The sequence below is a fragment of the Sus scrofa genome, chromosome 3 (genome assembly GCF_000003025.6).
Source record: "Sus scrofa isolate TJ Tabasco breed Duroc chromosome 3, Sscrofa11.1, whole genome shotgun sequence".
Taxonomy (NCBI): Eukaryota; Metazoa; Chordata; class Mammalia; order Artiodactyla; family Suidae; genus Sus; species Sus scrofa.
Window position 1 is genome coordinate 129355595 of NC_010445.4, and position 144179 is coordinate 129499773.

A 144179-nucleotide genomic window follows, 5' to 3' on the forward strand; every position below is an offset into this window, starting at 1 on the left:
GGCATATGGAGGCTCCCAGGCTAGGGGTCTAATTGTAGCTACAGCTTCTGGCCTATGCTCAATAAATTTCTTGAAAAGACAAATGTTAATATCTATTTGAGTTGTGTATCAAAATATTAGTGCCTGGCTATGCTTAGAAATTTATTGTTGAGTTAGATAACTATTAGTCACTTTTACTAGTGATATGCAGAAATATTTTTTTTAATTTTTTTTTTATTTTCCCACTGTACAGCAGGGGGTCAGGTTATCCTTACATGTATACATTGCAATTACAGTTTTTCCCCCACCCTTTACAAGGTATTTTGCTCATTTCAAGTCCTCTTGAAGCAAAGCTGCTTATAACTCATTTAGTTATTTTTTCTATTTATGTTGGAAATATTTGCTGAGCAAGTGATTAGACTATTTCTGTTTGTTAATATGCTGTTTCTTATTGTTAAATACAATGCTCTATATCAAATATAAGTGTATATATATATATATATGTATACACATATATAATATATAATACATTTTTGCCTACATTCGAAAAAAATATTCAAGGTAGATTATGTTAAAAAACACATGAACTACAATGCACTTTTAAAAGAAAGGTTACTTAACAGAATTTCAAGAAAAGATAATGAATAAAAAATACAGGAGTTCACACTGTGGCTGAGCTGGTGAAGAACATGACAGAGTGTGAAGATGCAGGTTGGATCCCTGCGCTCACTCAGTGGGTTAAGGATCCGACATTGCTGCAAGCTGCAGAGTAGGTCACAGGTGCGGCTCAGGTCCCATGTTGCTGTGGCTGTGGTGCAGGCTAGCAGCTGCAGCTCTGATTTGAACCCTGGCCCAGGAAGTTCCATGTGCTGCAGGTGTGGCCATAAAAAGAAAATAATAAAAAATAAAATGAATAAAAAATACATAATTAGTCCTACTACTTCCAATTAAAATGAGAATAAAGGAATTATTTTAAAGGCATTATTTAAAGGCAGAAATCCAGAAAGACAAAAAGCTTTAGAAAGGAGACAAGCACAGAATTTTGGAAGCTGAGGGAGACATGTATGTGATGATTAATTTAACCCATTTGTGTAAAGTACAAAAAAGTTTTCTAGGATGTTAAAATCATAGTAAAAGCAATATAAAAACTAATAGAAAAGTTAAATGATAATTACACACACACACATATTCTTTTTCTCACATTATTCTCCTTTGTGTTCCATGATGGAACACGACGAAGGATAATGTGAGAAAATCTTTGGTTTTGGTATTAGGGTGATGGTGGCATCACAGAATGTTTTTGTGAGTGTTCCTTCTTCTTCAACATTTTGGAAAAGTTTAAGAAGGATGGCTATAACTTCTTGTTTGTATGTTTGGCAGATTTTGCCTGTGAAAACACCTGGTCCTGAACTTTTGTTTGTAGGGACTGTTTTTATTACATATACAGTTCTGTTTTTAGTGATCACTCTCTTCAGTTTCTCTATTTCTTCTTGATTCAGTTTCGGTAGGCTGTAAGTCTCTAGAAAGTTGTCCATGTCTTGTAGGCTGTCAGTTTGTTTACATATAGTTGTTCATAGTATTCTCTCTCTCTCTTTTTTTTTTTTTTTTTTTTTTTTTTTTTGTATTTCTGCAGTATCCATTGAGATTTCTCCTTTGCCATTTCTTATTTTTATTTGGGTTGTTTATCTCCTCTTCTTGGAAGAGTCTGGCCAGAGGTTTGTCAATTTTGTTTACCCTTCCAAAGAACCAGCTCTTGGTTGTATTGATTTTTTCTATTGTTTCTTGAATCTCTATTTCATTGATTTTCTCTCTGATCTTTATGATTTCCTTCCTCTGCTGACTTTAAGTTTTGTTTGTTCTTCTTTTTCTAATTCATTGAGGTGGTGGGTTAAGTTGTCAATTTGAGATTCTTCTTCTTTTTTGAGGAAGGCCTATATTGCTATGAACTTTCCTCTAAGCACTGCTTTGGCAACACCCCATAGATTTTGAGTGGCTGTGTCTTGATTATCATTTGTCTTGAGGTATTTTTTAATTTCCTTTTTGATGTCCTCATTGACCCATTGGTTTTTGAGCAGCATGTCTTTAGTCTCCAAGTAGTCAGTTTTTTCTCATTTCTTTTCCTGTGGTTGATTTCCAGTTCCCGCCATTGTGGTCAGAGAAGATACATGAAATAATTTCTGTATTCTTAAATTTGTTGAGGTTAGTTTTGTGTCCCCAAGTGTGGTCAGTCCTTGAGAATGTTCCATGTGCTCTTGGAAGGAATGTATATTCCGATTTTTTTTTTTTTTTTTGGATGTAATGTGCTGAAAATGTCAATGAAGTCTAACTTTTCTATTGTGTCATTTAGGATCTCTTTTCTATTGTGTCATTTAGGATCTATAAGGAAAAAAAACAATAGGTTTTTTTTCCTTATAGATCTGTATACTGACTTATTTAAGTAATTGCTTTCTAATTGCGATTTCCTCCGTCCTATTTTGTCTTACTTCTTTTGTATTTAGAGAAGCCCTTTCAGTATTTCTTTTAGAATGGGTTTAATATTGTTGTACTCTTTTACCTTTTGTTTGTTGAAGAAATTCTTTATTTCTCCCCCCTTTTTTTTTTTTTTTTGTCTTTTTAGGGCCACACCCATGGCAAATGGAGGTTCCCAGGGTAGGGTCAAATCAGAGCTTCAGCTGCTGGCCTGCACCAGAGCCATAGCAATGCCAAACCTGAGCCTTGTCTGCCACCTACACTGTGGCTCATGGCAATGTCAAATCCTTAACTCACTGAGCGAGACCCAGGGATTGAACCCATGTCCTCATGGATACTAGTCATGTTCGTTACCACTGAGCCACAACAGGAACTCCTTCTCCTCCTATTTTAAGTGACATTCTTGCTGGGTAGTATATTCTAGGCTGAAGTTTTTTCCCTTTTAGAACTTTGAATATGTCTTGCCACTGTCTTCTGGCCTGTAGTGTTTCTGTAGAGAAATCAGCTGATAGCCTTATGGGGGTTCCTTTGTATCTAATGCTTTGTTTTTCTCTTGCTGCCTTTAGAATCCTCTCTTTATCTTTAACTTTTGCCATTTTTAATATAATATGTCTTGGTGTGTGCCTGTTTGAGTTCAACTTGCTTGGGGTCCTCCATGCTTCCTGTTTCTTTATCTGTTTCCTTTAGGTTTGGAAAATTTTCAGACATAATTTCTTCAAATACATTTTCAATCAACTTTTTCTTCTCTTTCTGGAACCCCTATTATGCATAGATTGGCCTGCTTTATATTATCTCATAGATCTCTTATATTGCTTTCATGTTTTTTCATTTGGTTTTCTGTCTGTTGTCAGACAGAATTGGGTGATTTCCATTACTCTGTCTTCCAAGTCGCTCTCTGCATTATACATTCTGCTCATTAGTGCCTTTAACTCAATTTGCATCTCTGCAGATGAATTTTCTAATTTTTCTTGGCTCCTCCTTATATTTTCTAGTTTCTTTCTAAAGTAATCTGCATTACTGTTTATATATACTCTTAATTCCTTCATATTCACCCTTAATTCCCTCAGTATTTTCACTATCTCTTTTTGAACTCAGTTGTCTATTAGACTGCAGAGGACTGTTTCATTGTTTGCTGCTTCTGGTGAATTCTCTTGTTCTTTTTACTGGGAATGGTTTCTGAGCTGCTTTATTTCACTTATATTTTTCTTATTCTGTGAGTTTAGGGAAACCAACTACTGTAGTCTTGGAGGACTATTTCTGCACAAGAGTATCCTTTGTATTTTTTTGGGGGGGGTGGTTACTATTTATTTTTGGCATGGGAGTTTGCATATTTCTTCTCTCTTTCTTCAGTGTGAGCAGGCTGTTATCCCCTTGATAGGGTATTGAGTGTGTTTCCAGGGAGAAGGAGGCAATGGGCAGGGCTAGTAGTCAGTGCCTGGTTTCTGGGCTGTTAGAGTAGCAAGGACCTGCAGGAAGGTGGTGCAGGGTACTCCTAGTTGCAGGGCCTTGGGAAGTGGTACTGAGCCTCAGACAGATTTAGGCAGTGCCTGGAGACATGGCAGTGGCAGTGGCAGGGTGTGAGAGTTACCAGGGGAGTGAGTGAAACAACAGGTGGTATTTTGTCATGAGGCCCTCCTCTGTGGTGCCCTCTGAGGTGATTGGGGCTGCAAGTGGTGCCTGTTCGTGAACCCCTAGTGGGAGCAGGCAATGCCCACCTCTGGAGTGAGAGATAACTGCAGTGATTTGCCCTGGCCACCTGAAGACCAAGCAAGAAGCACCCTGTCCCACTTGGCCCATGCAGGAGGTGCTGCACAGACTGCTCCTCCTATTTGCAGGGTCCTGGGAAATGACAGTATCAGGCATGTGTGGGGGCTGCCCGGAGCATTTAGTAGTGGCAGTAGCAAGGTGGGTGTATTCTTAGGGGAGTGAGAGAAACAACAGGTGGTTCTCTGTTGCAGTGCCTTTTTGCCCAACCTCTGAGGTGACTGGGACTGCAGGTGGAGTCTGCTCACAGACCCCTGATGGTGGTGGGCCATGCCCCCCTCTGGTTTCTGAGATAGCTGTTGTGGTTTTCCCCACCACCACCTGTAGCTCACCTGAGAGGTGATGTGTTGCACTTATCCTCCCACTGCTCTTAGCCCACACTAGAGGTGCCCAGCCACCCACAGCCCACACAAAAGGCACACTGTCTCCTGTAGCCTGAGCAAGTGGTCTCTCACCACCCACAGTCTATGCCAGAGGTACCCCAGCCTCTGACTCCCTCTATGTACAGGAAAAGAGATTCCTATAGCTGTCTGCCCCTCCTCCTCTTGCCCTCCCCAACAATGGTGCCTTGCTTCTCTTGCAGACCCAGACTTCCTTCTGGGTTCCCTTGGCTGTGGCATTCCACACCCCAGCCCATGGCACACCACTCCCTAGCCCCTCAGGCTGACTCCATGCAGCCAACCCTAGTCTTCTCCCTGGAACTGACCTCCAGAGCCTGAGTCTCGGCTTCCAGCCCCCACCTAAGAATCTCAGGCTGTGGTGTCTGGAGAGGTGGTGCACGTGATCTGTGTGGCTCTCACTTTGCTTTCCCCTCCTTAGTCCAGCTGCTGTGCTTTTCTCAGTGACTTTGAGGTCCCTCCATCTTGGCTGATCTCCCAGTTGATAAGGTGGCTTCCCAGGGTGTCATTCCTTTTCAGCTCCCTCTCAGGAGTGCTAGTGCCATCCTGATTCATATTTTCTCTCTCTCTCTTTTTCTTTTGTTCTACCCACTTATGTGGAGGGTTTCCTGCCCTTTTTGGAGGTTTAAATTTTTCCTCCAGTGGTCAGTAGATGGTCTGTGGGAATCATTCTACATGTAGATGTGTTTCTTTGATGTGTTTGTGGGAGAAGATGATTGCAGCATCTTACTCTTCCACCATCTTGATCCTTATCTAAATGATAAATTTAAATTACTACCTCAGAATGAGAAGGACAAAATTATGGAAAGCAGAGAAAAAGAATACAAAAGTGAGAGAAAAAAGCCGGGAAGTTTAACATCCAAATGTCAGAGTTCTTGAAAGAGAGAAGAATGGAAATAGAGGAGAAGGAAATTGTCACTGAAATAATCAAAGAAATAATAAAAGACATTTTGTTTCTGGATCAAAGGGCCCATAATATGCACAACAAAATATATGAAACTAGACTTAATCAAGTTATGTCCTTGAGATATTTATTGTCCCTGAACACAAAAAGAAAATTATATATGTTGCTAAATGGGAAAAGAAGCACAAGTACAAAATCAGATTGATTTTAGTCATCTCTTTAGCAATTAGGAAAGCAAAAATGCTAGGAGGCAGTAGACAGGGTTTTAAAAGCTCTGAATGAATTTTTATGATTTCCTTTCAAAAGATAAAATTAATGTAATAGGCATTATAATTTTTGAAAGTAGATTTATTCTGTTGGGAATCTAAATTTGCAATAGGTGTTTAGATAGCTAAGCAAACAAAACAGTAAGACAATGATTATGGGCAGAGTCCAGGGGGAAGCTATGCCACAAATGAAAAGCAAACAGAGAACTCATTGCTCAAGTGCAAAGTACATTTATATTGTCCTAGTCTGTAAATACTGAACAGTGATCTAAGGTATCAGGCACTACTATACTGGCAGGACGGGAAAATTAAAAGTGTGCTGCTGCGTGGGTGTGGAAGTGTCTGCAAATGAGGGCTAATTCTTCACTTTTAAGTTGACATACTAATTAATGATGTGAGAACCAAAAAATTAAGAAGTAGCAACTGAAGCACAATTTTTTTAGAGATACAGGAGTAAAGACAAACATATCAGCTACAAGACTTGAAAGTTCCAGGATTGGCTTTTCAGCACACATTCTGGTTGGGTGCCTCAGAAATGAACTTCCTACTCTTAGACAATTCTGTGTGTTTCATTATAATTTCAATGCTCATCCTTAAAATGATTCAGCTTTCACTCTAATGAGCCAATATTCTTTTGAGTCTGTGGTTGGCATGTGTGTGTGGTTGCCGTGTTTAGATAAAGGCTGGGTTTTTTTCTCATTGAAGGTAGTATTTTTTTCTCTATTTTTCAACCCTTTAGTCAATGTCAGTGGGCTACAAACAGGAGAACTGAGAAAAAACACAATACTTCCACCAGCCTAAATTGGAAAGGTTTTTTAGTAATTATTTTCTCTCTTGGTTGATGATACTGTGGAAGGCTGTTACTCTCAACCCATAGTTCATACCACAGGTATTTACTCCTACTTCCATCTTTTTTTCTGCTTCTAATTTTCTATACATCAGAAACAAAGGAAAATCACCTAATACATGTAAACAGGGAAAAGCTGATGAAATATCCTATGAATAAATGTTCCTGCAAAGGAAAATGGACTTTAAGTCATTTATTTGCAGCGCTATGAAGCCAGTGCTATTTAATTTTGTCCCTTTCCCTTTGTAGAACACATTAGGATTTTGGGTAAAGACCCTGTAGACAAGTATGTTGTGACCCCATGTCTTTTTTATATTTTACTGTATCTGTAAGTGGAAAATGAATATGTCTTGTTTGTTAGCCTTACTCATGTGCATAGTAGGCACTCAGGTCATCGAGCAGTTGTTATTACAATAATCTTTCAAGTACAACCAATTGGTTGAGAAAAGTAGCAAACACTTGTCTTCATCCTGTCACTGAAACTGATGAGAAATGGTATGTTAGCTATGACAAAATATAGGTACAATTTATAATGTGACACTTATTTGGATAATTTCTTACAAATTATAAATACTATTAGGAAGATACTCCTAATATTATTTTGACTATAAATGACAAACATACTTCAAACTGTGCCTTGATATCATCTGAGCTGCAATAGACACCCAGAACCAGTTTTTTAAATGCATACTTAGGCTATATGTGACTTGGGAATTAATTAGTGATGTCTTCCACGGCCAAGAAGATAGTAAATTGTCTTTACTTGCTGTTGTGGGTGTGCCTCCTAATTTTTGTTGCAGACAGGTGTCTTGCGTAGCACTTCAGAGAATGGAGGCAAATAGTATCTGTGCCTAGAAACGGGCATGCCTCCTTTCTCTGTAGGGTTTTAGTTTTCCTCTTTCCACCTGCCCTCAGAGGTCAATCCTGGCACCTGGACCCCTGCCAGCATCAGCAGCAGTCTGATGTTATTTGCTACTACATCCAGGCTTGAATAGCTGCCATGTTGCCCCAGCCCCAGTCCTAGGCAGGAGCTGTGTACCCAACTCAGGACTGGGCTTTCTCCAGCTGTAGGAGACTTGTCATGGCCTTGGTAAAGGGCATCTTCTGACCCCTCTTCCAAGGAAGTGAGAGATTGTGTGTTTTTCCATTGCATATATCTCTGCAATTTTTCTAGACTTGATTTTAAACATCTTTTAAAAGCTTCCGAGTAGGCATGGAAGTAGAATACGAAAAAGTTTATCAACAAAATGTGTTCAAAATTGGCCTTTAAAAGGTTTATTTTTCTGATTATTAATATTTAGGATGTGGAGACTAAGAAGTGAAGCGTTTCCAGTTGGGATTCTATTCGTAAACTTATTTAAAATTAATAACTTCATGATGTGGAATATCACAAAACATTAATGAGCTATCAATGCACAGTACATATTTCTCCTAAGAGCTGGACTTGCCAGCTAAGCACAAACTGAGACACACATTCTTTTCAAGCCAAATGACCTTTATGAATTATCTGCAAAATCCCCTGGAGTATCTGCCATACTTGAATACTTCATGAAAAGTGGCTTCGTTTTCAGATGTGTTTAATGCAATTTTATACGTTATTTGAGTCTATGATTGAACACAAAACACTGACAAAACAATACCATTCCCCGGAAGTGAGCAGCTGTTGAACAGTACCTCGTAGACGATGGGCATGTGATTATTTCTGTTATCAGCTTGTAACAGCAATGCAGTCTTGTCTTCTCTCATTCCGTGACTGGTGTGGAGATGACGTTGAGAAAATGAGAATGATTATGTAGAATCACATAGATTGGAACTTAAAATACCCCAAAGAGTTCAATCTACCAAAACTGCTCAGTATCCAACCGCTCTACTTAATAAAGCACATGACTTTCAAGCCACTATTGTCTCCCAAAGATGCACCATCAATGAATATTTCAGCATACCTGGACCTGACCAACAACTGAACGTGCCATGTTGCTGTGTTTCCAGGCTCTCTCAGCATTTTCCAGTCTTCACTGATTGGTTACCTAACTTGGACTCTAGAGCCCATCAGCGCCATCTCCTCCTTGCACTCCTCTTCTTTTGTTATGATTTTCCCAGCAAAGCTCAAACCTTGGCTCAGTCCCACCCTCCAAGTACCCCCGCCTGCACTGGGCAGCTGAGTGACTGAGAGAAAGACAGGAAGGGACTGGTCTCATTTCAGCAGCTTGCGTTTAAGAGAACTCCTGTGGCTACCACTGATTCTTACTGTGTTCCCCTGAACCACTCTCGTCCCCACACTCCCAAATATCTACTTCAAGCCTTTCCCTTCTCAAACCTTTACCATTTTGTCCTCATCTGTCTCATTATCATGCTCAGATGACACCTTCATTTCCTTTATCAGTGAGAAAGCCCAAGTCAATAGGACCCCAATTCTGCAGGCTCCCCCTAACCCTAGCACACTTGGCCCATAGCATCTATATCCATGCAACTTCCTTCTCACCTGGTGCGGCGGATGTGTGGGCTCCTAAAGCCAGCTCTTCCTCTCCAGGCTTCATCCCATTTCTCTCTTCTAATCAATGCTGTCATTTGAGCAACTCTCTCCTCTCTTTCCCGTATCCTCAGTCTTTCTTTCCAAAGCCTGTAAACATGTATTTATGGCTCACATCTAAATAAAACAGAATGACGAAAGCAGCCTCAACAATGACACTCTATTTCCTCAATTCCAAGATTGCGTTGTCTCTGTTCCACTCTTCTGTTGTCTTCTATCCTTTGCTTGGACCAATTCCAGTTAGCATCTCAACTATTTCATCAAAACAGCTTCCCTCTTCGAGTCCCAGGTGTATCACGACACTAAACCAAAGAAACAACTCTCAGTCCTCATCATTTAACATGACTGAGTATATCTTCCATAAAATTACTTTTTTCCTTTGCCATATAGGACTGTCCTTTCTTTGTTTTCTTTTATTTTAAAGTTTTTCCAGATATTTTTTTGAATCTGGAAAATTCAAAAAATTAATTGGCCCATAACACTGTATATCTTCCTTTTTCACTTAACTTCCTGATCGTTCCTTCTCATTTCTTTCATGGTGTGCCCCTATCCCCAAACTCGAAATGCTGGAATTTTGCAAGGCTCATGTTCTGACCTTGTTTTTATCTACACCATGTCTTAAGGAGATCTCAGTTTGTCTCCTGGCATAGTATCTACAGGCTGATGAAACATAGATTTGTGTCTGTAGTCCAGACATTGCTCCTGAATTCCAGACTCATACATCTGACACCCTTGTTAACATTCTACCTGGATGAGAAACATGTAAGAAAATTTCAGAGCTTCGTTTGGGGCATATCAGTTCCCTTCTCACTACAAAACAGCAAGATCCACATGCCCCATCTCAAAACAAAACAAAACAATCCTATGTTTCCCATATGCATCCCCATCTCAGTAAGTGGCCATTCTATCTTGCAGATGCTCAAGCTGAAAGCTGGTTCACTTCTGTCTGCACACCCACACGTGAGATATCAGCAAAGCTGTCGTCTACCTCCAACCTTCTCGCCCTCTTTGTATTCACCACCCAAGACTCCAGGTATCAGTTCTGGATTTAACTCTTCACTGCTCTCTCTTTCTTCCTCGGCCCTGATCCAACAAAATCTGTTGGCATCACAAGCACAGAGAAATCCTTTAAAAATATGCATCTGAGTATTCCAGTTCTTTGCTCAAAGCCATGCTTTGGCTTCACTCAGAATAAAATTTCAGTCAGAGGAAAACCGGGAGGCTTGAAATTTTCACTCCCTGTGCCTCCCACGCATGAGTACTCTCCTTTCTCCTCCGACACTCTCCACCATCACGTTGTTCTATTTCAGTCCTGAGCCTTGCCAGCAGGCCCTGGAAAATACCAACCACACTCTCAACTCATGGCCTTTGCATTTGATTCCTCCTCTACCTGAATGATCCTCCCCTACACATACGACATGCTTCCTTTAAGATGGTGTTTAAATGTCACATTATTCATATGTCCTTTCCTAACCCTTGTCATTTAAAACCAAATTCACGTCCACCCCTGCACCCCTCTCTCCCTTGCTTTGGCCTCTGCATTGTCACTGCTTCTTCTTATCTTTCCTGCAGTACAGGCAGATGCTACAGTGTTGGCTAGGTCATCTGTTTTGCTCACCAGTCCCTGCATCCTGAGAGGACCTGGGATGTAGAAACAATGCCACAAAGATGAACAAACAAAGAAGTCATTAGACTAATGCATAGTTAGGTTTTAAATTTAAATGTACAGTTCGTGTTGGGATCTTAATAAACCTATGATTGAACAATGTATCAAAATATATGCTATTAAAGGTTTTGAGCATACATTCATGATGTTGGAACTAATAACAAAAGTATCTTTCAGAGGGCTGGTAATTTTCATATTTAGTGTCCAAGTTTACCTGATTAATCTTCAACAGTGTTTACTACCACCAAGTAGACCAATGAAGACAACCCTCAGCTGAAATGAAGGAAACATTCTACTTTGTGATACAACCTGTGTTTATTAATTTGACTAGCTGATCTTAGAACCTATCTTAGTCATTGCTCCAGAAATCATTCTTGAGGGTATTCTGTATGCTAGGCACTATTCTCAACTTAGAAGAAGTAACCAGCAATCAGCTGAAATATTTATAGTTTTAGGAGATCACAGTCTAAGGAAACAACATATAAATATGAATATTAATAATCCTTTGTGATACATAGTTCAATGGAGAAATGAAGAAAACACTCCTGAAGCACAGAGATGTTATCCTTGAAAATGAGAGAAGACTTCCTTCCCAGCAGATGCTATGCAGAAACTGGGTTCACAGGAGACAGGAGCATTGCTAGTAGAAAATGCATGGAAAGGTACCCATAAGTTTGGAACAGCATAAGAAAAGTGCATGATATGTGTGGTTTGGTGTGAAGGCAGTTCAAAGTGAGTGGGGTGATGTGTAGAGAAGACTTGAGTTGGAGACAATCGATGAGCTACCTCAGGGGATCAAATTTTTTTTTATCCCTTAGCATTTAGTATGTACATAACAAGTAATCACCAAGTACATGAATACGACGACAGAGGTTTCTCCCTCTATCCAAGCGTGTACAGCCCACAAAAGTATGATTGTAAAGGAATACATGTACTGCATGTCCTTGGGTGGGAGAGTGGTCACAGAAATGAAGTCTCTGTGCTATTTTTAGTGAAAAAAACAAATTGAAAGAGAACATTTAAGAGCAAGATCATTGACAAAAAAGTAAACAATTTCTTAAATCAAAAATAGAAGTATAAATACTATAGGAATGAAGACTAGGTCTGGAAAATGTTTACATTTCAATGGCAAAGCAAATCTCCATACTTCACTTAAAAGTCAATGTACAAATAAAAGCACAATAGATTTCACAAAGAGATTTGAAATAGGTGTCTGCTTTGAGCAAATCAAAACAAAGCAATTTCAAGTCGCTAAAACAATTAAAGGGGAAACTGGAGTAAGCCTTTTTTTTTTTTCTCTTTATGGCTGCACCTGTGCCATGTGGAAGTTTCCAGACTTGGGGTCACATGGGAGCTGCAGCTGCCAGCCTACACCACAGCCACAGCAACAATGAATTTGAGCTGAGTCTGTGACCTACATTACAGCTCACAGCAGCTCTGGATCCTTAACCCACTGAGTGAGGCCAGGGATCAACCAGCATCCTCATGGACACTAGATGGGTTCTTAACCTGCGGAGCCATGATGGGAACTCCAAGACTTAATTGATTAAAGGGCATTTGGACATTGGAAATGAGTGAAGCCGTTTTTTGTAGCTGTGTCTACTCAGGTCAGAACACTTTTCTACCTTGAAGACTCAGTCAGTTCAGCCTTCTTGGGCCTTTATTTCACTCCTCCTCACCCCCACACCAATATGCGTTAATATATCACCTTCTGATTTCCTTCTTTCTATATTTTAATCATATCATGACTTGTCCCTATTTTCTTTTTCTTTTTCTCACCTGTTTGCAAGCCCACACCAAAGCTTCTGACAAGTTTAACTGCCATGGCTATCTGACCCTCTCTTCTGTCATCAACCCAGGTCATTCTGCATGGCTCCCCCTCCCCCAGCCACCTGGGTCTGAAAGCCTTGTTATCACCTATTCCTCACCTCCTCACCTGACCCAACCCGATTACCTATGACAATTCATTCGCACTTGCTCTCAATGTCTTCCTGACCTGCCACCCCAGGCCCTCAACATTCCACAGTTGCCCAGTTGGAATTCTTGCTTTGCTGGCTTCCTTTCTTCTCAACCACTCTCCCACATTCCTACATCAATCCCCTAAAGTGGGCTCTCGACAGCTACGCTTCCCCTCAGCATCCTTCTCACATGAACCCACGGCAGTCCAGATCCTTTAGTAATCCCTCTAATGGGTTTAGCATTTATCCAACCCTCACCTTACTGTATGTATCCAACCACACTTAACCAAACCCACGCCTTCTCTGTGAGAACTTCTAGGCAGCTCTGCAACCGGACCTAAGTGATGACAACAGTTGTAGTTGAACTTGTTCTTTTATGGCTTTTTAGGGCTGCACTTTTTTGTCATATGGAAGGCTAGGAATCAAATTGGAGCTACAGCTGCCAGCCTATGGTGTACATAGCCACAGCCATGCCAGATCCAAGCCACATCTGTGATCTACACCACAGCTCATGGCAACACTGGATCCTTAACCTACTGATTGAGGCCAGGGATTGAACCTGCATCCTCATGGGTACTAGGGTTTCTTACTGCTGAGCCACGACGGCAACTCCTGAACTTGGTTTTGATTATACTCTTTCATGCTTCTATTTCTGTCAAATATTCTCCACTTTGAAATATTCGAGTGCTATATCTTCCAAGTTCTTTTGTGTAGATTCTAGAACCGAAAATAAACAGTCCTTTATTTAGATTCGTATAGAAATGTTCATTTCTGAGTTAAAATGCAGAATCTTCTCCAAAGCATTGCAGTAATTTAAGTGTATATTTTATGCATTAAAAAACACCTGAAGGAATTCCTGCCATGGTGTGGTGGGTTAAGATTCTGACTTCAGCGGCTTGGGTCACTGCGGAGGTGCGGGCTTGATCCCCGGCCCAGTGCAGTGGGTTAGAGAATCTGGCCTTGCTGCAGCTGTGGTGTAGATCAAAGCTGTGGCTAGGATTCCATCTCTAGCCTGGGAATTTCCAGATGCTGCAGGTGAGACCATAAAACAAAATGAGGCAGTATTTTGCAATCATTGAGAGGACTGAGTGTGAATAGAGCATGGGTCCAAAAAGAGACTGCCTGGTCTTGAGTGTTCGTTCTGCCAATTACTATATAAATGACCTGAAATGAATTACTCAACCCCTCTGTGTTTCATTTTTTCAGATGTAACATGGATTTGATAAGAAGATCTATTTCCTAGGGTTACTGTGTGGATTCAACAAATGAATACATCTAACTTCAAAATAGTGCTTGAAACTCAGTTAACACTCAATAAACGGGAATCGTATGTTCAAGGTTCATGATTTCTAGAAAGTAGCATTTACCTTTCATAGAGCTCATCACTCTCAGGTGACTGGGAGCAGAAATTCAAAACAGAGTCCCCTCATCAATTTCACCACCTCAAAACGGAATTTGTTTTTAGATGTTATACAGGAGTAATACTTTTGCCCGCCACATATATTTATACATTTATTCAACATGCATCATTTGTGTGTTAGATGTAGTTCATCCTAAGGTGGAGATGCAATCCCACCCTTGCAGAAGTTTGTGGTCCAGTCGGGGGAGTGCAGACTGCGGACCAAGACAACAGCAGGGGCTGCAGGTAAGACCAACACACCGCAGCTGCCTGTCCTGTGGGTTCAGCACAGGTGCATTCCACCTGCTCCCAGAGGTAGAGGCCTTCACATCTACCAAGGATGGTGGAGGTTTATCACGACCTTTTAAACCTCTGGGCCCCTGTAAATCTAGTAAGAGTGCTGACTACTTCCCAAGAATTCTGCTTCAACAAAGCGAAGGCCTCCAAGGAAAACTGATCCTGCCCTAATATAGAAATTAGAAGTTTGACCCAAGAAATCATTGTGAAAGCTAAGAACCAACCCTCTTGTGGAGTTCCCATTATGGCTCAGTGGTAATGAACCCAACTAGTATCCATGGGGGTGTGGGTTCGATCCTGGGCCTCGCTCAGAAGTTTAAAGATCCAGCATTGCCGTGAGCTGTGATGTAGGTGGCAGATGCTTCCTGGGCCCCAAGATGCTGTGCTATAGGCTGGCAGCTTCAGCTCCAATTTGACCCCTTGCTTGAGAACGTCCATATGCCTTGGATGCAGCTCCCCACCCTCTGCACCAAAAAAAAATAAAAAATAAAAAAAAAATAAAGAGAGAGAGAGAGACTGCTTGATAAGGAGTATGTTACTATGTAGACACATGATTTGCAGGTTTGGAAAAGGTTCTCAAGACCAGTAGAACTGACAATGTGAACGATATTGGATCAGACTCATGAGAGGCACCAGAGAATGGGTTCTAGGTCTGGGAAAACTTGAGCTGTGTATCTTAGATGTCAACTCAGTAGCTATTCCAGACAATACTTGGTAAATAAGAAATAATAACATAATTAATATATAAGATCTTACAAGAAATGTAATGAACATTCATTTAATGCAGCTGGATGAGTGATTTATCTAAATAAATACTTGTAATGTCCAGCATTGTTATCTACTTCCCACCTGCTGATAGAAAAATGATTAGAGAGTTTTTTCTTTTCGAAGCTAGCCAAGGATGAAACTGGCTTGTAGTCATCCGCGTGATCCCACAGCCTCTGTGCTGAGAGGTATTCTGACCTGCCTTCATGGGAGTTTATTTACAGAGACTCTCAGTGCAGAGTGGGGAGGGGCCTGTATCCTCTGGTCAAGGCATGTTGGCTGGGAAACATCATCCTGCACAGGTGACCGCTGATCCAAGTCCTGAGGTCGCAGGGGAGTGGGCCTTGTGGAAGGGAGGACAGGTCCAGGCTGAGCGCTCCCCTGGGTGAGACGTGTGCCAGAGCCTGTTCTGGGCATGCGTGTGGTGCCCAGCGCTGTGGCTGACAGGTGTGTGTGCCTGAGTGTGAGAGCGTGAAGGTCATCTGTGTATCCACTTACCACCAAGCACTGTGGGGAGAAACCAGTGAGGCTGAAGGGACAGATCAGGACCACTGACTCACCTTATTTTAATGCCAAATGTGTGGATCTTCTTCTTCTTCTTATATGTTTTTGGACGCACCTCCTGCATGTGGAAGTGCCCAGGCCAGGGATTAAACCCGTGCCACAGCAGTGCTCCAAGCCGCTGGCGGGACAATGCCTGATCTTTAACACACTGCATCACCAAAATGTGGATCTCATTTTGAGACAGGGCAAAAGGGTCATCATCTAAAAAGGGAAAACAAACAAACAAGCAAAAACCTATGATCTACATTTGAAACGATTAGCTCTTGCTTTTTCTTGGGAAGGGTAAACGGGCAAACTGGAGGCTTCTCCAGTGTTAAATGCAATTCTTAGTGATTCCTAGACCTATAAGCTGAGGCATCACCACATGAGAAGTTGCGTTAAAGGCGTTCCCATTACGGCTCAGCAGAAATGAATCTGATGGTATCCCTGAGGACTCAGGTTTGATCCCTGGCCTTGCTCAGTGGGTTAAGGATCTGGCGTTACTGTGACTGTGGTGCAGGCTGGTAGCTGCAGTTCCAACGGTATCCCTGGCCTGGGAACTTCCATATGCTGTGGGTGTGGTCCTTAAAAAAAGAAAGAAAGAAAAGAAAAGAAAAGAAAAAGAAAATGTTGGTTAAGATTGGCTTCTGGGAGTTAAAAACAAAACATGCAAAAATCAGACATGCTTACCCTGTCTTGGGAAATTCTGTCTTGTATAATCATAAGCATTCCTTTATTTGTGGTGGTATTACTGGGGCTGCCATCACAAACCAGCTGGCTTAGGACAAGAGAAGTGTCTTTCCCACTGTTCTGGAAGCCAGAAGGCTGATATCACAGTGTTGGCAAGGCCTGGCCCCCACCAGAGACTCTGGGAAAAAATGCTTCCATTGCCCTTCCTAGTTTCCAGTGGTCATGGGCCACCCTTGCTCTCCTTGGTGTGTAGGTTCAGCCCCTGCCGCTGTCATCACCTGGCTTCTTCCCTGTGTGTCTGTGGCTCAGCCTCGGCCTGAAGTGACTATATCCATAAGGACCTTATTCCCAAGTCGGGTCACATTCTGTGGTTCTGGGGGCATGTGAATTTTGACGTGAATACTTATCTCTTTCTTCCCTCCCTCTCTTCCTTCCTTTCTTTTCTTTTTAGGACTGCACCTGCAGCATATGGAAGTTCCCAGGCTAGGGGTTGAATCAGAGCTGCCACTGCCAGCCTATGCCACAGCCCACAGCCACAGCAATGAGGGATCTGAGCCACATCTGTGACCTACTCCACAGCTCACTGCGATGTTGGATCCTCAACCCACTGAGCAAGGCCAGGGATCGAACCTGCATCCTCATGGATACTAGTTAGGTTCATTACCGCTGAGCCATGATGGGGATTCCTAAATCTCACTCTTAAAAACAAGATAGAAAAGATTATTACAAACAGACCCATGTTTAAACTGACAGTGAAAAGCATATAGAATCAAATTAATGGTGATCCAAGGATTCCTTACTTGGGAATATTTCACATCAAGCAGTACAGTACTTGTGTATGTGTGTGTGTGGGGGGGTGTATTTCCTTTTTGAAGTCCAAGGATGTTTCCACTTTCAGTATTTTAGTTTTTGTCATAATCTGCCTCTGTAATTCACAGCGTAGATACTCAGAGCCAAATTTTCCCAGGTTTGTGAACACAATTTTTCACAGCTACATTTTATGTCTTTTTCATCATAGCCTCATAAAGTGCAGCTGCAATTACCAAGTGTATTTTTATGGAAGCCGCATTGGAGTATGCAATATGTGTGTGCTCTTATATCATCTTGTCTGGGATAAAGTCAGAAGAAAATGTTGCGCCAAAAAAGACAGGATCAACGTATAGTCTAAAGCTCTGGGAGAAAATGCACCCTATAAGAAGGATGGTGGGTGTTTAGGAAGCTATAACTCCCAGTCAGTGGCTTGCTTCACCTTTAAGAGGCAACAGTGGACAATTAATGAACAAGCAACTTTAATAAATGAAGCATGTTGATATGAAGACGGATTCATGGGATAAGTGCTGTGTTAAGGATGTGATGGGGTGGGCTGAGGTCTGGGAACCTATGAGAAGGGACCCCTGCGTTGAGCTCCTGGAGTGTGTCAAGTCTTTTACAATTTTTTTCTTCAATTTCCTCTAAAGAGAATTTAATTTTTTCTTGCATCCATGTTCCTTGATGCCTAGAAGAGAAATAGAAGCGCTGCTTGCTCCCCTTTGCATCTTGCGATAATGTTTCCTTTCTGCTTTAAAAACCATCCCCTCTTTCAAGCCTGCCTCTGCCCTGCCTCTTTTATGGATGTTCACTGGTCTCCATCTCTCCCTTTCTCGATGGACCCCCACACCTGCAGTGGTATGGCTCTCCACCCCAATTCCCGCCATATTTCGGGGTGGCTTCCTATACCACGTGGATGATGCAGTCAATGTCCTAGTCCCTCCAAGTTCCTCTTCTCAGTGCATCCACTTTATTCGTGCACTCTCTTTATCACACCACGGATCTTGCCACCCGCCAACATAAACTGACTTTCACATCTGACCACTAATGGAGTTCTCTTGTAGCCAAATGGACCAAGGATCCAGCATTGTCATTGCAGCAGCTTGGGTTGCTGCTGAAGCATGGGTTTGATCCCTCGCTGGGGAGCCTCCACATGCTGCACGTGTGGCCAAAAAATAGAGAGAAAATCTGACCACCAATTATTATCCTTTCAGCTCATTTATTTTTATACTCTTAATTAGACATGACAAATACAATTTCATCACAGTCTTTTGTATCCTGATGAAATGTTGGAAATGGTTCTGGGAATCATGACCTATCCCTTTGGAACAGTAAAATCTACTACACGAAAAATTTTACGGATACAGAAATATGCATAAACATAACATGTTAAATTTTAAGAAGTTAGAAATCACAATCGTTTGCTGATGATGAGTAAAGAGGTTGCAGAAGAAAATGATGGAAGGAAAGTAAAACAAAATTTTAGTGCTTGGTGTTAGTACTTTACCTGAATTTAAATTAGTAAGTGTAACTGCCGTTAGTACTTTATTTTGTCTGAATTTAAATAGGTAAATGTAGTTATTTGCTAAAATAAATAAAAAATTTTATTTTCACAAGCATGTACTTGAGGGCCGTCACTTCTAAGCTTTCTGCTGCCACTGGGGGCACAGAGAGCAATGACTGGCTTCCCTATGAAGCTTGAGATAAAGAGATGAACATATTATACAGGTAAACATCATTGTACATCATAAGAGAAATCAAGTGTATTGTTGTTTTAGAGCACAGAAAAGAGTAATTGTTGGGAAACAGAAATACACCCTCCCACCCTGTGTGTGCATGGGTGTGCTCATATATGTATATTTTCCTGCATATGTTATTCTCCAAATCAAAACTGGATTATCTTATAAATAAGGTGTAATTGTTTAAACTCTGGCTCTTACAGAAAGCATGTAAGAAATGTGGATTTGGGGATATGTATTTAAGTTAAGACTGGTCACCTGATCCGGTCCCGACTTATTCGCCAAGAAGGCTCATTGCAAAATGTGCCATTAACAAAGCCCCTGTCTGATCACCTGACCAGCTCCACTCAGTGTCCGCTCAGCATCTGTAATGTGGGGAAGGGGAGGTTGACAAAATCAAGTTAGATTCTTCACATATCATACCACCTGGGAAAATGGGGGGAGAGTTCTCAGAATTCCTTAACTATTTTCCATCCATGTGGGGAAAAAAAGAGAGACAGCAGAACTTCTTACTTAGGAACACCGTATAATTTTTATGTCATCTTTTGAATTGCTTTCAGAGTTTATGTCACATTCTTTTTTACATTTTTACTGAAGTATATAGTTGCTGTACAATATTATATGTTACAGGTGTACAATGCCGTGATTCACAATTTTTAAAGCTTATGTTCCATTTATAGTCGCTATAAAAAGTTGGCTATATTCCCCGTATTTTACAATATATCCTTGCAGCTTATTTTATACCTAATAGTTTATACCTCTTATGCCCTTACTCCTTATTGCCCCTTTCCTCTTCCTTCTCTCCAGTGATTATATTAAAACCTTGAGTAATAACCAGTCTTTATAGGAGGTTTACTATTTTTTAAATATTCATATCAATAAATAGTGTATCTCCATTAAGATAATAATTTTTGTTACAATGAATAAAATAGTAACCAGTAAGAAGGGAAAGATACAATAAAAAGAGATCTAAACGAGAATTTGTTAGAAAAATGTAAAAGCAATAGAAGCCTGAAATCTGTTCTTTTCTAGTCAGAAATTTCAGTTTCCTAGTTCTGATTATCTATTCACTTACATCTCTACATTTTTATTTTGTGTGTGTTATGTGTGTCTTCATTCATTCATGCCACAAACATTCCCGGAACGGCTTGTAGTTCACATATTTGCGGCTGGAGAATCACAGCCCCTGATACTTGGGAAGTGAAGAGTCTAGTAGGAGAAAAAGGAATGTAAATAAATGCATCCCGTGGCCTGTGGGTGCACTGAAAGAGAGCGACACACACACACACACACACACACACAAATGTAATACAATACAAAACAATACAATACAGAAAAAGGGGGAAAAAGTGATTATTAGGTGAACTAGTTAAGAATATTGTCTCAAGGGGGAGTTCCCGTCGTGGCGCAGTGGTTAACGAATCCGACTAGGAACCATGAGGTTGCGGGTTCGGTCTCTGCCCTTGCTCAGTGGGTTAACGATCCGGCGTTGCCGTGAGCTGTGGTGTAGGTTGCAGACGCGGCTCGGATCCCGCGTTGCTGTGGCTCTGGCGTAGGCCGGGGGCTGCAGCTCCGATTCGACCCCTAGCCTGGGAACCTCCATATGCCGCGGGAGCGGCCCAAAGAAATAGGAAAAAAGACAAAAAAAAAAAAAAAAAAAAGAATATTGTCTCAAGGGAAACAACCTAAAGTAAATGTTGAGCTAAACAGGAGTTCCCAAGGTGGAAAAGGTGGAGGGGGCCAACAGTGCAGAAGGAAGGAGTCATAAGATCAGGAACTGCTCCAGGAAGTACCCGCAGCCAGACAGGGCTGAGGGCGCAAGGGTTTGGGACCTGCCCAGCACGCAGACCTTGGGACCAGGCTGCCTGGGAGGGCGTCTTGTTCTACGAGAGCCCTGCGATTCATTCACTGTCTGTAGCAAAGAGTCCATCTCGTAGTATTCATGGCCATAATGCTAACCACCTCCCGGCGAGGCTGCTGCAGGCGTTCCCTGAGTTAATACATCTCAAACGCTTAGACCATACTCACTGCAGTTTGCTGCCTTTACTGGGGTAGGTAACTCGAGAGGGGGTGGCTTCTGGGGACGGAGGTGAGGGCGCAGTCCTGGAAGACCTGGAACTCCCTCCTAAAGGCCTTGAGCACTGTCCTCTGAGGAGCAGAGATGGGTGGAGTATGTTTGGAAGGGAAGTATGAACAGTTTTGTGTTTTCAGAAGGTTAGTCACATTCTGTCATGTTACCTAGAATTGACATAACTTTGATCAGGTTTGTTTCTTTTGATTTTTTGGCTAACAGCATATCATGGAAAAACGCTGCTTGATGTTTCGATTGCTACCAGGTGGTTTGTGATCACGGATATGTCAGCTCTCATGGCATCGTGCCAGAAGACTTTGGAGTTCTTAAAATTAGAAAAATTCTATGAGCAGAAACAACACAATTTGGAGAACAGAATGGCAAAGGGAACTTCACAGGTTGAAACGTTTCTCTGTCACAAATGTCCTTGGTGCTTTATGTTTGATCTTGTTTACCCCTCACTGTGATAGAGCACACACTGCATAAGGACGGGCCCGCGGCAGTGTCATATTCAAACACCGGACTCCATCGATAGGCAGCCTTGAGATCCTGAACAAGTTCCCAGGCTCCACTGTCTCTATCAGGGACTCGAAGGCCAGAATTGTGCTTGCCTCACGTGAGGCTCTGGGGATGCCAGGAGCTGATGTGCCCTTTGAAGAGCTGCTTCGCCCATGGCCCCTGCAAATGGCAGCTCTAATGACGGCTGCTGTGTGGCCTCTGGGTCAGGAGGTTATGCAGAACTCCACTCAGCTTGTCTGCGCTGTTGCCAGGATTTGGATTCTGACCTCATGAAGCCTATGTTCCCTCCACCACTTGGTGCTCAGACGTGTGCAAGGTTGGGACTGTCTGCGTACTTCCTCAAGACTGGATAAAAGAAAAGAGCGTTAAGACTGGGTCACAGGGGCTGGGGGGGATCAGATCAAGTGTGTAGACGCACTTTCTGAAAAAAAAAGAGAAGGGCATTTCTTGTAACACGATGCCACACATTGTTAAGGTTTTTCCTGGTGTTTTTAAAGAGTAATTGGTAGATGCCAGCCTGTTACTGGTTTAATACAAGAGAGTCAAAAAAACTGATTCTCCTGTGTTGGGGGAGGGGCCGGAGGACAGGATGGCAGGTCTTCCATTAAGTTTATTTATTTATTTATTTATTTATTCATTCATTTATTTATTTTTGTCTTTTTAGGGCCACACCTGCAGCACATGGAAGTTCCCAGGCGAGGGGTCAAATTGGAGCTACACAACAGCCACAGCAATGCGGGACCTGAGCTGTTTGTGAATTACACCAAAGCTCACGGCAACATCAGATCCTTAACCCACTGAGTGAGGTCAGGGATCAAACCCACAGCTTCATGGATACTAGTTGGGTTCATTACTGCTGAGTCGCAACAGGAGCTCCTGTACTTCCACTAATTTTATAGCAATGGAACTATAATCTTCAGGCACAATTAGATCAATAGGCTAGATAAAAAACTTTGGAATGATTTTGAATAAAAGGCAGGGAAAGAATACTATTTTCTGCTAATGTGGAGGGAAACCATTTGAAGAGCTTTCCCCAGGTGTATAAATCAATCATTTTCCTGAGAATAAAGGTCAATATGGTCCAAAGAAACTCTTGAACATCAGAGCAGAAGACAAACAACCTGTACTCACTTTGGTTTTCTTGAGCTCACCTCCTCTGCCTCGGCCCCAACACACACGCACGCACGCACGCACGCACGTGCATGCGAGCCTCAAGCACACACAATAATGAAGAACTCCTGGATTTAAGCAAGTCATTATCACCAGTAAGCTAGTTTCTTTTGCTTAATTAAAGGCTTGAAGGTCAGGAGGACCAAAAACAAATGCCACAGATGTGCTGGGAAGACGAAACCTGCGCCAGCGCTTTTAATGTCAAAGATGCAGAATCTGGCTAAATGAACTTGGGGTCTTTATGAGACAGAAGCAAATAAAGCCATGAATTTGCCACAAAGTGAGTGTCTTCATTTTGAAAGCTTCAAAGGGGAATATTGGCTGCTTTAAAAACTTCTTTGTTCTCTTCTAAGAAAATAATTATGGCACAATTTATCCTAATTCAGATTTTAAGGCTTGATTAGAGATGGGCAATCTTACCTTCAAATAAAATATATAATTTTCCGCAGAGCATGCATTCATTCACTCATTCTTCTTTCTAAATTACAGCAAATTGCTCCAATTTTAGTTTCCTCGGAGTGTGCATTTAGGCCACTCAGAAGCCCGCCCGCCCCTCCACCTATGTGTACCACACAGTCCCTAATAAAGAATGTCATTTATTCAAGAGGAGTGAATTATGTCATTTGGCAGGGCCATTTAACACAAGCCTGCATCGCCCTCGAAGGAGGTGAGAAGGCAGGAGTCTGCTTGGCAGACCTAGAATTTGCCCCTAGCTTTCCAAAGACCTTCCTTGTTTTACTGTGCTTGGTAACAGCTTTTTACCCAATATTATTTGTTTAATTGGATTTCAAGCCCACGAGGGTTTGAGTGCCTCTGAAGAACAGGGCACTGTTTTTGGTACCTGGTCAGGAGGAGGCAGGTGGGAGGGCAGCAGAGGAGACGGGTGAGGGGTGGGATGTTTACATGTGCCCATCACACCACGGTGTGGAGGGAGAGGGCAAGTGAGGACAACTCCACCGCCCACCCGGGATGAGGGCGCAGTGACCTGCATCAGCTCACCTATTTATCATAACCAAACTTGGAGTTCCCATGGTGCCAGTGGGTTAAGAATGAGACATAGTGCCCATGAGGATGCAGGTTTGATCCCTGGGCTTGCTCAGTAGGTTAAAGAGCCAGTGTTTCCACAGCTGCATCATGGGCCGCAGACGTGGCCCTGATCTGGCATTGCTGTGGCTGCAACTGCAGCTGCAGCTCCAATTCGACCCCTAGCCCAGGGAACTTTCACATGCTGCAGGTGCAGCTATAAAAATAAAAGAAAATTTAAAAGTAAAAAGGGAGTTCTCTTTGTGGCTCAGTGGAAAGGAATCTGACTAGGATCCATAAGGATGCGGGTTCATCCCTGGCCTCGTTCAATGGGTGAAGGATCCGGTGTTGCCATGAACTGTGGTGTAGGTTGCAATGTGACTTGGATCTGGCGTTGCTGTGTCTGTGGTGCAGGCTGGCAGCTGTAGCTCCAATTCGACCCCTAGCCTGGGAATTCCATATGCCACAGGTGCGGCCCTAAAAAGCAGTATAATAGTACTACTACTACTACAAACTGTGTGCCTGATACTATTCTTTTTTTTTTTTTTTTAACTGTATCTGTGGCATGTGGAAGTTCCCAGGCCAGGGATTGAACTTGCACCACAGCAGCCACCTAAGCCGCTGCAGTGACAAAGCCAGGTGCTTAAACCAAAGCACCACCGGGGAACTCCACCAGGCACTATCCTTACTGTGTCCATCTTTCTGATGAGGAAATGGCTCTGATAGCAACTGGTAAATGACGGCCTTGAATTTGAACTCAGAATTCTGAACTCAGAACCTATAGACATAACCACCAAACTGTATTAAAGGAAGACTAAATCATTTGTGAAAAATCAAATAGTAGGTAGTAACGGTGATGGAATTAAACCCACACTTTTCTGATTTAAAGCTTTACACCACCTTTTCTGCCACGTTGGCTTTGGCAGCAGACTCAGATTTATACTTGAAAGTTAGTCATTTCTCTGTTATTGTTATTGTCTATATAGATGGAAGAGTTCAGTTATTTTAAGGGTGAAAACCTTAGTTTTACAAGCATAATTATCCAATGAATCCTTTTCAACCTTGTAATGTTAATCAGCTTAGGTATTTATTTATAACATGAATTAAGGTTTACATGGCTTATGATTCCAAAAATACAAAATTATCAGCGATATTTTCCCTTTCAGTTCCCCACATTTTGAAGTCACCCCGTACCCCTTCCTGCAAATCATCAACTTCATCCACGTCTGCTGTACCTCCTGAGAAATGATATGTACATATGGACAAACAAATGTATATGTTTTGCCAGGTTTAGACAAAGCATAGAATAATAGACCCATTATTTGGGGCTATGCTTATTTCACTTTGCAAAAGACCTTGGAGCTCATTCAAATGAGAACAAAAATAGCTTCCTTGGTCCTATTTTTAAGTTCTAGATTTTTCCTTTATGTAGATTGACTGTAATCTGTTTAACAGGTACCTATCCTCGGTATTTAACCCGCTTTGGTCTTTTAGTATTAGAAAAATGGTTTAACAAATAACCTCTCACATGCATAATTTTATACACATGCAGCTAAACACAGCTCCAGAAGAGGAATTGCGGGGGTAAATAGTATTTCAAAATTGGTATAAATCATCAAATTACTCTCTCTAAAGGTTTTGCCAACTGTCTTCCCACTAAGCAACAGTGAGAACGCAGCAGTCCCCTGCACCCTAGGAAAACACTGCATAAACTTATGTTCTTGGCCAGTCTAGAACATGATAGACTGATGAACATGATATTTGAGTAGTTTTAAGGCTTATATTGCATTTCTCTTATTACGAGAGATGAAACATCTCTTTAATATGTTTAAATCCATTTGCTTTTGCTTTCTTTTGAACTATTGCTGATTTTTGTTTTCTGTATTTTTATGGATTTGTTGGCATTTTTCTTAGTGGAAGTTCTATATATATTAGGGACATTGACCTTTACTCTACTGCACTTTATTTTCCTATTTTTTTTTTAAATTTGCTTATTTTTTCCATTTGGAAATTTTGATTTTTATGCAACCATCAGTCTTTCATACTTTCTGGGTCTTGTGTCACATATAGAAGAATTCATTGCACTAAGTATTATAAAAAAAATTCTGCAATAGCTTATTCTAAATAGATTTATAGTTTGAATTTTTTGTATATGAATCTTAGATCCATTTGTAGTTTGTTCTGTTGTAAACTGTGGAGTAGAAATACAATTGATTTTATTTTTTCCTGGATTACTGCCTTACTGTATTTAAGACGGTTTTATTCTTTCTTAAATAATGTATGTTTTAAAATTACTTATATTTCTTCACTAATATGATATGGCATATAATCATATATAATCCTTTTATTCATTTGGATCTGTTTCTGAAATTTCTACTCATTTATACAGATTTGATCAACTCATGTACCACTAAAACAATTTATTATTTATCATACTTTTATTACATGGTTCAATATCTGAAAAGATTATGTCTTAGTTTGTTCAGTTACTGTAATAAAATACCATAGACTGGTGACTTAAACAACAGGTGTTTCTCACATTTCAAGAGGCCAGAAGCGCAAGATGGAGATGCTGGCAGATTTGACTTCTGGTGAGGAATTGCATCCTTATTCAGAGGCAGCGACTTTCTTACTGTACCTTCGCATGTTGGAAAGAGAGTCCTGGTCTCCTCTTGTAAAGCACTAGTCTCATCATGAGGGCTATCCTCTCAAGACCTGATAAAAACCTAATCATCTCCCGAAGCTCCCACTTCCTCACACCATCATCTCGGGGTGAGGAATTCAACATATGAATTTTGAGGGAGATGCAGTGTCTGTTACAGACTAGTCTCAATATGTTTTATTTTTTATGATTTTTATTTTTTCATTATAGTTGATTTACAGTCTTCTGTCAATTTCTACTGTACAGCAAAGTGACCCAGTTGTTTGTATATATATTTTTTCTCCCATTTACCTCCAGCATATTCCATCACAAGTGACTAGATATGATTCCCTGTGTTATACAGTAGGATCTCATTGCTTATCCCCTCCAAATCCAAAAGTTTACATCTATTAACCCCAGTCCATCCCACTCCCTCTCCCTCCCCCTTAGCAACCACAAATCTGTTCTCCAAGTCCATGAGTTTCTTTTCTGTGGAAAGGTTCATTTGTGCAATATATTAGATTCCAAATCTGTAATATCATATGGTATGTCTTTCTCTTTCAGACTAACTTCACTGTGTATGAGAGTCTCTAGTGCCACCCATGTTGATGCAAATGGCATTGTTATTTTTTATCGCTGAGTAGTATTCCATTGTGTATGTATACCACATCTTCGTAATCCATTCATCTGTCAATAGACATTTAGGTTGGCCATTGTGAATAGTGCTGCAACAAACACATGGGTGCGTGTATCTTTTTCAAGGAAATTTTTGTCCAGTTATATGCCCAAGAGTGTGATTGCTGGGTCATATGGTGATTCTATATTTAGTTTTCTGTGGTACCTCCATACTGTTTTCGACAGTAGTTGCACCAATTTACATTCCCACCAACAGTGTAGGAGGGTAGCCTTTTCTTCGCAGCCTCAAGAGCATTTGTTATTTGTTGACTTGTTAATGATAGCCGTTCTGACAGGTGTTAGGTGGTACCTCATAGTAGTTTTGATTTGCATTCCTCTAATAATGAAAGATGTTGAGCATTTTTTCACGTGCTTATTGGCCATCTATATATTTTCTTTGAAGAAATGTCTATTCAGGTCTTTTGCCCATTTTTCAATTGGGTTGTTGGTTTTTTTGATGTTGAGTTGTATAAGTTGTTTGTATATTTTAAAGGTAAAGACTTTGTCAATTGCATCACTTGAAGCTAATTTCTCCCATCCTGTAAGGTTGTCTCTTTTTTTTATGATTTCCTTTGCTGTGCAAAACTTGTCAATTTGATTAGGTCCCATTGGTTTATTTTTGCTTTTATTTCTGTTGCCTTGGGAGACTGACCTAAGAAAACATTTGTAATGTTGATGTCAGAGAGTGTTTTGCCTATGTTATCTTCTAGGAATTTGATGGTCTCTTGTCTTATGTTTAAGTCTTTAAGCCATTTTGAGTTTATTTTTGTACATGGTGTGAAGGTGTGTTCCAGTTTCATTGATTTACATGCTACTATCCATTTCCCAGCAATGCTTGCTGAAAAGACTGTCTTTTTCCCATGTTATATTCTTGCCTTCTTTGTTGAAGCTTAACTGACTATAGGTATCTGAGTTTATTTTTTATTTATTTATTTATTTATTTGTCATTTTGCCATTTTCTTGGGCCGCTCCTGCGGCATATGGAGGTTCCCAGGCCAGGGGTCGAATCGGAGGTTTAGCCACCAGCCTACGCCAGAGCCACAGCAATGCTGGATCGGAGCCGCGTCTGCAACCTACACCACAGCTCACGGCAATGCCGGATCATTAACCCACTGAGCAAGGGCAGGGATCGAACCCGCAACCTCATTCCTACTCGGATTCGTTAACCACTGCGCCACGATGGGAACTCCTGGTATCTGAGTTTATTTCTGGGTTCTCTACCCTGTTCCATTGGTCTGTATGTCTGTTTTGGTACCACTATCACACTGTCTTGATTACTATAGCTTTGTAATATTGCCTGAAGTCTAGGAGAGTTACGCTTTCTGCTTGGTTTTAGTTCCTCAGGATTGCTTTGGCAATTCTGGGTCTTTTATGGTTCCATGTAAATGTTTTGATTGTTTATTGTAGTTCTGTAAGAAATGTCATGGGTAATTTGATAGGGATTGCATGGAATCTATAGATTGCTTTGGGTAATACGGCCATTTTTACAATATTAATTCTTCCAACCCATGAGCATGGAATATTTTTCCATTTCTTTGAATTCTCTTTAATTTCCTTCATTAATGTTATATAGTTCTCAGCATGTAAGTTTTTCACCACCTTCGTTAGGTTTGTTCCTAGGTATTTAATTTTTTGGGGTGTGATTTTTAAAGATATTGTATTTTTATATTCCTTTTCTAATATTTCATTATTAGGATACCAATTCAACCAATTTCTGAATTTTAACCTTGTATCCTGCTACTTTGCTGAATCCATTGATTAGTTGTTGAGTAACTTTTGTGTAGAGTTTTTAGGGTTTTCTATGTATGGTATCATGTCATCTTCATGGAGTGGCAATTTTACCTCTTTTCTTCCAATTTGGATAGTTTTTATTTCTTTTGTTTGTCTGGTTGCTGTGGCTAGGACTTCCAATACCATGTTGAATAAAAACGGTGAGAGTGGGCATCCTTGTCTTGTTCTAGATTTTAGTGGGAAGGCTTACAACTTTTCTCCATTGATTATTGTGTTTGCTGTTGGTTTGTCATAAATAGCATTAATTATGATAAGAAATGGTTCTTCTGTACTCACTTTGGTAAGGGTTTTGTTCACGAATAGATATTGGACCTTGTCAAATGCTTTTTATACATCTATTGATATGATTATGTGGTTTTTGACTTTTTTAGAATCTTAACTTGTGTATGATGTTGATTGATTTGAGTATTTTGAACCATCCTTGTGAACCTGGGATAAACGCCACTTGGTCATGGTGTTTGATATTTTTTATATGTTGTTGGATTCCTAAAATTTTGTTGAGAATTTTTGCATCTGTGTTCATCAAATATATTGGCCTATAAGGTTTTTTTTTTTTTTTGGTAGTATCTTTGGTTTTGTTATTAAGGTGATTGTGGTTTTATACAATGTCTTTGGGGATGTTCCTTCTTCTTCAATCTTTTGGAAAAGTTTAAGAAGGATGACTATAAGTTCTTTGTATGTTTGGCAGACTTTGCCTGTGAAGCCATCTGGTCCCGGACTTTTGTTTGTAGGGACTGTTTTTATTACATATACAATTCTGTTTTAGTGATCACTCTATCCAGTTGATCTATTTCTTCTTGATTCAGTTTTGGTAGGCTGTAAGTCTCTAGAAAGTTGTCCATGTCTTATAGGTTGTCAGTTTGTTGGCATATAGTTGTTCATAGTATTCTCTCTCTGTCTTTTTTTTTTTTTTTTTTTTTTTTTTTTTGTATTTCTGCAGTATCCATTGAGATTTCTCCTTTGTCATTTCTTCTTTTGTTTATTTGGGTTGTTTATCTCCTCTTCTTGGAAGAGTCTGGCCAGAGGTTTGTCAATTTTGTTTACCCTTCCAAAGAACCAGGTTGTATTGATTTTTTCTATTGTTTCTTGAATCTCTATTTTATTGATTTTCTCTCTGATCTTTATGATTTCCTTCCTCTGCTGACTTTAGTTTTGTTTGTTCTTCTTTTGCTAATTCATTGAAGTGGTGTGTTAAGTTGTCAGTTTGAGATTCTTCTTCTTTTTTGAGGAAGGCCTATATTGCTATGAACTTTCCTCTAAGCACTGCTTTGGCAACACCCCATAGATTTTGAGTGGCTGTGTCTTGATTATCATTTGTCTTGAGGTATTTTTTAATTTCCTTTTTGATGTCCTCATTGACCCATTGGTTTTTGAGCAGCCTGTCTTTAGTCTCCATGTAGTCAGTTTTTTCTCATTTCTTTTCCTGTGGTTGATTTCCAGTTCCCGCCATTGTGGTCAGAGAAGATACATGAAATAATTTCTGTATTCTTAAATTTGTTGAGGTTAGTTTTGTGTCCCCGAGTGTGGTTAGTCCTTGAGAATGTTCCATGTGCTCTTGGAAGGAATGTATATTCTGATTTTTTTTTTTTTGGATGTAATGTGCTGAAAATGTCAATGAAGTCTAACTTTTCTATTGTGTCATTTAGGATCTCTGTTGCCTTACTGATTTTCTGTCTAGAGGATCTGCCTATTGATGTGAGTGGGGGGTTACAGTCTCTTACTATTATTGTAATCTGAACAATTTCTCCTTTTATGTCTGTTAGTATTGGTTGTAGGTATCAGGGTGCTCCCATACTGGGGCATGTATATTGACAATTGTAATATTCCCTTCTTTAATGGGTCCTTTTATCATTAAATAGTGTCCTTCTTTGTCTTTCTTTATGGCCTTTGTTTTGAAGTCTATCTTGTGTGATATATGAGTATTGCAACTCCTGCTTTCTAATCTTGTCAATTGGCATGAAATATCTTTTCCCATCCCCTTACTTCCAATTTATGTGTCCTTTACCCTATGGTGAGTCTCTTGTAGACAGCAGATTGTAGGCCTTTACTTTTTTTTTTTTAATCCAATCAGTCATTCTATGTCTTTTGATTGTAACATTCAGTCCATTGATATTTAAGGTAATTATTGATAAATATGTATTTATTGCCATTTTAAATCTTGTTTTCCAGTTGATTATGTTTCTCCTTTGTTCCTTTCTTTTTTTTGGTTGGATGATTTCCTTTGTTTTATGCTAGTGTCCTTTTCTTTTTGTGAATGCAATGTTTGGTTCTGATTTGTGGCTTCCCAATTGTTCAAGTATGTTACCACCTTCCTATTTCTATTTGCTTTAGCCTGACAGTCATATAGGCTGGCACATATTATTTAAAAAAAAAGAGTCTAGATTTTTTTATGGAGGTTCTCTGTCTAAGGGTTGAAATGGAACTGTAGCTTCTGGCTTACACCACAGCCACAGCAATGCCAGATTTGAGCCACATCTGTAAACTACACCACAACTTACTGCAACACTGGATCCTTAACCAACTGAGTGAGGGAAGAATCAAACCTGTGTCCTCATGGATGCTAATCACATTCATTTCTGCTGTGCCACGATGGGAAATCCATGTCAATATGTTTTAAAGGATTTACTATTTTCTGCTTTTATTTTTCATTATTACTTTCATCTTTTGAAATATATTTTCTTGCATGCTTTGTTTTGAGAAAAGAGGAGTATTCTTATCTTTCTCCTTGAACTGGAAATTGAACCAGTTAATTTATATTTTCTATATTTTTTGTGAATGTTTGTCTTAGGACTATGTATTTTCTACTGGACATTGCTTTATCTGCAGTCCAGAGATACTGAAATAAGTGGTGTTTCATGTTGTTATATTCCAGATATTTTACAAATTCCATTGGATTTTCTTTCCAGTTTAGGAGTATTTTCCCACATCAAGAATTAAGCATATTATTGGTTTTTGGCTCTATAATAAATTACTGGTTTTATCATATTGCAATTAGAGTATTCTAGACCAAAATACATTTCAACTCATTTAAATCTATATGTGTATGTGTGTATGTGTCTGGTATATTAGTGTCAATTTTTATGAATGGTTGATGTTATTTGATATAAATATTTTCTATTTTTATGCTATAGGTTTTGAAATACCTGTTAGATTTACTTTTTATTGAGATCTTCCATATTTTTATATTTTTTATTTGACAAAAAAACATGAATAAAGTTATCCATTTTTCAGTGTGCTTCTGTTTTGGTTTCTAATCAATGGTATTTCTATAGGTGATATTAATGCTCAGTTTGTTGGTTCATACACACCCAAAGTCCTATAAGTTTATCTTGAACTGTAACTTTCTCTTCATCAAGAAACTATTTACTCATGTCATATGATTTATACATTATGCAACTTTTGGTTTGTATTCAGGGATTTCTGCTATTAACATAACAGTGCTTATTTTTATTTGAATTTTTCCTTCCTTTTTTATATTTTCAAATGTTGCATAATTGATTACTTTAGTAGTGTTTAACAAATACAGACTAAAGTTGGGTTTTTGCTTAGTGAACCAATCTGAATTTTTTTTCTTGTCTGTTTTAGTATGTTAGCTTGTTAATATCTATATACTTACTGCTGCAACTGATACAAATGGTATTCATTCTGTCCTAATATTATTTTATCCTGTCTTACAGATTCAATGTATTTTTTCTCATCTTTAACATTGTCAAGGAATATAAAATGCTCTCTTACATAACCATGATTTCTAAAATTTTATCCTTATTTCCTCTAAAGATAGTAACAAAATCTATGAGTTCTTATGCTTAAGGTGGAATGTCACCTTTTAATTAATTGAATAAGAATATAACCAAGGAAAGTTTCTTGAACCAGATATTATTTCTTTAATTTTTTTCTTGTTTCTACATTATCTTTTAGCATTTAGAGTTGTAGCAGAGAAAATGGTTTATTGTTAGTTTTCTTTTATTTTTTCTATTTTTCAGAATAATTGAAAGAATCTAAATTTTGTTCCTTGCAACTTTATTAGCTTACATCTCTGCTCAGATTGTTTTGTTTCAGTGTTCTTGAAGATACAATGTATCTTCTCAATAAAAAGCATTGATTTTTTTTTAATTTCAAAAAAGTTGTTTTGCTAATATGCTTCCTACTTCAGAGTCTATTGTTGTACATACTTTGTTTTGTAACCTTCAATTTTCTCTTAAGACCTGTAATGCCTAGATACGGTAGCAACTAGTGATATATGGCTACTTTAATTTTGAATTAACTAAAATTAAAAATTCTATTATTTTATCTCACTCTCAACTCTTCAGGTGATCCACAGCTCTGTGTCTAGAGAAAGCTGTATGGGCCAATGTAGCCAAGGATATTCCCATCACAGAATTTCTATTGGATAATATTGATATTCCTTTAAAAAATGTTCTACATTAACATTTTCTTCTTCTCATTTTATCATTGCTAAGCTCCATGCCCATTATTATGTTTTCACAGAGTGAATTTTATATTTGAAAACTTGAAAAGTAAACAAGTAAGTTTTTTTTTGAGACTGAAAATTTCAAAGTGGTTGTAGAAAAAAAAATAACTGCTAAGGATGTGTTAGAGAGAAAAGTATGTCAGCTGTCATGTCTTGCTTTTACCTTTAGGATTTTTGTCTTTTCTAAAACAACATGCCCAAGATTGTCTCAAAGAAAATTATGAAGTGATTTATGTTTGTCTCTGCAGCTCTCAGCTCTTCCTTGTGTGTATTTTTCTTTACGTTACATGTGGTGTTTTTGCTTCCCTCTACCTTTCATTTCTCTCTTATTTCCTGTTTGTATCAAGTTAAGATCTTACATCAATCATCTACATCTTAGTGGGGTAAGTAAGAAACATTGTTATTCTAAATCTCTTCTGTGCATGGTGTGACAGTTAATTTTACGCATTGACTTGGCTGGATCACAGGGTGCCCAGATCCCTGATGAAGTGTTATTTCTGGGAGTGTCTGTGAGGGTGTCTGACGAAGAGATGAGCATTTGAACTGATGGACTGGGTCAGGTGGTGTGCCTTCCCCAATGTATGTGGACGTCTTCCAATCCCTTGAGGGTCCGAATAGAACGAAAAGAGCTGAGGACATTTGAGTTCTTCCTCTGCTTGACTGCTCAGCTGAGAAACACCTTCACCTGCCTCATACTCCTGTCTCAGGCCTTCAGACCTGTGGTTAAATCTGCACCATCTGACCCCTGCTCAGACCTCTGAACCACATCAGTGGCTTCCCTGGGTCTCCAGTTTGCAGAGAGCAAATCATGTTCCTCCTTAGCCTCCATAACTGCAGGAGTTGATACCTTATTTTGTCTATTTCATCCATATCTATCAAATCTAATCTATATCCTCATGATTCTGTTTCTCTGGATAACCCTGACTAATAGTCATGGGAAAATGAAATGACTTTAATCACTGAGTAAATGAGGAAGTGGGAAATACGGTAACTATGACTCAAAAGGCCAATATACCTGTTCAGTATTTATACAACCGCAAACATGTTAAAACCTCAACAATAAAAGAGAACACTGGGGGGGGGTTGTAGTAATACCACGTAATTTTGGTTTTTGCTTAACAACTGAGAAAAAAGAGAATTTATCAAAATAAGCTTTATTGGGAGTACACTTATTTGCTCTCCACATGGGCCAAGCTCTGTGTAAAGGTAAAAAGAAAAATGAAGTTGTCTCTGTGCTTGAAGAACTCATAGTCCTTTAGCAGAGGCTGACAACTAGCATGGGAATTTATTCCTCCTGGTTTTCCTTAGAATTTTTGATCAGCTTGCAGATAAAGAGTGTATAGCCCTCCATCCATGAAGCTTGATTTTTGGAGGTTTAGAAAGCATGTGCAGCCTTCTTTTTATGTGCCTTTCACTTTTGGGCAGAGAAGTCTTCTGAAATCCTTCCTATGTTGTTATAACCTATCTAAAATATTCATGAAATTGCCCCTTTCTTCCCTATTAGGTGATAGAGTTTATATCACAAAATGTTATAGAACAAATTATTCATATGAACCTCCTGTTTTCCTGGAAAATAGGGGGCTGAGTTTCAAGGAGTTACCAAGATTTCCTGGAGAGGTCCTCTTGCACTGTGTTTCTGGGAAATGATCAGAGTATTTAATCAACCTTAAGGAGAAATAATAATCTCAGTGCAGAATTTAATAATGCAGACTCTTCTCCAGTGTAGCAGGGAAGTGGATAATGCTCAGAAGATGGACCTGAATTAGGTGCTTCTGGAGCAGCAGAATGCCATGTTCGCTATGTGGTGATAATGGTTCCCATTCATGGAAAACTGCACACAAATGGTTATAACTCATACGTATTTCCAAGTATCCTATCGTATGATTTCCTAACTACATTTAATTGATTTAGAAACTCAGGCTCAGGGAAGTGAAATGATTCTCCCAAAGTCACACAGTTTCTATTTAACCACCTCTCCCTGTTTCCACCCACATCCTTGTATTTGCATTCTGGAACCCTCTGATGCTGCAATGGATGCTCTCAGGCCTCCAACTACTACTTTTCTACACACGGTGTCTTCAAAAAAGTGGACACAAGGAGAGCAAAGATGTCTCCCATTTCCTCGTGCAAAGGCATGTCCCCAGGCATCAAAGGAGCTTTCTTATCACCTGGAGAGTGAGCACTAACAGGTCTGCGAGGGAGGTTTGGGTGCAAATATTTATTCTGATGCTCTTGACTTCATGGGCTAAGACCCTCAAGAAGACTCCCAGTCCAAGTTCTGTGGTGTCTCTGTGCTTTCCCCTGGCAGGAGTACTTGAGTATTATCTCTCTCAGTAAATTTTAACATCTAACGTTGTTTCTGTAGAGTATATGACACCCAGAGAAATTCAATCACGGTAGCCTGATTAAGTGGATTCAAACTTTTTAGCATTCCCAATGCTGATAGAATTTGGAATTTCAGATTTTATGAACATATTACTGATCCTGAAAGAGATTATGGAGCAGTGGCAGAAACAAATACGTCTACAATTTATCATCATACGAAGTAATAAGTGAGTTACCAGCAATATACACGGACAGCAATTTACCACAGTGCGTCCTACATGGAGAGTCATTGCCGAGCTCTGGTTTTCAAATTGGCGTCCTGAAATTTTTTTTTAACAAGTTGCTCTGTGTCCCATTTTTGTTCTCTGTACATGTCTATGCACCAAAGACATCAAGGCTTTGTTCACTGGCTCCTCTTAAGAAGAATGACTGTGGCAGTTAATTTGATGTGTCAACTTGGCTGGGCCATGGGGTGCCCACATATCTGGTTAACTATTATTTTGGATGTGTCAGTGAAGTTATTTCTGAATGAGATTAACACTTTTCTGACTTAATAAAGCACCTCCTTCTCCCCTGTGGGTGGGCCTCTTCCAATTCCTTGGAGGGTCCTGGATAAACAAAAAGTGGGGTCAGGAAGAATTCCCTCCCTCGGCCTAATTTCCAGCTGGGACATAAGGTTCTTCCACACTAGGACTGGCGTTTCCACCATCGGCTGTCCCAGGTGCCCAGCTTGCAGAGAGCAGAGTATGGCACTTGTCAGCCTCCATCACCATGTGAGCCAACTCTACATTATATATATGTGTTTCCTAATGGTTCTTATTGATGGAGAACTCAGGATTATGCCACAATCTTTAGTTTTGACTTCTTGGCTTCCCCTAACCACAAGTCTAAGCCAGTTTGTGGGAGCCCCCTACTCACTTGAGAAAGAGAAATCTGAAAATAGGGCTTAAAACACTGACTACCACCAATCTCCTGGCCCCTCCAGTTACTAGCTCTGTGATACAGGGCACAATGATTACCTGCACTTCAGTTTCTTCCTCTGAACAATAGAGATTCTAATAATGCTTACCTCTTAGAATGAATACGCAGATTGAATGCATTCAGTGTGTAAAATGCTGAGGACAATGTACGGCCCGTGGTTAGATACTATTAGGAAAAGAATCCAGAAGGAAAGTCTGGAACCTTGAGTAAAGACAAGACTCAAAGGAGGGATTTGACAGGAGACTCAACAAGAGGAGCCTGTAAAGAGAAGAAATAGCTAAGACCAGAAAGGAAATAAAGAATTAAAAAAAAAAAAAAAAAAAAGAACAGAGTCCTAGTATGTAGGGGAATGAAAACATTTGAGAGGAAAGAGTGTTGCAACGGTAACACATACGGCAAAGAGACTGGCCTGGGTGAAGGCTGGAAGCAGACTGGTGAGTAGGGGAGCACGGAAGACTCTGATGAGTGACCAAAGGTTCCAGGGGTGTGCTGGCACTGGGACACTCATTTGTGGGGGCTGGAGAGGGAGGGTGGTTGGGAATTAAAGGGACGAGATAGTCAAGGTAGGGTTTCCATGATTCTAGGCGAAGGAGGGGAGGCTCCTGGTGAAGCAGAGGATGAAGAGAGGGTGTCTGACTGTGCTTTATCTGCTTCTGAAGGCCAGTTATGATGAAGAAGATCATCCATGAAAATATATCTGGACGGAAAGTATGCAGGTGTATGTTCTAAATCCAAGAGTTCCTAAAAGTAAGAGCCAGTGCCTATCAGTTAATTTATCCATATCTTTATTTAAAAAAATAGTTTTGAGAGCCCACCGTGTGTCAGGCACTCTTCTGGCACTTAGCTGTATTAGTAAGCCAAAAGCAAGGTAAAACCAAAGCACCCAGAGCCTCTTGGCTCTATGACCAAGATGAAGAAAACTCCCAAACCAGTAGAATTTCCAGACATGTTTTAGGAGGTTTAAATTTAGGATGGTAAGTGCTTTGATATTCATAAGGACCAGGTATTTCATCAGAATTTTCCTTATCCTAAAAAATAAAATAAAATAAAAACAGGGGTACATATAGTTGCCTTCTTAACTTCCAGGGAGGTGGTTAACAACCCTCTGGAATGGAATTTTTTTGTAAATGATAAATGACTAAGTAAGATTATTAGGTTTTTGTTTTATGATGACAACAACAGTGATAAATAAAGAGACCAGAGTCCAGGGCCCACAGCTTATTGCACAACATGGTCCAGTGGAAAAAGTAATAATGCAGACATTAGAATAACATTTTCAGTCCAAGCTCTGCCCATTGGCTGTGTGACCTCGGCTTCATGGATATGTGTCATGTTTTCCTGTTGTCCAGCATTGGGACTTCTTCCTTGTTTGGGGCATTCCCTTTGCCATGAGTCTTAAGAAGAGTCAGAGTCACTTCCTATCAGAGAAGAAGAACTTCATAGGTTGTGCCCTGTCTCGCCTGCCCTGAGCCCTTGGCACAAGGGGGGCTTGTGTGGCTCACCTGTGTCCATGGCAGCCATGAGAGCAGGTGGGTTCCAGCAAGATGAGCAGTGGTGGTGTGCAGGAGTGATGGCATTAAGATCCCCATCCTGCCACGTGTGTGCCAGAGGTGCAAGCTCTGGGCAGTGCTGTGCACCCCTTCCTCTGCACATGTGGTCCAGGGTGTGGTGTCAGGTACAGCTCTCAGACTGCTGCTCCTGGCCACCTGGCAGTCCCTTGATCTACTGTTATCCTCTTAATAAACTTGTTCTCTGCTTATACGAGGCACAGTCAACTTCTATTGATAGGAAAGTTAAAACTCTCCTGAATGATACCCTTGGATTAATCCTCATCCTCTCTGAGCCACAGCTTGTAAAGTGGGGATTATACTAGTAACATCTCTGTTGTAGGGTCAGAAGTCCTTATATGGAAACATCTCATTTCCTAAGTTGCTTCGTTAAGGGAAGAGAGGACTTTTGGTTTCATTTAGTTTTTGTTTGTTTGTTGGGATTTTGCCATTTTTGTTTGTTTTGTTTTATTTTGTTTTGTTTTTAGAATTCTTGCCGTCCCTTTGTTCTGTCACGTTTTGCAGTCAGGCTCTGAATCACAGCTGATGTAATGCGTTTGACTTAAACAGGATCCTGTAAAAAGAGGCCTTTTCTCAGCAGCTGCGAGTCTCTGAAGTTTCCCAAGAGAAATTCTCCGTTTGGCTGCTCATCCAAATCTCATCTCCACACTCTATGCTGGGAATGCAATTAAAACCTTTCTTGTGAGAGTCCCTGGGGCACAGGGAGGCCAGAGGCATGAAGGTGTGTGCGGGAAAGATAACGGGGGACGAGGACGGGACGCCAGGGACCCTTTCCTGAGCACTTACTATGTTCCAGGCCCCATGACAGGGCCTTTGTGTACAGATTTTATGCCATCTTCCCTTAGACAACCAGATCCATCTAAGAAGAGCTTGGCTATTTTGCCCACTGTCTCAATACTTTCCACAACCCCAGTGCCTATCAGAAAATGAGCATTCACGCATTTGAAGGAATGAATGATTGAGTCAATGCAAAGGCAGCATTTGGGGATAAGGATCCCCAATCCCCAAGCTGCAAAGGATTGAAAGACAAAGTAATTCTATGAAGATCACAAGTGCAGCGCGAGACGAGAAGCAAGGTGTGCCTCACTGGAAGGTTCTGTATTTTGTGCCACCCCACAGTATCAGTCCAAAGAGATGTGAGCAGAAGAGCTCAAGGTGAAAGGCACGGAGGTGATAAGGAAGTAGGACCCTCTTTATGCTCAAAATCAATGCACAGCTTGAAGGACAGGCTTGCAGACACAGCCCTCCTCCAGCAGTGAAGGTTATGGGGAGCCTGGGAGGCAAAGGAACACCAGCCGTCTGCTCCCTCCCGGACACACCTCTCTCCCAGCCTGGCCCCGCGCCAACTCATTTGACTTTTATTTCTCTCCTATGCCTTGTTGGGAGGTCATTTCATGCGTTTATGCTTCTCTGCCTGAGAAATTTCTCCCAGGGTTTGTGGTGTAAGTGATTTTTCTCCTTCCCCTACAATTTCTGCTTTATTCGTTCATCTCATCTGCACTAGGGCAAGATGATTGAATAGGCAGCCCTGGCATATTCTAATTCTTGTAATTTAATTAGACCCCCTCTTGCACCCCTTTCATAGTGTTTACTTTTTCCATAACTTAGTGTACACATTCTGAGAGGATGTGCTTCTGGCTTCAGTCTCAGATGAAGCCCGAGGGTTACCATCAGTTAGCAGAACTGGCCCCAACCCCACCAATTCCTCTCAGATCTAGCGACTGTGAGAGCTACCTCAAGGACATTTCGGTGAAGGAAGCAGAATCTGCAAAGGCACAGCATTGTGAAGAAAGCTCTGCCATTCAGAAAAGGTGAGGAATCCAGTTTGGCTGACGTATATAACAAGTGCAAGAGGAGATGGAGAATGTTAGTGGATGGGGTTTAGAACGAAGGCTATTCATGAAGCTGGGGTAGTATCTTAAAGTCATATTGTGATTTATCTTAAATACAAAATCAAAGATGCTTTTGGGAAAAGTATTTTCTTTTAATTTCTAGAAGTATGAGGAAGGAGAGAAAGAACTGAAGGTGAAAAATCTGAACAGAGGGCAGTTGCAAAAATGTCTCTAAACCCATCGGATGATAGGAAAGCCATGGGCTAGTTAAAAAATTAGTATATACCCTGGTTATTGCTGTTGTCCTTGTTGTAAGTTATGATCCTTGATTCCTTCCACACTTAACTTCTGATCACAGACCATTAACTAGATCCAGACATGTGGACCAACTGCCTTATGTGGGAGGCGGGGAATATCTGGGAATGCGGTAGAAAAAAGAACTGCCCCTCCCGGAGTCAGTTTTACCCACATTCCAACAGGTAGAAAACTGAAATTCAGAAAGGCAAATAATGCATTATTTCATGAAAGATATTTAGATAATTCCAAAGGATAGTAATCGTAAAAGGTTTACATGAGCTTGTTTGGCAAAAATGGTTTCATTTCCAAGTTGTGCCTATTGAAAGATATTTTTATGCATTGAAACATCAGCAGGATAGTATATAACCCACTTTCGCTAAAAAAAAAAAGGATTTGGTTCAAATCAACGCTAACATTTCATCTAGCTATTCATTTCTAATATCTCATAATTCCAAGAAAATCCTTATGAAATCACAGTTATTTGTCTAGTTTATAAAGACATCATTAACCATAATGATTTTAGACTAATCAGCAACTGGTAAAATTATAGAAATCATATGCTGTACTTACGAATTTGCCATATTGTCATAAATAAATATAGCTTCAAAATGTATGGAATTAAGAAGTGTGGTATTTCCAACCCCCCAGACATTAGTTCGTGAAGGAAAGACATGCAGATAATAATATCATTTTCTTAAGGCATTGAGGTGCAATGGAATTGGTAGGGGGCCTGGAGTTTCCGTTCCGCATTGAAATCCCAGCTCTTCCACTATGATATTGGAAAATTTCATTGATCTCTTTGAAATTCAGTTCCTTCACTTGTAAACGAAGTGATAGTACCTACCTTATCCTTTAGAAGGGGATTCATACCACGACCTCTGAAAAGGCCTTCAGGAGAGTGACGGACCCTTGCTGATGAAATTCAAAGTGATTGGCACATCTCACGTGCTCCCACGGAGGATGTTCACAACAGCCACTCCCGCTTGAGAAAACGGAGACCTCAGGAGCTGGAGGCAGTGTTGGAAGTCCCATCACTTGCATCGGGAAGATTTGAGACCCGAATCCCTGGCTACCTTTTCCAAGGTCTCTGTTCCTGCTGCTGTATAATAGGACTCCTGATATGGGTCAATAATAGGAGGCTTTTATATACACCACTGTACTTAAAATAGATAATGAACAAAACCTAAGTGATAGCACAGGGAACTCCATTCACTCTCTTGTGATGAACCACATGCACAGGACTGACATATACACACCAGTATATACTGACAAGGACCCACTCCATAGCACTTATTGAGGCAACGCCTATTGAGGGAACTAGCCTCAATAGTTTTGGAATAACCTATGGTGGAAAAGAATCCGTTAAAAATAAACATATTTATATATATAACTGAATCACTCTGTTGTGCACCTGAAATTAACACAACACTGTACATGATCAATACTTCAATAATTTTTAAAAAAGAAATGGATCTCAAATAAATATAAAAACATAACAGCAAGAAAACATAGCAGGAGGCTTTGGTCTCTTCCACCATAATGCGGGGTTCATATCTGGGAATCTAATCAACCTAGTAGGAATGAATCCTTACAATATATTTTTACAAATGGATAAAACTCTAATAATAATATAAACGCCCACTGCCTTTCCTTTTTGAAATTCGAGTCAAGGCTTGAATTTGTTAGCTGTCTAGAGTTAGGCATTTAGAGCCTTAAAATTGTTTATTTTTCATTCTATGAAAGCTTTTCCATCTTCACCATAATTAATCAAGGCTGAGAGACCTTCCTCTTTTCTCAGAGCTACAGAAGGAAAGCTCCAGGAAGCACCCTGGAAAATAAAGGTAGGTGCAGCTTGGGTGACCAGGCTCCCACCACTCTTTTGAGCCCTCTGGGGAAATGCTATCAGTCAACGGGAGAAAAGCAGTGCCCCCTTTACGAGAATTCCCCAGACATATGGCCCAATGTGGCAACACAGAGAGACAGAGCACTTAGCCGTCGCTGCTGGACCGCTGGCTTGTTTCCCTTTACGGCTTCATAAGAAGCTAAAATAGCATGCTGGGGACATATGCTCCCGACTCTGCACTTACTGCCTGCAGCTCCCAAGGCCTGTATTCTAATGGTAATTCCGCAATCTGTTCTTTGACAGCTCAGGGCCAGATGACATGCACGCAACTGACAGGCACATCCTTTCATGAAACATCGGCTTCTAGGCACCTGAGTATGGGCGCAGTCAGAGTCGACACTCCACGAAATAGAGTTAGACTCGGGCTTCAGAGCATGAAAAAGAGCAGACTGCCACTCAAACCAAGGTCCACGGGATCCCCAGCAGGGCCACGTTTCAAAGCATTTTCAGGAGGGGCGAGGTGTTCGAAATCCAAAGCCGAGGGCCTTGGGAATGATTCTCCTCCCACTGCTGACGGGCCCTTAGGGAGTCTCTCTCCCAAGCTTGTGTCTGAGGGAGTTCACCTTGGACTTGCTTCGCCTGCTGGGTGGCTCTGCGCCCAGCATCTGGGAGCAAAAGAAGAAGCGGGCGGGGCAGGAAGATGGGCTCCCAGCCCTGCAGTGGGAAACTGCCATGCCCGTGGACATACTCCTCTTTCCAGTTCTTGACTATCCTGTTGTCTATTACTAGCTATTCAACTGTATCACTGCAAAACAGAGAGAGACAGTTAATGTACATATTTGAAAAATAATCATGTGAATTATTAAACAAATATGCAGTAATATATATGAGAGGAGTTCCCGTCATGGCTTAGTGGTTAAAGTATCTGCCTAGGAACCATGAGGTTGCGGGTTCAATCCCTGGCCTTGCTCAGTGAGTTAAGGATCCGGCGTTGTTGTGAGCTGTGGTGTAGGTCGCACGCAGATGCAGCTTGGATCTGGCGTGGCTGTGGCTCTGGTGTAGGCCGGCAGCTGTGGCTCGGATTAGACCCCTAGCCTGGGAACCTCCACATGCCGCAGGAACGACCCTAGAAAAGGCAAAAAAAGACAAAAAACAAATAATGTATATTACAGGATAGATATTTCTCCAACAATGCTTGGCATTAATATATACACATATTTTAATTTTAATTTTTGAAAATGTGCCAAGTAGATAGGGGCGTTACCATTTAGCAAAGAAGGAAACTGAGCTCAGAGAAGATCATGTGGCCGATAAGTCAAGTGTGTAGGACGCAGACAGCCTCCTGCTATAAATTCCTTGACATCCCAGATGAAAGGAACAGTCTTTAAAATGAACCCTTCACTTGTAAGAAAGACACATTTTCATGTATCAGATATGAATGAGGTGCAGAAAGAGAGAAACCTAAGAGCCTTGAGTATGAAATAACACTGCCTATCCCAGAAAGCAGGCAGGGTAGGGCTGCAGAGTGAGTAGCCCAAGGCGGTGGCTGTGAGGCAGATGGTCCAAACACCTTGGCTTCTGTGATGCCCAGGCAGGGAACTGAGACCTTGCAAAACACCGGAGCTTCTAAAGGACTTGGCTCTCAGGGAGAGGATGGACTAGAGAAAAAGTCACACGTGCACCGTGAGATGGCAAGAAAGGTAAGTTGTCATGTCCCAGGCACTGGGCAGAAGCAAAAGAAATGCAGAACAAAAACAAGTTCCTCAGAAAGCAAAACTCCACCTTTCACTGCCCTGAGCTTTGGCTTGAAGTTGGTAATGTCTATGCACTCAGGGAATCGTGAAGCTGATGAATTCACATAAATATTGGTCCCAAGCTGCTCCTACCCTGGGGTGACTGGCAGAAGCAAGAGCAAACTGTTCTGAAGAGAATCTCCAGCCTGCCACCCAAGCTGCAAACGACTTTGAGGGGAAGAAAAGCACTTGAATGGGGTGGGTATGTGTTCCGTGCCTGTTCTCTGCACTGCAGCCTCCTCCACCAGCTGGAAAAAGTCCCAGGAAGTCTGGACGCCGGGTAAGTGCCTCTTGGTTCAGGGAGTACAACAGAAACACGATCTGTTTGCTCTCTAGTCCACACTGCATCTTTAAGAATTTCTAGTTAGAAACAATCACGCTAAGTGACATTAGAGAGTGAAAGGCAAACATCATATGATATCACTTATATGAGGAATCTAAAAAGAAAAGAAGGATACAAATGAACGTATTTGCAGAACAGAAACAGACTCAGAGACTTCGAAAACAAACTTATGGTTACCAAAGGGGGCAGATGGGGCTGGGGGAGGGATGGACTGGGGCTTCGGGATTGGCATATGCACACTGAGGCGTATAGAATGACTGGCCAATCAGGACCTGCTGTAGAGCATAGAGGCCTCTACCCAGTATTCCGTGATCGCCTGTGTGGGACAAGAATCTGAAAGAATGGATGTGTGTCTGTGTCTAACCATCGCTTTGTTGTCCAGCAGAAATTATCACAACCTTGTAAATCAACTATAATTCAATAAAACTTTTAAAAATGAAAAAAAATGTAAAAATACAAAAAAAATTCCAGCTCTTATATCACTGGCATTGGCAGAAGGTGCTGGTTTTCCCACTCACTCCTAATAGCCCGGCAGGCTTTCCTTGAGTGAGGAGCTGGGTGACACTCAGACACATTTTGCTGCTATGCTTGGTTCAAGACCAAGCCAGTCCTGGGATCAGGAGCTGGCAGTGGCTGGGCATGCATCTTGCCTGTGGAATCTCCCAACCCAAGCCCTTCACGCTTCCTTCCCAACCTTCCTTGGTGTCTCCTTCATATCCACGAGACAAGCACCAAGGTCCCTTCCTTATCACAGGACTCTTGCTTTTCCTTAAATTAAAATGACAGGAGCAGATTAAATGAGGCCCCCAGATGTGCAGAGTTGAAGCTACAGCTGCTGTCCTAATCTACAGCCACAGCAATGCCAGATCTGAGCTGTGCCTGTCTGTAACCTACACTGTAGCTCAAGGCAATGCCCAATCCTTAACCTACTGAGCGAGGCCAGGGATCAAACCTGCATCCTCATGGATACTAGCTGCATTCATTTCTGCTGAGCCACAATGGGAAGTCCTTAATATTTTTTAATTAAATATAGTTGATGTGCAATGTTGTGCCAATTTCTGCAGCAGAGCCAAGTGGCTCAACTATACACATACACATATTTTTAAAAGTATTATTTTCCATCACGGTCTATCCCAGGAGATTGGATATCATTCCCTGTGCTAAACAGTAGAACCTCATTGCTTATCCATCTAAATGTAATTGTTTACTTCTACTAACTCCAAACTCCCCAAACTCCCCATCCATCCCACTCCCTTCCCCCTCCCCCTTGGCAAACACAAGTCTGTTCTCTATGTCGTGGGTCTGCTTCTGTTTTGTAGAGAGGTTCATTTGTGCTGTATTTTAGTTTCCACATGTAAATGATATCATATGGTGTTTGTCTTTCTCTTTCTGACTTACGTCACTTAGTATAATAATTTCTACGTTCATCCATGTTGCTGCAAATGACATTGTTTCATTCTTTTTTTATGGCTGAGTAATATTGCATTGCATATATGTACCGAATCTTCTTTATCCATGCATCTGCTGATGGACATATTGGTTGCTTCTGTGTCTTTGCTATTGTAAATAATGCTGCTATGAAGGTAGAGGTGCATGTATCTTTTTTGAATTATCATTTTGTCTGGATCGATGCCCATGAGTGGGATTACTGGATCATATAATAGTTCTATTTTTAGTTTTCTGAGGCACCTCCATACTGTTTTCCATAGCGGCTGCACCAAGGTACATTCCCACCAACCATGTATTTGGTGAGTCTGAATACTGATGTGTGGAACTAGATAGGACTGGGTAGATCAGAGGACGATCTATTTCTGAGAAAACTGTGTTTCCAAAGAAACCATTTCCCTAAGCATAAAGAGCATTGACTCTAAGGTCATTCCTACCCCTCCAGAGCCACTAGCATGCAGATGCCTGTGAAGGTCATGAAAGCCTACAAAGGGCATACTTCCCTCTGCCCGCCTTGGGTATGTAACCTCCTGGAGGTACATGGAAGAGCACAGAGAAAAATGGACCAGGAACTCACTTCAACAAAGTAGACTGAGGACCTACTGAGAAAGTTCCCTACTGCTGGAATGAGGGCATCTTCAAAATGCATATCCAGGAGAGGGATGAATTTCTAGGGACTTGTGGCTGCTTAGTTTCCCATTTTTTCATTTTATAAACGAGGGGAGGTCACTGTGGTTGTCTTGCCGCAGCTCCACCACTGATCCCCGTTAGGGGTCAGGAGGTGACAAGGGAGACAGGTACGTGTTCCTTGGTTTAAAAGTCCCTGGATCATTCAGTATAGTAGAAATAGACAGATGTATTCCAAAATCTCCTCCCACCCCAATTTAGTTTGCTAGGGCTGTCAAAACAAAATACATACACTGGGTGGATTTTTATTTTCCTCAGTTTCAGAGGCTGGAAATCCAAGATCAAAGTGTTGACAGATGTGTTTTCTCCTGAATCCTCTCTCCTTCTTTTTAACTCTCAGAACTTCCATCCAAAGGGAAAACAATAATTTGCAAGGTTAAGAGATTAAAAAGGTATAAGAATTCTCAAAGGCAAAATAGAAAGATAACAACAGAGCATAATTTTGAGAAATTTACAATATAAAATGGCAACCAAGCTGTACTTGAATTATCAAGGTTATAGATACAGAGTTCTGAAGAAGAAAAAACTCAAAGAAGCTTGCAGACACATCTTAAGAATTTCAGAGCTGTCTTAAGAATCTACTGAAGGAAGAGTTTCATTAAACCAAGTGACAACTTGGAAAAGTCAGCAAAATGATTCATGATGACCATATACAGAGATTATCTTAGAACTAATAGCAACCCAATGAAGGCACGGCTAGAAGAAGAGCACGTAAGAGTTGTGTATCTTGGAGTTCTCCTGTGGCACAGCAGGTTAAGCATCCAGAGTTGTCACTGCAGTGGCTTGGGCTGCTGTAGTGGTGCAGGTTTGAACTTCCATATGTCCTGAGCATGGCCAAAACGTAAAGTTGTATATCTCGATGAGATTGAAATGATAGAAGTAAAAAGATAGAAGGAGATAGGGAGGGAAGAGCAAATGCAGAATGTCACTGGTGGTGAGTACAAAGGAGAGCATTTAATATGGACTTGAGAAAACTGTATATAAAAAAGGTGATTAAGTCCTTCCTTTTTTTGTTTCATTTATTTATATATATATATATATTTTTTTCTACTGGATTAAGTACTTTCAAACTTATGAGTGCCAAGGTAAATGCAGAAATACAAAAATATGTTTTAAGTACCAAAGAAATACACAAGTTAGAGGAATAAATGCAGTAACTATACCATAGTATACTGTATGTATGTTGTATATATGTAAGTACGTACGTATGTATGCATTTATTTTTTAGGGCCACACCTGCACCTGTGGCTTATGGACGTTTCCGGGCCAGGGGCTGCACTGGAGATGCAGCTGGGGCCTCTGTCTGGTCTTCACATCCTTGTCCCTGCCTCCCCCTCCCACTTCTAAGGACACTTCCCAGTATGTTGAGCCCTGGATAATCCAGGACAACTGATTTTAGGCCAGCTAGTTAGCCATCTCCATTCCCTCTTCCGAGGGCCAATAACAATTGGATGTTGACATATTGGGGCCACGCTTGTGTCTCCCATCAACACGACATAGCTTTCCCAGAAAGTCACTCAGAGGTAAGTGCTTCTTTTGTTTTCCTATGATGCCTTTTTACATCTCCAATGAAGTTATTTCCCCGTTTTGTTAGGCTGTCTCCCTGGTAGCGTATAAGCTCTGGAAGGAGAGAAACCTCGTTTTTTCACAAGGCACCACAAGTACCTTGCACAGCTAAATATAGAAGGCTCTTTACACTATTATCAATGCCTAAGTTATCCACATGTCAATTTATAACCATGTTCTTGCTTTGAAAGTGTCACTTTTCTTAAGAAAATATTCTTATCACCTGTAAAGAAAGCCTGATGATATCATTTTCCATATTTATATTTCTTCATATATGTTGCTTGGAACTTTCATAATTAACTTGTCACGTAATGACAATAAAAGGCCATTTTAGGATGTCACCCTTGTCTGTGTGTTCAGCCTTCGTGTGCTGTCTTCCTGCGTCATATTCTCTATTTTACTATAAGGAGCTACTTAGCAGTAATGTTATGTCTGGGAGATTTCTTTACACTAGAATGACACGCTTTGTCTCTTAACATTTCCCCAACTTTTCCTGCTCTTGCGCACCTTCTTGTGTTTGCACCCACTGTTCTCTAGTGGGCCTGGATCGTGCTTCCTCTTTGACCCTGAGCTATTTCTTTCCATATATGTCTTGTTAAATTAAACATTTTCTGAGGACAGAGAACCTTTCTATTTTTGTATCCTCATAGCATACAATAATATTTGTCACATCATATGTATCTAATAAATATTCATTTACTGAAAAAAGAAAGGCCCCATTCCGTGGAAGTATAAACCAAGTAGCGATTAGAATGTGAATGTTTAAAGAGCAGCTGGACTGTCAGTGTTGTGGGGAGTCCAAGAGCCTGACCCCGGGGGTCTTGAAGAAATCACTTTCTGTTGCCCTGATATTATGCAACCTGAGTAGCCTCACTGAGCCTGAGTTTCCTCCTCTTTAAAGCAGATGCAAGATTGGGACGTCTCCTGGTATAAATGAGTTTCAGCTCTGTGCCAACATCTGTTCTAAGAGTCAGCGATTCAGGTGTAAACAGAACACAAACAACCACAAATACTGCCTGTCTGGAAGGAGCTCACTTTTTTTTTTTTTTTTTTTTACTTTTTTGCCTTTTCTAGGGCCACTCCTGCGGCATGTGGAGGTTCCCAGACTAGGGGTCTAATCAGAGCTGTAGCTACTAGCCTATGCCACAGCCACAGCAGTGTGGGATCTGAGCCGCGTCTATAACCTACACCACAGCTCATGGCAATGCTGGATCCTTAACCCACTGAGCAAGGCCAGGGATCAAACCTGCAACCTTCTGGTTCCTAGTTGGATTCGTTAACCACTGCGCCACGATGGGAGCTCACATTTTAGTAGAGAGAAAACAAGGGAGATGATATCTGTATGCATATATCCGACTGGTGATGAAGGCTATGGAGTGAGGGAGCAGGGAGTAACCCCAGGCAGAGGGCGCAGGACAGAGATGAGGTTAGATTGAATCCTGGGATGACATTGGGGCAGAAGCCTGAACCGCATGACTGCATGAGCCTGAGGGGTGCACCGTGGGACAGCATATCAAGCAGAAGACAGAGGAAATGCAAAGATGAGAGAATGCATGTAAACTCATAGCCTCCCTGGAAAATAAGCCATATAAACAGACACGGAATGACTTTTTTCTTTTTTTTTGCGTGAAAAAAAAGTTTGTTTTAATAGAATTAAATGTACAGTGTCTGGACTATAATCAGGCCATCAAATACCACTGCTTCTCCTTCATTTGTAAGGCACACTCAAAGAATGTTTGTGGGGACCTACCATCACACAGATATGTCTTTGTGTGCTTTTGTTGCAGACAGTCAGTGGGAAAGAATGGAAGGGAGTGTGTGGTGAGGATGGTGCAGCTAAGATTCCGGATTCGTAATGTGGTTCCTACCTCTTCAGCTTTGCATCCATCATACATTTCAAGAGGCTATCCCCAAAATAGCTAACTCGGCATTTTAAAGAATTGTAGTCATTCCGTTCCAAAACTACTGGAAACAAAGACGTTCAATGTGTAGATAATTTGTGTGGGTCAAGCCCATTGCTTAAGTATTTCAGTGTGTCCAGGAGATATAAATATTGCTAGGCAGTACTCACTGAGTTCTGGGAAATGAGAGCCTGATATATGGGGCAGCTGCTACTAATAAGCCATGTCCCCGCCTCCCCTTCTGCCTGTGGCCTCAGGAGAAGGGGGAGATGAGGTTGTGGCCTTCCTTCCCTCAGGGAGATGGCCCCTCAGCTGCTGGCTTGCTGAACAACAGCAGAGGGAGGGTAGACCAGCTGGCCTGGACAGACCTTCTTTCACGGTGGACCCAACCCCCCCCCTTGGGAGATGGGGTCAAATAGAAAAGCAGAGGAGAGAGTCAGGTCCCCCCAGAAGCAGTAAACTGTGCCCAAGGCTGAGAAAGGCAGGCAGGATGCTCCAGCAAGATGGGCACAGAATGGAGGAGGGGTGGGGAAAGCAACTTGAACCTTGGCATTGGTTACTGGACCTGAGCTAGTCACTTCCAACCTTTCTCTGTATTTCCTATCAATAAACTAGAAATCATTGGCCAATCTACCTCAGTCCCTTCCAGCTTTGAAAAATGTGTGCTTTAAAAATATACTGAGGTGGGGGTCACGACAGTGTTAGGAAAGGAAATTGCCCTTAGGTTCCTGGCAGTTTTCACTCTACTCTCTCTGCAGCCCCATGTGCAGCAGGGTCTTTCTCAAACTGTCTTTTGTGGGGCGATCTTCCAAGATCCCAGTGCAGTTATTACCACATTAGGGGACAGGCATTTTTCATCTGCCACTCATTCACACTGTCTCTTTTGTTTTCTTGCTTTTCCTGTAATAGGAATATCATATATAAGGGGTCTTTAAAAGGGAAAATATCAATCACATATGTACCAACATAATGTAATATTTGGTGAAAAAGTTAAAAAAAAAAAAAGGAGCTCTGTAGAACAGCAGATGAACCTGGCTCTAGACACAGCCTTGATATGAAATCCCCACTCAACATCTAATGATGGGGCCTAATCCTAGTTTCTTAAATTTTTTCATTCTTTATCTATAAAATTATAATAAATCATAGTCATAGAGGCACATTATCCATCATAGGCATTTTTCAGGGATGACGTTCCTTTTCCTCTCAGCAATTCTTACTTGTAATGAATGCGTGTATAATTTATAATGCCTAAATGGTCACCAAAATGTTATTGGGTGGCACATATTTAGTTATGCTTCTGTGTTTGAACCTCAGAGTCATTTCCATTAGATAATAGTATGGGTGCTTCCTCTGTGAACATCTTCCTGTGGGCGGGGGGGGGTGATTTCTGCTGCCGCACTACTCCCCTCATTGTGCTCAAGGCCAAGGCCAGGGCCATGGATGGGTGTTTCCCCCTCAGCCCGAGAGCTCCGCGTGGGACACGTTCTTCTAAAACTCTTCAACTTGTTCACAGGTGTAAAACACTGCATGCTTTTCTTTTGCTTGTAATTTGTACTTTACTTCATGTCACTTTTTAGGCTAAGCTAATTTTTGCAATGGACTTGTTTCTTATTTGTATGAAAGCAAAACTGGCAGCTCTTGTGTGGTTTTGGCAGAAGAGGATGGGATGTAAGAGGTAACGTCTCTTTTCTTGACCATCAGGAAAATCCCCGGAAAATGCACACTTGCACCCTCCTCCCCGCCTCAGAACATACATGCCTGCATTGTATATGTGTCCAGTACTGTGGGAGCAGGCAAAGATTGGCCTCTTGATGGCAGGCAACAGGAAGGCAGAATTTCAAAGAATTGAAAGTCAAACTTAAGCTTCCTGGGGATTAATGACAGAGATAAGGTATTTAGACTGCTTTTTAGAAAGCTTCCTTTGTATTGAGATATTTTTTTACAGGGTAATAATACTGCATTATTTTACATAATCAATAGTTCTTTTGACAAAATAATAACCATACGTAGAGAAATTTGGAATGAAAGGATCTCATAATAAATGTATGACAACTCTAAGCGTGGGGACACTCATTAACGCGTGCTGTCTAATTCTAAGGCAGCAAAGTGTCTGTTAAAAACCTTATTTGTCCGCCCTGAACATATTCATCCCTTGTAAGTATATCATATCCTCCCCACACATCTCAGAAGTGCCCTGCTATTTTCTTCAGAGAATCTGACAATAACTTTGGCATCTAATTGTGGGTGTGTTGGTTTTCACTGTGTTCATGCTTCACAGGAGATGGAGGCTGTTTTCTTACTCCTGGGAATTTATATTTATTAATCATCATCCTTCCTGTTTAAATTGTTTTTTAACCAGGTGTGCCTGGGGCTCTGCACAGGAATAAGTCTGGAATCCAGGCCACACTCAAGCACTTCCCAAGTGAATGACACACTCAAGGGACTGCACCAGGGCCCAAGTGGACCTTCAAGAGACGGAAACAAAGCTTAAGGAAGACTGGGCAGTGGCAGCTAAAGGGGGAAGACCACGGCCCTAAGAGTGAGAGAAAGAACCAGCAGAAGCTGCCTCCCGACTCTGAGAAATGGCCGTAGCTGTGTTCTCTCCAAAAGAACCCAACTTTCTTCTTTCCACGGGGTTTGCATTGCCGTAACCTGATTGTACCCCGTTCTTTATAGAGAACCCAGCATTCTTCTTTGCACTCACAAGCACCCAGCACTATATGGCTTACTTAATCCTATTCATGCCATCTCTAAAATATAATTATTTTGGAAATTGGGGAGTTCCCACTGTGGTACAGTGGGTTAAGGTTCAGGCTGTGGAGTAGGATGCAGCTGCAGCTTGGAGTCTATCCCTGGCCCAGGAACTTCCATATGCCTCTGATGCAGCCAAGAAAGAAAGGAAAAAAGAAAGAAAGGAAGGAAGGAAGGAAGGAAGGAAGGAAATTCAGAAGATTTGCATCAGGTTGTTCAGCAGGTCTTCTCTGGGTAGGTTCACAGACAAAGGGAGCTAGATAATAATTAGGAGCAAGGGGGACAGGTGAATGGATCAGAGGCTCAATCCATAAGGGCCTGACATCATGTTTCTCTGTAGGACAGAGTCATTCTTGTCCCAGAGAGGAGAGCTCCAGGGTTCATGGACCAAGTCTAAGAGACCAGCCAATATATAACCCTATTTTCTAAGCTTCTCATTAGACCCAGCTCCTTTCAAAGTAACATACAGCTCCTTTAGATATGCAAATACTTCAGTCTGGTTGCAAACAAGTTTTGACCTCTGTCTTTAGGTGACTTTGCATGGCCCTGCTTGATCCATTATGTGTTGATTTACAGTTTCTCTCCCAGGGGACAGCCTTACTGGTCTAAGTTATTTGCTCCATCTCATTGTCACCCCCTTATACTGACAGCAAGAGCTTCAGAACATCCACCAACATACCCATATTTGAGGAGGAGAGCTTGAATTCTGTCATCAAGGCAGCCCTCGGGGGCAGAGGGAGCACCCAGACCTGTGCCCCTCTCCATCTCCCAGTTGCTCCCCCAGGTGGGGCGTGGGTCAAGTTGAGAGATTTTCTAGGAAGTTCTGCTCCGTGAACCTTCTGTGACCCGCCTTCTGTTGCTGAGTGCTCTGAAAAGTCTCTACCCCGACCAAAATTTACACTTGACATCAATCCTGCTGCCACGCGCTGTCTTGGGAGAAGGAGAAAAGATCGGGAAAGGTGAACAAAGGGTCACAAGCCATTCCCACAATTCAGCCACCCCATCTACGCACAGCTGAGACATGTGTGCCCAGGAGGTGGTGGTCGTGCCAAGGTCACTGGATTTGCAGACAAGCTTCTGAAGAGCCTGTACAGGAAAGGGATTGACACAGTAGTCAGCAGCTCCCTGATATAAAGAGACTTTCCGGAGTCTTCCATCCTCCAGCAAAAGGGTAAAAATACCTTTGACCAGCTGGCACTTTTATGTGAAGGGACGTTGCCCCTTTAAAATGCCAGGAGATAAATTAGTGTAGCACCATGACATTTTATGGTGTAAGACTTGTCTTTCCAAGATTAAAAACTGGTGGAAATTCAGGCTTTCTGATCACTTCCTTTGTGCCAGGAATTGTGTGGAACAGTATAGAAAAGTTCTTTAAATTAATCTTTACCTCCCGAGTTAGACATTAGAAGTTAGGTCAGGAGTTGCGCTTCACCTGATGGAGAACGTGAAAGTCGCAGAGTGACTCACTGGCCCAAATTCACGAGGCTATGAAAGAACAGGTCTGAGATTTGGTCTGGTCCTGATGTTCCAAAACACCTCCCCCTTTAAGCTATTTCCTTAGTGAAAACTTGGCCCCTCAGGGGGAAAAAAGGATGGAGGGAAGAAATTTAAAAAAAAAAAAAAAGAGGAGGGAAGGAAGAAGGAAACAGCCCTTGCAGAGCCTTGCAGCAGACCAACAGCAGAACCTCCATGGGCCCTCAGCTGGGTGTCCCCAGAAACGAGCCTTAGGAGCCCCTCCCAGGCTCCCACCCTCCCTGAGCACCAGGCCCCGCTCCTGACACCTGGCATGCAGCAGGTGACCTAGATGCAGCCCGCTTCTCCACATCCCTGCCCTGCCCACACTCTCACGGACAGTACAGTTCCTGCCCCTCTTAGTTGAAAAGAACCTTCTCTCTCCTCTCCTTCATGCTGCTGTGAACCTTGACATTGAGAAGAGCCGTTATCACCATGTGGTCACAAAGTTCTACCCTTGAGGCAAGCAGTCTACTGCCTCCTGGAGATCATGGCAAGATGGTGAAAACACCAGGCTTTGGCGTAAGACAGAGCCCCACCCTTGGAGAGTTAGGTCTATCAGTTGTTGGACTTTGAGAAAAATCTCTCAGAACTTCATATGGAGACCTCATCAGGACGACAAAATTTGTCTTGGGGTATTATTGCGACTGCATTAGACAAATTTTTTTTACAAAACTGTTTCAGATAAGTTCTATCTAACCCACCACATTCATGGGTTTCAGTTTCAAGGGCAGCCATCAGCTAGTGTGAGATCTTTATCAGCACTGACTGACAAAAAGAATGTTTTAGAGCTTGAAGCAAGATGATGAATTTAAAAGAAAGACTTCATGGGAGTTCCTGTTGTGGCTCAGCAGTTAATGAACCCGACTAATATCCATGGGGATATGGGTTCGATCCCTGGCTTTGCTCAGTGGGTTGGGGATCTGGAGTTGCCATGAGCTGTGGTGTAGGTCACAGAGGTGCCTCAGATCTGGCATGGCTGTGGCTGTGGCATAGGCCAGCCGCTGTAGCTCTGATTTGACTTCTAGCCTGGGCATTTCCAAATGCCATGGGTGCGGCCCTAAAAAGCAATACATAAATAAATAAATGTAAGACTTTAGGATGAGAAAGAGAATAAAAAATCTTTTGAAAAAAATGTCTTTACTATGTCAAGAATCAAACATGGAAAAGCCAGATCGTAGAGGTGCATACATGATGCAGAAGGTTGTCTTATCTGTGTCTCTGATGTTTCCATCTCTTGGCCGTGAGATTTATTGCCTTAGTGCAGGAAGAGGCTTTGTCATGGAGAATTGACAATCCCAAGTACCACTCTTTCCAGGGTTACTTGCTGGGTGGAGAAAGGATGCAGGGGAGAATAGAAGGTTCCTTGTTTCTCCTGCAACCCTGCATGATGGCAGAGAGCCCCTTGAGCCTCACGGCTCATGGAGGAGCTTGAAAATAGGATGGTCAGTGGAATGATGCCAGGCGTGCTGAGGTGCCGCTTGAAAGAGCCCAGAAAAGTCTCTTCAGATGGTCCCTCTCCACATGCACAGCATCTGCAGAGCATCTGCAGACCTGAGGCGGAGGCAGAACTGCCTGCTTCTCGTGGTCTACGTGAGATGGACCTTTTCGTCTGCCTGGGTCAGGGGCCACAGGCCTCCTGGAGCACTTGTAAACCAGCAGAGCCTCGGGGCTCCAGACGAAGAGGCAGAGCAGCTTAAGATGTCAAAACTGGAGGCAAAACGCCAGGTACACATGCTTCAGTAGTGAATCCTTAAAGCCCAAAAGGCCAGACAGGCTAGCTGACTTGAGCAACCAGGCCGGCCACCTGCAGCACGAGCCAGTGATGATCGTACTGAGCTTCCTGAATCGGACTAATATTCACTTTTTGTAGCTGTCTTGCCCCCACCCAGGCTATGAGGAAAATCAAGAACTTAGAGCCAGGCACCAAGAAATATACTATTATTATTAAATAGAAGGTAAAGTACATATACATTGTGTATTCTTTTTATATTAAAAACATGTGAGGATTCTACAACATAAAGATTAACTAAGATGAGGCAGATTAAAAGTCCAAGAACTGGCACATTGGAGATGAGGGGTTTTGTATCAGGAATTATCAGTGTGGGGTATAGGAGGGGGACCCCAGGGTTAAGAGTGGCCTGAAGAGTCCCTGGCTACACAGCTGAGGGCAGAGAGTGCAAAGCAGAGTATGACAAATTTCAGGAGGGAAGAGCGGTCACCCTTCCTGAGCGGCTTTGGCAAAGCTAAGAGTAGATGCTGAGTGTCTTTGTGGAAAAGTCTGATTGGGAAACGCAATTGTGAGACAGCTGCGTACATGCACTAATTATAGGTACAAGCGGGGAACTTCCATGTGCCGTAGGAACAGCCAAAAAAGAAGGTATATTTCAGAATTCGTCTTTTGTTTTTCCATCACCAAGTAGATCTATCTAATCTAGAAAACATATTTGGTTATCTGCCAATAGAATAAAATTTGTGTTTCTAATGGGAAAATCTCCATTTAATTTTGAAATCTCTCAGTGTCAAGCTGAGCAATCTTATGATTGCCTAACCTCTCTGAATCTCATTTGTCTAAAATTTAAAAAAATGGGCATTTTAATAATCCAAAGTGATCCTCCAAGGCTGTGGTAAAACAAATAAGATAATGTAGATTCAAGGGCTTTTAATAGTGGATATTGTATGTGTGTTGGTATTTTTGACAATCATGAGCTCCTCAAGCTCAGGGGCATTCTCTTACAGAGTTGGTACTTAATAAATATTTGTCTAGGAGTTTCTGTGTGGTGCAGTGGGTTAAGGATCTGACTGCAGTGTCTCAGGCGCTTGTGGAGATTTGGGTTTGATCCCCAACCCCGTGTAGTGGGTTAAGGATCTGACATTGCTGCAGCTACAGCGTAGGTCTCTGCTGTGACTCGGATTCAACCCCTGGTCCAGAAACTTCCGCATGCTGCAGGTGCAGCCATGTATATGTGTGTGTCTAATTAGGGCACCCATACATGAAACTTGCTCTTAAATCTTCTTTCAAAATGTGTGATTTGTGTACAGAAAACATGTTTATGCTTTATGGATAGTCCAATAAATTGCAAAGAGGAAAACTAAATTTGTTATAGATAATGTGTCTACCAAACCTTGCTCCAACCGTTTTTCTTTTTTCCCATTTCAAGTAGTTCACACAGTCCTAAGATTCAGCAGAAAAGGAAACCCTGCAGAATTGTTTCATAACTGAACTAAGGAAACAGCTACTACTATAGTTTTACCTAGTTAAGAAGTGAACTTCTCTAAAAGAGAAATTCCACAATTTCAAACACTTATCCCGATCAGCCAAAGATCCAAGGTCTATGTTTTATTTTTATTTTTATTTTTTGCTTTTTCGGGCCACACCTGTGGTAAATGGAGGTTCCCAGACTAGAGGTCAAATTGGAGCTACAGCCACCAGCCTCCACCACAGCCACAGCAATGCAGGATCCTTAACCCCCTGAGTGAGGCCAGGGATCTAACTCATTCCTAATCAAATTCATTTCCGCTCTGCCACAACGGGAACTCCCAAGATGTTTGCTTTACATTTTGCTTTCATTTTTTTTCTGATTTATTTTTATATTCTACTTGCAATTTAGTGATTTATTGCTCTCTCTATCGATCTACCATCAACTTATTTGTTTAAAATCTATCAACTGACTTTATTTATCTTACTAGACTACCAAGTGTGTAAGAAAAATATAAAAAATTATTTCTTCATAATCTACCCTCATTTTAGAATGTTCCTCACTATTTCACACAACATACCTGTTAAAGAAATGTTTGTTCAATGAACGAAAGAGTGTATGAGCAGATGAATGTCAACGTAAGAGAGAATTTGTATTAGTTTATACTCTTCCTGTTTTTCAGAGTCACTGTAGGTAATAAAACTAATATGTTGTATAGCAGTGTTTATGTACTCACATTAAAAAAAAAAATTCCCAATAGAGGAAGAGAAATACTGAAAGAAACCATCCGTGGAAGTGAATAGACATTATTGTCTACTTTTAATTATCAGGTATGAAACTCAAAATACTCAAGAATTCAAGTTCATACATGGCCCCAGGCTATATCTAAAGCATGGTGTTTTTCTCTAAAATAGTTTAACCTCTTTCTGACATGCAAGGATCAAAATTTAAAGCCTTTTAATTTCTAAGATTTAGGATCAGGTCCAGTAAACATAACGCCATCTGACAACATAAATTCTTTCCAAGCGTCTCTGTTTTTGTCAGAGGGAGAAGCCTGCCCTAGGTTAGCAATTTGCCTGTCAGGAATCCCTCAGCCTGCTCCTGCCTACTTGAACTGCCCCCGAGTAATTTAGTAAAGGTATTAGATGCCTTTTCACTTCTTTCTGATTTGAAAAATGCAAAACCCCATAGGGTCTTTCATTTTGAAGAGACCGTGTTGTTTTATTTTACTTTATTTCATTTTATGTTTTCTTGAAATTGTATGTCCTTAAATAGGTTTCATTTCACTCCAGGCCATCTTGATGCAGCTCTTGAGGTGAAAAATCTAATGAAATTCTTTAGAGGGATGGCAATTGTTTGTCTGATTTGCCTTTTTCAGCCTAAGGAGATGGACAATTCTTGATTGTAATTAATTAATCTTGCATTGTTTTCTATTTTAAAGTTTTTTATTAAATATTTCATAACATCGGCTTATTTGATCTGTGTTAGGAAGAACAGGGATCAATTGTCCTCCATTATCAATGGGGAAATAATGTTCAGAGACATTAGGTGATTTTCCTGAGATCACACAGCCTCCATTATCAATGGGGAAATAATGTTCAGAGACATTAGGTGATTTTCCTGAGATCACACAGCTATGGGCAGAAATGTGACTGCAATGTGGCTCTTTTGTACTTCATTCTTTTCTGTTGTTGTTTGGTTTTGTTTTTTAATTTTATTGCAATGTAGTTGACTCACAATGTTGTGTTAGTTCCAGGTATACAGCAAAGTGAATCAGTTATACACATAGCCATTCTTTTTTAGATTATTTTCCTATATAGGTTATTATAGAATATTGAGTAGAGTTCCCTGTGCTCTGCAGTAGGTCCTTGTTGGTTATTAGTGTTATACACAGTTGTGCGTAGAGGCTAATCCTGACCTCCTCATTTATTTCTACCACACTTGCTGCACTAAAGTGCTTGAACAACCCCCAGCTCGGAGGCCTTGGGAAGAAAGAGCAAAGATGCTCCCACTCCAGGTCTAATCCTCCGTGAGGCTGGGCGATGGTGAACATTTTCAAGGTTCAGGTACCACACTCGCCTGTAATACATTTTCCATAAAGTCATTCTAGAGAGTTTCTGTCACTTGCAAGTTTACGATTTTTATCATAAACAGTACATGAAAATGGACTAAAATGCAAAAGGCCCCAATTTTCTCATCAGCCATATCTACCTTCATGAACTCATGTGGGGCGGGGGCTGGGGAGGTGGTGGCCATGGGTGTTCTTCCAACAAGGACAAGGACAAGGACACGTGGAAGGAAAACCACGTGCTGGTCCCTGCTCAAGGAGCTGGGGATAGTGGTGGCAGGACTGAACAGTCCCTGCTAACATGTTATAGAGGAAAGACAGGAATGCACATAATGGCATCAACCAGCATTTGTTCCATTTTTGCAGGTCAGGGAGAGCGAAGGTTCACTGCTTCACAGAGCACGCTTGGGGCTAGACGAGGTGGGTTAGGATACCACGGCTCTGCTTTCTCTCTTCAGTCAACTCTCTGCTTGGGATGAAGATACTGAAATCCATTGGCTCCCAGTCCTGTGTTTTAGTGATGCATCTGTGATCATTTCTGGCTCTTCCGTTCTGGTGCCCAGGCATCCTCGGCACAGAGAAGCAGGATCTCTGACAGGAGAGTAGCCCGGATGTGCTGCGGCTCCGGGGTTGTGGTGGAAGGCAGGGGCCCAGGAAGGACATTTTCCTGCCAAGCATGGCTCAGGACCATCCTCCTCTCTGTACCCGGGGTTCCCATTGCCTTTCCGTACAGGGTCGGGCTGACTGTGCCCTGGAAGCTCAATCTTGTTGCTCTCAAAGAAAACTCAGCTAGAAGTCACAGAAATGAGGAAGGGGTGCAGAAAGAGGACTTTCAGGAAGATGAATTATTTAACTTGGAGAAAGAAAAGCTGAGTGTGGCTGCATGAAAGTCTAACTGCACAGCAGGCTCAAGGGGAATACTTGAACTCCGCAGGTAAAGGGCTGTGGGGAGAGGGCGTCATCAGTAGCCTTCGAGGTGGTTATGAGAGGCAGGCAAGGGTGGCTGGCCCTGTGACCTTGGACTTGGCCATGAGGCCTCTAGCTGAGGGTGAAGCCCTAGGGACCTCCAACTCAGCAGGGTCTCCTGCTCCACATCCCAAGGAAGGTCGACCCGGCCTCTGGGGTGAACCAGACAGGTGCTGGTTCTCTGAAGAACATCTGAAGGTATCAGACACTTGTCCTCTGAGGCATGAGTTTTCTCCATCTTCGCCATCAACAATTCAAATTGCCAGACATTTACTGAATAGTTTTTAATGTTAATTTTTTTTTGGGGGGACAGTCTTCTTTGGGTTTTCTGAAAGTATTTTTTCCTCATCTGTAAAAGAAAGAGGAACACATCCTGATCCACTACCTTGCAGGGCTATGGTGAGTATCAAAAAAAGAAAGGGTAGTCTGCATGATTGCGGGTCACCTCACCAGAGTCTCTTGTTATTTTGTCCATAAGGACATACCATGGACTGCGGTAATCAATTCCCACCGATTCACGGGCGTCAAAGACGAACAAAGTCAAATATCTAGGAATTTCATGAGCCAGGCATCCTTACCCTGGTACCTGAAATTGGCCATGGAGGGACTAATTTACATAAATTGGAAAACACCAGAAATCAAAGTTTCTTCCTGAGGCTTATATTTATTTAGATTTGTTTGGGAAAGGGGGGAAATGCCAAAGACAGTATTTTTAAAGACTATTTATGTATTTTAGGGTTAAAATAAAGCGATGTGCAATTTTTAAAAAAACAAAATGTAACACGTGGCAAACGTCCTTTTACCAAATGAAACTGGTCTGTGCGTAGCTGTGACCAGATTTGATCGTGGGAGCAAGTTTGTTCACGGACCTGACAGAAGCCGAGGATCGGGGCTCCTCCACCCAGGACTGAGGATCGGGGCTCACCTCTGTCCTTCTTGGGGGTTTCCCCTGCCCTGATCCTCTGCTGCCAAACCAGGTCTCAGGTAAGTCACAGTCTTTGGTCGTCTCCTTGCCCTGAAGCCAGGAACTGCTGGAATCCGAAGTGCGTCCACGGGGACTTACACGTCCTTTAGCTTCATTAGATGGCGCTTGAATCGTTCTCTCCTGCCTTGGCTTTGTTTGTTTGTTTGCTTTTCCTGCCATTTTTAGAGAGAGACAGTGCCATGTTTAACATTTTAAAAATTAAATTCTAATAACCACTTTATTGAAAAAATGGAATTTTTTCATAAAGGTTTTATGTTCTGTATTTCTAGATGGGAATGATACGGCCAAGTGATTGATGATTGTTGAAAAAGCAAACTTCTTGTAATCAGTTCGGGACCACAAGTTCCTCCAGAATTGCCTGAGCAGGATGTGAGGTATTTGTATGGGGCAGGGCTGAATTTTTGCTTTGTTTTGTTTTGAGGGCTGATTTTGGGGGGTTTTTTTTGGGGGGGGTTAAGTTCGCTCCTGCATCATACGGAGGTTCCCAGGCTAGGGGTTGAATGGGAGCTACAGCTGCCAGCCTAAACCACAGCCACAGCAACACCGTATCTGAGCCGCATCTGTGAACTATACCACAGCTCAGGCCACACCAGATCCTTAACCCACTGAGCAAAGCCAGGGATCAAACCCACATTCTCCTGCGCCACAGCAGGAACTCCCAGTGCTGAATTTTTTTTAATTGAATATTTCCAAAGCATCTAGGAATACAGTAATGCCTATACTTGTGTAATTATTTCATGTAGCAGGTATGAGAGAAGATAATTAACCCCATTACCCAGCTGTTTGGGGGTTGCAAAGCCATTGCATGTTATTTTTAACATGAGCTGTGGAATCATTAGCACCTTGGATAGTAGCTGGCGCAGGGGGGTGTCTGGTACGTACCCATCAATCAGTAAGAATATACACGGAGGAAGCCATCACTTCCCTCTGGAACAAAATCCTCCTGATTACACAATTGGGAAGGCTGATCTGTAGTGGGAAGGACATGGGTTTCGAAGTCAGTCAGACTTTGGTTAAATCTTTGAAAACACATTAGATTGGATGAGCTGTTCATTGTTTTTGACATTGGTCTCATATGAAGTGGAGATTATAACTTTATCGCAAATCCCTGTGAATGTAAATCAGTAACTCTAAAGTACTGACACTGTCTTAAGTATAAACTGTATGAAAGTATTAGGGCATCACCTGTCACACAGGATGCTTAAACAATGGTGGACCTCCCTGTCTTCATCTGGGAACCTAGGACGCCATCTCCGGAAGGACTTGATGAGCTAATGGCCAAGGGCGGCTATGGCTGGATTCAGGATCCAGGTACGGGGAGCCACAGGGGCTGTGCCATTGCAAACATCTGGGAGGAGGCCGATGCAAGTAGAAACCTAGCTCATGTAAACTGCTCCTATGTTTTATTTTAAGGATGCATTTTCCCTCTGCAGAAAAGATGTGCTGAAACCATCTGCATTTCATGATTATGAGTTCAATTTCGGTGATTATTAATAACAGGTTACTGAGTATACAGAGTAGAAATGGACTCACATGAGTCAGGAATGTGACGGTTTGTGTGCAGGTGAAGAAAGCAACCTCAGTTAGCATCCTGCTCTGTCTTGATAGCCTTGATCAACAGCTCCACACGATTAGCTGATTAGACCTTTAGCAGCAGCACTGTAATTTTGTGCTCCTAGAGAATCTTACCAGCGAGTATTTCTGCTTCACACCATAGTGGTTGTTGGACCTGGCTGTGGTCCTAGCATTGCTAATACCGTTCCTATCGATTTATTGCTCAACGGAGAAGCACGATGTACTGGACATCCTTCACTGACCTTGTCTGTTGTGTCCGGCACTGTGCTGAGCTCCAGGAATGCCAAAGGACAGACAGCACATTCCTGTCTTTCCATCTGTAGAGGGTTTGAGACACACGATCCCTTCTTCTCGCTGAAATGTGCTGAGTGATCTAGGGCCATGCGTTCAGGAAGCTCTCAGAGAATCAATGGGCTGGTGAAAAAGAGCCTTTTAGGGACTTGGGAATGGAAATAACGTTGACCCGAGACTTCAGGCACTCGAGGCTGAGAAAGCAATGGGACCCTCAGCAGAACCTGGCCTCTGGAGCACAGAGGCTGCATCTGCCAGGGAGTCCTCTGACATGCCAGGGCCAGAAAGGGCTCCTGGAGTCCCCTTGGCTGTCCCTCAGGCTTCACAGGATCTGGAGTCTCTCCTGGAAGTTACCCCTCTACTGTGAATCCGGGGAGGATTTCTCAGCCCAGTCAGTCATACCCCACTTTCTGAATTCTTTTCAGGTGGTATGTGCCTCAAAGGTCTGCCCTCCTAAGAGGAGAGGCAGCTTGGTTTCAGAAGTCTAATAGCAATGATGCCTTTAATGCTGGAAGCATTTCCTGTAAGGAGCCGTGCCTCTCTTTGAACTCTTGACGGTAATAAAATTACAGTGTTATTTACGGTGGCAGCAGGACCGAGCTGCCACCCAGCTGATGACACATGAGTGCAATGCATCTCTGCAGTCAGGGGCTTTCTGATGTATGTCTTCGAAGACATAGAAGTGTCTCAGTAGCAAGTTAGATTAATTAAGGTGGCCAAGTCAGAGAGGAGTGAGAGATGAAGAAACGGACACAAGAGGACTTTTCCGTATTTTGTTTTTTAATATGTGGGCTGTTTCCAAAATGTTCGAAACTAAATTAATGCCTCCTGGTTTAATTAACTAATTAAGATGGCCACTGTTGAATTTTCTCTATCACTGGACAACAGGAGAGGCTTTTGCATTACGAAATTAACGTTATGTCATAAGGCTGGGTGGTATATGAGGAACATGAATTTGGGGGAGAGGCAGACCTTAGTTTATTTTTTTGTCTCTGCCGCTGTGTGTCTTTACCTTCTCTGACCTTCGATTTCCTCTAGCGTAAGTGAAATAATGGTCTCTATTGCATTAAGTTGTTCTTAAGCTTAAGCGAGACAAAATATGGAAAATGCCAGAACAGGGCATGTATGCAGTGAATATTATTAAATAGTAGCTCTTTTTTTACTGCATTAAATGAAGAAAATTAATACTTTCAATGCAGACTGAGACAACTTTGGTAGACATTCCTTATAAACTTTTATCTATCTGTTATCCCAAGTTAATTTTCTCCATTTTTTAAAAAATAAAATAAAATATAATTATCCATAAACATATGGTTATAGGTTAACCTTCAGGTAAAAAATATATGTATCAGTAAAGAATTCATAACCTCCTAGAACAGGAGGTTGGTATCAGTAAAGAATTTATAACACTTTAGAACAGGAGAGTGGCCCAGTTTTAGGAGTGGCTCTTGGTGAAAGGCAGAGTTGTGTTGAAATAGGGAGGGGCTTGAGGTTGAGGAGATTTACTCAGAACCCCATCCTGTCACTTCCTTGTTTTGTGACCTTGGGCAAGTCACTCAGCTGCCCAAAGACCCCTAAGTTTTTTTCTTTTTTTACAGCTGCAAAGTTAAGAATGGTAACATTAGTCTCTTTGTAGCATCTTAGTGATTTAACAGGTGACAGTTAACATTGCTGACCAGGAAAGTGACAAAATTAACACTGGTCATATTTACGTCTCCTGAGAGTAGGTGTCACTGAGAAAAGGCTGGAAATCAGACCAGAACAAGGAGCATGAATTTGGTGAAGGACATACCCATCCAAAAGCAAGACAAAACCCAGACATATCCTGAACCCCGTAAAGAGAAGGGGCTTGAGGATCCACAGAGAGTGGCTAGAACGATGCCAGAAGACAGAGCAGGTCAAGAACCCAGAGGCAAAGCAGGAAGATAAGTGTCAAGTAGACAACTACAGCCTGAAGACAGTCCAGAAATCGGGGTTCAGGACCGAGCTGTGGGGCAGACATAACCAGCCTTGGGAGAGACTTGAGGAGGGAGACGGCAGCCGAGAGAACTCGCTGCAGGTCGGGCTGCCCTCTCCAGAGGTGCCTTGGGCACTGGCTGCACTCACCTCCTAATTGGTTTATCTTTTATAAAATTGCATCCTGTGGGCCTGATATCCACAGAGCTATGCATGTCATCGGAACCCCAGCCCCACGTGACACGTAACGTGTATCCCGTTTGGTCCATTCATCCCAAAGAGAGTGATTTCACATGTACAAGACAATACCAGGCATTGTCAGAAAGCTGGCTTCCGCGTATCTAGAAAATCGGGGTCGGGTCTCCTGTTTGGGTGCTCAGACAGGAATTGAGCTCTTCGCCCAAAGTGTCCATTGAGAGAACAATCTCTCAACGTCGTCAGGAATCCTAGTGCAGCAATGACTGAGGAATCGTTCTTTCTCTTTCTCCTTTTTTTTTTAAATTTTTTTCATGCTATACCTTCCATGCTAGAGGCTAGAATTACTAAACTCCATTCCAGGTGCGGTGCTGACATGCATCTTTCTATCCACCGTCCTGTGATATAGCGAAAGAGATCGTTTCTCCTCAGACACTTAGCGCCCGTGTTCTCGGTCACATTTGGTGATAGGGTTTCCCTTGCCTTTATTGGGTTTACATGATTCAGATACTGTTCTAAAAGAGCCATTGTTTTACTAAGTTAGAAAAATAAATTAAGCCTTTGAGTGGCAGGTAACTTTGATAAGAAGCTCTATTTGTGGAAACATAGGGAATTGATATTTCTGATGCCTGTTTAACTCAAGTTATTTACGTGGAACTGCTCCAGTTTTCCTGGAAGTTCAGGTGGCTATGCAGGGAGCTGCTGGCGCTGTAGCTCTGAGCAGCTTTTCTGCTCCGTTTGCTAAATGGGGTGCTCATTTGCAGTACACTGATTTAAAGCAGGAGCTCTCTGTAGGCACTATCCCTCAGGTGTGCAGTGAGGATTTCAGCTCGGATTCCTGTACCAGTTGAAAGTCAAACCTTTCTTTTGTGGAAAATAAATTGCTAGTGCTTTGTGAGGACACATCAAAGAATACAATCCATCCATGGTTATTCAAGAGCAGGGTGTCACTACAGCCTGAAAATCATTGGTTGAGCTGTTTGTCATGGCAATGAGTTAACCCCAATTAGAGAAGTAGAGACAATAAAGGAAATAATTAAAAATTAATTTATAAATACCATTTTTGATTGTCTATTTCGAATTAGTTTCTATGTTAAAGATCTTACATGGATATTTATTTAAACTTTTCAATAAGTCCTCTTTTGTAGATGAGGAAATTGTGGCTCAGATACCAAGTTATGCATCTGGAGTCATATTCCTAGAAAATAATAAAGCTGACTCCAAAGTCAAAGTACCTTCTATTAGCTCTGCTTAAATCTGTGGCTTTTATTTTCTACTATTTTATTATGCAAGAGTGCATGATGATTAACCCTGAATAATGATGTTGATTGACTATTTAGATGGGTAAGTGAATCAGTCACGAAAGGTTTATTAAGAATCGTTTAAAAACAAAACAGATATTAATATATGCCTATATTTGGTACTTGTATGAGTAAAACATTTTTATGGTGTCACTATTCTTTTTAAAAGTTAACAAGCATAACTTTGAAAATGAGTGGAGTCTATAGGACTGAAAACAAAAAGAATGATATATAAGGACTGTACTCTAGTTGATGAAAGTGTTTCTCACGTTGGTACCGGGTAACAGTTCTGTCACCGCTATACATGCGCACTGGAGTTGAACAAGTAAGTGCATGACAGCAATTGTTCAGAGTCCTGTTTCTCACCAATTGAGTCGGAAGTTACAGGTAAGCAAGGACACGTCTAGAAGGATTCAACTTCTAATGGACTAGCATTAAAGACATCAACAAACTCATGAATAGCTTAACACTGACAGAGACAATTACATGTAGATGTATTTACAGATGCATTTATACACCCAGGTTAGCACACACACACACACACACACACACACACACACACACACAGACTTTTTTTTTTTTTTTTTTTTTTTTTTTTTTGCTTTTTCTACAGCTGCCCCTGTGGCATATGGAAGTTCCTAGGCTATGGGTCAAATTGGAGCTACAACTGCTGGCCTACGCCACAGCCACAGCAACATAGGATCCAAGCTGCATCTGCAACCTACACCACAGCTCATGGCAATGCTGGATCCTTAACCCACTAATTGGGGCCAGGGATGGAACCTACTTCCTCATGGATATGAGTCAGGTTTGTAACCCACGGAGCCTCAGTGGGAACTCCCACACATGTCTTGTTCTGTCAGCCAAGAGGGCTTAGAAACAATGACAGCCGTATAGTAATGAGCACACAATTCCCAAATCTTGGTTTCTGGTACCATTCTCCAGGTAGGGGACCTAAACTCCTTGGAGAGTTTGCTTATTCTGAGACTGGGACACAAATTTTATAAGATGACCCTAGACCGTCTTGCAGCACAAGAAAACAGAGTCACACACACAGTGATGGGACACAGGAGTCCACTGAAAGAGTTCCTGTTGACCAAAGCTGGGGAAGAAATGAGCAATAAAATAAAGTAGTATTGAATTGTAGCCCAATTATAAAACATCTCTGAGTCCGTGAATATTTTGTACTTGTATGAGTAAAACATTTTTATGGTGTGAATAAATGACTGAATAAATACATAGAGGAGAAATACATGAAGATATCCAATAATTCAGATACTCTGCTCTCAGGAAGGTAGAATAACTCAACATCCCTTAAGTGTGAGCTGCAGAGTGATTTGCTTCCAAACGCTCTTGTGTGCAGGAGTAACTTTACAGCAGAGAAACCTGACAAACCCCTCAGACAGTGGTCTCCATCAGTGTCCACAGGACAGGTCACATTCGTGGTGTGTGTCCTTGGTGTGGGAAGATAAGAATTTAATTTCACCTCTGAGATCTTCTCCAAAACTGGGAGAATCATTACAAAATCCACACTGAGGGCGTTCTACAAAATCTCTGTTCTTCGAAGGTGTCAAGATCATCAAAAACAAGGCGTCTGAGATGCTGTCACAGGTAAGAGGAGACAGAAGAGACATAACATGTAGCTGTAATGTCGTATCTTGAAATAGAAAAAGGACATTTGTTAAAAACTAAAGAAATCTGAATAATGCAGAGCTCTCATTAATTATAATGCATCAATTCTCATTTATTGATGGTAACAAATGTTCCATATTAAAGTAAGATATTAATGAGTGGGAGAGATATGGGAACTCAATACTCTGCATTTTTTTTCAAAAATCTAAAGATTTTCTAAAGTAAAATTTTATTTTAAAAATCAATAAAGACCTTGGGATGCCTGATAGATTAATCATTACATATATTTTTAAAGGGTTCCTATTGTGGTTCATTGGGATAAGGACTTGACGTAGTCTCCATGAGGATGCAGGTCCAATCGCTGGCCTCGCTCAGGGGATTAAGGATCCAGCATTGCTATAAACTATAGCATAGGTCGTGGATGTGGCTTAGACCTGGTATTGCTGTGGCTGTGGTGTAGGCCTGCAACTGCAGCTCTGATTCAACCCCCAGACAGGGAACTTCCATGTGCCATGGGTGTGGCCATAAAAACAAAACAAAAAAAGCTTAAATCTATTTTTAAACTCAGGATCACAGAAGCGTTTAATGGTAAAATCAGATCTAAGGAAGAGCTGGTAATGATTATATTGGAGGACCAGAGATGAGAACTAGGCCTTTGAGTGCCTGCAGGAGGCACTGTGTCTTGACCACTCTTCCTAGGCAAGAACTAGTCTAACTGCAGATGCTAGGCTTCCTCTCACAGCTCTTTCTGGGCTCTGAAAAGCAGCTCATATACCTTGAATCCTCCATAATAGCCAAGCCTCGGGACGCTGGAGCAGAGGAGGGGTAAGTGTGTGGGGGTGACAGCTCCTGTGTGAAATGACATATGGCACCTGTCACAGATCATCGGGTGGGATGTTAGGCAAGGGATCAGCCTGTGTGCTTTACCTATGACTTAGTATTTTTACAGTCAATCAGTTTTGCCTTCTTGTTTCACTCCTAACTGGACTCTAGGTCCTGGACTGGAATTCAGATGGATTGGAATAAACCTTGCTGATTGACCAACAGAATATTGACAGGTTTCATCTCTGAAGTATTCATGTTATGGAAAAAGGTTTTGGGGGCTTAGAAAGTTATATTCAACGATATTGAGAGAAATTAAAGACCAAAAATCAGGTGAATGACAAAGGTTATGAGGAAGATATAAATAAAACCATAAATGGAAGTTTACAACATAGAAATGTGCTCTAAGGTTCTGAAACTTGCTAACGATGAACCCAAAATATGGTTCTGGATTTTTCTACCAAACGACATATAACAGGAAATATTGTTAGATATATAATTCACAGTACGATAAACATGGGTCTGTTGGAACAAGCTCAAAGAAAGCTTTCAGATTTCTGGAAATACTCTGTTTCTTGGTCGGAGTACCAGGTTGTACAGGTTGTGAAAATTCACCAATTTTTTACCTGCTACATGAAATTTTCTTTATCCATATTCTACCTCAATATGTTTTTATGTCTATAAAAAGGATTCAAGTTGAGTACAAGTTGGAAAAAAAAAGCGAAGGGTTTTTTTCATTATGTTCATTCTTTCAAAAATTAGGACAAAACCTATCAATTGTTTCAGCTACTTTGTTTCCCAAGAATTCTTTTGATGAGAGCACTGTACAATATGCAGAATAACACACACCATGTAGAACTCTCAGCTTTATCTGTTCAGAATAAGTGTACCCATGACGCTCATAGGCGTGTTTATCTAAGTTTCTCAGTCAAAACTACTGGCTTCAAGACCAAGGGGTACTTGTTACAATTCTAAGAACAAGGCTCCAAAGTGCATCTCATTCCTGGTCTCTAGCAGTTACTTGTCTCACTGCTAATCCTTTCCCACCACAGCTAGTTCCTCACAGCAGAAAGAACGGGACTCCTCACTCTCAGCCTAGAGGCTGCCAGACCCTGGAAGATCGGTCCCTGCCCATCTCGCTAACACCTTCTGTTGGTACTGTCCCCACACTGTCCCCACACTGTCCCCAGATTTGGTCTCATGGAGAAAACACTTGGTTCAAAGCCATTCCTTCCTTGCTGCCTTTGAACTTGCTCTGCCTCTGTGTGCAATACAGTCGCCCCTTGGTATCCATGGCGAATTAGTTCCAGGACCCCTTCAGATGCCCACATTCACAGATGCTCAAGTCCCTTATGTAAAATGGCCTTCATTTCTTGGGTTCTGCATCTGCAGTTGGTGGAACACACCAGACTCAGAAGGCAGATTGTTGTCTTTTTTCAGATCTTCACTTGTGTGCTTCCTTCTAAAGATTCGATCCCCTGCCCCACTCAGTGGGTTAAGGATCCGGTGTTGCCATGAGCTGTGCTGTAGGTCACAGACGTGGCTAGGATCTGGTGTTGCTGGGTCTGTGGTGTAGGCCAGCAGCTGTAGATGTTTTATTTTGTCTTGTTTTATTTAAGGGGAAACTATTTTTCAGTTGGCTCTCCCTCACCTCTCATGGGCCAGATTTTCATCTCCAAACCAAGAACATAATTCAAAGGCTGGCAAGAAGAAAAGGATTATTATGGTTGGTTTAGGCAAGTAGGAACTTATCTTTGATTCAGGCCAAGGGCCATTTTTTTCCCCCTAAAATGTTCCTTAAGGGTCTGTTAATAAAAATAAATGAGGGAGTTCCCTTTGTGGCTTAGCAGAAATGTATCCGACTAGTATCTATGAGGATGCGGGTTTGAGCCCTGGCCTCGCTCAGTGGGTTAAGAATCCGGCATTGCCATGAGCTGTGCTGTAGGTCACTGACGTGGCTTGGATCTGGTGTTGCTGGGTCTGTGGTGTAGGCCAGTAGCTGTAGCTCAGATTCGACCCCTAGCCTGGGAACTTCCATATGCTGTGGGTGTGGCCCTAAAAAACTGAAAGAAAGAAAGAAAAAGGAAGGAAGGAAGGAAGGAAGGAAGGAAGGAAGGAAGGAAGGAAGGAAGGAAGAAAGAAAGAAAAGAAACAAATACTGGATGTTGGGTGAAAGTCAGCAAGGCTTAGTGTGGAAGCTGGGCAGGGCAGAGGACCGTGAATGAGAAGCCTTTCCGGAGTCCCACCGCCGATCAGCTTTCAGGAAGCCCTGTGGGGGAGGTCAGAGGTGGGTGTCTCCAGGGTGATGAGCACAAACTTAACTGAGAATGGGCAGGTGGAGGACTGAGTTGGTTGCAAAGACAGGGACCCAGGTGGAGAAAGCAGCCTAATTATCAGCTATGAGGGGACACTAAGGCAGACCTGCCAACTTCCAGACTCTTCACCATCTGGTCTTATTTGGAATTCAGCAGACAAGCCCTGCTCACCTTTCCCCTTCAACGTCTGCACATTTGCACTTGTTCTGCCCTCAGTACCCAGCACAGACCTGGGACCTTTGGTCCTTTTTTTGAAAAAATAATTTTTACTGGAGTATAGTTGACTTTCAAAGTAGTGTTAGCTCCAGGCATACAAGAAACTCAATCAATTGCACATATGCATTTCTTTTCAGATTTTTCCCCCAAATAGATTATCACACAGTATTGAGTGTATTTCCCTGTGCTATGCAGTAGGTTTTTAAATCTATTATGTATATGGTAGTGTGTACATGTCAATCCAAGCCCCTAGTTTATCCCTCCCCACCCGCCCCGTGTTCCCACTTTGGTAACCAGGAATTTGGTTTCAGAATTTTTGAGTCTGTTTCTGTTTTGTAAGTGCTTTTGTATCATTTTTTAGTAGAGTCCACATATAAGTGATAGCATGTGGTATTTGTCATTCACTGTCTGCCTTAATTCACTTACTATGATAATTTGTAGGTCCATTCAAGTTGCTGTAAGTGGCATTATTTCATTCTTTTTATGGCTGACTAGTATTCCACTGTGTATACGTACCACGCCTTCTTTATCCATTCCTCTGCTAACGGGCGATGAGGTTGTTTCCATGTCTTGGCTATTGTGAACAGTGCTGCAATGAACACTGGGGCGCATGTATCCTTTTGAATTGTGATTTTCTCTGGATAGATGCCCAGGAACTGTATCCTCTGGTAGTTCTATATTCAGTTTTTTGAGGAACCTCCATGCTGTTCTCCATAGCGGCTGTGCGGACTTACATTCCCACCTGTGGTGCAGGAAGTTTCCCTCTTCTCTGCGCCCTCTCCAGCGTTTGTTGGTAAACTTAGACCTGGCTCCTTGTGTCCTGTGTCTTGGGTCCTTTTAAATGCCTCCCTTTTCATCCCACATTACCTTGTTCTTCCTCCATCACAGCACACCTGTCACCTCCTTTGGGGCCTTGTATTTCTTCTTCAGCCCCCTCACTGGCCCTGAGTCCTTGAAAACATGACACATTTGATCTCTGAGAAACTTTCTCATGGCTGGGATGATAACAGACACTCATTAAATTCTTGCTGAATGAAGAAGACTCAACCTATCTCCTAAAACCCTTTAACCCAAGGACACAATTAGTCCAGGAGCTGGAATGCTGCCATATTTGTGCTCTAAGGACACAATGATTCTGCTTAATGAGGAAAGTACCTTATTAAAAAATCTAGGAAGTAACCATAGCCAGATTCTTATGACCATATAAGATGCTGCACTGCTACTTATTTCTGTTTGTTCATAGCAGAGCAATTTACAGCTCTGAAAACCCAATATGTCTGTGACTTTACTCTTTAGAGTTACTGTGTCTTGTCTCAGTACCTAAGAGACTCTGCATTTTTTTTTTTTTTTTTTGTCTTTTTGCCTTTTCTAGGGCCACTGTCACGGCATATGGAGATTCCCAGGCTAGCGGTCTAATCGGAGCTGTAGCCCTGGCCTACACCAGAGCCACAGTAACGAGGGATCCGAGCTGCATCTGCAGCCTACACCTTAGCTCACGGTAACGCCGAATCCTTAACCCACTGAGCAAGGCCAGGGATCGGACCCGCAACCTCATGGTTCCTATTCAGATTCGTTAACCACTTCACCATGACGGGAACTCCAAGAGACTCTGCTTTTAACATTTGATTTTGTTCTGTGAATCTATGGACTTGCCATTCTGTTGCTTTCTTGCTTGAGTGCAACAGAAACTAATGCAATATCCATTTAAGGAAGATTGAGCAGAGTCTGAATACATGAGTGACTGGCTATTCAAAATAAACATCCATTAAGTAATAATAATCTGGATATGCATCCTATCAAAAATGCTTTAAAGGCAATCACGGTTAACAATTCGATCATTAGTATTCTCGGAAAAAAATTGTAGCTATGCAGAGAAATGACTGTTTCTCCAAGCGGAGCTATTACAACCTGACTCTACTCAAAAGGCACTGAGAACTGTTTTGTGAGGTTTTGTTTTTGAGGCTTGATTAAAAAAAAAATAGGAGCTCAAGATCACTAAGATCAAAACCCGTAGCCATATTTTTTGGACATGTGGCTGAGTGCCCTCTCTGAGCTTCCGAGCCTATCTCTAACCTGGAGTGAACAGCATATACATCCTGCCTAAAACTGAGTATGGTGGCGTGTGAAGAACTTTGTAAGAAGTGAAATGCTGTTGATGTTGTTATCTCTTGTTGTTCTTACCATAGCAGAGGACTCGGAAAAATTCGATAATGCCCTCAGCCTAGAACTCAATAGAGGTCAGAAACGCTACCTCTGAAACACTTGTAGGAATGGAGAGTACCACTCTTCTTCCTTCTAATGGCTGCACCATTGGCAGATGGAAGTTCCTGAGCCAGGGACCAAAGCCAAGCCACACCTCTGACTTATGCCACAGCTGCCCCTGTGCCGGATCTTTAACCTGCTGTGTCACAGCAGGAGCTCCCTGGAAATACCATTCTTGGTTCTTTTATCAGAGAGGATCCAGGAGTCAAGGGAGGAGGTGGGGGATGTTATTACTATGCTTGTCAGTGCATTTCTGTCCGGTTTTATTTATGTAAGAAACCCACACATCTCCCCCTTTTGTAAAGCAGACAAGATACTTGAATAGTTACCCCATTATCCACATTAAAACATTCGTTGTCATGTCACCACTTAAGTTTTAGTTGATTACTGCTGCTTAACACAGACAACAAAGTTCCAAAGGACTGGAGCATGAAGTAGAAGCAATTTGATTAGACACAAAATTTTCCCCCGGCAAGAGTTCAGGTAGCAACAGCTGTGTTAATAAATGCATGCTCTGCCTCCATCCTAACCCTTCCAACCCCTGCACACAGGCAAGCTGGGCCCAGGCACCCAGGACGTGTGCTATCCCGGTCCTAATATCCTCACTCGCATCTTTGTCCACTTGCATATGCTGTCCTCTCTGCTTAGATCATCCTGCCCTTCCTCCTCTTTTCTGTCTTGAAAATACACATTTGTTTTCTTTAAGATAAGCACACGTGGCCTGCGAGTCCTTTTAAAGAGGTCCAAGGACAGCCGGTGACTCACGTTTTTATACTCTTAGAGTATGGTTGAATGACCTCACTTATGGTATTTTTTACATCTCTACACATTCTTCTTGAAGGTAAGGTGGATGCAGGTCTTATTTTTTCTCCACTGCAAGAAACATAGCACTGAAGGGTTGCTGGTGATACAGATACGTGATGGCATCTAATGTCCTATGTTCTTACAAGAATAGCATCACACTAGATGATTTTGGAGGCTTTGGCTCTCAGAGGGGGTCTTGGCTTAGGGGTCTCCTGGGGACAGGTCGATGTAGAGTAAAACCTGAGCATCCTCTATTACCAACTTCTCAAGACACAAAAGCAAGTAGGATGGGGCATGGTTTGTTGTTGCTTTTATTGTTTTTCTACACTAGCAAATACTGGTGAATTCTGCCCTAAAAAAAAAAAAAATCTAATATTTTAAAATAAAATATTACTTCGAATTCCTCCATTCAAAAAATCAAATCTCCTTTGACTACCAGCCTCATGCTACCTTGCTGATGTCATTGCCCAAACTCCCTCTTATTCCTGCTCAGCATCAGCTATGGCTACTGTTTCATTTTCTATCACTTCTCCTGGCATCTTTCCGGGTGACACGAATGTTAGCATAAATGATCCATTCAATTCTGTAGAATTTTACTGGTCCATCTCCAACGACCATTCTTCCACACTCGGTTCAGCTACTCACTGTCATGGTCATATCTGGACTTTGCCAAAGGGCTCTCCATACAGTGGCTTTCCACGTGTACCTGCTCCATTGCTCTTCTTCATTGTCTCATCACATCTACTTAATTTAGCTCAGGTCTGTATTAGGATCTGGGCACTCCCATGAAACACACAGCCCCAACCTTCAAGGAGCTCACTCTAGACAAAAGCTATGAATAAACTGACTACTACATAGTGCCTGCTCTGGAAAAAGAAAATGACTTTTCCTGGGGAGTCTAGAGAAAAGAGTCGGCTAGAATGTGGAGGAGAATGGAAGCCCAGCAGCCCAGAAGATGGAGAAGGAGGCACTTTTCCAGGACACAGACAAGGAAGGGAGCTACATGCAGTTTTCCTACCTGCTCCTACGTCTCTGTTGTGCAGCTTAGACCTGAAGTTCTAGGAGATGCCAGAAGATGAGACTGGGAACTGACTTCATGCCTTAAAAAGAGAGCTTTTCCAGTTTATATCTTCTTCAGATCATTTGTTTTGCTTAAAATACATATTTATTAAATAGATACTATTTTATTTTTTATTTTTTTGTCTCTTTAGGGCCTTTCCTGTGGCTTATGGAAGTTCCCAGGCTAGGGGTCGAATCAGAGCTGCAGCTGCTGGCCTACACACAGCCACAGAAACCCTGGATCCTACACCACGGCTTGCAGCAATGTTAGATCCTTAACCCACTGAGCGAGGCCAGGGATCAAACCTGCATCCCCATGGACACTATGTTGGGTTTTTACCCCGCTGAACCACAATGGGAACTTCTATTTTATAGATTTTAGATAGATTATGTATATTTATAATTAAAACTATGTATAATTTATATATTTATAATATACACGTCTATATATATACGCATAAAGTTTTAAGATAGAGTGTTTCTCCAATCCATTACTTTTTTATTTTTTGAAATATGTTTAAACTTAAATAAAAATCAGGCATGCCATTATTTGGGGGGCCTTTTCTGTCGCAGAAGCACTGCACCGTCAGGATTCCTCTGAGGTCTGGGTCATAAATAGCCCTTCTCTCCCCTTCGTGTTGCAGGCTCAGCGCCCCGCTCAGCACCAGTGTCAGTGGAAGACCCAGAAATAAGCTGACTGGAGTTCCTTAGCGTTTTTGTCAAGAGAAAGTTGAAAAACTTCAGGGAGAAGGACAAGATGAATGGTAAGGCGCTCACCTTTTTACGGAAAAGCCGTCTGGAGAAACGTGCCTCCTTGCTGAGCACTAGAGCTGAACAGGATCCACAGTGAGAAACCTGGGAACTGAAGCCAGCCCCGCCAATCGAGCACAAGGAAACCCTCCCCTGTGACAGACGCTGAGGCAGGGGCGGCCTTGTGCTGACCGCCTGGGTCTCCCAGCCCTCGTCCCTGTAACCAGAGCTGGCTCAATAGTGCCCCATCACAAAGGACAGATAGCAGGAAGGTCAGGTTCAGGGAGGGGAGCTATCATTTTAGAAGCACTTCCTGTTACGAGTCTGACTTTTGATCTCCTGTGATCATTCAGACCAGTGAATTGAAGCAAATGGTTTGCATGAGTCACTTTCTGGTGGGATGGCTCCTGGAATGCGGTCAGACGTCTGAAAGGCTTTTTCCCCCGCTGGTTCTAGGAATTACTTATGCTGTCCTCTTCGCCCTCAAGTCCCCATTCCTGGGGCAGCATTTGCCAGGAATACGTATGCAATTGAAGGAAAATTTATGCTGTAACAATAATGTCCTGTAGCATCTTTCTACTTAATCAGAGCAGAATTGCTCTTAGGGGGCAATTGTCTTCACACTTTTCATGCGGAACACGAGGAAGAAGGTCTGGACAGAGGCATTTTTTTTTCTGAGCAAATTACTAAAGAAGGAGAGAACTGAGACTAGAGCCCAGTCGGTACAGCTTTTTCCAAAGAAGCACTGTGAGCATGTGGTTGACTAGATCAGGCTTTCCTCCTGCCACTCAGACAGTGCTCAGATCTGATGGGATGTGACTCACAGGGTCGACCTTGTGAGGAGGTCTGTAACGGAACTGAGGTCTGTCAGCTATGAGAAGCCAGCAACTGGGCGGCGGTGTTCGAATTCCTTTTCCTTGTATGTAAAAGCAAAAGGTGATGATGGAGTTCCCCCGTGGCCCAGCGGGTAAGGACTTGGTACTGTCGTTGCTCTGATGTGAGTTCAGTCCCTGACCTGGGAATGCCCGCAAGCCACAGGTGCAGACAGAAATAGTGACAGTGACAATGATAATGACAATGATAATGAAGGGTAGTGGCTTAGGTAGTGGTCCCGGCAATGCCATCTCTTCCTGAGTTTCCAGGGGATGTTTTAAAACTTCGGAGTTTTGTGTCCCACTGTAGATCCTCCAAATAAAAACCTTGAGAATGATACCAGGAATTCCACTTTCAGATCCCACACAGTTTGAAGAAGCATTGAGGTCTCCCCAGAAGTCTGATCCGGTTTTCATAATAGTCTATGATAGTAAATCAATACTTCTCAAACTTCGCTCCTCCTAGGAATGCTTTCATCATCTAAGTTGAGAAGCAGAATGAAGGACAGGGATCTCTCTTTGGAAAACTGACCTTGCATCCTCAAACGCGAGGCTTTAGGAAGTCTTTGAGCCTCTGAAATTTGTTTAGTTCAATGTTCCCAAATGTCTGCAACAACTACTCGCATCTTAGAAACCAGTCATCTTCAGAATACCCTTTAAAAAATCTAAATTATGAAGACATTTATACTGATACAAGTACAGCAGCCTTGTCGTTTTAAAAAAAAAGAATATTCTCGTGTCCTAAAAAACAGTTTGGAGAGCTGAAATGAGCTCACAGATCAATTTGTTTAATCATCTAAAGCCACATTTTCTCCTAAGATGACGCTGCTCTTGTGTGTGGCGTTACTGACTGCCTGCAATTAAAAATGTCTCCAGGAGGGTTAGACTCTCCAATCTAAGTTTGCCCCACACCTTCCATTTCCACAGTGAGAGGTTCCTCTCCAGCCGTTTTGTCTGCAGAATTCTTTTCCCCGCTAGTGAGAGTCTTACAAGTGACCGGTCTCTCCAGGCACACCTTGCTTTTGGAGCTTTGCTTCTTTTCTGCAGTTTATCTCAGGGGGTTTTACAAGCTTCCTCTAACTTAGACAAAAAATTAACTTGAAATAAATACTCTGAGACGGCCACAAAGCCCTTCTGTGCGGTGCTCAGGCATTGCCGACCGATTCTGAATTGGAGTCAGACTGCAGTGCAAGGCGTTCGGGGTCAGCCTAGAATGACCCACCTTCTCTGGTTTCACGTAAGCTCAAATTTTCTCCATGGCGATAACATACACAGCTCAGATTTGGTTACTTTTTCCAGGAAGGGATCTCATTTGTTCTAACGTAATGTCGAACTTTTGAAAATGTTTTAAACTTAACTTTTCTCCTTTATTTGTAACAACTTAGATTTCTTAAGAGAGGCCACTTCCAAGGGAAGTTAGCATACTAAAACGCGGGTAAAAAGTGGAAGTCCCAACTAATCAGATTCCTAAAGATTGGTTGAAACAATGGGTCCTTAAACAACAACAGCAAAAACCCCACAGACAGAGGGCTGGCATTCCACTTTTGGCATCACATCTGCATTTGTTCATGGGGCCTACAGACCCCTCAGAGTTTTTCTTTTGGTGCCCTCAGCCTCCTCTCCGTTTAACGGCGACCTCCTGGTTTGTCACTCGGATCTCTTTATTTACTGCTGCTAAAGCTACAAGAGTAAAAACCCCAAAATAATTTTCTTCTTCCCTTTTTCCCTCCCTCCCTCCCTCCCTTCCATGATCCCTGCCTTCCTTCCCTCCTTATTTATTTATTTATTTTTTTTGGCCACACATACAGCATTTGGAGGTTCCCGAGCCAGGGATTGAACCCCTCCCCCAGCAGCACCCTAAGTCACAGCAGTAACAGTGCTGTAGACTTAACCTGGTGAGCCACCAGGGAACTCTTTTCTTTCTTTTTTAAATTATCCATCACCAGTTTCCTGCGCACTCAGTATGTGTCAGAGGCAGCCCTGTGGTTAGGGACACAGAAGGGATGAGCACAGCTGTTGCACTGAAGCAGTTGGCTCGTCAATGTTACTGAGTCAGAAAAAGCATCAATTACACAATGTTGATGGTGAGCAGGCAGTGGAAGGCCCTGCAGGAGGTGGAGGTACCTGTGGGAGAGCACCTGAATCTTCACACAGAACAGGTGGAAGGATAGAGGGAACGCACAGAAGGTGAAAGTGGGGAAAGTGGTTCCAAGCAGAGGCACTCACCTGCGGTACCGCTCAGAGATACAAAGCAAGGCTAGCAGGTGCCACCTGTTGTTGCCCAGGAACAGTAAGTGTCCGGGCCTGGGATTAATGGGGTGTTGGAAATGACACATCCACCAGGGCTTGGGTGCCTCTTTGGGGGGCTGGACCTCCTCTGACGGGCACCAAGGAGCGATATATTTTTAACATTGTCACGTGGAACAGTCGACCATCACATCACGGAAAGCGCTGTCCCGATAAATAAAGATGAGTGCTATATACAAGTTATTAAATTGCTATAAACCGTACACGCCACGCGATGTATTGACCTTGAGGAAATGCTCACGGTTACGTACTTGGACCACTGGTGAAGAAACAGACCTGTTTGCCAATAGACAGTGAGTTCTCATGTCTTCAAAATAAATTTAATGATGTTTTACTAGCACTGATCAATATGGGAAGCAGAAAAGTGGGAAGAGAGCCTGTCCAAACAGCACTTTGAGCTCTGTCTCTTCCCTTTTTACATTTTTATCATCCTGAATACCTCATGAAATCACTCTTAATGCAGAATGACCCCCACACCATCCTTTTTTCTAGAGAAAAAATATTTTCTTTGAAATATTTTCTTTATAGACACTAGCATGTCTCATGCGCTTAGCTTTTTCTATAGCATTTAAACTCATTTTTAAGGAATTGTGTGTTTGTTTTTGTTTCTAATTAAGCATATTTTCTGTTTCAGGGCTTTTGACAATCCCCTCCCCCCCAAACAAAATTTAATTAAAATCACACTGGTCACAAGAGGAGAACTCTTGGCAAAAGTGTATTTTTCTGCCCTTCCTGAAAAAAACACATCAGGGCCTTGGCCAACCTGATTTTTATGTAACTGGCTGAAAGGCCCAGGAGCTGTAAGCTGTCCGCCGGCCTGTCTGCCTGCCAGCCCTCCGGAATTCAGAGGCCTCTTCTCAAAAGTTCAAAGACCGACTTCACTTCATCGAAAGCTTATTTTGAATCAGCCGGAGGGAAGCTCTTTGAGGTTAATCCCGTGGCCCAAATCCAAATGAGAGGCAAATGGAGGCTTCTCCGAAAGTCCCCCCGCAAATCAGAATCTCAGGGTGCTCCCCTGAGAGTGCCTTGTCTGGGGGTGTCTGCTGGAGCAGGTTGGACACGTATGGGAAGGGGGTGGGGCTGAGGCGGACCTTTTAGAGGAGGAAATGGAAGAAGGAGCAGCTGGGCCTGTTTTCTTTTCGAAGATCTCCTGGTGGGGACGTTGCCAAGTCAAATTCTGTCTATTTTGCTTAATCATATGATGATTAAAGCATTGTCCATCTTAATGCCTCACAAAACAGCTGGAAACGTTGCTAAAATAACCAGAAAAGGCTGACAGGGAAAGAGCAGGCTGGCCTTTCTCAGAATGTCTAGTAACCTAAGCAAAAGGCGATTGATCTTCATTAAAATACGTCAGGATGTGAGAGCTTCTCACAAAGTAAAGTTTGTCCAAAGAAGGGTTCATAGTAAATGATTAGCTCTTGAAGAGAAAGAACAGTTAGGGGAGGAAGGAAGGAAGGGAGAGAGGGGAGGGGGGAGGGAGGAGGAGGGGAGGGGGAGGGAAGAGGAGGGAGGGGGGAGGAGGAGGGGGTGAAGGAGGAGGGAAGGGGGAGGGGAGGAGGGGGTGAAGGAGGAGGGGAGGGGGAGGGAGGATGAAGACACTGAGCACCATCACATCACAGGACTCAGGAGTCTTCGCTCTCACCTTAAACTTGTTCTCATTTCCTGGTGAACTTGAAATAATCCCTCTCGCTTCCTCCTGGATCTCAGTTTCTTTATCAGCGTAAAAAGAATTGGAGTAGATATTTTTCCTGCAAATTTATTGAGAAGCGATTAACATATAGCCTTACTTAAGTTTAAGTGGACAAAATGAGGATTTGAAAGACGTATCTCTCATGGAATGATGATCAGTAAGTGTCGTTAGCACATCTGTCACTTCACATAGTTACCATTGGTGAAAGTGTGTGTTGAGAAGGTTTAAGATCTACTGTCCTGGTAGCTTTCAAGACAACGCTACAGTATTGTCAGCTATACTTACTGTGCTGGATGTGACATCCCCAGGACTTATTTATCAGGTACATACATTTTAAAGTCTCTTCTCTGCCTAAAATTTTCCCGAGTAGGTATGTGTATATTGGCAATCACACATTGAAGCAGGTAGTGGAAAAAAAATTTCTGAAAGGGGCGAAACAAATAAAGCCAAATAGTAACATCTTTTACAATTTTTATTATTTTACCGTTGTAATTTTGCATTAGGACCTTAATATGTTAAAGTGTATTATTTACTCGGGTCGCCTTCTTCCCTGCGACGTCCTTTGAAAGAACAAAATATTGATAAAGAAGCAAGAGATAGGAGTTCCTGTCGTGGCTCAGCGGTAAGGAACCTGACTAGGATTCATGAGGATGTGGATTCCGTGCCTGGGGTTGCAGACTCCTTTGCACTCAAGCCTTCCGCTTTGTAAGGTGTTGTGTGAGACAGTTACTCAAATCCTCAGTAGCCTGAAGGGTTAACCAGTGCCCTCTCTCTTTCCTAGCATATCAGCTTACTCTTGGGGAGTAACTCGTCAGCGACCATAAAGACAGGCTAAAATCTTGGGTCACCAGTATAAGGCTGTGTTAAGTAAGGAAGAATTAGACTTGAACATAAATTAACAAGGTTATGACCTAGTAAAAGCTTTCCCACAGTTAAAGCTCTTTGAAATTGCATTTTGCCCTGCTATGTATTTTTAAAAAATCAATAAAAATGAATACTAATGCTTCTGGGATGAATAAGGGAGGAGAAGGCTGCATTGTAATTTCTAGAAATCGTGCTGAGTGTGCAGTCCTGGCAGGGAGAAGGATGACCACAGGCCTTGCGAAGGATGGAAAGGATGACTGCAAACTCGGTTCAGACACAGCCAAGAACCCGTTGCCTTAGGCCTTTCTCCAACAATATCACGAAGAACAGCAAGGTCTCTCAAAACCATCCTTGGTTTGGGCCAGGCTGATGCTAAAAGCAGAGGAAACCTCTTTTTTTGGCAGAGATGTATTTGCAATTGCTTTGAGAAATATTGTACAAATGAGATGTAAAAAGAAGGCGGTGAGATGGCTGTCTGGAGTGCCATTTATTGGGGAAAGAGGAGATCAGTCCATTCCTCCGTGTCAGATCTGGCCGTCATGCTTTTCTCTCCACTCTGCAGTGTGTCAGAAAACCAGACTGTCCTGAGGGTAAAGGAGGAATGAGAGTGGGAGGGCACCTTTCTTTGCAGGACATGTGGCTTTTGACTCCTGAGGAAAAATTGCAAAGAGAGAAAGGAGCCGCAGCTGTTGTTATCCAATCAAATCAGGTGACACGTCAGAGTCTGTATCATGATTTTTTTTTCCTGTTTCACATCCCCTTTCCCTTCCCGCCAGATCTTCAGGGTCAAATTCAATTCCCCCTGCCCAGTCCTCCATGTGGACTCCAACACATCCTCACAGATTCCCCACAGGGCTTTGCTAAGACTCTTCTCAGCCCTGCCACTGCCTCGCGTCAAACCACGATGGCATTTATAACCTGCACCCCTGTTTCATCCACCGCCATCCTCTTTTCTGCAAGGACAGAGACTAGCTGGGGCCCAAACATTAAAGGCATCGCGTGTGTGTGCGGGGAGGCATTTTCCATTTGTTTGTTTTGCATGTTGAATGTGTGTGGGAAATCACAGCCATATAAACGTGTGGGCTTGGTGTGCCGTTGAGTCCGATTGAACACGCAGATACCTCTAGGAAACCATCGCAAGTTATGGAAAACGGTTGAGAACAGTTTTCCTAGGACGTGCAGTTTCTCTACAAGACTCAACCCTTTGGCTCCAAAATAAGTTCTCATCTCCCTGGGGAGTTCGCCAAGGGTTTCCTGCTCAGTTTCCTCCCAGATGCAGAACTGAAGAGACGAAGAGTGTCCAGTGCTGGCTGTGCTTTGTCACTGCTAAGACTAAAGCTTGGCCTTGTGGGTAAGGATGACACAGACCTATGACTAGAAGCCACTGGCATCTTCATTAGTAATTTTAACTTTACCAGGAATGTGTTATACATAAAGATGAATTGTATATACAGATATACACATACACACTTACTATTTGCTTACTAATGAATATATACATCTTTTCTAATTCTTCCATCTTTCCCAAGGTTTCCAAAGACCTATTATGCATAGTTTACAGCTGGCTTGTTTAAACTGTTTTTCAATCCAGAACTATGCCCTATAATCAATTTTTACACCCGTAACTCTTTTATTCTTGTGTAGTCTCTCTTAGGACTTTGTTTTGTGTCAGACATCCACAAAATAGCCTGCTTTGTACATGTGTATCATTGCTTTCTCGTGGTGCCATGTTGCCTGTTCATCTGGTGCTTGTAAATTAATGTGGAAGCTTCATGGATGCAAGTTTAATAGTCTCTTGGCCAGCATACACTACAGGTGTATTTTGTATTACATGGGGTCAGAGGACAAGATATGTGGTTGAACCACAGTTAAAAATTAGAACTGGGAGTTCCTGTTGCGGCGCAGGGGAAGCAAATCTGACTAGTATCCACAAGGATGCGGGTTTGATCCCTGGCCTCGCTTAGTGATTCGGGATCTGGTATTGCCGTGAGCTGCGGTAGAGGCTGCCCATGAGGCTTGGATCCCACATTGCTGTGGTTGTGATGTAGGCAGGCAGCTGCAGCTTTGATTGGTGTGCTAGCCTGGGAACTTCCATATGCAGCAGGTCCAGCCCTAAAAAGCAAAAAAAAAAGTTAAAATTGATTATTATTTTGAGATGAAAGATACAAATAGATCCTTTGTATACTTACAATTTTATTATTTTTTTGCACTGGAACATGTGTTGTGATAACACCTTGACATTAATGGTTCAACTCATAATTTGAATATCTATAATTTTTGATTGAATTAATCTCACTATGCTGTTAATTTAAATATATGTCATTGCTTACAAAAGATGTTGAACAGCTTGAAATTTCAAGTAATTTTGGCAATGTGATCCTGTTTTCTTGTGAAATATCTCTTGAGTAATTTTGGGTTTTTCTGATGGACTATTTGTTTTTATAACTGATTTGTAAGTGTTCTATTTATGTTTTGGACACTAATTACTTATCTTAGATATGTATTATAGAAATTTTCTTCAGTGTTGAAACTTTACCTTCCACCCTTTATGTTGTTTTGAAATTAAAACAATTATATTCAGTTTTAATATAATTATTTTGAAACAGTCTTATTTACAGATTGTTCTTTGTGTATGGTTTATATAATATCCTTTCTCCAAGCTTACAAAAATATTTTTTGATGCTTTATTCTAATCTGTTTTAAGGAATTCCTATAGTGTCTCAGTGGTTAACAAACTCAACTAGCATCCATGAGGATTCAGGGTCAATCCCTGGCCTCGCTCAGTGAGTTAAGGTCTGGTGTTGCTGAGAACTGTGGTGTAGGTCGGATCTGGTGGTGCTGTGGCTGTGGCGAAGGCTGGTGTCTGTATCTCTCACTGGACCCCTAGCCTGGGAATCTACATGTGCCACATGTGCAGCCCTAAAAAGACAAAAAATGAAAACTGTTTTAAGTTTGTCCTTCATAATTAGGCCTTTAAGCCATGTGGAATTCACTTCTGTGTATGGCAAGGGAGAGGAATTTTGTCTAATTTTGATTTTGATTATCAATTTTCTCAGTACCATCTTTTTTTTTTTTTTTTTTTTTTTTTTTGTCTTTTAGCCTTTTTAGGGCTGCACCTGTGGCATATGGAGATTCCCAGGCTAGGGGTCTAATTAGAGCTGCTACTGGGCTACACCACAGTCACAGCAACGCCAGATCCGAGCCGCGTCTGCAACCTACACTACAGCTCACGGCAACACCAGATCTTTAACCCACTGAGCTGGGCCAAGGGTCAAACCCACAACCTCATGGTCCCCAGTCGGATTTGTTTCCGCTGCACCATGACGGGAACTCCCCATTTCTTGAATACTGTATCCATTCTCATCAGTCCTCAATATGAGCAATGTTTTGCAGTAAATTCTTCTTCCCTAAGTCCCTGGATCTTATTCCGAGTTATTTGTTCTTTTCCTGTTCTATATTGTCTTTAGTTTTCCTTTTCTACTCATACTGTTCATGATTACAACTTTTCTCTAAGTCCTTCTCTGGTAGAGTAATTTTCTCTATTTAAGGTTTTCTCCCAGAGGACCTTGGCTATTCTTAGTCTTTTATTTTATTTATATTTTTAGAATCAGGTTTCAGGTCGAGGGAAAATCTCAATGTCTGTTGTCCAGAGTTTTAAATTCTTCTATTCAGCCACCATCACAACAGATAATTCAACATATGTCTCCAGGATGATATATATTTACTGATCAACAATGGAATTGAAAATCAGACCTTTGTAGAACAAAGCCTCATCTTTAAGGAGATTAAACAACAGTGGTGGGAGTTCCATCATGGCTCAGTGGTTAATGAATCTAACTAGGAACCATGAGGCTGCCGGTTCAATTCCTGGCCTCGCTCAGTGGATTCAGGACCTGGCGTTGCCATGAGTTGTGGTGTAGGTTGCAGATGCGGCTCAGATCCCGCATTGTTGTGGCTCTGGTGTAGGCTGGTGGCTACTGCTCCAATTCGACCCTAGTTGGGAATCTCCATATGCCACGGGTGCAGCCTTGGAAAAGACAAAAAGATAAAACAAACAAACAAACAGTGGTGAAGATCTGGACATTTCAGCAATTTTTCTCAGGATCACCAAAATGAGGTATGGATACCACACACTACACACACATACACACATGCATAGATCCACTGTGACACTGTGAAGCCTAGTGCCTTAAATGTAGATGTCTAGAAATATATTCAGTCATTAAAAACATTTTGAACATCTATAATCTACCCAGACACAGTTCTAGGCGCAGAGTGTATGAATATGAACAAAAGATTAAGGCTCATGATGATAGAAAACTTGCATTTAAATACAAAAGAGAGAAGACAAACAAGTAAACATGATTATTTCAGAACGTGAGGATAAAGAGAGTAAAACATGGTAATTCAGAGAGGAACCAAAAGGTCAGCAGTGAAGACTGTTTACTTCTGAAGTAGTCAGGAGATGGCTCTCCAAGTAGATGGTATTTAGGCTGAGTCCTGGTCATAAGAAGCAGCCACTTGGGAGACAATCCAGAGAGGTGCTGTGCAGGTGATACTCCACATTATACTCTCACCGATGACCGCAGGTGTTCTACACGAGAAGGATACTGTCACATCTGCAAGGAGGCAGAACGTAAATTCATCACACAATGGAAGTGGTACACACAGGATTGGGTCTGAGCAAATCTAGAGGACATGGGTCAGTTACATGGACAGGAGGCCTAACTACTTCCATTGCATCATTGCATCTCTCAAACCACTTTCTTGAAAAGATGCCTCTCCCTCAACTTACTTGCAAACAAAGAAAAATTGGGGTCCAGTGTACAAATGAATCATCTGAAGATAGATGGCCACCACAAAATAACCCTGCTTGGACTTGCTAGCAGTCAAGAAAAGAAATCTTTCCAGGCAGAGATTTGAACGGTATATTGTTTCTCAGTACAGAAGTGGAAAGGTGTGCCGTCCAAAGGCACAAGGACTCCTGGCCAAGGGAGAGTGTCTTGAATGGTTGACCGAAGGGAAGACAAGGACATTGAAGGAAGTGGGTAGATCTATGGGAATGGGTATAAAGCACAACTCTGTCTACAGAGTGTGTACACAGATGTCACTTAACAAGCAACATTTGTGGGATGGCCTCGTGCTTCTCCAAAAGGGCTGTAGACAGAATGGTCAAGTCGTGGTGACAAGGAAGGAGGTTTTGTGTCGACCCGACCAGCACAAAGTCCTCTCACCAGGGCTAATCTAACTCTTGTCAATGCCGAAAGCCCAAACTGCCCATTGCCATGAGCACCTCTGAAGCTTCAACCTGACACCTCATGCACACCAGAAAAACACTTGGTGGGATGTTGACTTCAGCAGCTACAGAGGAAGTGATCCATCTTATCAGAGATGAATAGGTAATCGCAGGAACAAGAACACAGACTGTGTCTTGTTACATTAACCCTCTCATGCCGCCCTTTGTAAGACAACCTGGCACGAAGCCGGAGGTTCTCTGTCAAATTAGACTTAATGCCAGGCAGGGACAAAGGAGTAGAATATAGAGTGTATCGTTGGTGACCCGCCTAGGTCTTTAGCTCCACTTCCATCTGCCCATTTTCTCAGAACCACTTTCACACAGGTGTGACACAACAGCTCTTAGCCTTGGCTGCATTGCCACTTGCTTTCTCAGCTCCCTGAGCTCCTCGGATGCTTGGACCATGCGTGCACTGCTGGAACTGTGGGGAGTTAACCGCACATAGAGCATTGAGCATCGAGGCAGGGAACTGACAAGAAATGCTTTCACTCTCCCATTGCTTCATTCCTTTTCTCTGAAATCATCTCAGAATGAGCCTCTGGATCCAGCCTTGTCCCAGTTCTGCTTTCTAGGAAAGCCCGGATAAGTCCATAGCCATGATTACCCATATGCAAAGAGGAATTTGAGGACTTAAACAATTAAACAGCTTGCCCAAGGCCTCAAAGATGGTGTGATAGAGCCAGGAATCAACTTTATATCTATTTGGCACAAAGACTAAAAGTGTTCAGCATCATCTTTTAGATTCACATGATTCTACAAAAAAAAATTGCCTTGGAAAAGTTTGCACACCATTTTAAAAGACTGTTTTTATTTTAAAAATGTATGTTAATTTCTCCTACTCTTTCCACAAAATAATACATTTGAAAGAAATTAAATCTTGAAAGTGGAATCTAATTATACCATCACAAATGTTCTAAATATAATAATGACAGGTTGAAAATACAAAAACGTTATGAAAGTAGAACATGTATTTTAATCAAGAAAATTAAGTTTGAATCTCAGTGTTTCTACTGGATTTTGGAGAAATGGTTGACCTTTCTAAAATTTAGTTTCTTTAGTAGAATAATGAGCATAATGCTTTTACTGGAAGACGGTATAAAGATAAACACGGCATTTATCTCACTGCCTGAAATACATCAAGTGGCCAACAGATACTCGTTTTCTTTCACCTCTGACAGACCCTATAAAATCTTACTAGACATTAAGCACAAACCTACAATATATGGTGCTAACAAGGAGGTAATTGGAATCAGCAAGCATGGAGAAAAAAATCAGTTGTGTAAATAAGTATACACACTTTGTATATATAATGAAAACATTTTTTGTGGAGGTCTGGCTTGGAAACCATGGCTGGGCTATGTCCAAATCCGAGGATTACATTGGCCTAAAGAACTAGTGTTTCCTATTTTCCTCACTCTGATTTTTATTCAACTTCCTTAGGGAAATGAGCCTCCAAATTCAATGAAACCTCAATTCTTAGGACACAAAACTAAAAAAAAAAAAAAAAAAAAAAATCCAAAGCTAGAGGAGGACCTCAGATGTGAAAGTTCACAAAGAGCATCTCACACAGACAGAGAACAAAGTCTTGGCTCTCATGCTCAGGTCTGAGGCTCAGGCTTGCCTCTGGTCCCGTCATAAACCATAATGGGAGTCCCTTGCTAGTGTCAACCAGGAACTGGGGATACTTGACTTTGCCTAGGCCAGGAATCTGTCTTATAGGTGACCATTTGTCACTAATGACCGGTCTGGAGAGGTAAGTACACAGAGCTTACGGAAAGAGAATACAACTATGCAGGAGAGAAACTGCTTTCAATAAGTGATCACACAGACGATAGAATAGAGAGAGAGTATAATGTACCGCAACACCTGAGTACGTCTTACTGTTTCAACAGAAGGTTCCTGAGGGTGATGGAGCAGACATGGGATTATTACTTTCAGCTGGGATGTGTTTACCGGGAGGTCACGGCCAGGAGTCACACACAGTGATTACTTGTTCGGTGCCAGAAACTTTACGTACCTTATTTCATCCAGTCTGCACAAACCCTATAATAAAATCAACTATCCCCGCACAGAGAAGTAAGCCAGAGTTAGGACGATGATAAAAGAAGTTCACCAGCTCACAGCTTGAAAAGTAAGAAGCCGGTTTGCACAAACATAGATCCATTCCATGCCACACTGACGGGTGACTAGAGTCGTGAGGACTGGGTGTCCAGTGTGTCAAAGGAAAGGAGAGTCTCAGGCCAAGCAGTTAGTAATGCATGGAGGTTTGGGGGAGCAATGGGAGCAGGGCAGGCTTGGGCTGAGACAAACAGCAGGGGAATCCGGAATCCAGGGGCTCCAGGAGAAGGAACTTAGATCCATCCTGACATCCAGAGCAATGAAAAAGAGTATCTCTGTACCTGCACATGAAACCTGCCCTGCCAAGGACTCTGCCTCTCTGGCAGAACCACAGGGAACTCCAGGAATCTTCTGTTTGCCTCCTGTGGTCCCAGAAGGTTTGAACATCTGTCTGCAAGGCACAGCACTAATTAGCACAAATATGCTGGGCTGAATGAATAAATATCAAAACACATTTCTGCTCCTGCCACTTCCTTTTCCCATTACTTTTGCTGGAATCGTAATGGTTCAAGTGGACAAATCCCAATAGTTCTCTTAATTTCTTTCTGTTCAAAAGCAATATTCAGGCAACATAAATCAGCGTCTCTGTATGTCATCCCTACCAAAGGCTTGAGAGCAAATGCTGAAGCTGAAAAATGTTATAAAAACACTCCTGTGATGCAGTAATTCCAACTTACAACAACATTGTCAAATTGTGTATTTATATCTTGCTTTGTGAATTTATAATTTATATTTAACATGCTTTATTTTTTATTTTTTAATTTTATTACTTTTTGTTGTTTGTCTTTTAGGGCTGCACCTGTGCATATGGAGGTTCCCAGCTAGGGGTCTAATCGGAGCTACAACTGCGGCCTACACCAGAGCACAGCAACACCAGATCGAGCCATGTCTGCGACCTATACACAGCTCACGGCAATGCCGGATCCTTACCCACTACAGGCAGGGATTGAACCTGCACCTCATGGTTCCTAGTCGGATTCGTGTCCACTGCACCATGACAGGAACTTCATATTTAAATGCTTTCACTGAGACCTATTATTGAAAATATATATTAAACCATTTCTACGATACCAAATAAATCTAAATGGAACACAAAAATGGCAAATGTAATATTCTGTCATGAATTAGAGAGGAAAAACCTCAAAGTTCATAGTCATATAGAAGGGGAAAATATAGGAGTATGTTTTAAAATCTTACACAACATAAATGATGTCAGAGGCATGGATAAACTACTGTATAAATTTGAGACTAGAATCATGAGACGTGGGTCCACCCTGGCCTCGCTCATGAATTAAGTATCCACATTACTGTGAGCTGTGTGTGGGTTCAAGCGGTCAGTTTGCATTGCTGTGGCTAGTGTAGGCAGCAGCTGCAGCTCTGATTCACCTCTAGCCTGGGAACTTCCATATGTCTCAGTACAGCCCTAAAAAACAAGAAGAAAAAAATAAATAGCAGAAAGATGTAGATTTTTTCAAATGATATCAAGATCTACTCTATTAAAGAAACACTGCAAAACTGTGAAACTATACTTTCCTAGCGTATTATCAGGAGAATATCATTTTTTCATCCATCCTTAGTTTTTTATTTTAATAGAATAATAAGAAATCACTATTTATTTATATAACTTCTATTTATCTTCATTCATCTCCTAATCACAATAGTAATAGTAAATTGAAGATTCCATGTTTCCCTTCATGTCGCTCTCCAGATATGTGTGGTTTAGTTTTATCTCACTTTTGGATGCTTAGCCATCTTAAGAGGGATATAAGTTTAGTTATTAAAGTATCATGACTTACAGTGTCGTATCAATGTCTCTGTGCAGCCAAAGTGACCAGTCAAACATACATATGCATCTTTTTCTCATCCTCCTCATTTCTATGGGGAGACTGGATATAGTTCCTGTGCTGCACAGCAGTACTCATCATTTACCATTCTAAATGGAATATTTGCATTTGCTAACCCCAATCCTGCATCCACCTCCCCAACCTTGACAACTAAAGTTTTCTCTTGATCTGTGAGTCTTGATTTTAATCATGTAAAGTATGCATTTGTTTTTCTTACTTCTCTAGATGAAGTCTCAGTCACATAAGTTGCATATTGTTTTTTTTTTTTTTTTGCCGTATATATTCTATTATTCATTCTGATTAGATTTTTCTAGTCTTTATTGGATAGTGCCTATGAACATAGGGTGAAATATCTTTTTTTTTTCTACGCCCTGTAGAATCCTGGGAATGAAAGTAAAATATACTACTTATGGAAATTTAACTGTTAGAGCTCATCATGAATTGAAATGCATATTTCACGTACACATTTCTAAACTAAAAATCAAAAGAAATTAGGAACATCCCACTACTATCACATCAAAAGAATAAAATACCTAGGATTACATGCCATGATACGGTAGTATCCATACGGCAGGTTGATTCTGCCTCTTCATTTAAGGCATTTCGTGAGTTTTGTGGATACTAGTCTCAGGGTGGGTAATTAGATCCCTAGTTATTCCATGGTAGAAATTAAAAAAAAAATAAATAAAAAAAAAACCTTCTGAAAATGACAATATAAAGATGACACAAACAGATGGAAAACTATGCTCTTATTGAAAAATCGGTATGTCAAAATGACTATATCACCAAGGAAATCTACAGATTCAATGAAATCCCTATCAAATTACCAATAATTTTTCATAGAATCAAACAAAATATTTAAAAATGTCATTGGAACACAAAGACCTCAAACAGCCAGATGGGATATAAGTTTGATTTTCAATCTCTCTAATGCAACAACAGAGAACTTGATTTTTTTTTTTTCATTCTGCAGAGAGAAAGGGATGCACTGAAAGAAAGAACGGCAATTTGAAAAGAATGGATATACACATAACTGAATCACTTTGCTATACACCTGAAACCAACACAACATTGTAAGTAAGCTATATTCCAATAACATAAAAAAAAAATCATAGCACAATGCTTCCAGAGAATCTTCTCTATGTCTTAATTTTAATCTTCTGCAAACCTTCTCAAGAGATATAGAAGTAAGAGGTGAGTTTCTGTAAAGGTAGCTTTTTTTCTCTCTTGTTCAGGATCTTGTTATGCATGCAAGCAGGCTCTCTGTATTTTATGGAGGAACAAGGAAAGACATGCCCAGACTCCTGAGATGTTGGTGTATACCTGACCACTTCTAAGCAAATGCTCTTTGCTTAAAAAAGTCTAAGATGGCAGAGAAAAAAAAAATATTTACATAATAATATCAGAATTTTCTCTTACAGTGACCTAAGAGGTTTAAAAGCCTTTCTATTCAAGATTAGATCAAAGTTATTTGAAATGGAGATCTATAGCCCAGAGGGAGATGGAAGGGAAGAAAATGGAGATAGATAAGGATGAGCAAGGACAACAGAGAGAGAGAAAGAAAGCTCAAGGAAAAGAGGAGGGAGAAAAACAAAGCCTTTGGATGCTTAATTTGTTTTTCCTTTGGGATAGGTTATTCTGGTGGGCTGGTCAGAGTAGCAGTATTTAGGGGGCCTGTCCATGTTGTGCTGCTGTCTTGAAGATGAAAATAATCTTTAAGCTTTGAGAGTATTTACTGCAGATCCCTGCTGTGTGTTCGACGTTGTGTGGAACTCTTCAGGGATGTCTGGGTGCAAAGTCAGCCTAACTCCAGAAGAATCACTGGAGAATGATCTGAAAACACTTCTCTCATAAAGGCAGATTTCTCATGAGCTTAGACTCTGGGCCAACTAAACATCCACATCCACCTCTTTAAGAAATAGCAACAAATATTTGATGAACTGCAAGGTTTGTCTGTGCCCATTTTATGCCAAGCCCCACTTGCTGATGAAACTGAGCAGAGCCCTGTGGGTCCGGGACACCAAAAGCCTTTCTGTGGTTCCCTTTCTTGCCTGTATGGAATAGCTTCAGCCTCCAGGACCTTCCCTGAGCTCCAAAGGACGGGTTCAAACTGTTGCTCATCAGGGAAGGAGGAGGTGCAGAGACCCATCAGGAAGGGGCCATCAAGGACAAAAGTGCAGCCTGGAGGCAGGGGCCCAGTTCCCCTCGAGGACTACACATAGCAGTAACTTGTGTTCTTATGCAGAAGGAAACCCTCAATAAATGGATGACTTTAACCCCTTGATGAAGCATTCTTCATTCCAGAGAGGAGACTGCCAGAACCAACCAAGACCACCTGAGGCCAGCTTGAAGAAGAAGCAAGCTGCATCTACCCTGATCCTTCTCCGTGGCCCTGTTTCCACTTTAAACTTGAAGACCAACTCCTATTCTCTTCCAAAGGAAGTACAGTCTTTGGGCATAACCTGCTGAGACCTTTGCCTGGCAAAGCAATAAAAGGTATTCATTTCTCTTTCACCCAAAACTCTGTCTCCCAGGTTCTATTTGACACCAACACCAGCAGACGGAGGCTGAGTTTCATCAACACTGATACAAGATTGGACATTCTAGTTCTTGCCTCAGGAGAATTAGTAACTGCTTATTGAATGAATGGATGAATGCATGAATGAGTAGTGAATGAAAGATTTGACATCTCATGCTTTTTAACCCACAGTGAATATTAGACTATGAGTTCCGTGAAGCAGAGTCCTTCTCTCTCTTTCTTGATGTCTAGTATCCCCAGGACTAAAGACTGGTATTCCAGTTCCCAAGGTGAAATAATCCTGTGTTCGCATTTCTCTAATGTATGGGTCTTCACTCAGAAGTACAATTATGCTTCCCATATACAAATAAACAAAACTTTTTTCTTTTTTTCTTTTTCGGGCTGCACCTGCAGCATATGGAAATTCCCGGGCTAGGAGTCGAATCGGAGCTACAGCTGCCAGTCTGTACACAGCCAGAGCAACGCTATATGAGCAAGACTATGACCTACACCACAGTTCCTGGCAACGCCAGATCCTTAACCCACTGAACGAGGCCAGGGATTGAATCTGCATTCTCATGGATACTAGTCAGATTCATTTCCACTGAGCCATGACGGGAACTCCCAAAACACCATTTTTAATGCGTCTTTTTTGTCCTCATCAGACTTAGTATAAGAAGAAAATGGAAGATCTCAGCTCACAGAGGAAGAAAGTTGTCAATTCTACCCCCTTGTGATGTTTTCGTGTGGACTTCAGCAGACCAAGAGGAGAGACATTATTTCTGAAGAGCTGGGTTTTTCACATCTAGAGAGAGCAAATCTGCTGTCAGCGCTTAACAGACCGGCAGGATTTATAAGGACAAGAGAGCATCCTATAAACTCACCACGTGCTGGAGAGAGAGGGCCAGGGCTCTTTCTTTGAAGCCTAACCAGCTATAATCCTGGCTCCGAGCTGGAGTGGCTGAGTGTTCAGAGGCTGGCATTCTGCTTGCATAGGCAAGGTCTTGAAAGTGAGGGGCTAAAAGTCTCTGTTCTTACAGTGTAACCATTTCACTTCTGCGTGGGTCAAATGGCTGCGTATTGAGTGGGTGCCTCAGCCACTTTTAATCTGAAATCTAAGGGCTTCAGCAGATTTAATGGGACAGTCCTGAGCAGGGCTTCTCAAGCTTGGGTCCCTATGACTCACCTGGGACGTTTCTGAATGTACAGATATCTATTGTCAGCTCTAACCAACTGAATCTGAATGTCTGGGGATGGGGTCTGAGGAAGTGAACATTTTTAAGCTCTCTCTAGGTAATTGTTACTTGGCTCAAGCTCAAGAAGCACTGGCTATCAACTTTCCACCTTTGCTACTTAAGTGAGGTCCAGAGGTCATAAGGTTGATACCACCAAGAAGTATAGGAAAAATGCCTAGTCTTAGGAATCGTGCTGGACTTATGGGCCCAGAACCTGCATTTTTACTATGATTCTCAGATATTAAATTATGCACTAATGTCTAAGGCGAAGGGATTGCATTCGTACAAATGGCACAGACGAAGGCGTTTAGCGCCTGAAGAGGAATTCTGAACCCCGCCAACACACCCATACACGAGCAGTAGTTACAAATGAAGCATTTGTTGAGTGAAGGGATGGATGCAAAATATTAAAAAAAAAAGTGAAAGAATGCCAGAGACAACACATCACACTAAGTTTCACCACACGCACGTGTATGCAGATGGCAAAGCCCCAGACTCTGGAGGGCTGGACCACCTCCTTATGCAAAGGGCCTCCATCAGTTCAGTTATCGGCATCCAGTTGTCCTCAAGATGGATGATTTGGAAGAAAGGTCACTATGTCTGAAGTTATCATCAAGAGAAAAGCAAACTTCTTGCACTGGATGCCAGTTGACTTATTTTTGCTTTTGCTTTCAAATTCCTAGCCGGACTCTGGTTTCTCTACAAATGCGCCATCCCTGAACTCAGCAGGTTTGTGGTTCCCCTCTGAGGTCCTCTGAGATCAGCCTCCTCTCTCTCTGTACTTGTGTGTGGTTGAGGTTTCCAAGAGTCTGGCCCTGCAACCTCTCAAGCTCCAGCCAGCCTCTGCCCGCCCCTGTCTTTGCAGACAACAAGGTCAGGGTAAAGCCAGAGGAGATGAGGATGGAGCCTATTTCCAGGAGACGGAGGCCACTGCAGGACCATCTTCCCCCAGCCCGCCCCCCAACCCTTAACATGAGCAAACAGCTGACTCTTCTGGCTCTGGATCCCCTGCTGCTTCTTAATTACCAGATAGCCTTGGCCGGTACATAACAGGTTCTCTCCTCTAATCTGTGGTTACCGCCTCCAGATCTGGTGTGGCTCCAATAAGGAAAAGATGTGTCACTAGAATAATGCATTCCCAAGACAAGTGCCAAGGTGACTGACTTTCACACCTCAAGGTCAGTGGCTGATAAACTGAGTGCTGATGAGATTTCCACAGATAGGAAACAAAGGTGTGATCAGAAACGTGCTCGGTGTCTCCTAGAAACAGGACTTTCAGGCACCACAAGAGAGAAAAGCCACGCTGTGATGCCTGAAGCAGCTGCCCCAGTGCCTGTGGACGCCACCCAGTCTGCATCTTCTTTGCAAATGTGACACCGCTACCGCAGGAGATCTCCTGCCCCAATAACTACAGCCAATCAAAGGGGTTTTTTAATAAATAAATACTCCTTCACACATTTCATTTTGGTTTATATTTGCTATTTTTAAATCTAGCCGTGCTTTCCAATGTCAGGTAAATAACATCATTTATTTACTCTAGGCCATTTTTTAAGGGTTTATCTTGCAAGATGCGCAAAACAGCCAGGGCTTGAGTTCCGGCCCTAGAGGTCTTAGGAGATTACATGGTTAACTTTTATTAGGTTGTCATGTTTTTAATCAGAGGGAGAAACACTAGAGAGAGGAAAAACGTTCAACTTTGGGGGCATGGATGTCTTCTGACAAAGCCTAAGAACGAGTTTTCTGCCTGTGTTTAGAGTTGCCTGAAAAACTTAAAAAAAAATAATCTTATAAATAATCTTATAATCTGTGGATTTTATAAGCAATAATCTACTGGAAAATCACCCCAGAGCATGTGATGATGGTTATTAGAAGGAAGGACCAATACTAACCAAGGGAAAACACTGTCAAATTACAGTTTAATAAAGAGAAACAGTGTGTCTCACACCTGCAGTTTGGACGTGATTTTGGGCCGTGCGTGACACGAGGCAAGGAAAAGAAGTAATGAACAAAACCTCAGACCCAGTCTCAGTTTTCTCACGTCTCCACAAAAGGAAAGGAGTTAAAGAGGGATGCATTTACGTAGCAGCGCTACTCTGAGCGTTTGTGGAAATAAACGTTTCCTCCAACTCAGCGAGCACAAAGACAGCGTCAGGCCGCCACAGCATCCTGCTGGCAAGGTAGGCGTGGATATTTATACAGTTTTAGAGACAGAGCTTCACACTGACACACTCATGTAAATCCCTTTTTACATTACATACATAATTCAGGCATACACATAACACACACACACACACACACACACACTTTCCTCATTTTTAAAAACCTGCACATACTCACGAGTAAATCACACATCCAACAATAAGAACAGAGTCATGTGCTTTATTTATGGGTGGAAATTTCACAGTGAATAGTAAATTTTTTTTGCCTTATAGCCTGTTTGACAGTGTAAGTGATTGGATTCATTGCAAATGTGCAGCATGACCTTTATGACGCCGGGGTTTAGAAGAGGTATTAGACTTACTCCATATCCTCATGGATCTGCTCTCTGTGGTTACCTTTTGTGGACCATAATTTGCCCTTTGGTGCCTAAGCCAACCTGTGTTTTATGATTTGATGTTATATTGGCTCTCCACTGTGTTTATTTGTTAAACATTCTAAATCACTGCAATTGTTTTTACCCTAAAGTATTTGAAACTCCATTGTGTTACCTTGTAACCATTCACCCATCTTTTCAACAAATATTTGTCAGACACATACCAGGGGTGAGGCAAATTTCTCATTACAGTTTATACTAATTAAACTTAGAGCACATAAGTTCTGTCCTTGGGAAATTGAACAAGAGCCGAAAGACCTCGTCCATATAAACAAAGAACTGTGACACCAGGTAAAGTAGGCGTGGACAGTAAGATCCTTCACACATGGAGAAAAGGAAGCCCACACTAAAAGAGAAAAGCACAGCAGGCTTCCCAGAAGAGGTGTGTTGGGTCTGCCCTGGTGCTGAGGAGCGCAGAGAGGGGAGAGAACCAGGAGCAAGATGCTGTGGGACAAGGGCCGGAGGCAGTGACGTATCTCCTTACCATCACTTCTCGTTTGGGAAAGCTCTGCTTCTTCAGTCACACCCCTCACCTTTGAGAGGCTCCACGGTTCAGCAGTGCAGCTCACCCAAGGCTAGACACAAAGCCTTGGATTATATCCCACTCCTCCCACTTCTCAGACAGATGACCTTGAGCAAAGTCTTTAACCTCTCTGCACCTCAGCTTCCCTGTCTGTAAATTGAGGATGCCAGGAATGGTGCCTTCTGCATCTGGTGATTGAGAGCTCAAGATTTTCATACTCATGTGAAACAACGCCTGGTCTGTAGCAAGCCAATAAAACTGTCAATTCTTTTTGCAAGAGATGAGCAAATTTTCAAACATTCTGGGTAATAGGATTTCTACTTTTCTTCCTTATGTCCTGAAAATATTTTTTAGCATCTGCCAGGGTACCAGTTATTACTCTAGAACCTGAAAATGTTTGGGTGAACTGCTGGCCCAAAATCTCCACTGACTTGCAGCCTGACAAAAGATATCACTTCCTATTCTGTCCATAATCAGATGGAAAGTGAACACATAAGAATGTAACTCTGCAGAAGAACACAGGGTGGTAAAGGGTTAAATGAAAAGTAGGGCAGACATAGGGCTTGGGGTTAGTAAATGCGAACTATTACATTTAGAATGGATAAGCAATGAGGTCCTGCTGTATAGCACAGGGAACTATACCCAGTCTCTTGGGATAAACTATAATGGAAGATAGTATGAGTAACAAAGTGACCCAATCTCATATATATATATGAGATTGGGTCACTTTGTTATACAGCAGAAATTGACACAACACTGTAAATCGACTATACTCTAATAAAAATTTTAAACAAAGAAAAGCTTCATAGGATGTGACAATAGATGTTGGCTTTGAAGTGTAAGTAGGAGTTTATCAGGCAGAGGGACAGATTCAGACCTAGGGAAAAATACAGTGGAAGACGAGGCATTGGCCAGCTTATTGGCTATGCTCATCAACTCAGGTTGATTAGCAGACAGTGGAGGACACACATGGTCTTGAGGCTGGAGAGAAGGGCCAGGACGGTATGAGAAGAGGCTGGCTCACAATTGTATGTGTTCCCTTGGTGTTGATCTTGTAAAAGGCCAGGCCCATGTAGGTCAGTTGAGCAAAACCGCTTTGCCTTAGAGGCTGGCAGTTGGCATCAGACCTGAATGGTCCCATAGCAGACCAGGGTTATGTGTCAGCTGATGGGTGTGCGTTAGGCTCAACTATAGTATATGGAACATACCCACGTTAAGAATGAGGAAAACTTTGCAAAGAGCCTGATGATTCCAATATTCATTCAGCACCCTGATCATCCCATAAGAAGGTAAATCAAGAGCGTCAAGAGAAAAGGCAGGTAGGAAGACCCAAGATGCAGCAGGAGGGTAAGCTGTGAGCATGGGGCAGGGGGTGTGCAAGGAGGAAGAAGACGCTGTAGTCCATTGCACAAATGGCAGGCATGATGAGTCCCAGGGAGACATGGCATTTATAAGCATGCACGCCAGAAATCCAAAACCCAGACATGGGTACTTGGGCCAAAACAGACTCAGCAAGAGGGCTAAATGTTGTGTTTAATAGCCCTGGCACAGCTAAAACTCCTTCTCACAAAGAGAGATTTGACCCCAGGTGCCAAGGGGATGATGTAACATTGGCTAGGAGTGAGAGTTAGTGAAGCCTCTGGAGATGGAACAGTTCACACCCACAAGGCATAGGAGGTGGACACATTTAGAGATACAGTGTAGACACATCCAAAATACCTGAATCAATACATGATCTGAGAGAAAGAAGAGAGAGTGGAAGGGAGAAAAGCATGAGAAGCAGATACCATAGTAGTTTTTGGAAAACACCTTGCTAAAATATTGGGGAAGGTAAATCTTCAGACTAACTGGAAACTGGATGAAATTAAAAACTGAAACCTTAATGTGTTGAAACACATGTTAGAACACAGAAAGGAAGCTAATTAAGAATTATTACATTCAGAATGGATAAGCAATGGATAAGCATTTAAAATGGTACAGCACAGGGAATTATATCCAATCTCTTGGGATAGAACATGATGGAACATAGTATGAGAAAAAGAATATATGAGTGTGTGTGTGTGTGTGTGTGTGTGTGTGTGTCTATGTGTGTGTGTGCGTGTATATATATATATATATATATATGAATGACTGGGTCACTATGCTGTACAGCAGAAATTGACACAACACTGTAAATAAATTATACTTTAATAAAAATAAAATTGAAGGAAAAAAATAATTGGGGTTTTGGGGAGGCCCTACTGTGGTGCAGTGGGTTAAGGATCTGGCATTACTGCTGTTGTGTCATAGGTCACATCTGTGGATCAGATTTGATCCCCAGCCCAGAAACTTCCTTATTCCATGGGTGCAGCTAAACAACAACAAAGGAAGAACTGGGGTTTTGGAAACACACAGGTTGAGTCTGGGTCCCACCTGTGTCATTTTTAGCTGGTGATTTCAAGTAAACCCTCTGCCTCTCTGTGTCTCAGTCTGGTCTTTTTTTTTTTTTTTTTTTTTTATTTATTTATTTATTTTATTTTTTGTCTTTTTGCTATTTCTTGGGCCGCTCCCGCGGCATATGGAGGTTCCCAGGCTAGGGGTCGAATCGGAGCTGTAGCCACAGGCCCACGCCAGAGCCACAGCAACGCGGGATCCGAGCCGCATCTGCAACCTACACCACAGCTCACGGCAACGCCGGATCGTCAACCCACAAGCAAGGGCAGGGACCGAACCCGAAACCTCATGGTTCCTAGTCGGATTCGTTAACCACTGCGCCACCACGGGAACTCCTCAGTCTGGTCTTGAGCCAAGTGGAGGGAGCCCTTTCTTCTTCCCAGTGCAGTGTTAGGGCTACATCAGCTCACGAATGTCAAATGCGTGTTCATGTAAAGAGTGTGGTTCCAGGTGCAGATGACAGACTCAGAATTGCCAGCATTCTCTCTCTTTCTCATATTTTCAATCGGAAACGAAAGAACAGTCTTCCAATGTGTTGAGGAAGACATGAGTTTATGAAATATAAGCTGATTAATGGAAAAATAAGTAAAACAGCATTAGCGTTAGACCTTCATATGGCAAGATGTTTAGTAAGGTTTCAGGAAATGAAAAGATAAAGATTTGCAACACTGTCATTGTTGTGGGTGATTGTTCCTTCCTTGTGAATAGGCTTGAAATGTGTGACTGTCAACAACAGAGGAGGGAATGGACGGATGAGTCCAGATGGCTCTGTTTCAGCCCCAGCAGGTGGGCGGCTCTTGGTTGTGGACTCTCACCCGCGTCAGGCGTGAAGATATAAAGAACTAACAGACCTGAGGAGGACGCAATGTATGTGCTGGTTGAAGGTGGACACGAAGCACATAGGAGTCAAAAATTTACCCACACGATTTCAACTTCGTTAGCAAGAATTTTCCTTAATCCATTTTTCTTGAGATCTGTACAGGTTCCACCAGGAAATCAAATTCCGTCTACTTAAAAAAATCTCCAAATAAATATGATCACTCAGTAATTCAGTGTTCCCAAATGGCCATGAACGTTCTTGTTGTTTTTCATTCCATCGGGTAGTTTTTAAGATTCTTATTTCTCATGGACCCTCTTTACTTCTGGGCAGTGGTGTTGCTGTTTAAACAGTGGAGAGGATCAGCTCAACACCAGGGGTCAGCACTCTAGAGGTGCTAGGGTTTTAGGATATTTGAGGGAGATTTGCATACTTGGTGAAAATTAATCTTTTCAAAAAATAGTTCAGGGCACAAGTTCTGCTCAAGTAAACATCAGAAATGTTAACCCTGGTAATAAAGGGGAGCCATATGAAGTCTCTTAGAGGAATATTTTATTGGCTTGAAAATTGTATGGGGACAGGAAAATCTTGGAGAGAAAGCACAGAATTGTCTTCTGTTTATCAAATGCACATTCATGCCCCTTGAAAATGCGGGGGCATACTCTTAAACAGTTACTCTAGAAATAAAACTCTTTATCTTCCCCCAAAACCCTTATACAGATGCATCAGGAAAAAGAATACATTGACTATGTTTATTATCAACTATTTAAATCTGTAGATTCACATAGCAAATACTTTCAGTTTCTTAAGACATAATGTCTCTGTCCCAACTACACAATTATATCTTTGAAAGCAGCCACAGACAATACTTTAATATTCAGTATTGGAGTTTTGGTTGTTTTTTGCTGCTGTTGTTGTTTTGTTTTGTTTTTACATATGATCCCATTTAATATTTTTATAGCTCTTTGTTATTGTATTACATGTGAAAATTCTTACAACCACCCTTATGCTCAGGATACAGAAAGATACCATCACCATAAATATTTATCAGTACCATAATTTTAACAGTTTGAATGATGTTTAGAACACTTACCTTTCTTTAAAACCATTCTTTAAAGAGCGACCATATGATCCTGCCATCCCACTCCTGGGCACATACATGGAGAAGTTCATAATTCAAAAAATACCTGCATCCCAAAGTTCACAGCAGCACTGCTCACAACAGCTGAGACATGGACGCAGCCTAACTGTCCATTCACAGATGAATGGACAAAGAAGATGCTGTGTACACACACACACACACACACACACACACACACACACACACACATGCCTGAGTAATCTATATATTAAAAAAGAAGGAAATTCTCCCATTTCCAGCAAAATGGATGCACGCAGAGATTATCATACTAAGTGAAGAAGTAAGTTAAAGACAAATATCATATGATATCACTTACATGTGGAAACTAAATTATGAGACAAATGAACAAAACAGAAATAGATTCACAGACCCAGAAAACAAACTTATGGTGACCAAGGGAGAAAGGGGAGAGAGAGAAATTAGGAGTTCTGAATTAACATATACACACCGCTATATATAAAATAGACAAGTAACAAGGACTTACTATGCAGCATTAGGAGGTATTCTCACTGATTTGTAATAACACATAAGAGAAAAGAATCTGAAAAAGAGTAGATAGATAGATAGAAAGATAGATAGATGGATGTAGATATAGATTCAGTTCTAGAGAGCTAGACAACGAAATCACTTTGCTACACACCTGAAACTAATACGGCACAGTAAATCGACTATATTTCAATTAAAAAAAAAGAATGACAAAAGAGAGTTCTTGAAGTAAAAAGGAAGTTATAAAGGGAGCATTCTTAGAACGTCAAGAAGAAAATAATAATAGTAAAGGCAAAATTAAAGGTAAATGAAATAGACTTTTCTCCTTTTCTTGAGTTTTCTAAATTATGCTGAGAGTTGAAGATAAGACCAAAACATTACGTGGATCTCTGTATATCTGTAGAGGAAACATATAGGACAATTACACATAGGAATGGAGTTTTGGCTATTTTTTTTTTGTCTTTTTTATTTTAAAGACACACCCACATCATATGGAGGTTTCTGTGCTAGGGGTGGAGCTGGAGTTGCAGCTGCCAGCCTACACCACAGCCACAGCAACATGGGATCTGAATGAACCATGTCTGCAACCTACACCACAGCTCATGGCAATGCAGGATCCTTAACCCACTGAGCAAGGCCAGGGATCAAACCTGTGTCCTCATGGATGCTAGTCAGATTCATTTCTGCTGAGCTGTGATGGGAACACTGGAACTCCAGAGCTTTGGCTCTTACTTGGTGACACCCAGTAAACCAGTTTTTTAAATAGGGATCTTCAGGCATCGCTTTTCCACACATCCATTCTTATGAAATATTTTTGAGTACTGATAAATAATGTGTACTTTTATTTTCGGTGGTAATTTATAGATAGCCAAATATATATATAATATATAATGCTATATATATATATACTATATGTATATATACAAAAATACACTAAACATGAATTAAATAGTTGAGATAAACAGAAATAATAATCAAAATTAATTAATAGTACAACAATCTCATATGAGAAATGTAATTAAACATGGTCTCTCGAATTTGAAAACTTGGTTCAATACTCAGCGTTCCAGCATGTTGTGTGGATCTAAAATCAGTTTATTGCACTGTTTTTCAATTACTACCATGGCTGAAAAAGAGGCATTACAGTGACATGCAGGAAAGATCCAATTTTGTGCTAATTAAATTATGATACTCATAGTTAAAGCCTATAAGCCAGTGAAGTAAAAATGTGTGTTAAAATTTGTCCCACACTTTTCATCTTTTACAATGTCAATCAGTTGTTCTCCCAACGAATTGGAAGGTATTGCATTTTTTTTTTTTACTGTTATTAACAGATGGGTTAAAATCCCAGTGAAACTGTTTTTATTTTTTTTTTTTTTTTTTTTTTTTTTTTTTTTAATTTTATTTTCCCACTGTACAGCAAGGGGGTCAGGTTATCCTTACATGTATACATTGCAATTACAGTTTTTCCCCCACCATTTCTTCTGTTGCAACATGAGTATCTAGACATAGTTCTCAATGCTATTCAGCGGGATCTCCTTATAAATCTATTCTACGTTGTGACTGATAAGCCCAAGCTCCCGATCCCTCCCACTCCCTCCCCCTCCCATCAGGCAACCACAAGTCTCTTCTCCAAGTCCATGATTGATTTTCTTTTCTGAGGAGATGTTCATTTGTGCTGGATATTAGATTCCAGTTATAAGTGATGTCATATGGTATTTGTCTTTGTCTTTCTGGCTCATTTCACTCAGTATGAGATTCTCTAGTTCCATCCATGTTGCTGCAAATGGCATGATGTCATCCTTTTTTATGGCTGAGTAGTATTCCATCGTGTATATATACCACATCTTCCAAATTTTTTATAAAAAGTAAAAATTATGTTTCCAAGGTTTTTTAAAAATGCATGAATGAACTGTTTCCCCCTTGTTTGAACAGGTGGATTACTTATATTATTTTTGGCAATAGAATCACATAATGATGGAAATAGTTCTGAACACCTGTTTATATAATGTCCTTACCAAAGAGCAGCAGATTCTTAAAAAAAAAAAAGGCAAAACAAAACAGTTACTTCTGCATTTATCACTAAAATGTCATCTTAAGTTGAAGGAAGAAAGTGTATTAGCATATCTGACAGTCATCGGTGTCCTTTGTAGCAGGAAGGAGGTACAGCTCTGTCATTTCCTTGCTGTTTAGGTGAGCTTGCGTCATTACCATAATCCTAAATCTACTATTCCTCTGCAGTCATGTTCTACAGTACTTGTCCTTTTTGTGAGAACATTCAGATGAAACTGGACGAGAGCATCTGTAAACCCATAAACAAAGGCATAAAAGTCAATGAATCTGAGTTTGCTGATGCTGAAGAGCCGAGTGGACACAGCAGGTGTCCTCACAGCTCCCTCCAGGTACCATCCCGAAGTGTGTGATGTGTAGCCATCGGATTTGGGGAGGAGAGATGGTGCCAAAGCAATACACAAAGTAATCTCTTCTGCGAGGCGCCGTGTATTCTTATTTGAAAAGGGAGAAATGTAAAGTTCCATTTCAGGGTTTTCCTCTGGAGCCCCGATGTGCTAACTTGTGGGTCTTCTGTGAACAGCACCCACAATGTATATTAATGATCTTTTCTGAAGTCAAAGTCAAGCTTTCCCCCAAATTTTCTGAGCTTGGTTCAGAACTGGGCGGGAAACAGACTCTTGGATAGAAAATAGCTATTTTCTATGGTTTCCTTCCACCTGGATTCCTGGAATCACAAGCTCCTTGGATGTTCACTTTTTCATTCAGTTCTTAGTTTACCCCACACATATTCTTCCAAACAACTTGTCTTTTTCCATAAATCACCAAGACTTGGTTTCTCCTGCTGAAATCCGCAGAACCTTAAATGAGACACAGGGAATGGACAAGCCGTCACGATACAGTCAGACCTCCTTGCCACCTCAGGTCTCACCAAATTCTCATGCATGTTCTTCCAGCAACACTGGCAGACACAGGAATCTCACTATGTGCTTTCTCATCTCTTGACCCTTTAGAAACACCCTCTCTTTTTGGACAACTTCCACGTGCACTGGTCTACCTAACTTTGACACACTTCTGATACTCAGCTCAAGTACCATCATCTCTTAAAGAGGCGTATCTTCTCTCCACCCTGACAGCACATGGATTTTCAATAATCCAGGGTGATTTTTGGTTAATGCATATACTATATAGGAACTTGGTTTATCAGTCTGCTAACCTTCGGTGGACTGTGAATTTTGCCCAGAAAGGACCCCTGTAGAAGGTGCACCTGTGAGAAGGAGAAAGGAAGAGAGGAGGAAATGTCCAAAACAGTATCACTTTCTATTCCGTTTTCATGCTTAAAGAGCACATGTTGCATGAGTCAGCTTGCACTGGACAAGTTTCTACACTTTGTAGTTGTAGGACGAGTGCCCTCTCTCAGGAAAAGCCACCATCTCATGTTAGCCACACCTTTTCCATGCCTTTCATGCCCCCACCTCCTGAGCTTCCCACAGCCATGGGGCGGGCGGTCCCTACGATTTCAGGTTATCTCCACTTTTGTTTATGAGGCTTTCTTTGGTAAGTTTGTAAATTAAAAATTTACTGGAATTTTGTTCTCTTACTCCTTTTATCAGTTCCCTGATAGAACATATGTCAACTGAGGTTCCCACAGTTCTGTGACACAGTTGAAAAATGCACTATCCCACCTGCATGTAGGGATTTGCGATATTTTTTTGGCAATTAAACCATTCCAGGCTTACTTGGAAACATAAACACCTTCACTGAAGAATAACTAAGGTCAGATTTCCACTCCATTTCCACTCCATGTTTATATGTCTATCTAATTCTTTTCTCAGAAAGAAAGAATTACTTTTAAAAATAAGGTTTATTATACTGTGAAGAGGGTTTCTGTCTTAGAAGCATAGAAATCAATGACCCAAGGATCAGCGCTGACAATAAAGCCTCATGTAAACCACTGCTTCTTGAACCCTGGCTGACAAGTTTTCTGAAGCTCCCAAGTAAAAGACTGTTTATCTTTCCCGGGAGAGATCGTGGAGGTTCTGCTCTAGGAGATGATTGCAGATGCTTTACCACAGAGGGAAAGGGGCAGAGGAAGAACACTCTTATTTCAAGCTAACAGAGCATCTTTCCTCTTTATTGTGTGTCTGCTGCCCAGGTGGACGGGTGCAGGAGCAGGAAGCAGTGGGGGTAGGAGGCGAATACATTGCGTGCAAGAATGAAGATATGAAACTTTGTGGGCCAGCAAAAGTGGATAAGGATGCGGACAAAGGAAAAAAGAGGAAAATATTGTGATCTATGCGGTGCAAACTCTCACACACACGAAGTACTAACTGAACAGTCTGTTTGGGTAGAGAGTAGGGGGAGATGAGTGGGGGAAAAAAAAGCAGAGATTTACCAAGGGGGAGAAGATGGTAGTTGAATTGGGACTTGCACATAAAGGTCTGGGAAGAATCGACGAGCTAAAGAAGCCTAGAAAATAATATCATATATTGTTTTGTAATGATACAATGGTAATAAATCAGTAATATAGAGGATTGCTTTGAAGTGAGTCTTCACTTGAGTTCAGTCTGGGGCGGGGAAGTTGCCATTAGGCCAGGGAAGATCTAAAGAGGGAGAAGCAGAGAGACCACAACAGACAAAAAGCAGCTTGACTGGGTAAGAATCATCTGTAGTTACCATTGTACACTATACCTGGGAGTCAAGACCCATCTTGCTGATAAAGGAGCATCAGAAGAGGTCAGTAGTATATCAAAGGCAGAAGAAAATACCTGAAATGCCTTAAAAGTCTTCTTTTTTTTTTTTTCTTTTTAGTGCCGAAGCTGCAGTGAATGGAAGTTCCCAGGTTAGGGGTTGAATTGGAGCTGCAGGTGCCAGCCTACACCACAGCCACAGCACTCTAGATCTGAGCCACATCTGCGATCTATACCACAGCTCAAGGCAATGCTGGATCCTTAACCTACTGAGTGAGGCCAGGGATCGAACCCACGTCCTTATGGATACAAGTCTGGTTTGTTACCGCTGAGCCACGATGGTAATTCCGGAATTCGCAATTTAGAGGATTTGTAAATTCTGGTGCTTGTATGTTACTCTCTATTCTCTACCACGTACATGTTATTGGAAAGCTTCAACTCTAAAAACATTATTTTAAAATCATTTATTTTCCTGAAATGCATGCATACTTGTAGAAAGCTGATGCAATGGACAAAGTAAAATAGCTGATGTATCTTGTATCTGGATAGTTAAGGGGAATGGTGTTTTGGGCTGTTTAGCTTTGTGGTTCTTCTTACTAAAGAGGTTCTTGTACTAAATATCTCTTTTCCAACCCTTCGATTCTTGGTGTTCGTGTGATGAGCTTTGGCCAAGAAAACGCAGTGGAAGTGACTGTATCTGTTGGACATTTGGCCCTTGAGCCCTTTGGCTTCCTGCATGTTTGTTCTTGAGGAAGTAGCTTGGAGACGAGAGACCAGAGATGAGAGATTTCTGGAACAGAGTCTCCAGCAGAGGCTGTCATAGATTAGCCAACACTCAGCCAACTTCCAAACACGTGGTTGAGCCAAGACCAGAGGAACCTCCCAGCCGAGCCCAGCCTACAGCTCTGATCCACAGATTCCTGAGCTAAACAAAGGTGCATTGTGTTAACCCATCATATTTTGTGCTTGATTGTCATTAAAAATTACTGCGGCAAGGTTAACCAACCTTTGAACTACTGGTTGTCAATACTATTATCCTCATGGCAAAATCGAGTAAAATTATAGAAGATAAACATTTTTCTCCTGATCTCTTAGATGTTGATTGAAATAGGGTTTCAATACCAGGTAAGTCTGACTACAAATCCTTAACTTATTTTTTTACATGTTAATTTTCTACTGTACTTATTTTTCTGTTCTGTGAAAACGAGACAGTAGTCATCTGAGAACAAATAATTCTGAAATGCTGATAGAAGTACTAGGAGGTATTGGACTAAATATAATCTCCCCAGCAACCTCACAAGTAAATCATAACCCCAGTGATTTAGTGGAAGTAAAATAAAGTACTTACAATTGGACAGCCAGTGGCCCCAATTTTGATGGACTAATTGTGCTACTAATTTTATATTCCAGTTGATCACTACCTATATATCAATACTGTTCTATAATTAAAGATATCCCAGGTATTTCTCGTTTTTCCCGCACTAAGTCTTAACTGACTGCAATTGAAATCCAAATTCTGCCACTGAAGAACCCAGAAAACTTGAACAATGATTAAACCCAAGATCTGATATCAACTCAAAGTGAAATATAGGTGAACCGTAGGCTTCATGTAAAGTCAACCAATTCTTCCACATGATTGGTGAGAAAATACTGAACTCTCATTTAAAACAACATAAAAACACACCAGGCAGTTTGGTTTCTGCACACGCACGAAATGATCAGGCCACGTCTGTGCTCCTCTTTTCCACGGTAAAATTGCCCATGTCTGGAGCAAGCGCTTCACCTAGGCTTGAGACAGTGGATGCGAGACAAGCATGGCTTAGCAAATGCAGCACGTTTTGTTCTGCTCATCTGTATTAAGCTCCCTGATGCTTTTGCAAGGCTCACCGTGCCTTCGCCATGCCCGGTGTGGCCCTTTCTACCTCAACCCCAGGCCAAGCATGGCAGATTAAGACAGGATTGTTGTCTTTTCTCTGAGGCTGATTTTTTTTCTGTTATCTCGGGCCTGTCTTTTTACCTTAATTCTAGCTTTCTGAGCACCCCTTTACTGATATGATATTAACTTCCTTTCTGGAAAGGAATTTTCAAGTATTGCACAATAAATGATAAATCAAAACAGTGTAGCTGTCAAATGCAGGCCTCTTGTATGAGAGTTTTTCTCTCAATATCATGAAAAATTGAGGAGGGGAGGGGCCTTGGCGATAAGCTTGCCCAACAATGTTTGTAGTAGAGAAACTGAGAACCGGAAAGGGAAGTGGGGTCGTCTCCAAGGTCATAGGACGAGATGCAAGCTGGATGGAGCCAGGACACAGCTCTCCTGGCCCTAATGTCAGTTTCTTTCTCTACCACATGGGATCTTCTTATCCTCCACTGAGGTTTCTTGGGTGGATCTCTGTGAGCTTTCACTGATGTCTTAATTTACTTGAGCTGCCATAACAAGCATCAAAGACCAGGGGACATAAACAACAGAAATGCATCTTCTCACAGTTCTGAAGGCTAGATGTCAATTAGAGTTCACAGTGCTGTCATGGTTGGATTCTCATCTGAGAACTCCCTCCTAATTTCAGAGAGCCATCTTCTCTCTGTGTCCTCAGGTGATGGAGAGAGAGAAAGCCCCGGTGCCTTTTCTTATTGGGCAGTAATCCCCTCTTGAGGGCCCTTCCACCATGACTTTATCTCAAACTGGTTACCTCCCAAGGCCATACGTCCAAGTACCATTACACAATGGGGGTTAGAACTTCAACCACTGAATTTTGGGGGACACATTTTTAACAACATCTTTATAAAATGACTACCTGAAATTTCTTTCCTACTATCTCTTAAATGGCTCTGTCAGAGAGACATAACTGAGAATAAGCCATGGTATATGTGCACGCATATGCACTCCTCCTGTAGTTTCCACTGGCCGGAGGGTCTCTCTTGCTGTGGCCAGATGTTACCAAGAGGCCCAAAGCACTAGAAGGGACATATTTATATATTATTGTATTCTAGGGTGACCTGTAAACTGATGTTTGATATTTTTGACATAAAAAATAAAGATTTTCTTCACTCAGCAATTTAATTGATTACATGATCAGAGAAACAATGCTTGAAAATAATTTATTTGTATTTTACAATTTGCCATGCTGGCTGGAAAGTCAAGTAATTGGGACAGGGATGCAGAAATGCCAAGGAAGTTTTCATCTGGGCAGTTAGCCCGTCCTGGATCTGACGTTTGCCCCAGAGATTTCTGACCTTCTCCAAGGACCTCCTGCTGGAGGTTTCGATGGATGCTGATAGGAAGTGAGAAAAAAAAAAAAAGTGAGATATGGAATCCCTGTCATCTTACAGAGCAAACAAAACCCTCTCCAGGAAAGCACACTCAAAACAGTTTAAAGGCACCTCACAGATAACATTTCAAAACATGAATGCATAATCCAGAATCTCTAAATATAATTGGAGGGAGAAGAAAATCAGAAAAGAAAATAATTGGGATACAAAAATAGATAATAGAATCATCATACCTACAATATAATATATATACATGTAATTTGAGTAAGAAAGTAAAATAATGTTTTGAAAAATTGATTAAAAATAAGAAATTATTAAGAATTACTCAGAAGATTTCAAAAAATAATCAAATACAATTTGAAAATATACTAGATAATAATTGGCCTTAGAAAGCGTAAATATAAATTAAACTGAAAAGAGAATAGGCAAACCAGAATGTCGATTTGAAGAAAATGCAGATCACAAAAGAAATTATGGAAAATACTGAATTGAGAAGTAAAGCAAAAAACAAACAAAAAAACAAAAAAAACAAATCCAGATAATATGATATTGAAATTATAGTCAAATTTTTGTTCTTGAGAGGGAAGTTTTCAGTATAACTGAAATATAATGTATAGATTTAATACAAAATATATTTCTATGCAGATAACCTGCACTTCAGTTCAACTTATTTTAACACATCTTTTGGCCCAGATATCCTGCAGTATCACAATAATGTATACATATGCATTATTTTATTAAGCTTTTTTAGAATATGTTGGGTTTCTTAACTCTGAAGTTGGTGTCTTCCGTCAGTTCTTAAAAAATCAGCTTTTCTCCCAATGAGTATTTCCCTCCTCTTATTCTAGATGTCATCTTTCTCGTGTACTCTGACTAGAGCTCATGCAGGTAATGCTTAGTATGTACTAACTATTCCCCAAAATAATTGAAAACAAGTGTCTCCCCATAGACTAACAAGGCTAAATCTTAAAATCTTTATGCTGAGGGAAATAAGGCAGACCCCCCCCCTCAAAAAAAGTACCGCTTATTAGATATACTAGAAAAAAGCAGCCTATTCCATAGGGACACAAAATAGACACAATGGTTTCTTGAAGGTGGTGTTAGACGAAGATGTGGGTTGCAAGGCAAAGAAATATTTTGTGTACAATGGAAATATTCAGTATCTCGATTCTGCTGATGTTTTCACAGTGTATGCGTATAACAACTTCAGTTCAAATGTCTTAAATATAATTATGGTTAAATAAATTTGTATTAAAAACCATGAGTACTTAAGTAAAAAAATTTAACATTGTCATGTAGAATTTAGTATGTGTATACATATGCAAAAGATGACGATGAATATTCAAATACTGAGGTTGATGTATCTATACCATTGCAAGATTGATATAATGCATTCTACAGGCTAGCAGCAAATAATGGAAAATAAAATGAAGTAAAGTCATAAATAATTGGGAATAAATTTGACAAAAATGTTATTGAGGAACTTAATGCTTTGGAGTAAAAATAATACTGTGAGAAACTGAAAACTATGATATAAATAGGGAGATATGAATACAATGAATTTTAATATGCATTTCTCTAATGATTAGTGATACTCAGCATATTTTCATGTGCTTATTTGATGTCAGTTCATCTTTTTTGGTGAAGTTTCTGTACAAGTGGTTTTGATTATTTTTAAACTGGATTTTTTATTTTCTTACTACTGATTTTTGAGGGATTTGTATGTATTACAGATATATAAACTCTTTTAGATATATGTTTTTTCATATTTTCTCCCGGATTGTGACTTGTCTTTTTACTATCTTAATAGTAACTCTCAAAGAGCAACCATTTTTTAATGGCTGTTTTTTTTATGCATTATGCTTTTCATGGCATAGCTGAGAAATTTTTGCAAACCTAAGGTCTATGTGTTCTTTAAGATGTTTTGTAGTTTTTTGGCTTTACACTTAAGCCTATGATCTATTTCAACTTTATTTTTATTTATGGAGTAATGTAAGCATAGAGATGATTTTTTTGTATGTTTTTGCATGTGATGCTCAATTGTTCATCGCTGTCTGTTGAAAAGATTATTCATTCTCCATCGAATTGGCTCTACAACTTTGTCAAAAATAAATTGCCCGCACATGTTTGGATCAATTTCTGCACTCTATTCTTCTGTTAAACATTTGTCATATTTTTTCTCAATACTACCCTGCCTTGATTACTCTAGCTTTATACTAAATTTTGAGTCTGGTCTTGTGAGTCTATCAAGTTAGTTCTTCCAAAATTTTGAATTCATTTCCTTCTAATATAAATTTGAGAATGAAATTTCTTTTATGATATTTTTTGGGGGGTGGCACCTGCAGCACATGGAAGTTCCCAGGCTAGGGGTTGAATTGGAGCTGCAGCTGCCAGCCTACATCACAGCCACAGCAATGCCAGATCCCAGACACATCTGCAACCTACACCTCAGTTCATGGCAACACCAGATCCTTAACCCTCTGAACAAGGCCAGAGACTGAACCCACATCTCCATGGGCACTAGTTGGGCTCACCACTGCTGAGCTACAAAAGGAACTCCCACTTTTATTATTTTTTTATGTAAAAACAGAGCAAACCCTAGCTAGAGAAGTCTTTTCCATTTCCATTCTCTCTTTTTTTTTTTTTTTTTTTTTTTTTGGCCAGCCAGCTGCGTATGGAGTTCCCAGGTTCCCAGGACAGGGATCAGAACCAAGCCACAGATGGGACCCACACCACAGCTCTGGCAACACCGGATCCTCTAACCCACTGCACTGCAGAGACACCACAGATCCTGTTCCAGCAGGAACTCCTACTTTCCATTCTTGAAGCAAGACACTGTTGTAATTACCCAAGGCATGCATATCTCAGGGCTTCCTGTCTGGCAGGGAGAAGAGGCACAATTCTGGGTCCCGTGAGTGCACAAGAAACTGTCGCCTCTGTGCTTCTGGTGCTTTGTTCCTTTGCATGTGAAGATCTGTGCCCATTCTTGATGAGAGGACCCTCTGCAGCTCTCCAAAGGGCCCTGTCTGTGTGGCTCCCTGCCTTGCATTACTCTCGCTGGGAAGGCAAGCCTTCCAGGGCCCCAGACTCACAGCTCTGTCCCCTCACCTTGGGGGTCGGTGTGTTCTACTTGGCTTCCCCACCCTGTGCCAGGCCCTCAAACTCCCTCCAGGCTGCAAGCTGGGTGATCAGAGGGTCCATCAAGTTCGCTTCCTATCTCTCAGGGACCACTGATTTTTGTCGCCTGATGGACAGCGTCCCGAAAAATCTCCTTTTAAAAACAATCTCTATTTTCCCAGTTATTCCTATGAAAAAGTAAATCTAATCCCTGCTATTCCCTCTTGGCCAAACGTGCAAGTCCAAATTCACAAAGTTTCAGATACTTTAAAAATTTTTCTCTTTGTTTCAGCTTTCAGCAGTCAGTATTCATATTCTGAAAGCTCCAAATTTGGAGTATTTTAAAGGTGACGGTACATTAGAATTTAGCTGGAGTGAAGTTTTATTCCCTAATGTGTCTCAGAACCAGTGATTCCTACCATAAGACTTCTCTTAAATTAGAAATAAAATAATAGCGTTACATTATAAGGCCAAGTCAGACGTCACTTCCTCTATTATGAAGCTTTTTATCCTTCCCCTAAATACTCCAAAGCACATAACAACTAATTTATATTTTAGAGAAAGTGGTGAGAGGAAAGGCGAAAGTGGAGGCAGAAAAGAAAGAGGGGAAGGGAAAAAAATCTGCTTTGGAAAAATCACATATCTAAACTCCAGACTCTCTTTCTAAGCGATTAGTACTGGCCCCAAGTGAAATTTCCAGTCTCCTGGGGTGGCTTTCCTTTTCCTGCTATCAAGCCTTAACCTACTGCCTATGTCCCTCAGCTAGAATTTCACATCCTTTAACCAGCAGCTAATGTGGAAAAGAATGTGAATTGATGAAGTATCCAGTCATTTGGAACTTAAGACCATGTTTATACTAGCTGTTTAAATTCTTCTCAACGCATTGCGAGCAAATTTCACACCAAACTGAAAGCTAAGAAATCATGGTACTGGAAAAATCACTCTGAAGCATTTTAAGAACCTTTATTTATATCCATCGTTTTTTTTAAATAAATTTCATTGGAGCGTAGTGGACTCAGAAAGTTGTGATAGTCAGGTGTGCAGCAAAGAGAATGCGTGACACTTGTATACGTAGCCGTTCCTTGTCAGATTCTTTTCCCACATAGGTTATGGAGTAGATTACCCTGTGCGGTACGGTTGGCCCTTGATACCTGTCTATTTCACACACAGAAATGTGTATACATCAATCCCAACCTCCTAAATCATCCCTCCGGTCCCAGATTCCCCTTTGGGAGCCAGATCCTTTGCTTTCAAACGTTCGTTAAGTGAGCTTCGTTTGGTAATGTGCTAATTGTCAATCCCGGTTAGGAAGTCTACCTGAACATTTTAAATATCTGTTTTTGTATGCCTATGTAATAAAATGTAGTCACAGTCCTCTATAAGTGAGAATTCTCACTTATCCGTAGTGTCCTCCATTTTCCCAGTGGTCCAGGGAGGTTTCACAGAAATTATAGGTTTTTGCGGATAAACAGCAACAACAGCTAATGTTTCTGATGACTTTGAGTCGGATCCTATTCTCGATGTGTCCCCGTGCTGAGTCACTTAATCTGAATTATTAGTCCATTTTCTGATGAGCAACCTGAGGCACCAGTAAGACGCTTACAAATATTTGCACATCTGAAAGTACAAAGCCAGGACTTAGCAGGGCTGCCTGGCTCCAGGTACCATTTTCCTCACCCCTGGATGCTGGGACCTCTCGGGCTTTGTTTGTTTTTAATTTTAAATGGAATACAGATTTTCCTGAAAACTTAAAAGCTGAAATTGTTTTTTGCCCAAAACAATGAAGAGATTTTTTTAGCACCCAGCTCTCATTCTCCTTCAGCCTGGTCCAGTGAGTGTACAGCTTGTGTGCCTATATTTGAACAGGAGAGACCGTCTATGAAATACTAGCTTCATCCGTTCCACTGTTCTCTGCTTTCAGAACCTGACGTTTCCCCTTCTCCCTCCTTCTTTCTCCCTCTCCCCCTTTCTTTCGATCTGTCATGCTGATGTTACTCCCCAGTTGTGTTCAATTTGATGGCTCATATGCAAAAAAAAAAAAAAAAAAAAAAAAAAAAAAAAGAATCAGTGTCAAGATTCCAGCCTTGCTATTGATGTGATCAGAATGAGGTTCTGATTTTTCATCCTGGCCCTTCCCTTCCCCCACCTGTCACCAGGCGGAACGCTTGTGAACGCGCATTCATTTCTCGGCTGGGGAAATATTGCCATAGCTCAGGTACCCACTGGGCTTTTCTTTGCTTTTGACAGAAGTTATATAGAGTTTATATTTAAAGAAAGAAAAATGAAAGGGTTTTCTGAATTTCGAACAGAAAATGGTGGGCCTTTTTCAAGTCCCACGAACGCTAGAGCTTCATATAAAGGAAGCTTGTGATATCCTTTGCAAACAAAGGGAGCCTTTGGTAGAGCTCTTAATATGAAGGTCAAGGTTTTATTTATATTCACATTCAATTCAGAAAGAATAGAAAAATCAATACAGATATGAAGCCGACATACGTTGTTCACAGGCCTTGGTATTTTCAAATGCAATACAGAAATACACACACAAAAGGGACCTTCTGCAGAAGAAAATGATCACGGTTCCTGCAAAACTGCACACCCTGTTCCCAGATCCCACGAAGTGGGAGAATTCGTCTTACTTAGGTTTGCTGTTTTTTGCGATACTCATATTCGCTGATTGTTCTCCATGCTGAATACATTGTATTAATAGCTTTACAAACTGGAGGGACTTCTAAGACTGGAAAAAGACTTCTTCCTTGTCCAGAATCCCCTTGTTGTCGAGGGCGGAGGGTTTATGCTGTGTGTATTTAATGAGACTTAGGAGGAGCAGTGTTTCAGGACGCTCCGTGGTTGAGAAGGCCAGTAATCCGCCCAGCCGTGGTGGATGCCGGCTCCAATAGCGATGGCGGGGAGAGGCCAGGGCCCTTCCTTTGGTCACATGTTCAGTCGCAGCAACATCTCTCAGGCTATTACCTGAATGGTCCATTAAGCATATTGAAAATGAGACGGAATCCGGCAGCCAGACCGAATGCTTTATCCTCTTTTCATCCTTGGATTTCTGCTGCTACAAAGAACTGTAAGGCTAGGTGGGAATTCTCTGTATGGCCATGGGTCTGCGTTTTTCCTCCTTCTCTGCCTTCAGCCTTACAGAAATGTTATTTATTTAAATTGGCCACGTTCCAAATCCAGAGCCCTGGGTGCACACAAGACATGTCTCCATCCCAAGACAGCGTGGCTGCTCTTCCTACAAGAGAACTTAAGTCGCTCAGCTGACTATGTGTCTGTGTAGGTATAAACATAACAAAGGGAGGAAAATGAAGCCCTTGGCCATTTCTGCGGCTCTTTAAAACGAAAGGGCTGTCTTTGTGGGGTGTGGGGTCAAAAATGCAAGATCTTGGAAGAGGTGTCTGGCAGAGGGCCCCCCCACCCAAGGATAGCTTCCTTTCTCCTGGGAATGGGTCAGCAGGCCAGAGAGCTAGTGACACCTGCCGTCTCCCTAGCCTCTGCCCTCCCCCCACAACTCCCCAAGCTCAGCCCCAAAGGAGACAGAGCCCAAGAGCCTCACTGCCTGGGTTCCCATGGCAAACTCAGGGCGGTCAGACAGGTCAAGTTCACGGAATATTCACACAAATACTTGGAAAGCAAGAATCAAGGTCTTTTATCCAGGGTAATCCCAGTGGGAAAAAAGCCAGAAGTGGAGCAGAAAGTAATAAAATAAAGGAAGCCACCTAATCGTCCACCTTTATTGACACAGATATTAATCGTGGTGCCTGAACTTCGGCCGCTGCTGGTAGCTCGCCCTGCCTTTGCTGCTGTCAGGGCTGGGGCACAAATAGAAAACGCTGTCAAAATACCTAGAATGCTCTTAAGGTTCATGAGCTCTTTTCAGTCTAATTAATATTCAAATAAGTATATTCTTAGTAGACATATTCTTTTTTTCAAAAATGAATATGAAGTGTGTTTTTATTTATAAATTTATGTTGTAGGACTCGTCCCATGGTGCACTGGGTCAAGGATCCAGCTTTGTCACCACAGCAGCTCGGGTCATTGTTATGGTGTGTGGGTTTGCTCCCTGGCCCTGGGAAACTCCATAGGCCGAGGGCGCAGTCAAAATTTTCTTAAAAAAATTGAAGTTCCTGGAAGCTTCCCTATGACTTAGTGGTAACAAGCCTGACTAGTATCCATGAGGGTGCGGGTTCGATTCCTGGCCTTGCTCAGTGGGTTAAAAGATCCAGCATTGCCGTGAGCTGTGGTATAGTTTGCAAACGATGCTTGGATCCCAAGTTGCTGTGGCTGTGGTGTAGGCTGGCATCTGTAGCTTCAATTTGACCCTTAGCCAGGGAACTTCCATATACCGCAGGTGCAGACCAGAAAAAGAGAAGGGAAAAAAAAAAAAAAGAGTTCTTGCTGTGGCTCAGTGGGTCAAGCACCCAACATAGTATCTGTGAGGATGCAAGTTCAATCCCTGGCCTCGCTCAGTCAGTTAAGAATCTGTGTTGCTGCAAGCTGGGGCGTAGGTGACAGATGTGGCTCAGATCAGGTGTTGCTGCAGGCCTATGCTAAAGGCTTATTCTTATTTTAAAGAAAACCTTTTTTTTTTCCTTATTATAAAGATATGTTGAAAACAGTGCCCCAGAAGGGAGGGGAGAAGGAGTGGATTGGACTGGGGGTTTGGGTCTGGTAGATGCAAACTCTTACGTTCAGAATGGATAAGCAATGGGGCCCTACTCTATAGCCCAGGGAGCTATGGTATACACACACACACACACACACACACACACACACACACACACGTGTATAAAACTGGGTCACTGTGCTCCATGGTGGAAATTGACAGAACAATGTAAATAAACCATGCTTTAATAAAAAACAAAAAACTTTAAAAAGATATGTATCAGAAAATGCAGAGGCTACAAAATATAGAGAGGAAGAAAAATTTTAATTTCCACAATCTCGGTTCTCAGAAGCACAACTACTGCGGACACGTTGGTGTAACACATCTAGCCTTTGGTTCCCCTCCTTTGCTCACATTTATATATATTTTTATTATCATTTAGATCATGCTGGACGCACAGCTTTTATACTGTGCTTTTTCAGCACGACATGATATTATGAACCATTCCTAGCACACTTTTTTCCATTTATTTTTCTAGAAGCAGGAGGCCATCTTCCCCATACTCACAAATATGCTCAAATGTGAATGAATTCTTGAGAAAAGCCACTTGAAACTATGTATAGAAGTAAATGACATACTTTATGCTTCCACCAATTTTCTAGAAATCCCTGGAAGAAAGGAAACTTTATTCCTTTAGTTGTGTATCATAAAAATATACAATAGCTCTCCCTTCCTTTCTTTCTTTTTTTTCCTTTTTAGGGCCACACCCATGGCGTATGGAAGTTCCTAGGCTAGGTGTCTAATCAGAGCTCCAGCTTGCAGCCTACACTACAGCCACAGCAACTCGGGATCCAAGCCGCATCTGCGACCTACACCACAGCTCACCGCAACGCTGGATCCCCAACCCACTGAGCAAGGCCAGGGATCAAACCCACATCCTCATGGATACTAGTCAGGTTCATTACCGCCGAGCCACGATGGGAACTCCTACCATAGGTTTTTCTAACTTTTAAATTTTCTTCTGCAGAACAAGTAGAAGGGTACAATTTTAGAGCTAGAGGGACCTATCATTTGATGTGAAATTTACCATCTTCACCACATGCTAATGTGTCCCGGAGGAAAAAGGAAGATGTGGGCACCTCCCTGTGCCTCCGCTGTCCTGGTCATACAACCTGGATTGCACCTGGGGTTGTGGGAGGATTAGATAAGCTAAATGTAGAAAGGGCCCAGGCCACTTCTACAGTTCTGCTACGGGATGAAAGCTTCCAAGATGGTTTATTGGTTTTTTTTTTTTTTTTCTGTTAAATTTTTTTTGCAGCTCAGGAGACTGAAGTCTAGAGAGGTTAACTAATTTTCTTAGAAAAATATACCCCAGAAATACAATCCTTTCTGAATAGTATTCTGGTGCGTTATCTATCCCACTGCATAAACTATACAGCAGACTGAAGCATGGGTTATCTAAGCAGCCTTGCACTGCACCAATGAGGATCCTATTCATGGAAAATTGACTTCTGTCTTATAATTTCAGGCCTTTATATGTTTACAGATCACATTGATGGGGGATGAAAAAAGAGCATGGATCGTATTTGGATGCATCGATTTTGAATCTCAGCTCCTCCATTATTGGCCATATTGTGTCAAGATACTTCACCGTGGGAGTTCCTTCATGGCGCAGGCGGAAGCAAGTCTGCCTAGTATCCATGAGGATGCAGATTTGATCCCTAGCCTCGCCCAGTGGGTTGAGGATCCAGTGTTGCTGTGAGCTGTGGTGTAGGTGGCAGACGCCGCTCGGATCCCAGATTGCTGTGCCTGTGGTGTAGACCGGCAGCCGCAGCTCTGATTAGATTCCTAGCCTGGGAACTTCCACATGCCGAGGGTATAGCCCTAAAAAAAAGCAAAAGAGAAGGTAATTGACCTTCTGTACGTTTTATATTTTCAGCGACAAACCTGAATTGATGATGATGAGGGTGGTGAAGGTGATGATAAGAGCAACGCCAAAACTGGCTGTGGGAGTTGAATCACTCTGCGACACGGTGTAGCCCACCATGAACACCCTGCAGGTGCTGCATTTTCTCCCTCCTACCTGGGGCCCGGCTTCTTCCTGCAGATGCGCTAGGTGTGAAAATATTCCTGAACGCCGGCACCCACAAGCCTGAGGCTGAAGCCATGGGTGCTGTCACAGTGGTCAGCACGGGGCCGGATGAAACCTGCTGCCTTGAGGACTTTGACCTGGGGTTGTCCTCTGTAAACGCTCCTACTGCTCCTGGCTGCACAGCATTTTGCCGTTTGAAAGCACTTGTTTTTCCTGTTTATTTACCCTCTCAACAATTCTGTAGGATGAGTAAATAGGCTTTGTCACTTCGGTTTTTACGGATGTGGACACGAAGAGGTGCTGGCTATGTGATGTGCCCGTGGCAGTGTGTCTCTGCCTTGCCTTCCAGCCACTATGGACCCTGCCCTGCACCACCCTACCCCCTGCTCTGCATGCAGCCTATGTGCCCGGCAGCCGTACTGTAACCCAGTGATTCCAAAGTGATGAACCAGACCCCAGCCAAGGAGGACCATCATCTGTAGGGCAATGATCTTACCTGAGAGCGAGAGTGGGGCTTCCAGGGCCAGCCATGCTTCATTGCACTTCTCAGGTTCCCCAGTCCAAGAAGTTAAAACAGTGCTAGAATGCACTCTACCGAGTAGGCGCTGGCTCTCTTGTCCACAAGCTGGAAGCAGAGGGACTTTTCTTTGAATCAGTTACTGGTGATGAGGGGTCCTCTGACACTGATGGAGCCTCTGGTATGGATTAGGGGGTGAGTGAAAATCCCCAGGCCTCCTCTGATGGTGGGAATCCTGGAAATGTCCTTCTCTCTCCGCCCTGTTCACTCTCTGAACTCATTAAAATTAATGACAATGTGTGTGGGATGCTAGGTGGACTCGCATCTTTGTGAGGTTTCTGGACGATTTTTTTTTTACTGTGCCTCTGATGGTTAACTCTTCAGTTAAATAATTGATAGTGATATTAAGAAGCTTTTTCCTTTAACTATTATGAAGAAGGAAAAAATTTAAGTAAAAGGGCAGGGGGAAAGGCTATCAATCTTTTTTTTTCCTTCGAAGAAAAGTGATATCATTCACTGAAAATATTGACATAATAAGAAGTATAATTTAACTGTTAGCTGCTAGATTGAAACGTTTGTTCACGTCAAATTAATAAGTAAACCTGTTATGATGATGTAGAGAATCTAGTTTCTGAAGGAAAGATGTACAACCATGAAATTAAGCAGAAACCACAGGCAAGGGGAAATGTTTTATGTAAGGGACAGCATAAATTGGGCAAAACCGGAAAGAAGGAGAGGGCTTCCTCTGCGTTAAGTGCATAAAAAAGAGAGACAGACAGAGTCTAAGATCCGTGATGGGTACTCACGGTCGGGTCAATAACATTCGCTGAGCGTCTGCTGTGGGTGAATCATTCCACGGGGGCTTGGCTACACATATCCGCGTGAAACTCTTACAGTGATGCGGTACGTGCGGTACTGTTACTATTAATAGTCTATTTTATAAATACGGAAACCAAGGCTCATAGAGATTAAATAAATTTCCCAAATCACAAAGCTTTTGACGGAACCCAGACTAGATGGATGGCATTTCATTTTTTATCATAGATTAATTTTTTATCGAAGTACAGTTGATTTAAATGTTGTGGTTACTTTGAACTGTAAAGCAAAGTAATTCAGTTATATATGTAAAAATTCTTTTCCATTATAGGTTATTACAAGATGTTGAATACAGCTCCCTGTGCTATAGGTAGGTCCTTAGTGTTTCTGTTTTTTATATAGTGGTACGTAGAAATCTAAAACCCCAAATTACTCATTTTCCTCTTTCCCTCGGTTGTAATGGTGAGTTCCTTTCTATGTCTGTGAGTCTGTTTCTATTTTGTAAATAAGTTCATTTGTATCATTTTTTAGATTCCACATATAGGTATATGATATTACATATTTGTCGTTCTCTGGCTTACGGTGATAAACTCTAGGTCCATCCATGTTGTTGCAAATGGCGTCGTTTCATTCTTTTTATGGCTGAGTAGTATTCCATTGTGTGTATATACATACATACATATATACACATACCGCATCTCATTTCTGTGTTCATTGGCTGAGAGGCCTTTAAGTTGCTTCCATGTATATTTCTGATATTTCTAATTCCAAGGTCTACCATCTTTGTGGGACTCTGTGTTATTTCTATAAAATAGTGAGAGAATTGAGACTTCTTGTTTAAAGTCACTCAGTTGATAAGTGATAAGTAAATAAATAAATTCACTTGGCCTTAAAATTCATACTCCTCCACTTATACCCACTGCCATTTTCGAAGAGGAAAACCAACTGTACAAACCAGGATGCCCACAGGGAGCAGAATTTGGACTACTGCAGCCGTGTCTCGCTCATTTCACCAGTTAGCATCGTCAGTGTGAGAGGTCCAGCTCATCTGGATTCATGTCCGCCCATGCCCATTCTGGAAGCCCAGGATCTCACTTCCTCAATGGCCTCAGAAATGGCCATGTTTCTGAAACATATGCCTGATCAACAGCCAAAGTCAAGTCATCAACAGTTACTTGGGACTTTCCTTTTCTATTTTACTCTAATTGAAAGTGGACTCTGCAACGAGACTCTTACTTCTCTGGGAATAAAACCAGAGGCCGCAGGTCCTCTTCTCTTCCAAGCCCTGGGCCCCTCCCTTAGGTTGGCACCTCCAGTACCTTTGTCGGGGTGCACCAGCTCTCAGGGCTGTGCCATGCACACCTCGTCCCCATTAATGCCTTCCCAGACCCAGAGCTGCAAAATGACAGCACGATGTGTCTCCGAAGCCAGGATTCTGAGAACCTCTGAGACTTCATGGGGACTCAGGGCCCGGCAGGCAAGATATTCCTGGATTTCTGGTACCCAGAACATGATGGAGGGGAGGGCAGTGCAGAGCCTGGGTTCATCCCTTTGGTCCGGTCATGAGAAGCATGTGCATCAGTGCATGAACATTCTCTGAAAGTGAGTGTGGAGATGGATGACACACCCATGTGCATTACTCAGATTCACATTGTGTCAGAAATTCAGGTTCAAATTGCACTGAACATTTTACTGTCCTTAACGTTTTGGGACTTTTCAGGATTTTAGAACTAATCTTTGCAATCAAGTTAAATGATTTTCCTAGAAATGGAGAGTCATCCTTGGAAAAGATTACGTAGACCAAAGGAGGTTTTTGTTGGCCAGACCTTTCTGGGAAGTTTCACCCTGGAGAGGAAGAGTGGGATGATCAGAGATTCCTGAACTCAGACTTGTTTCTGTAAGTCCGCAGTCTGATTGTAAGGCTTCTTGGCGTTGTTTTTTTTTGTTTGTTTGTTTTTGTTTTTGTTTTTGTTTTTGTCTTTTCTTTGTCTTTTCAGGACCACATCCATGGCATATGGAGGTTCCCAGGCTAGGGGTGCAATCAATCGGAGCTGTAGACACTGGCCTATACCACAGCCACAGCAATGTAGGATCCAAGCCGTGTCTGCCACCTACACCACAGCTCAGGGCAACACCAGATCCTTAACTCACTGAGCAAGGCCAGGGATTGAACCTGCGTCCTCATGGATGCTAGTCGGGCTCATTTACCACTAAGCCACACAACGGGAACTCTGGCATTTGTGATTTGAGTGGATGACACCGCCTGACCCACATTGTCTGCTTTCATGTGGTGCAGAACTCGGTAGCATCAAGGAGAGAGCGCGAGAGGCAGGTGAGTTCTACAGCCTAAGACCCAGGCGTGATAGAGAAATGGATTGAAGACTCCTATGTGGTGGCGGGTCAGATGGCGTTTGTTTGTGTTACTGTCCTATAAATCTTGAGAAGGAGACCTTGTGAGCAAACCTTGTGCAGCACAGCAGGCTGTCAGCTAGAATGTCTTCCAGAAGGTGGAGTCTGGTCAAATCCATCCTGACACGTCTGTTACTTTATACTCTGTTCATTTTAATTCTCTTTGCCATCAATACATATGAGAATTTCTGCAGGCTCCAGAAGGCCTCCGACGCGTCCCAGAAAGACACATCTGTTGAAGTTCTGAGGAAAGATGCTGCTGCTTGCTATCATGGATATGCCATGGGAATTTTTTTTTTTTAATTCCAGCATTGTTTAGGCAAGGAGAGCACTTTATAACCAGTGACCTGGGTATCATTTGTGTAAATTTCCTACCTCAATGAATTATACTCAGCAATTCTTTTATTTTGAATAATTTTAAAATAAAATTTACTTCTTAAAATGGTTTTATAGTCAAAAAAAATTGCAAAGATAATAGAGGATTCCCATGTACTCCATACCCAACTTCCCTGTCATCAACATCCCGCATTTTTTTTTAGTGTGGTGCACTTTTTATAATTAATGAGCCAATACTGGTCAGTGCTACTTACTGAAGACCTTACTTACTCAGGTTTCCTTAGTTTTCATCTAATATATATTTTTTTCGGTTCCAGATTCCTAAACCAGATATCACATTGCATTAATCATCATGTCTTCTTAGGCGTCGCTTGGCTTTTTATGAATATATACAGCACTTGCCTTTCAATGCCTAACTTAATTCACTTATCATAACGCCCTCAAAAAATCTATCCACGTTTTCACAAAAGAAGGATTTCGTTCCCTCGTTTGGCCGAATAAGAATACGTCTGTGTGTGTGTGTGTGTGTGTGTGTGTGTGTGTGTGTGTTTACACTTTTCTTTACTCGTCCATCTGTTGATGAACACATAGGTTGTTTTCTAGTCGTCACTACTGCAAATAACGCTGCAATAAATATGGAGATGCGCATATCTCTTCCAGACACTCCCTTTCTTTCCTTCGGTGACATATCCAGGTGCGGGGCTGCTGGGCCGTTCAGTAATTCTATCTTTCATTTTCTGAGGACTCTCCCTACTGTTTTCCATAGTGGTTGTACCACTTTACTTTCCCACCCAAAGTGCACAAGAATTCTCTCTCGTCCTTGCATCCGGGTCAACACGAGTTTTTCCACGTCTACGTGAGAGTCACTCCGACAGGCCTGCAGTGATATTTCACCGTGGTGTTGATTTGCATTTCCCTAAGGGTTAGTGATGTGGAGCACTTTTCATGTACCTGTTAGCCATTTGTACACCTTCTTTTTTTTTTTTTTTTTTTTTGGAAAGTGGCCATGTTGGTGATGTCTAGGATTCTCTCTCCTGATTTGCTTTCGCTGTCTCTGAAATAATTACACCCAAGCCATGCCAACGTGCTAACTTTGAAGCAGTGGTTAACAGACCGTGGTTATATACAAACGCTGAAGATGACTTGAGGTTCAATCCTGGGTGCACGTATGTAAAGGCAGCCGCGCTGTATCCATTCTCCACCACATCGTCCTCTTTTGACTGCTCTGTTCTTCCTCGCCTTGGATCAAACCACGCTGTCCGTGCTTGTTGCTAGGTCCTCAGAAGCCACAGCTTCTAACTGGTACCCGTGAAATCACCCTGCGTCATGACTCCTTTCCTAGAGAGCTTTACCTGCATCTTCACCTGCCGGATCCCTATCTGTGCTTTAAGGAGCCCACTTTCTGTGACGTCCTGCACTGCTGGTAGCGGTTTCCTAACATCAAGCGTTTATCAGAACCCATCTTCCTGGCTCACACTGCACGCCTTCACTCTCTTCCTCTTAAAAAGGAACACGAAGAACTGGGTGCTCAGAAACACCACCCTTGACCCTTCTTCGTCCCTGTCTCCTGACCCCCAGGTCATCGCCCAGAGACGGGAGCTGGAAGTCATGGTTAGGCACTCCATTTCCTACACAGTCCTGGCATAGCCCTGAGCCAGACAGTTGGGAGATGTAGTAGAGATGAAATCTAGGTGGAAAAATTTGGTTAAACATATGACCAAATGGACTTGCCAGCCTTCTCTGCCTGACGCCCCTCCACAGAGTCTAATCCAGATCTTGGAACTGCCAGCTGCACAAACTCAGCGGGAAGATTTGGGTTTGAGCAGACACACATATGGAGGAAGACTGTTTCCTACTATTTCAGAAGGAAATGAAAGAGTCCAAACTCCTCAGTGATAAATCTTTTGATAGGGTGACTTTATCCAGTTAAGAAGAGTGGATGCAAACTTGTTACAACCAACCAGTTCAGATCAATTCACTTTTCTTGGCAGAGAGGAAAGAGAAAAGAGTGGCAAAGAGACCAGGAAGCTCATGCTGGTGGTAACTTCTTCCTGGCAACGTGTGGAGCAAGAAATGAAGACTTTGGCCCAAGGAGTTTCATCACTCTTTCTGCGACTCGTGCCAGAAATATTGAACTTAGCGGAGATCGTGACCTGTCTTTGCACGCCACCTAAAGGCCCGTCCACACCTCCCGCCATGTCCCTCTGTCACTGCCATGCCCTGCAGGGTGACTGAACAGACCACTTACTCTCTTCCTTCCGTTTTCTACTCACTTTTGACCCACACGTCACCCTCCCACATTCCATGTTCTTTGTCATTCTTCATTTCTGTATGGATCAAAGTTCCTCCCTAAGTGCTTCCCATAGCTCAGATTTGAAAGCACCTTTTTGCCTTTTATTTCCCCCTGCTTCTCAGTTAAAAGTGCTTACAATCCATATTATGTCATGATTACTCAAGAATAACAAGAGCTCACGTTTCAAGATTATTATTCATCACGCGCCAAGCACGATGCTAAATATTTTACCTGTGTTCCTGGTCCATCTACTCTCCACCAGCCCCTATGATTTGAAGATGTGCTTTTAGGTCCATCCACACTGAATTAAGTGAAGGTTAGCAACGTTAACGAGCCCAAGTCATAGAGCTGTGAGCTTGACTAGAGGGGATGATCAGCAGTCACAGTCTTGGAGGATGCCTGGTCCGTTTCCTCTTGACGAGGGATGTTGTCTGGATGACACTTGAGGATATTACCTGTCTGAGATTATACTGGGGACGGAGATTAAACAGCCCCTGTTAATGTTGGATTAGAACTCCAGGTTCTTGGCTCTTTGGTCTATGGGATATTCTTTGATATCAGAGAGACATGCAGCAGAGGTAAGGTAAACAGCAAAACAGTATGGTTTCTGAAGGTTTAAGTGAGTTTCACAGGCTGGTCCCAGCACTTGGGCCATCTCATCTTTGCCACTACCACCGTGTAATCCTTACTTTTGAGAGCCTCTCACTCTTTTTCATGGGAAAGGCAAGAATCCTGTTCATTTTAAAGAACTGAATATTTATGTTTTGTATTGTTTTGTTTTAAAGAATTCATTTTGATTTTAGCTTCATAATTAGTAAGTTCTGTATTTATCAAAATACTGATTTTTTTATTATTTAGGGTTTCTTGAATTATTTTCTTCCTCTCAAGAATATTAAGCACATTGAATTTATCACAGTCACAGGTGAAATGGATGATGCCAGATCAGATCCTGCCAGAAGCACAATGAGAGAGCAATACACAAACATACAAACCACGGTTAAAAGCTCACATGTGTTTATCGAATGCCCAGTGCACTAGAATTCTTGAAGAGTCAGGATGAGAGGGAACAGCAAGCAAGAGGCAATCATGCTTCTGTGCATGCCCACACACTTCCTGGCCCAAAAGAAGAGCCTAAGTAAGGCATCTTGAAAGACAGGTTCTGGGCAGCTGCAAGATGGTTTTTTCTGTACCTAATTTATGTAGCTAAGAGGTAAGTAAATTAATCTTCATTATCAACCCACCAGATAGCAAGAGTCAAACTGAAACACTGCCCTCTTAGTGCAGGAAGGAAAGGGCTCACATGGCAGACTGCATTCTTTCTCATGGATCCAGGTGCACCCCTGACAGATCCTGGCAAAGAGAGAGATTTTCATCCCTGGACAAGCTTGCCTGCTCCTTCTGCTTGCTGGTGCTCCTGCCTCTTGATGAGGGGCCACTGCAATTAGACAAATCACGTTGCCTCTAATCTAGTCCCCTTCCCCTTAGCCATGATTCATTCTGACAAGGAACGTTTGAAAGCAACAAGTAAAATATGATAAACAATATCCATCAACACATAAGGGAGTCAGGCTAAAAGCTTTCTGTCACTATTAATAATACTGTTTAGTTTTCAGCGTCCCCCTTGGATTGCATTAGTGGTGAATGTGAAGTTCTGTGAACAATGCAGGTTCAGAATGGGCTACCTCTGAGACCCATGGCTTGAGATGAAACCCTTCTCAGCAGAGGCTACCCAGCCCCCAGGCCTCGGAGCAGCCCATGAAGTCAAACCGAGGCCACCTGGGGCAGGAGATGACAGACACTGTCAGACCCCAGACCTCAACCTCACTTATTTCTGACTCCCATTACCTACTGATCTCCTGACTCATGTTTCTGAAAATCTGACCTGAGTTTTCCTAGAGCCCCTTTGTGTACCTGGCATTTTTCTGAAGCCCTAATATTGGCTTTTACTTGGAGCTACTGCCTTGTCCTGATCCTTGGACTCTTGGGGTCCTGGACGCCTGGAGATGGAACATTTGCATGGACCCGCAAAAGCTCACCTCTAACGCCACAGACATGACTTTCATAAGGCTACACTAGGGACAATCACTACTGGAGAGGGATTAATTTTATAGCGTACCAGGTTTACGTGCCCAGATATGGACCCTAAACCTCTTTTATGGAGAGATTCACAAAAATGTGACTTACCCAGAAATACTACCATCAATCCTCTGTCCATGCATGCTGTCCATTTTTCACTTCACCAAGGAGCAGAATTCCGCATCTCATCCCCAGCAAGCGTTTCTCTGCTTTATGGTTGAATTGAGCCACAGTGAGTTACTTGCAAAGTAATTAATGCACAGTGTGCTTGGTTCCCAGAGCTAAGGAGTGAGGCAATCACATACCAGGAAAGGGAGCTTGGAGTTGGTGCTGGAGTCCATGCTGAAATAATTATCAGAGGTTGTGTTCCTGCCCCAGAGCTGCGCTCTGCAGTCAAAGAGCCAGAATGTTAAGATCGTATGTTCGCGGAGAAAGAAAATAAGGAAAAAAAAAAAATTTAAAAAAAGAACTTCCTGGCAAATCATAAGTTTATTTCCAAGAAAATAAATCCTGATGACACAACTAAGTACAGAATTACAAGACAAGGTATGCATCCCCAAAAACCTAGTGGCTGCAGTGATTTTCAAACGTCACAGAGTCAAAAAATTCCAGTTGACAAGCGCTAATTGTGGGATTTTTAAACAGTTAAATTTGATTTAGTTTCCTCATCTGTGAAACCGTGCTTTCTATCTTTGGCCGGTTTTCTTCTCAAGTCTTTTTCAGAATCAAGTGAGACGATGGACATGACCGTGATTTGTAAAAGTCAAGTCCTAGTTCCCTCGCATTCCTGTGTCACCACGGATGTTATCATAGCTCTCAACGTAGAAGCAAAAGTTCAGTCCTAGACCTAAGACAGAGGTTGAACTAAAGGAAACGAGGGCAGTTAAATTCAGAGGGGAAGTGACGCGGTGAAGATCAGGTTCTGGGCAACATGCTCCTGAATTAAACTGAAGTCAGGGTTGACCACACGGAGCAAGGGTATCCACAGGTGATGCAGGCTAAAGAAACAGGTGACACGGCAGACACCCTCCAACCCTGCCTGGTCTGCCCCTCACTCAAAGCTGGGAGTTTGTTCTCTCTGGAAGAACATGCATTGTTTGGGGGGGTTTTGGCAACTTTGGTGGCTTAATAATTCTTTTTTTTTTTTGTCTTTTTGTTTTTTTTACAGCTGCACCTGTGGCACATGGAAGTTCCCAGGCTAGAGATCAAATCAGAGCTGAAGCTGCTAACCAACATCACAGCAACACCAGATCTGAGACGTGTCTGTGACCTACACCACAGCTCATGGCAACACCGGATCCTTAACCCACTGAGCAAGGTGAGGGATCAAACCTGTGTCCTTGTGGATACTAGTCAGGTTTGTTAACCACTGAGCCATCCTGGGAACTCCTTTAATAATTCAGTTTTGATGCGGTCAGTCAGAAAGATTGGAACTTCAGGCCCATTTGGGATTTCTTAGCCTGTGTGACGTGGATAGTGTTACACAGGGAACAGCCAAAAATGCCCTTTGAAGTGGTGCTGCATGGAAAATGCCTAATATAAGAGAGTATATCCTTCACTTACCCTTGGTACTCTACTTATGCAAAAGTAGCCCAGGAATTTCTTGTAACATGATAGTAAAATAGGCCAACCACTGACTCTTGCCGATCTTGGATCTTGATCACGGTCTTCAGCCTGAGTTTTACCGTCACGGCAGTGACACACGGCCATCAGCACCAACCTTGCTGGACTGGGAAGACGGTACGAACGAGCACGCAAATGGCGTCTGGCACCGGGTAAGGACCGGAGGAAGGGCAGTGGCATTTGCCATTATTTATTCCTGTTTGTTTGTGGGTATTATTTCCAAGGCAGTCACCTGTGTTCCTGCCTCTCCAGGGATCATGAGAAAGAAGACCCTGTGTCCCCATGGGGAGGCCTTTTTCCAAGCAACCCAATACCCACAGTCTCACAGGGCTTTGCCCTATCTGGGAGGTAAGCCTTCCTGTTCTCTCTTACCTGCTCCCAGATGCATGCCCAGTTTGTCTCACTCCGCATAAGCCTGCAGGCAACAGGACTTGAGACACATCTTTTTGGAATTCCCATTATGGCCCAGCAGAAACTAACCCAGTAGGATGCATGTTCCATCCCTGGTCTTCTTCAGTGGGTCCAGATCCGGCATTGCCATGAGCTGCAGTGTAGGATCTGGCATTGTTGTGTCTGTGGTGTAGGCAGGCAGCTGTAGCTCCCATTTGACTCCTAGCTTGGAAATTTCCATATGCCACAGGTGTGCCCCTAAAAAGAGGAAGAAAAAAAAAAAAAAAGACATGTTTCGGATACTGAGAATATTATCAGCTCCAAAGACTATCAGAGAAGACAAATCTAGGACTTGCTTTTACCTAATTTTAGACAAATGCCATGACCCAAAAACAATTTCTATCATGCAAAGCTTATGTTCTAGGCTTTGAGGCTATCATAATGTGGTTCGAACAGAAAGCGAATACAAAGTAAAGCCAAGTGCTAGGTGATCTTCTAAAACATATTACTTTACCTGCATCACTCCTTTTTAACACAGGAACAGCCTGGTAAGGCAATAAATAGGATCACTAGAATTAAAACATAGAACCAGGGGATGAAACCACCCCCAGATAATTCTGCAGAGATGTGCTTGTCTGGGCAGCAGGACCTCTCTGCTGGAATAATTGGGAGTGTACGTCTTAGACCACCTACCTGGAGTTTATTACATGCAGTTCTAAACGGTTTTTATTTCACTGTAATTCAGTTCCCTTCAACCCACCATGTGCACAAGAACCACGCTACTGTCAAAGGTGTCAGAACCTAATGATATTTGTAAGACTGGGTCACTATGCTGTACAGCATAACTGACCCAACCGTGTACACCAACTGTGCCTAATAACAGAGTAAAAAGAACACAAGGTCCAGTAAAAAAACGTAATTGCTAAGCAACCTGTGCATGAAGCATCATTTCCAATTAATTTTAGCGGAGAATGGGGCTATTAATTTTAATATCTTATCATCACATTCATAATTAATTAAAGCTAATCATTTAAAAACTCACTTCCGAGGCTCTGCAAACCATGGAGTGTTTTTGTCTTTGCAAGGATTTCTCTCTTTTTAAAAATATGAAATTCCGTATCAGCCGGACAGAGTCCTATAATACTGGAAACGTACATATCTTTTTCTTTAATGATAGCTTAAAATATGAGACTCTATTGATAAAAAAGGAAATTATTTAACCCGACCCTTAATTGTAAGTTTCATATGTTACTCAATATTTCCGTTGACTTTTAACCTCTTTTTTTTCTTTTTAGAGCTGCCCTTGTGACCTATGCCACCCTGATCCTTAACCCAGTGAGCAAGGCTGGGGATGGAACGTGTGTGCTTGGGGACATTGTGTTGAGTTCTTCACCTGCTGAACAACAACGGGAACTCCCCCTTTTTAACCATTTATGACCTACTATAGGAAGCCGAGTAACTTTCTTTCTCTCTCTCTTTTTTTTTTTTGGTCTTTTTTAGGGCCTCACCTGCAGCATATGGAGGTTCCCAGGCTAGTGGCTGAATTGGAGCTGTAGCCTCTGGCCTATACCACAGCCACAGCAACGTGGGATCCAAGCCGTGTCTGTGACCTACACCACAGCCCAAGGCAACGCTGGATTCTTAACCCACTGAGTAAGGCCAGGGATTGAACCTACGTCCTCTTGGATCCTAGTCAGATGCATTTCTGCCGAGTCAAGATGGGAACTCCTAAATAGCTTTCTTGAAAGGTAATGATAGCAAAATTATTCAAATGTTATAAAGTTTTTTTTTTAAGATGTAATACATTTTATAGGAAGCAGAGAGAATGCCTAAACCCAGCCCATGGTTTCACAGTGATGGGGACACCACAAGGGTTCTGATCAACCCACTGTTGAAACTCAGAGTGTGTGTCTTCCTGGTGCCATCAGCGTCATCTCTGAGGGCACCAGGAAGGGTTCTCAGAGCAGATGGTACAGAGTCCAGCATTGAAGGATGAGCATAAAATCTCAGGCGCAAGAAAAACAAGGAAGAACGTAATTAATTCCAGCAGAGAGAAGAGTACACACAGAATCAGATTGTGGAAGTGCAGGGTCCCCTTGGGAGAGAAGAGTTTTCTGTGCCTCCAACAAAGGGTTTTTGGAGGCAGGGTGGGGGAAGGAGTTTGGGGACACAGAAAAGGAAGAAAAAACCTGCAGATCAACTGGGAAAGACAGCTAGGAAGCTTGACTACTAGCGTGCAGGTGATGGATAAAGGAAGCTGAGAGAATTCTTAACAATCTCCATTTTGTTTTGAGATCAAGTCTCAGGAGAAAAGTTTGCTTTGATTTGTAGAACCAGCTCATGTATGCTGATCCAGATTGATCTGCACATTTCAGGGAAAGTATTGAACAATTTCCAGACAGCAGGTTTAAGTGGAACTGATATCCACTGGTTAAAAAAAAAAAAAAAATCCCATAGTAAATTATCATTCTCTCAAATACCATCTTGAGCTTATGTATCATTTTTTTCATCTAAGTTATTCACAGCACTTCATATAAATCACTGCATTTTTCCTAATGTTTTTGAGACATAATTAGGTACACGTATCGCTGTGCTTATTGTATAAATATTGACATCTGACATATTGGGTACAGAATCTGCTTAAAACAACATGGCATCAAAACTGTCATTGATCTACACATTATTATCAGTCATTTTGCATATAAGTCATTATGGAAATAAAATGTTATAAGCATGTCTTTCTAATTGATTGAATACACTGAATACGTTTACGTTGACTTTATAGATTTAAAACAAATTGTACCAACACATTATTCGAACTTCTAGCACTACAGAAATAAAAAGTTTAAAAATAAAGTAGAAATATAACAAATTATATTCAGATTATAAGAACATTCTTGGTATACTGTCCATGCAGTGGTTATAGAATCACATGACTTCAGGGGCTAATAAGGTGAAATGAATACTGAATTAACCAGATGAAAGGCAAGGAGGAATGAGTGGGCTGAAGAAACGGAAAGGCAGACTCTGGCCAAAAGCGCTGAGATTTGAGTTAAAATAACAGAATCCTTCTGAACCAAATAATTGACATCTGTCAATAAACGTGGCCAAAGACAGTGAGTTTACAACCACTGCTCAGTTATGTACATGCAGATAGTTAGGAGGTTAGCTCAACAGAGGGGTAAAGAGATAAGCAAAAATACAGGGACAAGCCATGTCGTAAAAATGAGATCTTGCTGTATTATTTCGTGAAGTTTTTGAAAATTGGGTTTGCTACAAACTAACAGAATAAAAAAAAAAAAAAGAAGAAGGAATTTCATAGAAAATTAACTCAAAATGGATCATAGACCTAAACTGATAACACAGGAGAAAACCTAGATGTCCTTGGGAATGGCGATGCCTTCTTAGACACAACACCAAAGACACAACTCATAAAAGAATTAATCAATGAACTGGACTTGATTGAAATTAAAAGCTCTGCTCTGTGAAAAACAATTTCAGGAGAATTTGAAGGCAAGACACAGACCAGGAGAAAATATTTGTGAAAACATCTCTGATAAAGGACCGCTACCCAAAATATAGGAAGAACTTTGAAATTCAACAATAAGAAAATAAACCAGGAGTTCCTGTCATGGTGCAGCGGAAACTAATCCGACTAGGAACCATGAGGTTGTGGGTTCGATCCCTGACCTCGATCAGTGGGTTAAGGATCTGGTATCGCCATGAGCTTTGGTGTAGGTCACAGACGAGGCTCGGATCTGGCATGGCTGTGGTGTAGACTGGCAGCAACAGCTCAGCTTAGACCCCTAGCCTGGGAATCTCCATATGCTGTGGGTTCAGCACTAAAAAGACAAAAGACCAAAAAAAAAAAAAGAAAAAAAGAAAAAAAAAGAAAAAGAAAAAAGAAAACAAGAAAACAAACCATTCAATTACAAAATTGCCTAAAGACCTTAGCAAATAACCTCACCAAAGAAGAGGTACAGGTAGAAATATGCATGTGAAAAGATGCTTTACATCACCTGTCAGCTAGGGAGTGCAAAATTATAATAGCCATTAGGGAGTTTCCATCGTGGCTTAGCAGTGAAGAATCTGACTAGTATCCATAAGGACGCAGGTTCTATTCCTGGCCTCATTCAGTGGGTTAAAGATCTGGAGCTGCTGTGAGCTGTGGTGTAGGTTGCAGACACAGCTCAGACCTGGCTTTGCTGTGGCTGTGGTGTTGGCCAGGGGCTACAGCTCTGATTCGACCTCGAGCCTGGGAACCTCCATATGCTGTGGGTGCAACCCTAAAAAAGACCAAAACAAACAAACAAAAAACCAGCCATTAGTTACCACTATACACTATGAATGGCCAAAATCCAAGTGCTGACAGTGTCAAAGGAAAACTCTCGCTCATTGCTGGTGGGAATGCGAAATAGCGCAGATACTTTGGGAGACAGTTTGACGTATTTTTTTGGAAGAGAACGAAATGTGCTCTTACAATACAATCCAGCAAGCGAATGTTTTTTGAATTTACCCAAAGCATCTGAAAATCTATGTCTACACAAAAACTTGTGCAGGGATATTTATAGTGGTTATGAATAGATAACTCTGCCCAAACTTGAAAGCAACCAAGGTTTCCTCAGTAGTGAACACATAAACTGTGATTCATTCATACAATGGAATATTATTCAGCGCTGAAAAGAAATGAACTATTAAGCCATGAAAAGACATGGGGGAATCTTAAATGCATGCAACTAAGTGAAATAAGCCAATCTGAAAAGGCTACCATCTGCAGGATTCCAACTATACAAGGTTCCAGAAAAGGCAGAAAGGCAAAAGCATGAAGACAAGAAAAAGATTAGTAGTTGCCCAGAGTGAGGATGGGAGCTACGAATAACAGAGCCCAGAGAGTGTCTAGGACAATGAAACATCCTGCATGATGGATTACAGATCCATAGAGTATACAATATCGAGAATGAGCATTATGAGTTCCCTTTGAGGTTCAGAGGAAACAAATCTGACTAGTGTCCATGAGGATGCAGGTTCGATCCCTTGCCTCGCTCAGTGGGTTAAGGACGGCATTGCCTTGAGCTGTGGGGTAGTTAGCAGACGTGGCTTGGAGCTAGTGTTCCTGTGGCTTTGGTGTAGGCTGGCAGCTTCAGCTCTGATTTGACCCATAGCCTGGAAACCTTCAAAGGCCACACTTGTGGCCCTAAAAAACATTAAAAAAAATGAATGCTCATTAATGTAAACTACTACCCCATTACATGAACAAATGGAAGTCCATCCTTGGTAAAAAGTGCACCATTCTGATAAGTGACTTTGGGGAGCCTGTGCCTGTATGGGGGTAGGAAGTACATGGGAATTCTCTGTAGCTTCCCCTTAATTTTGTTGTAAAACTAAAACTGCTCTAAAAAACCAAAATCTTAAAAACGAAACTGAAGGGACTACTGACTTCAATCTTTTCTAAATATTAGACTCCAAAAAAGATTCTAAAGGTAATAGCTGACTATGTAAAACAATCAGACATTGCCATGGTTACACGTCAATTTAAATATTTAAATATTGACTTCGATTTAAATAATTGTTTCATTTTTACACGATGCTGATTTACTGTATACTACATTAAACGAGGAAAAACAGCGCTGTTACATTTATCTTTCCTAACCTCCTGGTGTCTAAAATTATACTTAGCCTCCATTTTACTAAAGTTATATTCAGTTATCTTTTTTCTTTTTTTCATCTTTTAAAGTTTTATTGAAGTTGATTTACAAGGTTTGGATCGTCTCTGCTGTACAACAAAGGGATTCAGTTATACACATACACACATCCATTCTCTTTCAGATTCTTTTCCTATACAGATTATCGCAGAATGTTGGGGAGAGTTCCCTGTGCTGTACAGCAGGTCTCCGTGGGCCAGTCATTCCATAGACCTCAGTGTGCATGTGCCAGTCCCCAAATCCCAGCCCATCCTTTCTCCCACCCGTCCCCTTGGGTAACCGTAAGTTTGTTTTCAAAGTCCATGAATCTGTTTTTTTCTGCAGACAAGTTCATTTGAATCTATTTTCTTTTTAGGTTCCACTATGTGTGTGTGATGTCTCTCTCTCTCTATATATACATATATATATACACACACATATATATATGTATATGTATACTGTGTTCTATAGCCATAATTGTGGTGTAGCTCAGATCCTATATTTAAGTTAATTCGTAATTACTATGACTCCTTTTTTTGCCCAAAATATCTTCATCCCAAAAATTTCTTTGTTGACTTGTTGTTTGACCGGCCTCATCATTGTTTAGAGCAAATAGTTCTCTAATCCGTATGTGCCTTTGTACCTGGAAGGCGCCTTGGGCTGGAATAGGAGGGTGGGTCACACCTTCTTTCCTCCGAATCCCATGCAAAGCACTCTATTTTTTTCCTGCCTGGAGTACAGCACAATCTCCCTACCACTGCTTCTCTGTACATCTATTGAGGGATTAGTTATTTCATTAAGCAAATTTTTTCAAAAAGAACATATGGGGGTTACATATTTTTTCATGTTTGAGGATGTCTTCCTGTTTCCTTTTTTATAGTTAAAAAAAAAAAAAAAAACTTGGGCTCGTAATATTCTTGGCTCACATTTTCTTTCCCTGAGAAATTAGTAGATATTCCTCCACTGCCAGATTTCTGGCATTGACTATTGGTGCCGAAAAGCAGGAAGCAAGACTAATTTCACTACTTTTAGGAAGCTTAATTTTTCTGCTTGGTTTACTTAAAAAAAAAAAATCCTTGCTTCTTTCCCCACTTCCTTCCTTGTTTTGCTACTTCCCCCCCTCCCTCCTTCATTCCCTCTTTCTTTCCTTCCCAGTTTCTGGATGTCAAGTGCACATATCAGAATATGGATTAATCATTTAGGTTCATGAGAAACACATTAGTCCACATACGGATCACAGTTATTTATTTAGCAAATTGCCGATTTAGGATCTTTTGAAAAGTACTCACCAACTTCCCATGAGAAAGAAAACCCAGGGCCTTGGACAGAACCTACATGTTGCCATGTAGTCTCCTCCATCCCATCACCTTGGTTACCCGTGGGAGGCGAACCTCCGTACATCCACATCCATCATTTCTGTGCGCCGTCTTAAATTTTTCATCTTAGTTGTTTTTAACTTTGCAAAATAGGTTTCTCACTGGTACATACTCTTTGAGACTTTATTTTGTTCACTTTAAATTATATTGCTAAGATTCATCATATCATCGTATGGCATTCTTCATTTATTTCCAGTACTATAACATATAATTTATTTACTTATTTTTTTTTTGCATATAGTTCTAAATTGTTGCCAGTTATGAGGTCTATGAGTATTCTTGTACAGATATTTTTATTTTTTTAAATTATTTTCAGTAAAACAGGTATAAAAACATTGTTCATGGTGGTGTTGAGGTATGTGCCGTTGACCTATAATAAGAGTTTTGGTCGTCTCTCTCTGTGTCTATTTGCTATTTGTGTTTCCTCTTCTGTAGAATACATTTCCTCTCTTCCCATTGTTTTGTTGTGTTTTATCTTTTTCTTATTGGTTCGGAGGGATATTTCTATGACATTTGTTCTTTTTTTGTTTTTTGTTTTTTTTTTTTTTGTATGTATTGAAGATATCTTCCTCCATTTTGTAACTTTACATTTTAGACCTTAAAGCACTAGAAAGAGTTTTTGAAAGGAATCAAAGTCTTGATTTTGTTCTTTACTATTGGCTCAAGTTGGCAAGGTGTGGCAAGAAACAGATAAGCTAAAGGAAGGGATAACCAGGTTATAACCAAGAATGAAAGGGGATGAAGAAGGTAGGTAAATAAAGACCTTGCAGGGCAGAATATCCAATGATTTATAAACCCCCCAAAATAGTAAATGATCCTTAAAATAACTTTGAGACATAGAGACTCAGTGTCATAAAAAAAACTGAGTTACAATAATCCATCTCTGGTAAAGGTTCAGATGAGAGACCAGGGGTGAGGCCCAGCAAAGGACAATAGGAGTGGTGGGCAGGGTGGGGATTTCTGAGTCCCACATTGGTCTCCACCAGAAGAGGCGCTGAACAGCCAGGTCAACAAAGAACCGTGACCAGAGGACATTGGCCAGCCTTCATCCTCTTCTACCCCAGAATGGGCAATGGTGCGTGGAAGAGTGACCACGGTGGCAGCAGTGACCAAGGGCTGTGTCCACAGCACAGAGCAAGAATGGACCAGCAGGGTCCCTGGATTCTTTACACCAACAGACTCCTGTTGACTCTGCTGCCGTGGTTTGATGGCCAATTTGTTACAGCAGCTGGCATTACTTACTCTGGCTACTAGGACGTATTTCTAAACGCTCTTTAGGCAGCACGAATATTTCTGATTTCTAGTCGGCAAAAAGATGTCACAATTTCAGAGCTTTGCTTTAGAGAGAGGACTTGATCTCTTCCAAAGGGACACGTGACCACTTCTCTGTTCCTTTTTTCACAAGACATTAATTAGTCCCTGAGGAGTAAAACCATAAAGTGGCTCAGAGCTTAGCTTAGCAGGGCTTCCGCTCTTTGTGTTGGCCAGAGCGCTGATTAATTTTTTTAATTAGTCTTACGACTTCCTTCTTGAAATATATGTTATGGAGCAGTAACTACTGCCCATCAGCAAGCTGCCGTTTACTGACAGAGAGGGTGACCAGGGCCTGGGCTTTAAGGCAGGGCTGCTCGGTGCTGCGCAAGTCCTCTCACCGCCAACTCCACCAGGCCTCCCAGGCCTCTTCTCCGGCTGTTCATTCTCAAATTACGCTCCAGCACCTTGGGTGTGGCAACAGTTCCTAAACCTCCACGCCTTCTTTTCACCTCACTACGCCTCTGTCTAGACTGAGTCTTCTTCTGGAATAATTTTCCCCCACTGGTACCAACTTTTACGGAACCTTAAAGAAGGGATGGAGATAAGCGGCTGGCTTGTGTTCACTGATCGGTATTGTTTTGTCATCATTATTGTTTTGTCATCATTTCAGATGCATAAAATTTATTAAAAACCGTACAGCCAGACTTTCTACCTTTATGCATGCTTCTCTTGGAACCCAGGAAGCATCCTAGTTTCTGTTCCTATTTTAAAGTTTTATCAGATTATTCTATAAAATTCATGACATGGTGTTGAGAGAGAGAGAGAATGAATTGTTGGTTTCAGAACAAAGTCAGTTCCAATCCCAACTGTGCCAATTACCAGAGTCCACCAAGTAACTCTGAACATGTGACTTACCAACTCTGAGGCGGGTTATTTCTTGCAGGGTTGGTTTCAAAAGTATTAAGTGCCTGTCAGAGTGTCTGAAACAGCAGGGACCCGATCAACAAGCACGTCCAAGTCTCTCTCTTTTCCTTTTTCACCAAAACACCTCCGCTAACGTCCCAACTCCGTTTATCAACACGCCTTGGTTTTGTGTCATCCCCAGGCCGCGTGTACAGTTATTAATGCCGTGAGGTTTCTGACTGCTTGTACGATGTCTCTTTATGCCCTGTAGATGCTTCACATGGTCCCACCCGGTATCCCAGTACCACAGCCCTCTTTTGCTGCCTTGATTGAAACCATGTATTAATTACTTCTCCCAAGTTCAAATCCGATCTTCTCCTGATACAACTTACCAGCTGTCTTTCTTTGCGGCCTTGCCGACGACCTGCCATCCATCCCCTAAAAACCTGCTTGAATGTAAGCTCTCTCCTGAACTGGGAAATGCCTTGCATGAACCTCACAGTTCTGTTTGCATCTTATATTAATTTAAATATACATCTTGAGACTCAGATACAAAGACATGGGGAAACCAAGACCTCAGTCCTGTCTCATTTCCACGTTGGGCCTTGTGCGCGGCAGGCGCTCTGCGAATGTCGCTGAAGGAGGGATAAAAGAGAGGGAAGCCAAGAGAGTTGTTTTATTTTGGCTTCAGTTGTCCTTTTCCTTGCTCAGCTGGTCAGAACACAATTTAAATGTGAACTTCACGCAGGAGGAAATCAAGCTTGGCCCAGAGCAATTCTGCCTCACCTTCGTCCTTCCCAAGGCTTCCCCCACGCTGGGATCCCTCTGTAGGCAGTCTCATGTCAGTACATGTGCAGGAGACTAAGGACAACCCGGGGAGACAGCTTCACCCTGGAGAACCGGAGCAGTACGTGAACTGTGTAAACATCTAAACCCTTTTTTATTATTATTTGAAGAAAATTTGCCAAGGTTTTTCAGATCATCTGGATTGTTTCTTTGTGAAATGTTATGCTTTAGCACTGCTGTTTTCTACTCTGCCATTTACTTTTATTATTTTATCCACACTTTATATGTTGGAGATCAGATTGTAGCAAGAATAAGGAAATCTATTTATTTGGACCTGGAGGCAATATTCTGAATATATATTCTTCTCTGGTATATCCTAACCATATAGGTTTTTCCTAGAACTGGTTTTATTAGATTTCTTGGACAAAAGCAAAAAAGATTTGCTGAATTACAGCTCTAACTCATGATCAGACAGACAGAGAGCAGTTACGGGTGCTTTCAAAGGATGCATGTATGCAGAGAGCTCATTTCACGTCTTTCCTGGGACTGATGTGTACATTCTGCATGCTTTTTTAAACGGATATTTAGGAGGATTTTTTTTTCTTATTCAAGTAGAAAACACTTGACTATCTTAGCCAATTGTTTTAATCTCTAAAATAATGAAGAAGCAAACAGTAGGGAGTTCCCACTGTGGCTCAGCAGGTTAAGAACCTAACATAGTGTCCATAAGGATGCAGCTTTGATCCCTGGTCTCTCTGAGTGCGTTAAGGATCCAGCGTTGCTGCAAGCTGTGGTGTGGGTTGCAGATTCAGCTTGGATCCAGTGTTGCTGTGGCTGTGGTGTATACCCACAGCTGCAGCTCCAATTCGGCCCCTAGCCTGGGAACTTCCACATGACACAGGTATAGCCCTAAAAAGGAAAAAAATCAACGATGACAAAATACTGAAATTTAAAAATTAAAAAGAAATAATAGTGCATGTGTACACAGAAATTTCACCCATGCCTAAAACCTTCAGTATCCTGTGAAAAACTGGGGAAGGAGGCTCCAACCACATTATTTTTCCAAATGTACAAACGTTTGAGAGGGTCTGCTAACTCCCCCCAAACTACGGCTAATTAAGGATGTATTACAAGTAGATCCTGATTTTATGAATCTTAGCCCATGATTCTTTTCACCGCAAAGTTCCAAAAGCCATTTTAGGAATCAGGAAAAAAATATACTGCCTTGTACCCCATTATCCTAAACCCCTAAGAATTGGTTCCAATGATAAGAGAGATTTTAGTTTATGAGTCATTAATTGTGTAGAAGTAGACTTTGTCTTTTTGAGCACTGTCTAAAATGCATTTGTATATAATTATTGGTGGGTTATCTAGATTTTTAGATGCTTTGATTATTTTCTAATACCAATGTATTAAAAATCCCCACTTCTCACAGTCTCTTCCCTAAGAGACGCCAGCTTGGCTTGGCTGCGCCATCTCCAGCCCCGCCCCTCCCCATCTCTCTCAAACACATACACAGTGGACTGCATGGCACACACAATGCAGGTCTTGTGGTACCTTGCCTGGGCTGTTTATGCCTTGGTGCCTCATCAAGAGAAATCTGGAATGGGAGGACTGAAGCTGCCGTCCACGGGGGCTGTTAAATCCCTGACTCCAAATCCCAGGGCTCCCTCCTCCAGCCAGAAATAATGAGGAAGACAGAAGGAAGAAAGGGCTGAGGTCCATAGCAGTTCACTTGTTAGGGTTGTTTCAGAAGCTGCCTCCAGCTCTTTTCTTTATCTCAACTGTCAAAATATACTCAGTTGACCACACTGGGCTGCAAGGGAGTCTAGGAAAAGTCTTTATTCCCAGGGTCTATTTGCTTTTCTTCTAGTTCTACGGAAAAGGTAAAAACACAAAGAGAAAAAGTTGCTCCATTCTGGGGAGGCTGAGGCAGGGTGGGGACACACTCATGTTTTAAGTGAATATTGAGGATTTCTGCCAGCCACACAGACAGGGGATCGGAGGCTATATGACCTTGGGGACTGAGCAATGGATGAGTAGGGAGAGAGGTCAGGAAGAAAGAGATGCAGGTAGATAAAGCATGGTGGGAAACAGGGAGGCGTGTAGTGGGCACCCAGGCTTCTGCTTTGGCCATCTCGTAATTTTTAATCTCTTAATATGTGTTATTTTGGAAATGGCGGAAGGTAGCAACGGTGCTTGAGAAAATCAAGGAAAGGAGTTATAGTCTTTACCCATTAGTTTATCCCAATGCTCTCTTTGAGGACTGTGCCCCATCACCACTGTGGGTGCCATGTCTCTGCCCCTTATGCCCCCTTGGAAACCCAGCCTAGAATCACTTAGTTCCACCCATAACTCTCTGATTCATTCTGGAAATGTTCATCCAGTGCCCACTTTATGTCAGATGCAGTGTAAGGGTCTTGGACTGAGCAGTGCACAGAAAGTGTTCAGCCTCACTTCACCTATAGCTGTACGTCCACCATCCTTAGACCTTCAGCTGGGCTCTGCCATGTACCAACCTCACTTCGTGCTGTCACCTCCCCAAATGGCCTCATTCCAACACC